Source organism: Accipiter gentilis, chromosome 21 (genome assembly GCF_929443795.1).
Source record: "Accipiter gentilis chromosome 21, bAccGen1.1, whole genome shotgun sequence".
NCBI lineage: Eukaryota > Metazoa > Chordata > Aves > Accipitriformes > Accipitridae > Astur > Astur gentilis.
Window position 1 is genome coordinate 7000847 of NC_064900.1, and position 144179 is coordinate 7145025.

A 144179-nucleotide genomic window follows, 5' to 3' on the forward strand; every position below is an offset into this window, starting at 1 on the left:
CCGTCTATGTCATACAATCTTTCTCTGTTTTCGTGGCGATAGGGATATCATCCACATACTGCAACAGCTTCCCCTCCTCAGATGGGGTTTCCCAGGATTCTAAGTCTTTTGCAAGCTGATTGCCGAAAATGGTAGGACTGTTCTTAAATCCTTGCGGCCACACCGTCTAAGTGAGCTGGATCTTTCGACCACTCTTGGGGTTTTCCCATTCAAATGCAAATAATTTTTGGCTGGCTTCATGGAGAGGGAGGCAAAAGAAAGCATCCTTCAAATCTAAAACAGTAAACCAAGTCAGTTCAGGTGTTAATACGGTCAACAGGGTACATGGGTTCGCCACTACCGGGTAAAGATCTCCAGTCATCTTATTCACCGCCCGTAAGTCTTGGACCACCCAATATGACCCATCGGGCTTCCGAACAGGTAATATAGGGGTATTGAATTCAGACTCACACTCTTTTAATAATCCCAGCTGCAAAAATTTTTCTATCACCCGCTGGATTCCTTCTCTGTCTTCCTTCTTTAGGGGACATTGTTTAATTCTTACCGGCTTTTGGCCTTCCTTGATCCTAACTTCAACAGGTGGAGCACTTTTTGCTCTTCCAGGTACATCAGTAGCCCATATCCCCGGGCACACTTATTTAAGATGTCCTTGTTAATGCTTCCTTCTAGGGGGAGACTGGTTAAGGTTAGGCTCAATATTTGAATATATTGTTGATCTTTTACCCCCAGAGTAATTTCTCTCTTTTCGAATACAATTTTTGCTCCCAATTGTTCCAACAAGTCCCTTCCCAAAAGTGCCTTTGGGGAGTTGGGCATATATAAAAATTTATGAATGCCCCACTGTTTTCCTAATTTATATGCTAAAGGTTTACAAAAATATGCCTTTTCACTTTGGCCAGTTGCTCCTTTCACCATGACATAATCATCTCCCAGGGCCATCAAAGCTTGATTCAGAACCGAGTATGTTGCTCCCGTATCTACCAAAAATTCTACCTCTTGTTGTGTTTTCCCTAGCTCAATTATAACCAGTGGATCCGCTAGGGTCAATTCCCCAGGTTCCCATCAATCTCTCTTCACATGGGCTACCATTCTTCCTGTTTGAGCCCTCTGATCCTCCTTCTTGTTCCTTGGGCATTCCTTTTTCCAATGACCGAATTTCTTACACAAAGCACATTGATCCTTGCCCAGTTGGGGCAAGTCTTGTCTAGGCCCTCTTCCTCTTTCTTCCTGGATAACAGCCATTAATTTCTTTTGCCCTTGCTTATATCCTTCTTCTCTGTTACTAAATACTCTCCATGCTTCATCCAACAATATTTCTAAATTCCTACCCTCTGTAGGGCGTAATTTCTGAAGTTTGCCCCTTATATCCCCTGTAGATTGACCCAAAAGCAGGGAGACTAATTGTTGTACTCCTATCTCTGACCCAGGATCCAGTGGTGTGCTGAGGCGCATCACATCCCTCAGTCGATCCAGGAATTCGGATGGAGACTCGGAAGGACTCTGTTTAACTGCATATAAAGCTGACCAATTTATAGTTTTGGGGATTGTTCTCTATTCCTTTTGTAATCCACTCCTGATACCCCTGCAATCTTTCCATATATGCAGATCTATTAACATCCCACTTTGGGTCTTGGAGAGGGAAATATTCCCTCCTGTAATCTTATAATCTTCAGCAAGGTTCCCTGCTGTTTTTGAAATCAGCTGTTTCTCTGTCTCAGTCATATATTCCAATAATAGCTGTATATCCTTCCAATCAGGGTTATGCTGTTTTACAATAAATTGGAAATGCTTAGTTACACTTATCAGATCACTCCTATAATCTTTTGCAACCTTTTTCCATTCCCTTAGGTCAACAGTAGAAAAGGGTACTTTGATTAACATTGTCCCACCATCCGGCCCCACCGCCTCTCGGAGAGGTGCTTGTCTGTTTGAGGGGGTCAGAGTTCTATCCGAGTCTGCATCCTGTTCCTGTGGTCGAGGGGGAGGCTTAAACAAATCAGTTAAATCTTGTTCTGGTGCCTAATGAATTTTATTTGCCTTAGTACATCTTTGTCCAATACTACATGCCGAACAACACCGCCTCAGTTTACCTCTAAGCTCCTTGTTTTCTCACTCAGCTGTGAGCACCATGGGGTCCTGTGGGGGTACCATTCCACAGTCCCTTTGCCACTCCGGATGGTTTCGGAGGGTGATAAACATGTCTGCATACGAAGCCTCATCTCATTTTCCTTCTGTCCTTAAAAACAGCATTAGTTGTAATAGAATATTATAATCTATTGACCCATTAAGTGGCCACTTAGCATCACCTTCTAACTTATACAATGGCCACCACTGATTGCAATATTTAATAAGCTTCTTTTTACTTTCCGTACCTCCAGTCCCAACTATATCTTTCCAGTGGGCAATTACACAGCCCAGAGGACTCTCCCTCAATACTCCTCCTTGATTGTTTCCCATTTTATAACTTCTCCTAATGATTCTTAAGTTTGATTTTGGCTTCTCCTTTTAGTAACCTTCCATGCAAATTGTTTCTTACACTTTATAGTCTTCCCCCAGTTTTCCTCCCACATGTCCCAAATTTCTGGAATTAAATTTTCCCTTACACCAATCTCACTATTTCAGATTCTCGGTGAGCTCTTTCCCAATCATAAAAGTGTGGAATTTGGGGAAAACACTCAAGGCAGTCTGGTTTCTGTCTGCTAGATGTACAGTACCACATTCTCCCACAAGATTTACACTTCAACAAAACCCAAGCCGGATGCCAATTATTATATAGTCCAGTTGCAAGCCCACATACAAAGCAGGGAATCACCCCTATTAATACGTAAAGACATTCACACATTAACAAACATACATACACCTATAAATTTCAACATATCGTTTCCACACACCCACAGAAAATTTTTAACATAAAATTTCCAAACATTCATATTGTACAATCATCACTCCAGTTGACAGCCTTTCAGCAGCTGCAAAAATGTACCAAGCGCAATTGCGAGGGGGTCCGCTTACCCCAAAAATGTACCAAACGCAATTGCGAGGGGGTGTACTTACCCTTCTCCTGCCTCTTATATACCAGTCATCGACAGGTCCGTCCTGGCTTCTGATACTGGGATGCAGCGGTCACCCCGGATTTGCTCGATCTACCCCCAAGATTGCTAGCAGCCGCTCTATCGGTCAGCAAATCTCCCCTTGTTACTATACAGGGTACCCTCCTCCCATACGGGGACTGCGCTGCACGCCAGACGTGTCTGCGCGATTTACCAGCTGCCCTGGCCCGTACGATTTACAGGCTCCCTCTGTGACGCATACCGTTTGGTCCGCGGCTTCAGGAGGTTGTTGTCTGCTCCCGCAGTGAGCGGCTGTCGGTCCCGCAGCCGAGCAGAGAGTCTCCTGCCTGGCTCACCAAAACTGATGTGCAGAAACAGACTCCACAATCAGTGAGATTGTAAAGTAGGTGTATGTTCATTCAGCGCTGGGCAGCATGGGGGGGGTAGTCCCACCAAAGTCATGCGCGCCCGACTTGGCAGTTCGCCACAAGTTTATACAGTCAGGTGTTACATATTCACAATACGCCTATACATACGCATGACCTATCCCCGCTTCATATTAAAATTAGCTCCGAGAGGTCATTTCCATAGTCTCCCCTCAACTGCGCTTGCGCAGTGCCTCCTTACGGTGGTCGTCTGGTGGTCGCAGAGATGAAGATAGACGACTCCTCTTCATCACCGCTAGTAACCTCTTTTCTTGCGCAGGCTCAGTGCTTTCTTGGTATTCACCCAAGCTGCAAGACCAGTCTTGGCTGGCTCTTGGGGCCAGCTCCTGCTTCTTATCAGGAACTGTCTCTGCCTCTTGGCTGGTTCTTGGGGCCAGCTCTTCTTATCAGGGACTGTCTCTGCCTCAGTAAGCACTAAACATCATCTTTCATCCCCCTTTATTATATCTACTGAGATTCTTTTGACTCCCCTTGTCTCACTTTGATGTCAGTAGGTTTTTAATAGAGTGCATTTTCCTCGGGCGAAAAAATCGTAAAGTCTAATTCTCCTTTGTAGGTGAAGACCTGGGGTTTTGTTTCAGTTCTCTGCCTACAGTAAGCAGTTTGCTGTGTAACCACCTCCTAGTGTAGACAAACCCTTGCTCTCGTTGCCTGAGAAATGGTTTGATGAATGGAAGGAAACACGGGGTTGGGCTGCTGCCTCTCACCCCAGCAAAAAAAAAGTTGTACTTCTTTCAGATTGAAGCTGTGGCACAAAGAAATTACTCCAAGATAGATTTGGTGACCCTTCCTAAATCTGTATACTACACTCATTATTAGGTTGTCAGGTCATTTGGTTTGAAAGGGAACTTGGGAGGTGTCTGATCCATTCTCCTACTTAAAAGAGGGTCAGCCATGAGGTCAGAAAGGTGGTCATTTCCCAAACAGCCAGTGCCTAGCCTGTGTGGTTGCCAGCAGCTCTTCCTTCCCTTAAGCAAGACTTGCACTTGCCCTTGTTGAATTTAGGTTGCTGTCAGTCCTTTCCCTTCAGCTCTCCCAGGTCATTCTGAGTGGCCGCCCTGCCCTTAAGCGTGTCAACTGTGCCCCCTAGTTTGGTGCCATATGCACGTTTGGCAGGCACGCACCTCTTCCAGATCACTTGTAAAGATGTTAAACTGGACACATCCCAGGACAGACCCTTACAGTGTTCAACTTGTAACTGCCATGTAGGTAGAGTGTGACCCACTAACTACTACCTTTTGAGTCCAATTATCCAACCAGTTTTTACTGATTTAGTTGTGCACCTATCCAGACTGTAATGTCCTAATTTGGATACAAGAATAATGCAGGAGACAGTGTGAAAAAACTTGCTAAATTTGGGATATATGACATCTGCTATTCTCCCCTCATACAAAAATCCAGTTATTTTATCATAGAAAGTAGTTGGGTTGGTCAGGCATGATTTACCCTTGGCAAATTAATGCTGTCTCCAGACTCTTTCTTCTCTTTCACATGCTCAGAAATAGGCTCCAGTATAACTCACTCCATGATTTTCCCAGGGACAGAGGTAAGGATGGCTGAGCCTGCAATTCCCTGGATTGTTGTTTTGGCATCTGTGAAGATGGGGTGCAACATTTGCTTTCTTCCAGTTGTCGGAGACCTCCACCTTGCAAGAGCATTGGCCAGCGCTCTCAGCACCCTCAGCTGTAGCCTGTCAGGTCTCATGGACTTGTAGGGGTCTGGCTTTTTTGAGTAATTCCTAGCTTCATCCTCATCCACTGCTGGCAGCTCTCCTCTTGGAACACTTTTACATATTTCAAAGGCCTGTGAGACCTTTTTGGTAAAGACAAGCAGAGGTATTAGGATGTATGACCCACTCCACTCAGCAATAGACCTGTGTTTGCTGTGTTCAGCTTTTTACTATCAGTGTAATTGCAGAAGTTGTGGTTGCCCTTGATGTCCTTGACAAGTCTCAGCTGTAGCCGAGTTCTGGCTTTCTTTACATTATCCCTACACACCTGGGGAAAGTTTCTAAATTCCTCCTTTGCAGCCTGTTCCTGTTTCCACCTCCTATATGCTGCCTTTTTATGTTGGGGCTCCATCATGGGTTCCCAGTTCAGCCAAAGTGATTTCCCAGTATGCCTGCTTGTCTTCCCAAGTATGAGGACGGCCCATTGTTGTGCTTGGAGGATGCCCTCATTAAAGACCTGCCAGCTTTCCTGAGCTCCTTTACCCATCAGAGCCACCTTCCATGGGATCACATGTAGTTGTTCCCTGAGTAAGCTGAAGTCCAGGATCTGCTACTCTTTAATTATTCCCCTCCTATTTCATTGCCACTACGGCCAAGTTGATTACCATGTCCCCAGTGAGCCTTCCTTTGTTAGTGAGCAGCAGATGCAGCTGTGTGTCACCCACAGCTGGCCCATCCAATACCCGTATCATGAAGCTGTTCCTGACACGCCACGGAAATCCTGACTGCTAGCGTCTCGTCGTGTTGCCCGTCCAGCAGATGTCAGGGAGGTTCAAGTCGCCCTTGAGAACCAGTCTTGATACAGAGACTTCCTGGAGTTGCTTAAAGAGGGGAGAGATGTTCATCCACTTTCTTACCTTGGCTAGGTGGTCTGTAACAGACTCCCACCATGCTGTCACCCTTACTGGCCTGGAGCTTGTAAAGAAGGTACATTTATCCTTGCAACAGGTAATTATGGAACAGCTAATGTGAGAGCAACTTTCTCTTTGCCTTTGGTTGGCAGTTGGTTTGTGACTTGAAGCTGAGTTCCTGTGCACTTGTAATATGTTGAGTATGAATTTGTGTATTCTGCATTGCTGACACTCATTTTAGGAAAAATAGCGCTAGGGTGTCATACAGAAGTCTGTGGGCTTCTCCTCCTCCCTCCCCCCCCGGTAATGAGAAATTGAAAGATTGCAGGTTGCTTTGTGACAGGGTTTTATGGAAAAGGTATCTCAAATGAACTCTGGAATTTCCCTTTCAGATCATCTGTGACTCAGGAAAGAACACATAAACTTTTGCTGATGCCCAGCTCTGGTCAGGAGAAGCTGAAGATGAAACTTAACAATATAAGGTAAGATAAGATCCTGGTACAGTTACAGCACAGAGTTCCTTGCTCTGTCAGAAAAAGGCTTTGTGGAAGTAAATGTCCTTGTAATCTGCATGGATTCTAAATACTTAGGACTTTACTAGCTCTTAGACCATTAAAAAAAAAAAAGTTAAAGTAAACTTGTTTTTTCTTCGTTTCCTGATGGCACTGGTACATGCTCTTACAACATGCTGAGGTTTTAAATATGGGTTAAGTATAGGTAGAAAGGGAGAAGAGGACAGGTTGTTTCATTGCTTGCATGCAGAACCAATTTGGCCTAGCTGAGGCAAAAGATTGGGCTTTACTCTTGTCTGCTTTTAGCACAATTTTGGGTAAGTTCTTCCTTCTTGCTTTATATGCATCCATGCTTGGTAGGTGGTTTGAATTTGAGCACTGTGAATTAAGAGTATTTGCTTTCTAACATGATGCCCTGGTTTCGGCTGGGATAGAGTTAATTTTTGTCCTAGTAGCTGGTACAGTGCTGTGTTTTGGATTTAGTGTGAGAATAATGTTGATAACACACTGATGTTTTAGTTGTTGCTAAGTAGCGCTTATCCTAAATGAAGGATTTTTCAGTTTCCCATGCTCTGCCAGCAAGCAGGTGTACAAGAAGCTGGGAGGGAGCGTGGCCAGGACAGGTGACCCGAACTAGCCATAGGGATATTCCATACCATGGAACATCATGCTCAGTATATAAACTGGGGAGAGTTGGCCAGGAGGGGTGGATCACTGCTCAGGCATCGGTCAGCAGGTGGTGAGCAATTGCATTGTGCATCACTTGTATTTTCTTGGGTTATATTTCTCTCTCTTTTTTGTTACATTGCCTTTCATTACAACTATTATTATAATATTTTATCATTATTGTTATTACTATATTTTACTTTAGTTATTAAACCTTTCTTATCTCAACCCATGAGTTTTACTACTTTTTTTTTTTTTTTTTTTTTTCTGATTCTCCTCCCCATCCTGCTGGGAGGAGGGAGCGAGCAGCTGTGTGGTGCTTAGCTGCTGGCTGGGGTTAAACCATGACACATGCTAAATTATTTTAGATCAATAAACTTGAGATTATGCTTTTAATAATAAATAACATACAGGAAGCGGAATGGACTTAGTCTTTTTTTTCAGTGAAGTAACTGATGGCTCTGAGAGCAGGAGGGCAAACAGCTGGTGAGTGAAACTATTTGCAGTTGTGAAGAGATGGAGTTAGATGCTGTTGCTGTTCTTGACAGTGAGGGTGGAAATCCAAAAAGAAAATATGTTCTTCATGAGCTCCAGAGTTAAGGAAACAGGAATGGATGTGTAGCCTTTTCAGTTAAGTTTCACCTTTTTCCTGCTCTCACAGATTGACGCACAATTGACTGACTATGGCCCAACAACTTGGAAACTGAAGGTAATCCCCACAAGCATGGCAGTTTCCCATGGCTGGCAACTTTGAAACTGAGTTTAATTCAGAGAGTGGAGTACACTCTTTCATCAAAAGCAGGACTTAAGTCAACGCGAGTGTGTTGTGGTAATTTCTGTGCATGCTGCCCGCTTCTGGCTGTAACTGAGTGTTCAGTCTGTGAGCCTGCATTGGTATCTAGGTCTCTCACTGTGGCAGTCCCTCACTGTCAGGGGGCCAAGCATGGCTCAGAATGACTTCCCCGAAGTACAACGTGACTCGTAGATCCTTTTTTCCATTCTATATAATAACACTTGACTTCTGTCAACATCTAAATAAACAATTATTTTCTTTCTTTCTTTCTTTTTTTTTTTTTTTTTTGTGAGATATGTTCCTTGCTGTTAGCCTAAACTAGGTCAAAAATGTCAGAGGAGGGGCACCCAGTCATAGAATTAGAGAATGGTTTGGGCTGGAAGGGACCTTAAAGATCATCTATTTCCAACCCCCCTGCCATGGGCAGGGACACCTTCCACTACGAAGCTACAGGCTGCTCAAAGCCCCATCCAGCCTGGCCTTGGAACATTTCCAGGGATGGGGCATGCCACAGCTTCTCTGGGCGACCTGTTCCAGTGCCTCACCACCCTCACAGTGAAGAACTTCTTCCTTGTATCTAATCTTAATCTACCCTTTCAGTTTAAAGCCATTACCCCTTGTCCTATTGGTACCTGCCCTTGTAAAAAGTCCCTCTCCAGCTTTCTTATAGGCCCCCTTTAGGTACTGGAAGGCTGCTATAAGGTGTCCGCAGAGGCTTCTCTTCTCCAGGCTGAACAACCCCAACTCTCTCAGCCTGTCTTCATAGGAGAGGTGCTCCAGCCCTCTGATCATCTTCGTGACCCTCCTCTGGACTCACTCCAACAGGTCCATGTCCTTCTTATGCTGGGGGCCCCACAGCTGAACACAGTTCTCCAGGTGGGGTCTCATGAGAGCAGAGTAGAGGGGGAGAATCACCTCCCTTGACCTGCCAGTCATGCTTCTTTTGGTGCAGCCCAGGATACGGTTCATTTTCTGCGCTGCAAACACATTGCTGGGTCATGTTGAACTTCTTGTCAGCCAACACCCCCAAGTCCTTCTCAGCAGGGCTGCTCTCAAACCATTCTCCACCCAGCCTGTATTTGTGCTTACGATTGCCCTGACCCGTGGAAATGGAACAGAGATCAGTTGCTTAAGTAAGTAATGTGTTTTTCAGCTAGGTTATAAAAGAAGGGCCTATGCCCCATGCTGTTTAACTTGTATTTTACTTAAGTTCCCACCTGCAGCTGCAAGGAGATCCATGTTTCTTTGTAACTTAACATCTAAGGCTTGGACAAGATTTATCCTCCTCAACTTGGAGACCTGTTAGTGTTTCTTAATGTCTTAAACAAACTTTAACCTTGAAATGCTTTATACTGTAAAAACATGTTTCATGTTATTTTTATTGCATTACTTTTAAGTTGCTTATTGTACTCTTAATATTTCTGGTGAATTTCTTAGAAGTACTCTTTAGAATACTAAGTTTATAACAAATGTCTCTTAAGTATGCCTTAGGAGTCATATTGGAGAGCCACTAAGGAGGGAATAAAAGAAATATTTTTCTGTTAGAATGGTCTTTAAAAATTGTCCAAAACTATTCCTTTATCTCAAATGTTGTAAATACTTTGGCTACCTGAACCCTGGCTGCTGTGGGCCAAAGCTGTCAGCAATTCCTTCTGACAGCATGCAAACCATAGTCATGCTCGGCTTGCTTGCAGATCTACCTGCCAACTCTTTCCTAACTTTTGTTGGTATTGTTCCTTATTTTATTTTTCCTATCATCAAGTTCTAGAATTTCTGAAATGTCTCTTGTAACTGGGGGCTGAGTACTAGATTTCCCACACCTTCTGGGTTTTTGGAAGAAAAAGAATCTAAATATCAGTGCAATGGTTTTTATTATCTTTGACCACAAAGGCAGCTGTGGTTCTGAAGTCCTACCCAATCTACATGGGCCTTGGTCTGAGTGCATTTGTTTTTCCCTCTTAAATAATACTTCTGAATTGTACAATAGCTTACATCCTTCATAAATCGTTGTGAGTGGTTTAGCTAGTTTTGCTGATGCTTGAGAAATACAAGTTTCTTGTGCCTTCGTCAGGTTTTGCCTTAAGAAAAAATTGTGTTATATTTTTCCTTATGAAGAAAAATCTGTTATGTCTCCAGTAGGAGGCTCACTCTTCTAGTGTAGTAAATGCCTTGCAAAGTGAAGTTTGAACGAAGGTTTTTCTCTAGGAAACTGAAGAGGAAGAAGGAAAAGGTGCAGCTGAGGTGCAGACACTGGAGAAACAAAAACACACTAGAGAGTAGAAGCCAGAGATGAAGCACGTAAGGATCCCAAGGAATGAATTCAGAAGAAGTGAGTACAGTGCCTTTCGGTGTCTGAGTCTAAACAGCCTTCCCTGGCGGAGCTCAGAGCTGGTGCCATCCCAAGACACCACATTCTGCGCTTGTACCAGGGGTGAGAGCAACAGCCCAGCAGTGCTGTATTCATCACGCAAGAACCAGTGGAGAGTAACTTATTGGGGAAGAGCATTAGCAAGAATAGTGCTAAGATTTATTACCCCCTGCCCCTTACTACTTATTGGCATAGTATGTTTTCCATTGTTCTCAATGTTTTTCAAAGAAAATGCTGGTTTAAGTAGCTATATCTGTGCAAGTGGTAGATATATCGTCTTGTATAAACTTTGTAAACATGCCGCACGGTGTGCAAATACCATTGTAGATTATTAGAATACAAAAATGTGAACTACCTTCCCTGGAAAAAATCTGCTGTATATTTACCTAAACAGTTGATAGCTGCTCAGTAATTACCTTATTGAGCAAAACACTTTTCGGTGCTTCTATAAGAGGTGCTTGTAAGTAGACTAGTTATAGCTGAAGTACTTAGAGATCAAGTATTTAACAAGTGCTTGGACAGTGTTAAATTAGGGTTAAAATTAATTTGTGCATACAGGCTTAATGCTGTGGCTAGTTCTTAGGAGCAGATTAAATTGCAGTTACCAAACCCAGTATTAAAATCACTTGTGTAGGTAAGGAAGGGCTGCTTACTTTACTTTTTATTGGTGTTGGTTTTAGATACGAACTGGCTGTGAATGCATCAGATGAGAAGAAAAGGAAGTTACAGGACTGGCTATAGCATATTGTGGAGAGGGCGGCTTCTTAATATAGAGGCCCATAGAGGTAAGTCAACCCCTCCGAATTAAGAGTACTTTGGTTCAGGCATCACTTACAAGTAGGGCTGAGTGAAGTCAGCCCTGCTGTACAAACCTTGAGAAACTGTGCTAGGCCGTATCTTCTCAGGAACTCAAGGAATTTAGGTTGTGTCTTACCAGGAGGTAACAGTCCCAGCCTGAGCTGGGACTGGCCAGTACAGCTGTTGGGCTTGCACAGTTACATGTAGACCAAAGGGGAGTTTGACGAGAAGACAATCACTTTACACTATAAATATCTGCAGCCACCACAGCCCGTTGAGCTCCCTTGCACAGCAGCAGGCTGCATGGTGGTGATCTCCCCTTGACACCTCTCAAGGTTAGTCCTTGAGGTCGAGATTTCCTTACCCGACATCCGATAGCTACAGCGAGGTAAATGACATTCTGTATTAGGTCTAAAGCATATTGTATACAAACTAGTTTAATTATTAGAAGTGTAGTAAGTAGTAGAGTGTTTGACCACTGTCTGATCATCGTTTAATCCTCATTTAATCAGTTTAATAAAACCTGCTGGTTGATCCCACAATAATGACTTCTCTTAATAATTCACCTGTGATGCCTCTCAATTTATTAACTTACCATCTTTATTTTGGGATGTAATGCAAGACCAGTTTGCCTTTTCTTAGTTCTATTCCTTTCCTCTCATCTTGTGTACTGTTTGTAGCACAGGACAAAACCACAACTTATTCCTCCCTCCTCTGCCTCTTCTGTAAATGGGTTCTGGTTTTACTCTGTTTCCAAAACACTTAAGCAGGAGGGTGATGTTAAGAAGCTGTATGTCTCCCTGGGTTTGTCCCTGTTTGCACAGAAACAGCTACAATTCCTCCATAAAATACAGTATCATGTTATAGCTGGGATGAGCAGGTATTAAAAGTAATCTCAAGCGTGAGTAGCATTAGCCAGGGATGCAGACTGGAAACATTAGCAGCTGCTAAAATTTCTGTTTCCTCTCTTGCCAGGAACATTGATAGCTGAGGTAGCAGTATCTTGCTTTTCATGGGCAGCCACCCCACTTAATGCAGAATGAACTGTCTGTATTCAACACTTGGCGTGTTCTCTTTGGCATCCAAAATTTGTTTTGTACCTACCAGTGCTCCTACTGCAGCATATCCTAGTTCTGAGCAGAGTCTGAAAACGATGCCGAGCCCAAGGAGCAAGACTAGACAAGAAAAAGAGTGAAAGAAGGCAACACCAAAACAACCTTCAAAGTGACAGTCAACCAGAGCTCTTTCTGCCTTAGTGCACATTGCCTCTCTGTGTAAATGCCTCAGAGAGCTAAAATCCAAAATGTCTGTGAGCTCCCCTCCCTGCTTTTTAAAATAACCCAAGAAACCTGTTTAGGTTACTTCATTAATATTAATAGATTTATTGATGTAGCATCTAGTCAGGGTCCCTACTAAAATTCTATTATTCTACATTACAGTGACTCCAGGGGACTGTTGCAAGAATATAGTCAAAATGCTGGCTGTGTAGTGCCAGGGTTATGGTGACAGACTAGACCAGATGCTGTAGAGGAAGAAAAAGGAGAAAGTACTGCTGGAAGACCAGAGAGATGCACAAGGTAAATTCCTTTTCCATAGAAGCCTGTACTCAATATCGCTTCTGTACATGACAGGTGCAGAAGAGGCAAAGCTTTACAAGGTAATGCTGGCTGCTTGCAGTGTGGTGTATACCCTGCAAACAATTTAAGACATCAAAAGCATTTAAAACTGAAATGGTCTCTACTGCTTCAGTATGCTGCCAGTCCCTCCTTTGATCAATGAGTGGGGGAAAAAAAAAAAAGGGAGCTTTTGTGTCCCTGGCCTGGGGAAGTGCAGTTCCTCACTCCACAACATAGCATGTTCCTGAAGAACTTGGCAAGAAAGTCTGCTCCTGTGTCAGATGCCCGTTTAACCAAAGCATGTTCCCATGAAGGCACTGAAATGTAAGGTTTAAAGTTTAAGTGAAGGAGAGGACTTGATTTTACTTACTACCTTACCTGTCACGGAGCACTGGTTCTTGCATGTAACAAAACTGTGGTGTTCCCTCCTGCAGATGGCTGAGGAAAATCCAAGAGTAATTCCAGTGTTGGAAGCATTTGTGAATGAAGATCTTTTGACCAATAAAGCAGAAAACCCAGATGTGTCCAGAGGTAAAACTGGTTCTTCAGGGTAAGACTGTACCTGCTGTTTCTAGTACAGCTGTAAAAAACTTAAGATCTAGCGCCAGGTGGCTTCCACTAAGGACACCTCGTGGCAACTGTACACACCCCCAAGGATCATGGGGTCCAATTCACAGTCTGCTGCTATTTCAAAGCACTTTTTACATAAATGGATTTACCAGACATATTTAATGTATTTAAGTGGTTAATAAAAGACTTCCCAGCACTGTTAAGGTGTTTTGTTCTGAAGAGGGACTAAAAACAGAACTGCACTTTCCTTTACATACACAGACTTATTTTCAGAGGCTCTTCAGTCAAGGCTGAGGCCTTGAAAATGACAGACTTGGCAAGATTGATGATTTTGGAAGATCCTGGGTTTAAGATACCAAGAAAAGATTCCTGAAGTGTTCACTTGCACCTGTTCCATCTGTCTAGATACTACTGCACTTCCCCCTAGGATCAAGCATCCTATGGGCTGGTTCGCTCAGGGGCACTTAGGGATTAGGGGTAAAATATTAGAGAATTACAGGTTTGATCTCTGCTAAACTGTGGAAACTAGAGATCTTCATCTTTCTACTGCATTCCGCACCCCCCCCACCCCCCCCACCCCCCTTACATATATACTGAAAACAGACCTCGCCTCATGTTTAATCTTAAGAGTTACAAAAAATTCCATAATGAAACAAAACACTCAAAATACCTCAGAGTGGTTCACAAAAGACCTGCCTTTTCTTGAGGTTTAAACACTTAATTTAAACAACTTTTGACAACTGCATACACACATTTGACAATGTTAAGACATGACAAGACTGAGTGCCAGAGTTTGACATAGGCATTTAACAACTTTGGGTCAAATTCTCTTTTAACAACTACTGCTATTGATGGCAGTCTTTCCCCCCTCCCTCCCCCTCTAATTCTATGCCTTGTAATGAGCCAACTTCAGGTGCTCTTTAGCTGCTGAAGGACACAGTTCTGCCAGCTGTTACAGTGCCCCTGAAGAGTACGGGACATCAGTATTGTACTTCAGCTGCCAGGGTAGAACAGGATGCAGATAACAGACAGTGTGTCTCATCTCTATCTCTGGCAGTTCATCTGAGTGCAGCTGCAGAACTTCATGCTGGCTCTAAAACAGAAGGTAGCTGGAGCACTGACTGACAATAAAGAGCAGAAGGAGAGAGTTCCCCTACTTGCCAGTCTTTTGTTCCACACCAACAGTAATCAAAAAGCAGATCCCATTAAAGATGTGTCCTTTCCTTCATCCACCTGGAACAGGGACAACTCGAGGTATGCAAGCAAGGCATGCTATCACGCTGCACCTATTGGACACACAATGCAGAAGAGCTACAAAAGGAAACTACACAAGAAGTCCCAAACACCTGCACAGACAACACGTTGGCTATGTCCACTCCAGATCACCTTAGAGCAGGCACAGGTGCTAGTTTTTGGTCCCTGCTACATAAGCTGAGAGAAGTAAACCTCTGTGTATCATTCAATTCAACTGGGCAGGTACAGCTTGCTTAACATTAGGGCTGTAGTTTTTCTTTTCTAAACTAAATGCCTTTTTATTAATGAAATTACTAGACTATTTCTAGTATCCTAAATATAGCAGAGCTTAAGCACGCAGTGGTAGCTTTTTGAACGTTTCTCTGGCAGGAGAGGAAATGCTGCATTAAGACTTAGCTTCCCTTCGGAGGTTGTCTTTGCTTTTTTCTCCTTAGCACAATCATGTAAGTTTTATAAAACAGTTTTATAATAACCTGGATTCATTCATAGGGCAAACTTCCTGAATTAAATAAATTCTAGTACCTTGGGTTATTTACAACAAAAATCCAGTCCTCTGGTTTTGGTACCTTTTGTTCTGGATGAGCTGAGCAGATCAGGAGTCGGTCTTCTCAGCTGGCGTCTACAGTAGGCAGGTTTCCAGTAACATGGGCTACAAAACACCTTAGCAAGTGAACCCCTGAAAACTCCAGAGAACTGCGGAAACAAACGTGTGGATGTTCAGTGCCAGATACTGCTGTGTCTTGGAGTAATAAAAGCAAATTCAGCCACTGGCTGTGTTAAGTAACATCTCCCGCAGTGTACTACAACCGTCGTACGTTAAGCGCTTCAGCTACGTAATCAAACAATTGCAGCTTACAGTTAACTCCAAACAGAAAGGGAAAGTCCACTAGCATAGGGACTGCTGCCCCCTCAGAGAAAGGCCAAAGTTGAAAATTGAACTCCACTCACTTGCAGAGGAAGGGGAAGAAGGAAAGGGGCATTTCCCCATCAGCAGCCCACCCGCCATCCTTGGGGCACAGAGAAGTGCCACCTCTAGAGCTGATAGACCGTTTCAGGTAATTTGCCCTATTGAAATCATCACTTGAAAGGAAATGGCAGCAACAGAGAAGAGCTTTACCTGACCAGGAATAGCTGAGGAAAGCATCCTTGAGTCTTCTCCTTTACAAACTCCTGGATCTCCAGTACGTTCTTTAACAACACTCCCCTGGAAGCTCGGTCAATTTTTGTTAACACCATCTGCATGGATCCAGAAAGGGAGGATTAAAAAAGGAAAAGATTATTTTGCTGCTAGCCCGGAACATCTCTAAGAGTCCTGAACCACCTTGCAAGGCAGGCTGAAAGCTCTGGGTCATATCTAGAGGGAAAAATTGTATAACACAGTTCACCAAAACACTTGTATAGCATGCGTACGGAGTGGAGCTTTTCAAGCTCCTCAAGCTGAGCACTGGGAGAAAAGGGTCCATTTAATAAATCAAGCAAAAAATCCCTTAAATCCCCTTTGCCCCCCTCAACGCATTTTAGGCCTATTTTATTAACAGTAAAGGGGGTGTTTACAACTTAGGTAGGACAACTTGTGTAAGCTCAGGTAGAGGGTACACACTTTTATAGATTATCTGTAGCTTATAACCTACACAAGAATGAAGCATTACCTACCACGTAAGGAATCCCAAACTCTTCCAGCATATCTACTGCAATATGATCTGTTTTCTGGAGTCCTACTACACCATCAACTAACAGAAAAGTCCTCTTCAAGCTGTCAGAAATACAAGCAACAGTAATCACCATCGTTATTTCATGCCTGCTCTGCTATTTCCAAATTCATAAGCAAGAACAAGTAACATGGTATTTGGGGATAGGAAGAGCCAAGAAAAGCCACGCATGGAGCTGAGGGTCAGCCTGGAGCAGCACCTCAACCTGTTCTGCTGTTTTGATCTGACCGAGTGTGGCGACACCACAGTTTCCCAGGAAAACAACTTCAGAACTCATCAATACTACCACTGGAAGTAGCTACCTCTCCTACCTTTTTTCACCTGATTACATGACACCGTATATAGGTGGCTGGCTTTCATTGCTCTGTGGAGGTAGAGTTGAGTCCCTTACTTGTGCCGTTCCTGCAGATAGGCCTCCACCATCTCCACAAAGTCTTGTGGGGCACGGTAGCCGTATCCTGGCATATCCACCAGAATAAACTTCTTCCCTACTTTGAAGAAATTCATCTTCTTGGTGTGGCCCTGGGGAGAGCATTTTTTTTAAAAAAAAAGCAGGGGGCGGGGGGAGAGATGGAGGAAAGGGGGGTTAAAAAGTTGCTTTAAGCAGTGGAACTAGGAGATGCCCCACAAACTATCTCTGTATCATACCCTGCCTCCCCACCCCCCACCCCCAGAAGGCTGCAAAAATGCTACTGTTGTTTTAAGCTGTCTAGTCTCCCTCCCTTGTAGCAATCCTATGTGCCTCTGTCCTTAAAATGGACCAAAAATACCTTCACGGGTCTCTGTGCTTGGTTCTTCTCAAAGGGCTTTGCATCACGTCCGCTCGGCTTGTACCGCTCTTCTGCCTGGCACACGCGCCAGTCCTGGCCGAAGAGCTAAGGTGGGCTCCTTCCACCTCTTCCTTTGCCAGAGCAAGGCCTGCGCCAGCCGTGAGCCGGCGGCCACGGTGGCCGGCACGCTCTCCTACCGCTTCAAGTTCCCCAAGAGCTGGTTTCCTCCCGCCCTCCTCGGCCCTGTCCTCTGGGCTGGCACCAGCTTCGGACCAAGAGGGAGGGAAGTGAAAAACATCGCTTACCGGAGTTTTTGACACTCTGACCTCCACTTCTGGAGCCAGCGAAAACAAGGCCCGGATTAAGGACGATTTCCCCACGTTGCTTCGGCCGATGAAGCACACCTGCGGCAGGAGAGGCAGAGAGCGCCTGTCTACAGCCGTCCTGGGCAGGGGGCTCCCCTCCCGCTGCCCTCAGCCTTTGGGGCCAGCGCCCGGGACAGCCGCGTCCTGCTGCCGCCCCCGGAGCTCCGCGGGTGCCGCCAAGGCCCGTTGATCTCCCGCGGCCCGGGCCGGCCCCGGCGCCGGGAAGCCGCTCTCCCAGCGCGGCCGCGGGGCTGAAGGGCACGGCGGGGAGGCGGAGGGGGGGGGGGCCGCCGGTCTTCGTCCTGACCTCGGGCAGGGCCGGCGGCGGGGCATGGTCCATGCGGACGGCGGAGCTCACGTAGTCGATGGCGTGGTCGCGGCCGGACCTGAAGAGCGTCTCGGCGCGCTGCAGGGCGGCCAGGCCGGGCTGGAAGAGGCGGAACCGCGCCGTGTCGGCGCCGGGAGCCAGGGAACGCGCCAGCTTCTCCAGCGGGAACACGACGCCGATGCGGCGGCTCCGCTCCAGCCGCAGCACCTGGGACAGGGCGGCCAGCGCCGGCGGCGACCGCCCCGCCGCCCCGCCGCCCCAGCCCCGCGGCAGCACCATCCCCGCCCGGCCTAGGCCCGAGCGGGGCCCGGCCCGGCCCCGGAAGGCAGGCGGCGGGCGCAGGGCGGAGCGCGGCCCGGCCCCGGCTGCCCCCGCGCGGCCGCGGCTTGCCAAAGGCCGGGAGTGGCGGTGGGCGGCCTGGAAGGCCTCCGTCGGTCTTCACGGGACCCCCGGAGAGCGGCGGGTTTTCCCCAGCCTCGGCTCTTTGCGTTCCGTTCGTGCTCACCTCGGGTCCTTTATAGACTCGAGCCAGACCCAGGAACGTCGCCGAGCTGCGCCGGGCTCTGCTTGGGGCAAAGCGGCAGCAGCGGCCTTTGGCCCCCTCAGTCCCCCCACCGCGACGGACGGTTCTCCAGGGGCTGTTCTGATGTTGGTTAGACCTTACGCCCAGGCAGGCCCGAGGGTCCTGGGGAACGCTGCTTCCTCTCTGAGCCGAGAGACCCGTTTTTCTTCTGCAGTCACAGCCCTCTCTTTAAAGCTCTGTCAGGCTGGTCGGTTCAATCATTACAATGAATAGACTTAAGGCCAGGAAGGACCGTTAGAAGATAACACAGGCTATATCCTACTTGCCCTGTCTTGAGCTCAGTTACAAAGCTATGGGGAGGGAACTTCTATCCCCTGAGAAAAGGCCAGCCAGCAACCTACACGCTTCTCGGAGATACCTTCAAATCTTTTGTAACAAGACAAGCTCCTACGGAAATCCATAAGCTTTTTCTCGAATCTATGATCAGTGAAAGTGGTTACTGGTGAGAGTTAGGCTAACGGTGTAAACCTAGGGGAAAAACCCCCTGCATTCTAACTTAGTCCTGCAAATTAAGTCCTCTGAAAATCTGCTTTGGCTCACAGCAAGACAGAGCTCAAATGCACATAGCTCAAGACAGACCACAATCACTGGCTGCTAGGTGCATACTTAGAAGAGTGCTCCCAAATAAATCTACAAATGGCCTTTATTTGGTTCCAAACCAGTTTGAAACGTACAGAGCAGGCCCCTCTCCTGTCACCCCCAGAGGTGAAAATAACCACAGGTACATGCAGAGAAATAAAGCAGAACAATAAACCGTTCAAGAACTACCTCAGGAACACTGCTAATTTTTTTATTTTTTTTTTTTTTTTTGGTGTGTGTGTGGTAATGCAGCAACCTAATTTCACTGAACTCTGTGGTGAATCTAGCGACGGAAAAACCACACTGGCTAGAGGTTATGCTCATAACCACTCCAGTTGGCCAATTTCCTCATTTTTATGCCAAACCGTGACACGCAAAACAGAGCAAACGCTCTTAGGTATTTTCACCTCAGCATCCCTTGCAGCTCACTGCTGCTGGCAGCAGACTTGCCTGCTCGCAATTACATTAGTTACCCTTACCAAGCACACGTTCTCCAGCACATCGCTCCCAGAACAGCCGGCCAGAGACAGGAGGGAAGGTGGCAGAGAAACCAACTGGCCCATTTAACGGTATATCTGCAGGCGTGATGATGTGAACAGAGGTGCCCAGCTCACAGGCTAGTGCCCTAACCATTAAGTCTCCTTTTTTAATATGCCTACACAGGCAACAGGAACAAATTAAAATGGCATAGAACCTTCTGAATACTTCTAATTTTAGCAAAGGGATGGATCAACAGGAGCATCCAGTAGACCCACATCTAAAACCTGAAGATCAGACCTGTGATTTCAGTGGAAGGTGGTTTGGTTTGGGTTTGGTGTTTTTTTTCCTGGACTAAACTGCAGTCTAGGTTCTCTGTGGACAGACCATATGGAGCCTGGACGAGGCAGGTTACTGTGGACAGAGCTGGTGAAATACCAGCATTTAAGCCTGCTTTGTATCTCCCCTGAAAGATTCTACTTTCTATTCCACATTTTATTGTCAAACTTTAGGCATTTGGACTAAAATTGCCTATGGCTCATGTCTGTGGCAGCAGATGTCTCTTTTCGGTTGCAGGTTATGTAGCTCAGATATTAGGGAATGACTACAAAAGTAATTTGGTCCACATTAAAAACTCTGACAATCATTCCTTTGGAGTATGAAAGAGGGATCTACAACCATTGACACTGGCCTAAACCCCAAAGAATGGTGTGGAGCTAGTAGGAAGCAGTGACATCAGTTGCCTTGTCTGGTCAGATCTTGTCTTTCACAGCATCGTGCAACAGGCCAAACCATCATTCATTTCAGATACCTCTCAAAGAAGAGTAGCTGCGAGACCAGCTGGAGGTGGAATTCTGGGAGAGCAGTGAGACCTCCTTGTGCATTTGGGGCAGTGGGTTTGGGTCCCATGAGCCAAAGCCAACTGGGCTTTTCAGCTTCATTTCCAGGAAGAGGAACTGAGATCAAATATTGTCACCAGGAAGCATGCCAGAAAGGACAGAGCACAAGCACCAACCTTTCTGCTTTTTTGTGACACAGCACTACCGACTGTGTCCAAATCTGTGCTCTTGCCTAAAATACAGCCTATGTTCTTTCCACTTGGAAGGTGGTTTAGGAACTAAAGTTAGTAGGATAGACAGTTTTAAAGGCTGAATTACTTGTATAAAGGACAAAGAAGCTCTGCATTTTCCTCTATGCAAACTATTCTATTTAGCAGGGGACGGCGAGAAGTGTCTCTTGCCTCCAGAAGGAATTCAAAGCCATAAACCTCTTAAGGACTGGACGTTCGAAGAAAAAAAATAATTTAAAAGTAAAAAAAAAATAATAATACTAATTAGTGGGAAAGTTTTTGAAAAGTTCTTGAGTAAAGTAATGGAAGAGAGAGGCATCATTGTTCATGCGACAGCAAACACTTCTAGTCCTAGCTGAAGAGTAGTTTCCACTGGCTTCACAGAACTGAAATTCTCGTTTTGAGATATTCATCTCAAATTTGGTGAATCTCTTCCATTCGTACCTGGTCTGACCTCTGCTGCAGAGTTTGGTTTTGACTTTGGCCTTTGAGGAGAGGCAAAGAGCAGAAGACACCCCATCCATTTTCTCAGAGTTGGCCTTGGTCATTAGCACAAGAATCAGTGCTGTGAATATGCAGAAAAGGAGGAAATTCTGTGTCTTAAGGGCGTCGAATCTGTTAAAAAACCCTTGAATCTGGGCTGAAAAAATAGTAGCGCCAATAACGCTGACTGGTGAACATGTTGACAAATGGAAAGGCTCCCCGTCATCGGTCCAGGTGGGATGGAGAACCATATAATCAAGAACTGATTTGAGATAAACTTTTGTTTCCTTAATGCCGGTTCCTATGGCCACGACCAGGACCATGGTAGCAGCAGGTAAATCTTGAAATAAAGGAATTGGTAAAGAAGGAGGACAATGTCATGTGTTTCCTCCCAGTTGTGCTGTGCCTCACATCATACAGTGATTTTATTGCAAGGACATTCAGAATGTCAGACAAAGCTATGTGAGGACACTTGTGTACTCCACATCCTTAACCAGGTTTATCAGCAGAGCTCCTGCCTTCATACAATTCATATCTGTGCTAAAACAGTTCAGTGGCTTGAAAAAAAAGGCTCAAACAATATCAATTGTGCTACAAATTTCCAAGCAAAGTACCAGCTTTTGCAAGAACCTAGTGTTGCATGGCTGAGATCCCACAAATTATCTTTGTTTTGTTTATAATAATCATCAAGAAATGTAATCTAATTACCTCACCAGTTTGAGATTGCCCCCTTTTAGCATAGCTTAGTTTTTGTGGGCATAGCATCCAAAGGCCGTCGTGTGACATAATTCAGGGGTACTGCTGGCTCACGTAGCCCACAGTTCTGAGTTTTATGTTGTAAGAGCTGGTGGGGATGGTCTCATTCTGTCCTTGCAGATCTACAACGTTTGCTCAGATTACAATATTCTCTAATGATCTGGCCCAAAAGTATTTCTGATGCAGGCAAAGTATTTGTGTGATCATTTATAAATCCAGCAATAGCTTCAGCAAATGCCTTTCTCTCCGCTCCCAAAAGGAAATGCCCTAGTTCAAGAATTAAAACCGCTCCATTTAGAAGCTAACCCAAACTTACCACATCAATACTAGAAAGCAACAAAGAACATCCCTAAAAATAAAATGAAGTGCTTTCTTTTGAACGGGATACAGGTGATCATTGGGAAAAGAAAAAAAAAAAAAAAAAAAAAGGGGGGGTGGGGGGGGTGGGTGAGCGTTGTTGCTTGCTTTGACCACGAGGTGGAGAGGAAAGCGCAGCTGGAGCCTGGACCTTGACCAAAGCCCTCACAGAGGGGCTGCCCAGCAGCAGCAGCATGAAGCCAACGTTTGCAAAGCCCTGCTCTCCCGGGGGCTGAGCCATAAATAACCATTGAGCAACTACTTAGCAGCATGCTCTGAAACACCCACGAGGGTAGCTAAAACCAGCGTCTGGTACATCGGTAACTGGGGGGGAGAAGGGGGAGGATAAGGCCCTCTGCTAGAGGTATGATGTACATACAGAGCCTCTTACAAGAGCTCTTGCAGAATGGCTAAAAAAAGGCAGGTAGCAAGTGAGAAATGACACAAAGGAAACAGGATATCATGCAGTCGTTCATGGCACTCTACCGCTTCAAGTAAAACAGGGTCTCAAAACACAGAAGCCGCCTGAGCTGAGGAGGAAACAATCGAACACTGAAGGACACTCAAAACCAGCTCCAGAGCTGTGCTGGAGGTTGGTGGGGAACATCCAGGTCCAACAGCTCAGCTGTTTGGATCAGCTGCCTGGGGCACACAGCGGCGCTCTTGCTACAATATCACCATGCTGTCTGGATCCAGCTCTAGTGTCAGACTGAGAGTTTGAGCTTCCAAAAATAAAAACACCCATCAACCGTCCCCCTGTCAAATTGCTCACATACAAACTTTCCACTCTTGATAGTCCTGCAGTAAGTTGCTGTGCTGTGGCCAGACCATAATCCAAAGACTCAAAACCCAAAAGGCTAAGTAAAGAAATACAAACATGATTTTCAGACATCATTTCACTATCAGAGAGCAAGAGGAATCTTTAGCAAAAAACCCCCCCAAACCCCAAAACATCAGGCCTTACCCCAAAGATAACTGGACTAGGTTGCATCACATGCTGTAGGGAATTATCCCTTTCCATTTATCAGGAGTTTTCCTGTCTTAGTTTCTAAAATGACCCTAGATTCTTCCAGGTGCCTGGCTGCATTGCTCCCAATTAAACCCCAAGTAATTAGGACCCTGAAAGCTTCTGATTTTCGTTACTTGGACCATTATTTCTTGCTGCGTCTGCCATTTAGTGCTGAGCTACGTCACCCACAGATTCTGTGGCTGAAACTATGGTATGTCTCGCGCTGCAGGGATCTAAATGTGATCTTTGCATCTTGGACCTGCCTCTAAACATGAGAAATGGTTGTTGCACTGAACTGCCAAGCCACACAGCACTGAAGCAGAAGCTGCATTGACCAAGGTGCAGCTAGCTGTCTGAAATTGTTTGAGAAAGTGACTTTCAGAAAGTGTAATTGCAGCAACAACAGCCAGCAGAGATGAAGATTCATTATATTGCTGCTGTTGGCTTTTCTGAATATACGAACTGTGAACACAGGTTGCCTGACTTTCTTTTTGAACTTACCCAGCTTTTCCTTCGAGTCACTAATGGGTGCTATGCCTCTTCTCAGTTAAATGGCACCCACTATTTGGCAGGAGCGGGAAGAGACACGGTTGCCTGCGGACCAGTGATTCCCTCCATTTGTGGATGCCTTGCATCTATTTGACCACAGAACTGAAGCCCTTCCAGGCACATTTCAGCACAGCCATGGAAACACATAAATCTGCTGTGACAGTAGTTGTGGGGGGAGAGTTCTGTTCTTAGAACAGGCAAATAGTCACCAATTCATTTCAGCTGGGTGGCTTCAAAATTTGGGGAGGCTAACATTTTCCTGATAAAATTAAATTCAGTGCATTAATTTCCAGGGAGGTTCATCTTATATCTAGAGAAGCTGTCTTTTCTGGTATAAGACAGCAGTCTTAATCACATGAGAAGACGGGCAGTAGTAGCTTGGGGAAAGGTCTTTAAGGACCTTGTAAAAATTAAGGGACTCTTCTGGTTCTAAACAAAATCCTGCAGCTCACCACTGGAACAACCTTCAGTCTTCACTTGTGTATGTATGGGGGACATATAGTACCAGAAGAGTTTGAAAACCAAACAAAACAGTGGTGCAAAAAAAAAAGCCACCTTGGCCTAACTGTCTGTAGATGTACTATTATCAGAGAAACAGAGCTGTAACATAAATGTACAATGTACCTATCTACCTTCCCTCCCTGCAGGGGAGAAGTGATTGCCAGTGTCTTTTAGAGAAAAGGTCTTAGGCTGTTAGGTATGTGGGGAAGGGTAGAGTGGGGAGGAAAAGGAATTTTAAGAGATTTTTTTGAATATGTTGAGCATCCTGTAAGTGGTAAGCTAAGAATATCATTCCCAATGATAAAATTCTTATTGCAAGATCAGAAGCAGACATGAAAAATCACACTGCTTAGACTTCGTGCAAGTTCTTCCACAGAGTTTGTCTTCCCACGGTAACACTATGCAGAAGGCCAGTGGTCAGAAGGCAAATACCAAAACCATTTCCTCTCCGTTCACCAGTTCTCAGCACAGGAAGCTTTGTGCTAGGAGAACAGGTGCTAGAAGAACAAGGACCTCTTTGTAGCTGCACTGCAGGGCTCCCAGGAGCACAGAAAGAGCAGTGACTCTGGCTGCTGAGGATCACTGGCAGGGGATGACAGGGAGCCCACAGCAAGCTGGATGGTGCAAGAAACCCGCATCACCCACAGACGCAAGAGCTACTTTGAAAGTTGTCAGGAAGACCACGTACACCATCGTTCTGCTCACCATCACTGCAGTCGCAGGAGCTACAGGTACTTCTGAGTACCAACTCTTTGTTAAGGGCAGAGAAGGAAAGACAATGTATCAGAGTGATGTTTACTCAGTTCTTCTCTGGGACTGAAAAAAATCTAGGGGAAGGGATCTTTACAAATTGCTGAAAGGCCTTTTTGATGGAAAACTAGTAACCTGCAAATCAGAACATTACTAGCTGCAACTGTATCTTTTCCATTGTCAACCAATAAGATGTTGAACTTGGGCTCTTCAATGACTTGATGACAACTGGTAATGATTTTCTTGGAGTATGATACTTTTTGTGATAATTAACAGATTTATTAAATATGTTTGATGGGAGGTTTTCTGATCAGTCTGAGCACCCCATCAAGCCTTACTCTTAGGTATCAGTGACTTGTCCTGACAAATGAAGTATACTGGGATTTTATGACACTCGATTCAGTTGGAAGTTTTAATAAGACTTAATGGGAAGGTTCCTTCCCCTTTCCAAACTCAGTTAAACACTTAGAAAAGCTAATTCCAAAAATGCAGGATCTGAAAATGCAGCTATAATCCTTCTCTTCCCTACTTTACATTAATTATGCAAATTCTTGTTTGTTTTTCTTGTTTGTTTTTGTTAGGACAGGTGAGGCAGGTCACAAGGTAGTGATCTTGAATCTATCAGGGATCTCTGCATCTAACAGCAAACAGGAATGTGTTTTCTTTCCAGATAAATGTCATACTCTACTATTTCATCTGCCACCACTATAATCAGGGAAATTGGTTCATCTAAGCTTTGGAGTGGCAGGGCAGAAATTGCCACCTGTACTTACCCTGATTAGGAGGGCTGCTTATATGCAGCACAAAAGTGGGGCGAATGTCTTCAAACATTCATTTTTCTGCTGTATTGGGCAGTGATACTGAGGGAAAAGCAACCTGAGAGATGTCCCCATACAGATGGGCTCTGCAGCTCATTCAGACTCTGCTTCCCGGTCATGCTATTTATCCAGTGTCCTAGGGAGAGGACCTCACAGAGGGAGGGAGTGAGAAGAAGGACCAATGTATGCGAACACATCCACGAATCTGGAGATCTGTTCCCACCTAAGAAGAGAGACACAGCTCTTGGGCTGCCACAGACAGGGCCTCACGCTGGCGTGTAACAGTGCAGACGTTTCTCTGTGAAGCACAGACCAGAACTCCAGGGCTATGAGTGACATCCCTGGGCACCTTCTGACACATCCTTCTTCTTTCTCTCCTTCAGGGAACAACAGAGTGTCAGCGACAGTAGGAAACAGATGTGTGCTCACCTGCCCTTCCAAATCAAATATAACTACGGTAACATGGAAAATAAGCCGCAAGGTTGGAGGCCCCTGCACCTTGGGCTACAGGGCTGATCAGAACAAGACAGACAGAACAAACTGCAGTGACAGTATGAACTGGAAATTCAGACCAGATCGGGATCCTGCCCTTGAGATACGGCAAGTAGGAATAGACCATGAGGGAAACTACACCTGCGAAGTAGTAGGAACAGAAGGGAATTTCCACAAGACGTACCACCTGACCGTGCTAGGTAAGGGACTCCTTCCTCATTTTACAGTTCTCCAAAGGACCACATCTGGGCTTGGACATACTAAGCTCCTCGCCCCATGCACCGGAGGAAGTATGCAGAAAGAAGAGGAGCTTTCTTGCTGGGATAAACTGTCATGCATTTCATTGATAGTAGCTCCATTTCTCCCTTCTCTCTTCTCCTTATTTCCCCAAACTCTTCTCCCTGCTGCTGCCCCCTTTTCCACTGTCTAGTTAGAAACAACAGGTGTGAAGCAAATTCCAATATACCAACAGAGGATTCTGCATGTGCTTCTGGTTATCCTGTAGAATTAATCATTAATACCCTAATTTAAGAGAACTAAAGCATGTGAGAGTAACACTTCCAAGCGTTGAGATACTCTATCAAACATGGGATGTTCTTATCCAGACAGTAGGAATGGACCCATTTCCTCTTACGCTGGCATTCCAATACATTTTAAACCACGTGTGTGATGGCTGCTTAGGACAAAAGCCTAATTCAGCCCTGTATTTGGGATCATTCCCTACTGCCATCTCCAGGGAAATCTCCTCTAATGGTACACGGCTGTGGTAACTCACCTGAATGGGGGAGAGTTGTCCAAAAGGAAAAAAAGAGGCATGATCTTTGTCTCTTGTGTCTCTCGCCCATGCCGCTGTAACGGGACGGCACCCCCAACCTTATTCTCTTCTTTTCACTGTGTTCATTCTGGGTAGAGAACAAAAACATCCTATCCCAACGGTGGCCGACTAACTCCATGCATGTCCCCTTCCCGACGCTTTGCAGTGCCCCCGAGGCTGACCATGTACTGTGATGACCACGGGAACCCTGTGTGCAAGGCAGTGGCGGGGAAGCCGGCTGCCCAGATCTTGTGGGTCCTAGAGAGCAACTCCACGCCCAAGGAAGAAGGCCATGACAACGGGACAGTGACTGTTCTCAGCACGTTCACTGCATACAGCACCAACGTGACTAATACAACCTGCATTGTGTCCCACCCAGCTGGGAACCAGAGCATGACCATAGCCTGTCATCCCCCAGGTAAGCTTCCCTTTGTGTGTTCGGTGTTCAAAACCCCATTCAGCCCTCTGTTCATGCACTAAGACAAACATCAGTAGCATTGGCAGGATTGCAGCAGGAACTGTGCAGCTGAGCTGAAGTTTTGAGTGGGAAATTTGTCAGGAGAGGGAAGGATAAACAAAAGTGCTGTCAGAACTGTAAAGTCCTTTGTGAAATTCTAGGAAAGGTGATGGATGTAGTCGTCTTCCCTTCCACCAGCGGGGGGGAATGGAAAGGCAGGTTTATTCAGAAGTTCATGAGACACAAAGATGTCAATGGTATGATCACCCAGATCTATGTATTGTAATCCAGCGGTACCATTATGTCTTGGTAGTTGTTGGATTACAGATATATTGTGACAGGAAGACTGAAAGCCAATTTATAGCTTCCAAAGGGTGGCTGGTAGGTGAAGGCTTTAGGTGGTGAAGTTGAAGACATAGCTGGGAAGTTGTGTGCAACCGTATGTACTTCACCAAAGTACTCAGTTGGAAGAGAATCAGAGCTGAAATTTGATGGGATGCATGTGCAAGGCCTGCAGCTGGACTATGGTAAGTGGTGAGGAGGAGGATCTAATTAGTGCCCATACAGCAAAAGACAAGGTTCCTCCATCAAGGGCACAGGGGGATGTTGTTTAGTCCTAGTTCTGTGCCCGGCACTGTATTCCAGCTAACTTAGCTCATCCTCCAAAGTACAGCACAAAGAGAGCATTGTCTAGAAGATGCCATCCTGACAGAGGCACAAGGTAAACAGTCTGCGAGATACCTAGAAGAGCAACTGTTTCTCTAGGTAATAGTACATGGCTTCTCCACTGTGTCATCAGACTTGCTAGTCTCCTCGGCCTCCTGTTCCTGCTTGCTGTACTTCATCACTACACCTTCTGTGATAGCAGGTATGTATGGGACATGATACACACAAACCCCTTTGGCCAGTCCTGGGGAAGTTTAGAAGGGCTTCTGATACTAATTCATGTCATGTGTGGTCACCTCAGTCTGTCATGAACACACCAGTTCAGCACATGTTCATGGAGGTTTGTCCGAGGTCTATAACACCACAGCTGGGGCAGAGGGGGAGGGAGTCCATACATGAGTGTTAGAGACCTTTCTGCTGCCATACTTCTTTTAGAAGCAAAATTACAAAGGGAATGGTTAGTTTTTTCCACCCAGTTGAGAGATCCGAACAAAGATTGCCAGGCTATGAAGATTAAAGAGGCAGCAAAATAACTTTCTGAGCTTGGAGCCAGACTTTTGGTACATTTTTTCCTACTGAAAGGAAGCCAGGGAAGGCAGGGCCAATGTAGAAATGCAGGAAGTATTGCATGAGAGCAGAACAGGTCTGCTGTTGTAACTGCTCAGGAGTTCTGGTGGCAGTCTGGCAGCTTGGCCAGTTACTCTATCTGAGCTAGCCTCTCTGTCACAAGGTGCAATTGCTGCCCAGAATTACAGTACAAACACCACAGAGGCAGAACTAACGACTGTGTTCAAGTCACTTGAGCTCCACGCTTTGCCGGGGCTCTTGGCAGCTCTCTGTTTGGTGCTGGCTGGAGCACGGCCAGCTCTGGTCATGCTCATGTGAGATCACAGATATAAAGCCTTACATTCTTTTGTTTCTCTACCAAATAAAGGGGAGGAATTCTGTTCTTACATTCCTAGAGCCCAAAATTGCATTCCCAAACAGCCTTGTCCTCACACTTACAATATTGGTGTCTTGTTTCCTAGAACAATGAGAAGTCAGTATAAGCCAAGGAATCTTCCATCTGCAGAGCTGTCTGGGCCTAATTCTAACTCAGCACCTGAGCAGAGATGAAAGAAACTCCCAGTATGCCTCAGTCAGCAATGTGACATGCAGCAGGGACCTACCAGTACCAAAGCGTTCAGGAGAAAGAAGCAAATATCTGCAATGCAGCTGGTGTAACTGTGCAGAAACATGGCATGCAGGGCAGATCCTACCTGAGCCTTGTTAGCTCTGCCTTCCATCATCTCTCTAGTGCAACTATAGATGCTCTTAATTAGTCATGCAAGTATCTTTTCTTTTTTTTTTTATAAAACCAAATCTAGCATATATGCAATAGGAAATTCATGTTGTATAAAATGAGGTCACTCCATTTCAGATACATTGTATTCTAGTATTTAAGTATCATGTCTTATAGGATAAAATAAATCAGAAGAAATTTTCTTGCATACTAATGAGCAGCAACCTTCTTGGGATAATCACACAGGACTGAAGCTAAATTTAAGCAACTCTCATTCTCACTATAAGAATTTTGAAGTGTTTCACCAACAGCTAGAAAAAAGGGAGAGAGAGAGAGAATGCTTGAGCTTGAGTAGTTATTGCTACATGAAGCACAGAAATTCTTACAATCTTGAGATCTAAGCCTCACACTCATTTACCTTTTTGCATAACCCAGAGAGCTGCAGCCCACAGAACACACAGCTCTCTAGTATTAATTTCTTTAAATTACATCTTTAAAAACATCTTACTGGTCCTATCACAAGGAGTCCCTGAGTTTAATCCTTCATTTGATGACATACTGCCACTACTAAGCCTCTAAACATAGCTGTGCCTCTTCACTATTTCTTAACTTCCATTCTGAATAGACATGACTAGAGCTGAATATTACTATGCAGCCAAAATTTCAAAGGAAATGCAGGTATTTCATACCCACCTCACTCCTCCATGCTCAGCAGAAATCCATGTCTCGTTGTTACTGTACAGAAGACTATATTTCAAACAGTAATATATCTGGAGACCTTTTCCACTCGCTACAGCTATTCAATTTCCTAAATCTCTGCAATGAGATGTTAATGATATTCCTGTGAGATGTCAGCTTACTTAAGGGCAGAAGTGGGAAGGTACTGCAGCAGCATCTTTGCGAGGCATGCTACCCTGTGTTTGTGCATCTCACATGCCTGGGTTACAGAGCTCTTAGGCCTTTCTATGCTCTTCACAACCCTTCCAATCCCAGACTAAGTCGTTTTTTTTTTTTCCTTCTTTTTTTTGCCATAGCTATTCAAGCATTTAATCTGGGGGGGTATCAGTTACAGATCTCTAGCTTTCAGGCAGCAAGCTGGGCTTAGAATTGGGGCATTAATATGTTAAAGAGAAGGTAAAACACCGAAGGCAAGGTACTAAACTCCTCTAGGCTTTGGGGACTCTTTGAGAAGGGCAAGTCTGCACAAGTGTCCACAAACCTCAGCTGTTCTGAAGGCATCAGTGAATCTCACCCAGATTTATTAGCTTTGTTGTAGTGCCTTGCACACACAGACCAGGTTTAAGACTGATAAGATAGGGCAATTGCCCAGATCCCCAGGCCAAAAGAATACCTGTCTAAGGCTCAGTTAGATAGCATTACAAGTGCAGGGAAGAGGAGAGGGTGGGGAACAGGGAACTCCACAGCTTCCACAAAGCCGGAACACGATCCTGATCTTTGTTCGTTCATTGCTTCTACTCATGACCGACCACATCTCAAGCTTTATGAGCCTTATTGCACATCTGAACCAGCTACTGAAGGAACCAGGGCCAAACCTCACCTAAACTTCAGTAATAAAAAAATTAAGCTTTTCAGTCTCAGCACACTAACACATAGAATAGTTACCTAGCTTTATACAGAAAAGGAAATGCCGTGTCACTGCACTCTCTCGTGCAGCTTTTCTACCACTACTTTGCTGCCCCTCACCCTTTCCTGGTGCAACAGATAAACTGGTGTAAATCACTGCCTGGGGCCATTTCTGCAGAATGGCACCTGCAGGATGCAGACAATGATTCTGCTGGCACAGCACCATGAAACTGTTCCTTTCACGTTTACAAACACAGCCCCATTCCATCTATCTGTTGTCACATATAGCTGTTCGGTCGCAACAGAATCTGAACTTTGCAGAGCTGACACACAAAGCGAATGAACTCTGAGACAAGAGCTAGAGGAATAAACAATTCAGAGGCTCACAAAATTACTGCTAATTCTTTGTGGTAACCTAACTGCTTTATCAAAAGGCCAGCAAGCAGAAAACCACACTGACTTTAGTTGATATTTGTAGCTATCCTAGTAACTGAGTTTCCACAGCGCACATCACCTGACCGCACACAGGTTATACTCAGCTAAATCTCATCTCTGCAGCAGCTAAGCAAGCATTGAGCACCTACACATACAAACCTACATGCAAACACACAGCTTCTCTGCCAGCCAGCAGTCTCATTTTTATGTTAAGACCATCTGCAAAGCTGCGAATCTTCTTGGCTCTTACTAAGTATATTACAGACAAAGGGAGTACACAGAGAAGACTCAACTTCTTTTCCTCTCTTCACAAACTGCAGGGCAAGTCAAAATTTCAGAGATGCCAACAAGGTCATGCCCTAGGTTAGCAACAGCCCACCAGTGTCGGTGGTATTCAGGATGTGTGCTTGTTGAGCTCTACTTGCTACATGTCTTTTCTCTAGATTGGTCAGGTCTCCAAGAGAAAGGAAAATATCTCACATCCTTTGTTGCAGTTTCCATTCAAATGGCTCAGAGTCTCTCTACCCTCTATCAGGGATAAAAGAAATCAAACTCACACACCAGAGTCCACAAGGTCCTGTAGACAGCCTTGCCCCTACTCCTTGGTCTATTTACTCACAAATCCTTCTGCAGGAGGGAGGATAAAGCAACCTAAGCTTTCTACAGTCAGAGTTTCAGTCCAATCTCCTAGGCAACTACCGGAGCAACTAAGAACATTTCTTCCTTTCTCTCACTGGACACTCTTCTTATTGGCATGTTCACCACATCATAACAACAGATTTGATTTCAATGTGCTAGACTGAGCTTACAGCTGTTTAGGTATTAATTGGCAGGCTTCTGTGTTTGCCATGGGGCTTGCTTGCCTTACTGTATATTAGAGTCCAGTGCTCATTAGTGGTTGCTTTTGTTGCTTGCTGTACTGCTTACCATCTTGCACTGCTGTGCCTGGGAATATTTTGATAACGGCAACGGCCGTGTGCCTAGGCTGGCAGATGGCCAGGGCATCGCTGCTGTTTCTGTGCTGCTGTATGGACAGGCTAGAACCCTGGTGTGAACTTGAGTTGAAGGGACTGTGACCTGTGGATGAGTCCACGTGGGAGCAGCACACCCTAAAGTGTCCATGGCTGTGCATAAGTCCATGCCAGAGCAGGTATACCTCAAAGCATCTGTGGCTGTGGTTATGTCCATGCCAGAGCAGGTATACCTCTGAAGGGACTGTGGCCCAAGGACGAGTCCACGCTGGAGGAGGTACACCTAGAAGCATCTGTGGCTGTCGATAAGTCCATGCTGCAGCAGGTACATCTTGAAGTATGAGTGGCTGTGCATGAGGCCATGCTGGAACACCTGGATGTGTCTGTGGTTGTGGATAAGTCCACACCACAGCAGGTATAACCCTGAAGAGGCTGTGGCTCATAGATGAGCCTCCACTTGGAGCAGGTACAAGGGACTGCAGTCTGTGGATAAGTCCAAGCCAGAACAGGGTAATGGGACAGAGTTCATCGCAGTGTTAAACCCTATGGTCTGGTCCAAAGAGAACAGGGGTGGAGACTGTAATGGATTTACCTTTAAATTGTTCTAATCCATGTTTGGAGTTGCATGTTAAAGGAAGTACTATAGCAGGAACCACCCAAACCAATGGAAGACAAGCCTTACAAGAAGCAGAGGAAGTGCAGCTGTGACCCAACCTGAGCCGGCTTTGGTGCCCAATAACTCCAGGCAACACACCACCTCTCCTGTCCTGACTGACCACTATAACAGATGGAGCCCAAAGTCATGGACTAAATGAACTCAATGGACGTTTTATGGACGTTTATGGACATTTTACAGAGGGGTGGTCAACAAGCTAAGGGAATGACATCTGTGTGTGTATATATCAAAGGATGGGAAGAGGGGTGGTGGTTAATGAGGATGTATTGGATAGTGTGTAACCTGAGCATGACATAAATGGTAGAGAATAAGGGGTGGAGAATGTGCTGGTTTAGGCTGGGGTAGAATTAATTTTCTTCGTAGTAGCTGGTATGGGGCTATGTTTTTGATTTGTGCTGAAAACACTGTTGATAACACAGCAATGTTTTAGTTATTGTTGAGCAGTGCTTACACAGCACCAAGGCCTTTTTTGTTTCTCGCCCTGCCCCACCAATGAGTAGGCTGGAGTGCATCAGAAGTTGAGAGGAGACACAGCTGGGACAGCTGATCCCAACTGACCAAAGGGATATCCCATACCATATGATGTCATGCTCAGCAATAAAAGCTGGGGAAGAAGAAAGGGAGGGATGTTCAGAGTTATGGCATTTAACTTCCTAGCTAACCATTATGCGTGATGGAACCCTGCTTTCCTGGAGGTGGCTGAACCATGGCTTGCCATGGGAATTAACAAATTAATTTCTTATTTTGCTTTGCTTATACATGCATCTTTTGCTTTACCTATTAAACCATCTTTATCTCAACCCATGAATTTTCTCACTTTTACCCTTCTGATTCTCTCCCCATCCCACCGGGGGGCGGGGGGGGGAAGCAAGCAAGCAAGCAGCTGGGGGGGCTTAGTAGCTGGCCAGGGTTAAAAAATGACAGCAGGAAAAGATTGCTTGCCTTTTTACAGGATTTTTGGTTTTAAATATACCAGTTTTAAACTACTGTTCTCCTCCTCAAAGAAAAAAAAAATTACCAACCCCTAGTAGGGTGAAAAGGTTTTAATGAATTCAGAGACTGTACTAGCTTTTCTTCCCACCTCTCCACCCCTAAATAAGAACTTTGTTGTCTGATTTACCATAAGACTGCTATAAGGCAGGGGGTGCCACAGAGGTGGAAAGCAACGGCCAGTGGAGGACATCTGCTTAAAGATGCCTCCTTAGTCCTCTCTTAAGTGCTGATGGTGGTCCAGTGCGAGAGTAGCATTGTGTTTCAGTTAGAGGCAATATCTGTGGTGGGAGACAAACTGTGGAGCAGACTGCAAGGAAAGAAAGAGATATTCAATTTTAAGGGCTCCTCTTGTATCTGAAGACGAATAAACAACAGACATTTCTACTTAACCCTGCTGTTCACAGTTTCCCCCATGCTGGCACAGCAACTTTCTGCAAAAGCAGGTTTAGAGCCCCTGTTGTTACTTTTCTGTCCCAGGACGTGTTCAGGCATTGCCCTTTAAAGAAAATATCTCAGGTTATTAGGGGGTTTTGGGGGGAAAGCTAGGGCCATGCCTGGACAGTGCTAACACCCTGTCAGTACTAGAGGTAGAACATGTTTCCTCCAGTTCCCTAACATCTAATGTAAAATTTATCTTCACCCAGCCGTGTAAGAAGTAAAAAACCAGAAGGCGTATTCAGGATACCTCTTTCCAAATGCTCTCCCAGACTGACAGCACAGGAAGCTTGCTTGGTGCTATGGAGAGGAATCTCCAGCTCCCAGAAGCTAATCATTCAGGAGCAGGCAGGTCAGGGTGAACTAGCAGAGCAAATAGCAATGCTGACTACTGAGAGAACAGCGACAAGGTCCTCCTACTCAGCTGAGCAAGATAGCCACTTTAGCAGTAAAACCAGTTGCTGTTGGTGAGAGTGTTGTTGGAAGGATTGCATGAGCCTTCGTGCTGCTTGCTATTGGAGCAACAGCCAAGGCAGACTACTGTTTAAGGAGCAAGTAGCTGTTGAAGCTCGAGGTCAGGGCAACACACACCAATTGCTTCTTAGCTTTGCTGTACCCCTGGCTAGGTAGCATGCTCGCATCAGGAACAGGGTGCTAATGGATGGAAAAATGAAGGTAGAGAATTCACTGCAGGAGCTACAATGTAATTGCATTAGCCTGTGTTCCCCAAGTATTGGAAGTCTTCCAGAAAAACAGGACCAGGCAGGTGGTTGCTCCCCAGATTTCCTTATCGTGAGGTCACACAGCAAACGCAGCAGAGGAAGCATCAGAATGACCTTTCCTGCTCCACTGCTGGATGGCAAAAGAGGGAAAAAGAAGTGAATGTTGTGCAGGTTTGGTTTTTGGGGGGAGGTGTGTGGGAGGGAGGTGGCAGGGAGCAGCTTAGGAAAATGTTCAGCTTTTGTTAGGAAAATGACAAGTCACAAACTAGGGGTTTCCAGCTACACATCAACACTTGTCAGTTGCTTTTGTGGGGCTTTTTGGTGTTTGATGTAAACCAGTATTTTCCCTATGTTCAGGCACTCATCAAAAGATTTTCCAAAAGGAAACAAAAAGAGAAGATTTTAAACCAAAAGATTTTAGGGAAAAATCTGTTTATGAAAAGCTCACAACTGAACCTACTCAGAGGAATGTGCATCAAACTGCTTCTTACTGACATGTAAGACTGAGGACAGGAGGTTGTTTTGGAACAGACTGCAGATCCAAGTGGTTCCTTGGGGTCTCTGCCCATTGAGACATAGGCCAAGGCACAGCCATCAAGGCACATGCTTTCAACAAGGCATACCAGAGCTGGACATCATCCAGAAGAACAAAAGCATTTTCTGGGGAAGACAAGGAACACATTTTAAGTGAGGACAGTTGTGCGCTCTGGAAGTTTAACTGAGTTTATTTCCATGAGTGGTTTTCGGTGTTTCATTCTGTCACTGCAGCACATCCGCTAGTGATAACGCAGGCTTCAGCAGCAATTGTGCAACAAAGGTCATCACTAGACCTGCTCTGTGCAGTGGGGAGAGCAGTGGATGTTGTGTACCACGACTTCAATACTTCTGGCATGGTCTCCTACAACATTCTTATAGACAACCTGAAAAAGTATGGGCTAGGTAAGCGCACAGTGACATTGATTTAATACTGTCTGAAGAGCCGCTCCCAGGGGGAGCAATCAGTGGCACAAAGGCCAGTTAGAGGCAAGTCTCTAGCTGTGTGCCCTGGTGGTTGTTACCTCTTCATTAATGGCCTTGACACTGGGACAGAGTGCACCCTCAGCAAATTCACAGGCAATGCAAAACTGGGAGGAGTGGGTGATGTAGCAGAGGACTGTGCTGCCATTCAGGGGGACTTGGATAGGCTGGAGAATTAGGATGACGGGAATCTCATGAAGTTCAACATGGGAAAATGCAAAGTCCTGCATCTGGGTAGGAATAACCCCAGGCACCAGTACAGGCTGGGAGCTCACCAGCTGGAAAGCAGCTGTACAGACAAGCTTGGGATCCTGGTGGATGCCAAGCTGGCCATGAGCCAGCAATGCACCCACAGGACAAAGAAAGTCAACAGTATCCTGGGCTGCATTAGAAGAACATTGCCAAAAGGTCAAGGGAGGTAATCCTTCCTCTTTACTCTGCCTTGGTGAGGCCATGTCTGCAGTGCTGTGTCCAGTGCAAGGAAGTACAAGGAAGATATGGACTTACTGGAGGGAGTCTAGGAGAGGGCCACAAAGACTATATAGGGACTGGAGCATCTTTCATATGATGAGGGTCTGAGAGAGCTGGGACTGTTCATCAGCCTGGAGAAGAAAAGACTCAGTGGGGACAAGGTTAGTGAGCCCATCCAGCCCTGAGTTATAAAAAGGAGGCAGAAAAGCCAGCAACAGCAGATCAAGAAGATAGACAGTTTTCCTTGTCTTCTCAAGTTTGACACAGCATAAGAGCTCTGGATACTACTGATGTGAGCACCTTACATCGTGCACCCAGAGAAGCCTGAATCTAAGGATTATGCTTAACTGGCAAGGGACGAGAAGAAATTCTACCAGATAGTTTTGATAGCACTACTAATAGGATGCACAGTAGCATTCCATGTTTTCAGAATAAGAACAGCTCCCGAAAAGCACTGAAGAGACTATTTAGGAAAAGGAACACATCTAAGAAATGCCTTTGTGGCTCATCTCCATAGCACTTCTCTGGTTCACTGCAAACGACTGCCTTTTACCTTTGATCAGCTGAGGACACCAGTCACCACTGCCTCTCACAGCAACTAAATATATGCCTTCTGCCATAATTCCCCTTCACCCTTTGAAGCAGCTAACCACAAAGATCCAGAAAAGTATCTCATTACCTTCCTTGAAGCACTTAAAACACTACTTGTTGCCACGATTTCCAAACAACAACAAAGCAAAAGAATCCACCATGAAACCCCACATATTTAGGAGCTGGATTGTTCCTATGTTTTAAGGAAACTGGCTAAAAAGAAGCTGTGTGCACTGTGGTTTCCACAGCGATACTTATATGTATGTCTGTTGCAATGCTCCATCCTTGCACAAAAACTCAGGGCACCAGATAAAGCAGATATTCACCCACTTCAAACATGTCCAGGGTTACTGAAAACACAGCGCAGAGGAGACGAGACAAGAATCCTGTACCACAGGCAGAGCTGGGAATATATTTTTGACGGATGTTGAATTTCTGAATGCCTCAGTTTGCTTCAGCTAAAAAAGCCTTAGAATTAAACATTCAGATTCAACATCTAGAAACCTCTAAGTCTTCCCTGAAGTCGTAACAACAATAAAAAATGCACAGAAAATCCCCACAATTAATCAAGTGCTGTTTTGGCTCAGTTAAAACTCTTGTTCCACCCTAAAAGGTAAGTGTTATTACTTGCTTGACGCATAAGATGAAGATTAAAGAGCAGATAGTATATTTTAGAACTGTTACCTTGGTTTTACACACAACAAAAACGTCAGAAAGAACATTAGCATGTCTATGTTGTCTCATGCACCAAGATATGAATAACCAGATAAAAAATATCTAGAGGCATATCAATAAACATATTGCCATGGGAATATATGAGAAATAGCATTTTCAGTCCACACTTGAAGCAGAGCAAAGGCTGGAAGCAAAGAGTGGTTCTCCCCCCACATTAACCTAGATGCTTAATTATTCTGCGCATCTGCTCATGACGTAACAGCAAAATATTGTTTTAATATAGCATTTGGCATTATGCTGGTGAATCCAGTCCTGGGTGAATTACTGCTCTATATTTACAGTCGTTCCCAATACTGCTCTGAAGAACAGTACAGCCTAAGATTTGAGGCAACTGAAATTGCCATGTAATTCTAGAATCTGGGAGTTTATTTTAATCCAATTTTTGCTTTTGTTTCTTCTTCAAATATGAACCCAGGTTCTACCTCACCCATATTTGCAGAAATAAAAGAAACAGTGGCTCATATTCTAGAAAGCAAGTAGATTTCCACTAGTTCAATGTATTTAACTACAATTCTTTTTTAGCATGTCTTTTAGAAAGATTTTCCTGAAAGACAAGTATGGATTTTGCCACAGATCCTCCTGGAGTAGGGATAGTAGGTATTTTCTTTCATGACAGAAGAGACCAAACCTGTCCTTTTCAGTGATTCGGTGGGAACAGTCCTCACCATCAGAGCACGACTGTTAGAAAACACTAATACTAGAACTAGCTTTAGCTTTACTGTAGAATTAAAGAGAAAAACAAATGTGTGCCTGCTTTCCTGTTCAAATTTGTTTGGCCATGCCTTCCAGACATTAATGGGCAGTATACCTTTCACGGAGAAGACAGGATCTTTCACGTCTGGTGTTTCTTCTTGGGTGGCTTTGGTAGGTTATTTGTCAGAAGAACTAGTTTTCAAACAAGAGTTTTTCCAACAGATCTAAGGAAATGAACTAGTGCACAGCCACAATGAAGCAGGGAGACAAACTTCTGTTCCCTAGAAGACTGGAGAAGACACAAACCTTTTTATTCATAAACAGACCTTCAAGGTTTCTGGACCAACGTTTTTCTAACAAGTGACCATTCCATTGGGGTGAACACATTCTCTCATTCACACCAGCAGAAAATTTGTCTACAAGTGGCTCAGTTTCTGAGATGGGTTGAGCTGAAAGCAGTCATCAGGGAAAGAAAAGTTCTATGGCCCATAAATCTATTTGTGTCCACAAAAGCTTGCACCAGAAAATATCTTGTTAAACTCATACAACTTATGACTGACTACAGGCATGGATTTCTGTGCAATGATATTTGCGCACAGTTAGTTGGAGTCACCTTGTCATTTCAATCCTACAGAGCAGGGATGATACGCAAATAAATCATAGGCATGAGAAAGCACTTAATTTCAAATTCCTCTTTTATGGTTGCTGTTATTGCTTTGTACGTTGGTGGGTTGACCCTGGCTGGATGCCAGGTGCCCACCAAAGCTGCTCTATCACTCCCTCTCCTCAACTGGACGGGGGAGAGAAAAAATAATGAAAGACTCATGGGTCAAGAAAAGGACAGGGAGATCACTCACCAATTACGATCACAGGCAAAACAAATTTAATTTATCACCAAATTGGTGTAGGATAATGAGAAATAAAAACTAATTCTTAAAACACCTTCCCCCCACCCCTCCCTTCTTCCCAGACTTAACTTTAGTCCTGATTTCTATACCTCCTCCCCACCCCTGAGTGGCACAGCGGGGCGGGGAATGGGGATTGCAGTCAGTTCATCACACATTGTTTCTGCTGCTCCTTCCTCCTCAGGGGGAGAGCTCCTCATACTCTTCCACTGCTCCAGCATGGGGTTCCCCCAACAGGAGACAGTGCTCAATGAACTTCTCCAAGGCAAGTGCTTTCCATGGGCTGCAGTTCTTCACAAACTTCTCCAGTGTGGGTCCCTTTCACTGGGTGCAGTCCCTCAGGAAAAGACTGCTCCAGTGTAGGTCCCCCACAAGGTCACAAGTCCTGCCAGCAAACCTGCTCCAGCCTGGGCTCCTCTCTCCACAGAGCCACAGGTCCTGCCAGGAGCCTGTTCCGGTGCAGGTTTCCCACGGGGTCACAGCCTCCTTCGGGCACCCACCTCTGGCGTGGGGTCCTCCACGGGCTGCAGGTGGAGATCTGCTCCCCCGTGGACCTCCCTGGGCTGCAGGGGGACAGCCTGCCTCACCATGGTCTTCACCACGGGCTGCAGGGCAATCTCTGCTCCGGCACCTGGAGCATCTCCTCCCCTCCTTCACTGACCTGGGAGTCTGCAGAGGTTTTTTTCTCACATATTCTCACTCCTCTCTCCAGCTGCAATTGCACAGGTTCTCCCCCCTACTTCTTAAATCTGTTATCCCAGAGGCACTGCCACTATCACTGATGGGCTCAGCCTTGGCCAGTGGCAGGTCAGTCTTGGAGCCAGCTGGCATTGGCTGTCAGACATAGGGAAAGTTTCCAGCAGCTTCTCACAGAAGCCACCCCTGTAGTCCCCCTGCTACCAAACCCTGACCACAAAAAAACAATACAATAAGCAATCTGTATTATCGAAAGCCACAAGTCTAGGCACAGAAAACCAAACTGACCCAGCTCACGTTCATACACTGGTGAGTGAGTTTCTACAGTAAACCAAACCTATCACAATGGAAGGCACTCAACTGATTTGAATCAGTAGAGCTTTGCACACACTTATCAGGACACAGCTCACCAACAAGCATACTTACATTTCATTCAACTTTGAGTCCAAGAAACATGCTACAGCCAGGTGCCACCGCTAGGCTGGATCAAAATTTCACAAGTGCCACAGAAAAGTTGCACTGGTTATTCCCCACTAGTGCCTGTCAGGCATAGATTGAAGCAGTAACCTTATTGCACAGTTGGGGGTATCCAGCCAGAGCATGAGAGAAAAGAAAGAATGAGTATCTTTAACAATGCCTTTCTACATATCCAGCCACAGGTTTCACTTCTCTCAGTGACAACAAGGCTCAGCATCATACTCTGGACACCGCAGGATCACAGGCAAACTGGAGCTTCTCCACAATTTGCAGATAATCCATTCTTGAGCTCCCTTGAAGGAGGAAAGAGAGGAGAACCAGCAGAAGACACTACTCTGAGTTCCACCACGGTATCTGTGTCAAGCAAGTGAAAAACAACCCTAGTAAGCTATCATCCATACTTCTGACAAAGCTGTTTCCCCTGCAGTTTCATTTCTCCTACAGATCCAGTTTGCCTCAGCTGCAGGCCATTCCAGCAAATGCCCAGCCACAGCTGGGCAAAATAACAAAGCCCCTCATTAATTCTTTCTGGACAGTCTTTCCCTGTGGTCTGTGTACACTGTCACATTGTCACTAATTAGGCTGTAAAATAATGCACACATGCTATGCAGTGTTTGGGCCTTTCCTTTCTTCTTCTGACTACTTCACTTTCAAGCCTTTAATAATGTGCATTTAACATATTATTTTCTTTGTCCTTTTTTTTTTTGCCCTATCATCTTCTTGATGTAATACATTTACACTAGTAGTGCAAAGTGAGCAAGAAGTAGGTGGAACTTCTTGTGAGAAAGCCAGCCATTAGTTCTAACTTTCCATTACCAAAACAAACCAAGATCAGCAAGTTTCAAGTCTTCCCCTACCACACATGCTTACTTGCAAGACAGCAAATCTGTGACCACAGGTTCTTTATTTTTTACTCAGTGTACCTGTCCATCAGAGGATTATGAAAAATCCACCCACATCTTCTCAGCATGTGAGCTCCCCCATGACCTCTGTTCTACCTATCTCAAGCTAGCAATACGTTGCTAGGTAAGCACCTCTTAATCTCCAGTTCATTTAGTCACACAGTAGCACTTTTAATATGCATGTGATTATAGTTAGAAAACTACACGCAATTACCTGCTCAACAGCAAACAGGAAGTCTGAAATCTGGAACAAGGTTGATCTGAAGTTATGCTACAGACTGCGTGGCACCTTGATCCATCGACCTTTTCTTTCATGCAGTATGACTAATGGAAGTCATAGGAGTGACTTCAGGACCTTCTGCTAAGTGGAATTTGTCACTTTGGAAAGGGATTAGATAAAAAGAGAGGCAAGAAAGCTTTAATCTAGAAAGGAACCCCCTGAAACATGAGTAGGAAGAAAAGCCTTTTATTCTGACCAAACTGTACTCTGTTTTTTCACAGGTAGGCTTTATGCAAGTACTGTGCAGAAGCATGGGTGGGTGCTTGTAGGTGGGACTGATACAGTCAGCTCTTCAGAGTGTGCAACAGTTTCCATTATAAGAGTCTGTTCTCTACAGTTTATAATATTGCCAAATGAGTTTGGGCTGGAATTATCTGTGGTAGATGTCTGCCTCAGCCTGATATTTGATTTTTTTTTCCTTTACATATTAGCTTAGGTCAATAATTCGATAATATTTTACTCATATCAGAAAGTGTGGACAATCTTTCATTTGAAAACCTGTAGTAGTGACATATCTTAGATCAGGTGGTTAATGTTTGGCAGTGTTCGCCTTTCTGTTAGTGATATGCTGTGCTGAGTCCCATAAAGACCTGGCCAAAATTAATCAAGGGACAAGACTTTGTAAATGTACAATTCATATATGCACTGCACTATTCACTGAATCTTTCTTCCCAAAGGAACGTGCATGAGTTCCAGTGAATTAAAGCACAGGTATAACCCAGTGTTGCTATAAGACTTTATATGCAGAAATGTAAGTGTAGACCCAGACCCTAAGAGTCTTTGCAAGAGCAATTATATCATTTTGAAACAAGGCTTTCTAAAGACAGGAAGGTATCTGTATAAATTCAAGTTCAAACCAATTCTAAGCCTGTAAGTAGGAATAAAATAAAAACAAATGGCCTGCCATTTCAGAGAAGGGAAATGGAATGAGAGTGACACAGCCCTTTGTATAGCTGGACAGAAAAGAACACTTGTTTCATTTCCTAAGGCAGAGGGATTTAGGATTGATAGATTTGCCATGACAGAAAAACACAATGTGCCTCTAGGGTTCAGAGGAAAAGCCCAGCAGAAGAGAAGTGATCTAAAGAAGAAACCCATAACCATGACCATCAATCCAAATACTGCTGAAGAGCAGCAAGGAAACTGAGGAAGAGTGACAAAAGGTATTCCCATTTTAGTCTTCATGCCCCATGCTGTGTAGTAGAAAGAGCTTGCTCTAGCAGCTTGCCTGAAAAGACTGTTTCTTTGTATGTCACATTACCCTGAAAGATAAGACTGTGTACCAGAAAGATCACAAGGATGAAGCACTGGGAAAACAAAGTCTAACTTTTGGTTGCCCTGTGTGGGTCAGTAGCTGTCCTGGGGGTCTGTGGCACCAAGATCCTTGGGTTTCATTTACAGAAGTAATCCATGTAGAGACACTTTTCTCAGAAAATGGGCCAAAACCAGCAGAGCCTATAACTGAAGCACAAAGTCATGCACCAGCCTTCCTGCTTTTTGGCTTTAGCTGTGTCAACACCATTACCAGTGGCAACTACTTCTAGCTAGCCCCGTATCCTAGCCTGTCAGCACAGAGCTAGCCATTGATGAAGAGTGCTGCCAGGTTCAGTACTGGAATTACCTGTGTCCAAAGTAGAAAAGACTCCATTTTATTAAGTATTTAGTATCTCCCTTAGTCACTGACAGGTTTGAGCCATCCCAGACACTGAGCCCCTCCAGAAGGGATTCTTTCTTCTGCAACATAAATAAATCAAACTATTCTTTGGGAAGAAGCAGATACTATGTATAGATTTCATTCCATTTTTATTCTGTCCTGTATCACTAAGACACATGAAGTTGCAACCAGTGTTGGGAATTTCCACAGAAGCTATAGTACGGCTGTGCTGTTCAAAAACCTCTTTGTTTTGTTCTTTTTGCCCAGCATGGTCACATGTCCTGACATACCAAGCTCTTCTGAGCAGGAGAATGACCACATGGACGACTAGATACAGCAAGAGGCGGAGACAAACCTGTTACAGTCTGATTTTGAAGGTCTTGATATTCCCTGTCCCCCAACATTCTCATATTCTTTCCCTCACAGCCACTCTCTTGTCAGTGGTATAGCTGGAGAACATAGGCATGAGCCAGATTCCCACCCGATACAGTCAGTATTTTGACTGTTAGTTAAAAGAGGTTTCTGCACAGCCACATCCATGTTTTATGAAATATTTTGAAGAAAAGTTAAACCTACTAAGAGATACCACCTAGCCATACAGGTTTATGTGTGTGCTTGTGTAGGCAGTACATTTTCTAAGCAGTCGAAACCATACAAAGTCTGGTGTGTATATCAGCCATCAGAGCAAAGGGAACTTTTTCCTTTTGTACTGAGAAGCAGTACAATAAGTACTTCACAGGACTAAATTGGGGTTGCTGTTAGTTCTTTGTGGTAACGTAACTGCATGACTGAAAGCCACAGAGAATCCAGTAGCAGAAAGCTACACTGGCCTGAATATGTATTTTAAGTTAAAATGAAGTTCAAGTTCACACAGTGAAAGTGGTCCTGCTGCAGCTGAAAGGTGCTTGGTTATTATAAATCCTTTTTTGCAGCAGCAGAACAACCTGTGAGTTCACATGCAGTCACACAGAGGATGCATACCTTGAGTACTGTGTTCAGTTTTGGGCCCATCACTACAGGAAAGATATTGAGTTGCTGCAGCATCCAGAGAAGGGCAACCAAGTTGGTGAGGGGCCTGGAGCATAAGTGTTATGAGGAGCAGCTGACAGAGCTGGGGCTGTTTAGTCTGGAGAAGAGGAGGCTGAGGGGAGACCTTATCGCTCTTTACAACTACCTGTCAGGTGGCTGGAGATAGGACGAGAGGAAATGGCCTCAAGTTGTTGCAAGGGAGATTTAGGTTGGATATTAGGAAAAATTTCTTTACTGAGAGGGTTGTCAGACATTGGAATAGGCTGCCCAGGGAAGTGGTTGAGTCACCATCCCTGAAGGTATTAAAAAAGTGCATAGACAAGGTACTCCAAACATGGTTTAGTGGGCATGGATGATGGTTGGACTCGATGATCTTGAAGGTCTTTTCCAACCTCAATGATTCTATACCTGGCACTGGCCACACACAAGAGGAACCATTCCCTGGTCACAAGAGAAGTTTATACTTTAAGAACTACTTAGGCCTCTCCAAGAGGTTACTGGCCAAGAATACTCTGGGCAAAGGGTATACTGTAGATTTTGTGGATATCATTCTTCAGCGTCCTGACTCATGAAACCGTGGGCCTTATCGTGGTTTCTGACACTATCAGAGAAATACTTTGCCAACAACATCCTCTGAGTACCTGCTGTATTTTATTTCAGTATCAAATACAAAAAAGTAGCCTTGTTTTATCTTTTATATTTGTTCTGTTCACTATTTACAGTTTTCTCCAAATTGGTTAGATGCTGTCTAGACAAACTGTAAGGGAAAAATAGCAGACTTTTCCCTAGAGTTCCAGAAATTGCCTTCGGTTTTCCCCTACCAAAAGTGTACCAGTCAACATGCTTCAAGACTGAAGTGAACACAGTTTTAGTCTGACTGCAAACTCCAATGCATTATTACTACTCTAATTCATTATTACTTGCCAGTCTGTCCTAGAGGACAGAAGCCCACCCACATCATATGAATGTGCACAATGCCCTCAGAGATGCAAACTTTCTGCTGATCAGGGCCTTTATAAGTCAGAAATTATGTTTAATGTGGTATCTGAGCAACTTACCCTCTACCACTGAGTCAAGCAGGTGATTTCATTAGTATTTCAGAGATGGGGAGCAAAGGACAAAAAGCATAAGATATCCTGTGAAGCCTGGGAATAATTGCCAGGTCACAGAAGGGACAGTAGCAACCTAAAAAGTGCATGGTTCTTCCCAGCACAACTTCTCATGTAGGCAAGGATCCAATAGACAAATAGGTCTGATGCATGCTCAAAGCTCCCCTAGGCTATGTGGTTTTGCTTCTGGTGATGCTAAATTTTCCACAGATAGACAGTACGCACTAGAACAGGCATATGGAACAGGATTGGTAGCAGTTCCCAAGCCTGAGAAGAATGTACCAGGTGTCCATCATCTCTGCCTCATTTCTCATGTTCTCTCCAAGTACCTGGAAGGCCTCTTTGGACATGGGCTCAGAACTCTACTCCTGCTAACACTGGAAAAAGCATCAACACCACAAATGTAAAAAGACAGATTTGTTATCACTTTGCAGAAAGGTTGGGGAGGGATTGTGTAATTTTAACATTTTCAGTGCTAAAGAAAGATTATGTTTCTTCCACTATCTCAAAATAAGAAAACTCTCTCTGATATGAAACACAGACAAGAAGAGACTCCTACCCATTTGAGCTGTGCTGTGGGGTTTATCAGCCACAAATCAGCCCTGAGAGGCGAGGCAAAGAAGGTACAGGAAGCCCAGCTCTGCAAAAAGGCAGGCGCTGGAAGCTCTCCAGCTTCAAGGACCCAATCCACCAGAATAATGGGGAGTCACAGCACAACAGTGAAGAGAGCAATGGCTCTGATTGCTGAAGATGTACTGGCACAACAGGAATCTGGCACAAACCAGACTGTATGGAAGACCCATCTGAGACAGAGACAAGAGCAGGCTTGAATATTGAGTGCAAAAACTGCTTGTGCCTTTTGTGAGGAGGAGACAAGCGCAATAGGCAAGTCAGACTGTTCTTTGGCACACAGCACTGTTACACACCAGGGCCAAAGGTCTGTTCCCAGGGTGTTTCTTTCTAACTTTGTCACGGTCTTAGCCAGACACTGAGATCACATCAGAGACCAGGTCAGAAGCCTAGGTGTTCAAATGACGTATGGGAAGCTGAAGTTGTGGAGGCCAATTGAGGAAGGGTTACACCGCTCCCTGAAATGCCATGTAGGCCAAATGTCTATCCCAACTGAGCAGGGAGTAAGTGCTGCATTGACCCAATGCATCAGTAGCAGTCACAATGCAGAACCATTCTTCCAAAGATAAACGTTCTCCAGGATAATTAGATGATACAACAGAAAGAGCTGGCCAGAGACCCAGGTCCTCTGGAATTTAACCATCCTCACGCTGGCACTAGGACAACAGACTTTAGGGACAAGAAAAAACCTTATGAGACCTAAGTATCAAACTTACAAAACTTACAACCTATCTTATGAACTAAATATTAAACTTATGAAAACTAAATGGCAAATAAATATCATTGAGGACCCAGTTTTTCAGTAAGTGCTTAATAAGTAGTTCTAGCAACTGCATCACTTTGTAATGTCTCTTCTGCTCAGTGTTGAAAATATTACAAGTTTTTCTGAACATGGTATTTAAAGGCAAATAATGTCACCACTCATTGATGGTTTCTGCTCACAGCACTGTTGTATGGCAGCTTTAACATCTCATTCAGACATGTAATTCTAAGTACTGATGGAAACTTTTCTCCTATTATCAGTGATTTAGATACTTCTTTTTTAGATTTAAAAAGATATGCTATAGAAATCATGACATAAGAATGCAGTTGAGATCACTCTTATCCCATCATCAGTGATTATTTTAGCACCATTAAAAGAGATTTTTATAGCGCCCAGCTTAGCAAGATAGACATAAGACTATGAGATATCTATGAGGGTTTGCAGACACGCCTTCATCCAGATTTCTCTCAGTAGTGAGATTGAAAACCTAATAACATTACTGGTGGCAGAGTTCATTTCTACTTAAAACAGTAAAAGGGCAGAGTTTCTACTACATGAATATGTGCAACAACAAGGAGTTAATAACAAATTAAGTATTCTTGCCAGCATAATCCAGGATGACATTTACATAGCTAATAACATTCCAATTAAAAAAAAAAAAAAATAAATCATCCTCCCCCACCTATGCCAGTCTAAGACTTAAGTTGAACTAAAGCAATGGCTCTGCCCTATTGATCTTTCATCTAGTACAAGTTAGAAACTCCACGCTGGCCATAGAATGGCAGTAGTCTGGGGCTGAGGAATACCCATGTGTCAGGTGCAATGACTATCAGGGGTATGACTAAAGTTACTCTCTCACCACTCTTCCATCAGAGAAAAGCAGGTTAGAAGGCTTCCTTTCCCTGCAGGGCACTCCAGAGGACAGTAGCCCAGTCCAGATCATTAGGTGAGTTCACAGTGGTAAGGCTGGTCCAAGATCATGCTGGGAAGTCAATCCACAAGTCAAGGTCAGGTCTAGCAGAGGTAACCAGGGCCAGACACAGGCCAGCAATCATCAAGCATCTTCACAGACACAAGACATGCCAGGGCTTAAGCTGTGAAATCAGTCCAAAGCAAGGCATAGGCCTTGGCCAACTCAGAGATCAACACTCCTACAAGGCAGCTCAAGCAGGAGGCAAGGACCCACACCTGGGCTTAAATGGCGCTCCTGGGCCTCTGGGCAGAGAGCTTGGGTGGAGGCCCAGGTGAGGCCAGTCAGGGCCATTAAGGCTTGTTAGTGCACTCTGACAGTAGGAACCTAACCCCTATAAAGGGCAAACTAGATCCACAGGGATAAGCTTTATAAGCCTACTCAGAAGTGGGTTTTGGTTGCTGGTTACTAAGGCCTTTGCTGCTGTGTCTAGAGTTACACAGAGTGCAGTCACTCTTGAGGACTGTAATGTAGACACAGCTACAGGAACAGGGGAGAGGCTAGCTACTGTGAGTCCTGCATCGGTGTAGCAGCCACAAAATGGGTTGCTTCTTGTAGGATTGTAAAACAGGCTCTGTGTCACTCACAGCTACCACTATGAGCAGCAAAGCCTTGGTCCAGAGGGCTGTGCTCAAATTGAACACAATGCTAGGGCTTCATACAGGCTTTGACAGCATCCAGACTTTTATTCACAACCAAAATTGTTTCTTGCTTTGGTTTGTTCATTCCTTGGGTAATAATCAGCCTGGAGAGAGCCCTACTTGTCTCTGTGCAAAAGGAAATCAAAACCTGCAAGTGCTAGTCTGAGCAACAGTGCAAAAGGATCTCCTAGCTCGGATGATCTCAGTGATGGGGGACTGTCCAGCACCAAATCTTCAGGATAAGATTGCAAATGCTCCCAATGTAGCTAGTGTAACTATGCAAAAATAAGTAGTGTCTGCCTAATCTTCACTTATTGCTATCTGTCTTTCCATCAGTAGGTTGGTTGGCCCTTGTTTATTTTTACTGCATGTGGTATTTCCCCTCACGCATATGAACTTTTTCCTATTAAGTAATTTGCTTAACATGTATACATCAGGATGTTAATCTTACATTGCATCAAATAGAGTTTATTCATTTCATATGTTGCCTGATAGTGTCATCAAAACACAAGGTGTTATGAGACAGGATAAGCACAAACAACCTTCTAAACCAGTGAGTCTCAGCTTTTGCTGGCAGGTAGCCCATTCCACCAGGAAAAATATTTAATTGTGGAACTCCTTCCTATTTGTACTATGTCACAGTAAAAACTATGCCTGTATTCTGTAGAATTGGCCCATTCATGTACACTGCATTGAGAGGCAACTACAAACTCAATCTTATATTTGAAAACAATGAGTCAAATCCCAGCTATCAAGTACCTCAGAGGCAATGTTCCTCACAGCAAATTCAGTTCTGCTTATTTCAGGTTTTATGCCATGGAGTTCAAGCAGCAACACTTATGATGTTTATATTCTTAAATCTTTAGGTTTAATGAGAAAATCTCATTAAATTTTTTTTTTCTCATTTTTCTCATTCTCAAATGTACAGAAGAATGAATTTACCTTTCTGAGACAAAGATGAATCTTCCAAGGAGTCTAAATGCAGGTGAATGCCAGGATGGATAAAAAAATCTAATAAAACTTTTTGATTTAAGTATTTTTAAATGAACTTACATGTAATGGTGACCAATCATTATGCCATACCTATTCAAGCAAATAAATTAGGTAAAATTCATACGTGCTTTCTCCTAAAGTTTCACAGAAAGTAGACCTTCAAAAATACTTTAACAGTGTGTCCCATCCCCGTCCCCGCCCCCCAAATCCCACTCCTTCGAACAAATAAAATCTTTTGGTTTGGGTTGAATAAAGTATTTCATTCCATCCTAAAATGTATTTCTGAAAGAGGGTAGCAGTATCTGTTTTGACCACAAGGTGGAGATGAAAGGGCAACTAGTGGGGGTTTTTTAATCTGCTGAAGTCACCCACAAGTCAAATGCATATTATCCCAACTGCCTAGTCTTATGCACTGGACAATAAGAAAAATAATGACTATCAGACACCATGTCTTGAAACAGCTGGGAAAGAGATTAAAAAACATTTCAGTTCACTGTGAATTCTAGCAAAACCCATGGGACTGAATGGAGAAAAAGGGACAGCTTTCTCCTCTAGAAGAAATACAACACCCATCTCTTAGATCCTACTGCTAGAATAGCAGAAAAGTAGGGTGGAATGTAAGTAGATACAATGGGAGAACCACACAACATAGATGACACATTCCTTCTAAAGTAATTTCTGGTCTTTCAGTATTTCTGGTGAAACAGGACCTCGTGACATATTTATCAGCAGAGAAACCCAACCAGGGAGAAAAGGCAGCTGGTAACTTTGCAGAATATTTCTCAAGATGGTATGGGTGGCCAACTCTATCAGGTAGAAAGTCCATGCTGAATGTGGATAGCAAGGCAAGAAATCTTAGTTACTTCAGCTGTCTGAAGGACAGTTATTTTTAAGGTGGTCACATGATTGGAGTTCTCAGATCATTATTTTTATTCCTCAAGACCATATCTGTGAAAAGATTTGGGGTATCTATAGGGCGCAGAGCCTGGGCTGAACTCCACGTTGCAAAGTGTTCTCCATTGCCTTTTCTGTTTGTTCTCATCCTTCTGGTCTTAGATTTAGGTTTTTGATTCTCACAGAAATCAAACATTAATATGTGCCAAAAAGCCTCTGTGATTTCAAAGCATTAACTGTCTATGCCATTTCATATACAGTCATGCTATCTTCTAGATGGTATTACTGAACCAAGTCTTGGCAGAGAAAAGTTGGGAAACTTCAGCTGGTCTAGATAATGACATAAACAATATATGTAACCCAACCTACCTTGAAAGCAAGCAGAATATTTAATCACAAAAGATTTAATCTGAAGCTGTACTCAGTTTAGGCAGTTATTTGGATCGCAACAATCTATTGACAAAGTGATTTTGGGAGAAGAAAAGCTGCCGTACTCCTGCTGCGTACTCACTGACAACAGTGCCAAACTCCTTAGTAAGCTGCTGTTGGTATTCATAGCTTATCAGGGTAAACAGTTGCTCTTTACAGAGCTCTAGTTGTAAGTTGCCATCATAATCAAAGGGCACAAGGTTCAGAAAGCCATCCCAAAGTGGGAAGCTTAGAATGCTCTGCTCAATACCACCCTTTTGTCTCATCAAAATTCAAGTTGCAATATTTCCTGGATTTTAGTGCTGTTTCATTCTACTTTCAGCATTTTCATCCCAAAGAGCAGCTACAGCAGTTTCTAAAGAAAGAACAGAGCAGTGTGAGACAACACGTCATTGCTAGTTCCCAAATTACGATTTTTGAGCTTCTGATTCACTGCCTCTTTCTTATTACTGTTCAGACAAGCTTGCCAAGTACTGGAGAGATGCAAATTTCAAATGTCATCACTTGCATTCACCAATACCTAGTTTAGAAATTCTGACCTGATTAAAACATAAAAAGTCAAATATATTGTAACTACCAGAAATTTACCATTATGTTCTTTTTTTCACCTGAAGTGTTCTCAGTATTGACAAGTTCCCAAATTAAGTGATATTTAGAGTTCTTCTGCCCCAGCTGCAGTCATATGGTTCTGAGATCTCATATTTTAGCCATCATTGTTACAGAGTGAAACCACCCAAGCAAATGTGTTTGGTTTTTTGGGTTTTTTTTCAGTAATATTATTTGTGGCCAGCAACTTGAGAAATGATTTTTCAATCTTCAGGGCTAGTAAGGCTCTATTTTCCAGATCACATAGATGCCATACCACCCCTGTGCTGTTCTTAGTCGTACATCACTAACAGCTGTGGGCTGGCATTTCCCTGTGCCAGATAGGCCTTGTTTGTTCTGGTGTAGCAAGCAGGGTTGATTCCTAGTCATATATTAGTATCAGAAAAAATGAACTGTTTAGGTTAGCAAGTCTGCGTACATGGGAGAAACCCATTTGTTCTCAGTTTCCAATACATGCATCCCCATTGTAAAATAACCATTGTATGTATATAATATATGTAGCCTTGGAGTTGAGCTTCTCCGTGACAGAAGCAGTTTTTGCAATTCACTTATAAAAAGTGAAGGTGACAGAATGAGCCAGTAGCAAAACGGGAAGAGAGATATTTACCTCTGGCCTATCCTGAATCCCCCAGATCAAGTCTCCTGCCTTCCTCAGAAAGTGGCAACAACAGCACCATGAAATAAGGAAATTCCATCCTACACATTAACAACATTGTGAGACTATCAGGAAAAATCAAGGCTTCATGAATAAACTGACCTTTCTGGAGTTATACTAGAGATTCTTTTGGATTCTGCACATCTTAATTAAACCATTTATAACTGAACTATTTGATGCCTAACACAGCTGTTATGGACTAGACTTGGCTAGCAACCCAGCCGCTCACTTACTACCCACACCCTCAGCAGCAGAGAAGGAGAAAATAGGAAGACTAGGAATGAGCAAACTCATGGGTCAAGATGAAAACAAGGAGATTGCTTATCAGTTGCCCTCATGGGCCAAACAGACTTGACTTGGGGAAAATTAATTTATTGCCAATTAAAATAAGCATTTAATTAGTGATTTGGGTAGTGGGAAGCAAGAAGACAACATTAAAACAATTTCCTCTTCCCTTTTCTATGCTTAACTTCATTCCCAGCTCCCCGGAGGCACAGGTGGGTGGCAGGGTTACAGTCAGTACAAAGCAGTTTCTCTCTGATACTTCTTCCTCCTCACACCTTTTCTCTGCTCCACACAGGTTCTCCATGGGCTGTAATGAAATACCTGCTCTGGCACCATGCAACACCCCTCCTCTTCCTCTTCTGACTTTGGTGTTTCCTCTGCTGTCTCTCATTCTTTTTGTTCCCTCTGTGGTGTTCTCTGCTGTTTCTTAAACATATTTTCACAGAGGCAGCACCAGCTTTGCTGATGGGCTCAGCTGTGTCTACAGTGGGTTCACTATCCCACTACCAAACTTTGCCACATAAATCTAAGGAAAAATCCCATTGTGGGGGACTCCTCAAATGCTAAATATTTTTTAACTGGATCAGGATTTTCGTCTATTAAATATAAATTCTGTCTTTTTTTCTGAAAGTTAGTGGCACAGGAGTTGATCATATTGCAGCACAGAAGTTATCTCAATAATATGGAATATTTCCAAACCTCCGAAATTTATGGCTGACCTTTCTTTCACTGGAAAAATCAAGAGTAGTGCAGAGTAAAAGCCTAAAGCTGACAACCCATAACCTTCCTTAATCACCTACAGATGAGGTTCATCAATGCTGTACAGTTCACTAAGGTGTTTAAGATTGATCCTGGGAGAAGTGAATAGGTATGAATAAAGGGTGTTTCAAATTTCATATGTATCCTGTTCTTCATCTCAGTCGAGGTACTACTAGTATTCATTCTCTGTGGTGAGATAACCCAGGCTCCAGTAGAGCACTTTTTCTAAGGCGGCAGTTAGTCTTTACGTGAAGGGAACAAGGCATGGGAATCATCACTTCCTACAGTAGTTTGTTCCAATGCTTAGTCATGCTCACTGTTAAAAATACATGCCTGATTTACAGTTTGAATTTGACTGGCTGTATATTGGTGGGTGTTGCACCATTTTCACTGTGTGAAAAAGTCCTTTACCACCTGCATTTTTCCCCTGTGCAGATATTTGCATGTGGTGATCAGATCACATTTTTAATCTCCCATATTTCCATTTAGTTGTTTGTTTATATGCTATTCTAGCTATCTAACCAAAGGATTAGTGCTTCCCAAAAGGGATTTCTGATATGCTTGAGGAAATGAATGTGTGCAAATCAAGATGACCTGTCAGTTTATTTTGCAGAAGGTGCTTCAAACCTTGAGGCAAAATTCCATTGAAATTAATGAATTTGTCCCCATTTAGCTTGAAAAGTTTGGCCTTTTCAGGACAAGATACATCACTGAATGGTCTTGGTCAATTTGATGGTGGTGAACCTAAAAAGAAAAGCTTTCTTTCCATTTCTAATCCCACCACTCAATCAGATTAGACAAAACTGCACTCAATACTGTTGGGAAACAGGCACATAGTACAATCATGTCCTGGTTGCAGCTATTAGCCACTAACATTAATGCAGTATCATACAGTACATACAACACTGTCTCAGTGCCCTGCTCTGCACACTGTGCCTCACTTTGTGCTCCACTCAGCCTCTCTTGTCTCTCCTTTCATCTCAACAACCCATCTTGTGAAATGGGATGCCATCTCTCTTTCTCTCATGTCTTCTCTGCTCCATCAGTGCAAAGGAGGGTGAAGACTCCTATATCCCAGCTGGTGGCACTTTCTAAGCAATGTAGGGGAACGGAGCTGTCATGTCAGTGGGTCACAGGAGTAGAGGGTAGCAGGAATAGGGTTTTGCCAAGGAGAGGGAGTCAGAGAGAAGGAGGGAGTCACAGCAACTTCTACACTAGTTGCTTTGGCTGTGGAAATAAGTGCCCTAGGAAAATGTCCTGCAGCCCTCATACCCCACTTGTGAGAACAGATCACTTGGACAATGGGGGAGGATTAGTGAGGCTGGAAGAAAGATGTCTGCCTCCATATCCTGTCCTCTGAAGTTCCACTTACCTCAGTCCAAAAGTTTTAATACAATGTTGATTTAGCATGGATTCCTGATGGCTTTTTGTTTTATGAAAAAAGGACTAATTTCAACCCTCCATGACTGCTGTGTTCCTGATGGATGAATGTCATGGTGGATCTCAATGTAATTTATACAGTTTAAGAATGATCTTGAGCTGTGAGATTCCTGTGGATGTCTCTGTGGTAAGCTGAACTTCACAGAGAAGACAGGCTATGCTAATCAACCAGAAGAACTGAGAGAGGTTTCCTCTCTACTGTCCAAAAGTAAGAAAGATGCTGAAAATGAATAATTTTAAATGGCCAACTTGAGGTTTTGCTAATTCTCTGTGGAAGCATAGCTGTCTTTGGGAAGCCTTTTTGATGCAGGTGCAGAAAGTGACAATGAACCTAGCATATATTTTTAATCAATATTGTGATGTTCCTGCACATAAGCGGTCCATGATTGACTGAAATGATCTGTAGGCAGTAAAAAGAGCAAAACACACACCCACACATACAAGGTTCATTACTGCATCCCTTGACCACATTTTGGAAAGACTGTAGCTTTTTAAAGTTACAGGAAACATTCAGACCTGCCAACACTTTCAGTTCCATATCTTTCTCCAAGTGTAGTGGATAACGTATTTTGCACAGAAATCCCTTCTAAACTGCAGTCTTTCATTTCAGAGTGGCCTTAAAAATCTGGTCATATATTAGCAAATCCCATGACCATCATATATTTCAGACTTGAATCATATGCTTCTCTTTACTTCCTTCTGTTTTTTCTTCAGGTGATGTTAAATGCAGTCAGAATAAAAAGGGAGAGAAACCAGAGTTTTTAGAAGAAAGGAAGAAAGATTAGTATTCAAGCTTGGGTAGCTAATTATTATTATGACTACAAATTAGTTTCTGTTTCCCTTGATCCTCACAATGCAAGAACAGCAGGATGCTTCACCTCGCCTCATACCAACTTCAGGGCAAGAAAAGGAAGCAACTTTTCCTTCACTGCATAAATGGGCTGGGTACATCCTTATCACCAGTATTACTAAAATAAGAAAACAAGCAAGACTCCATAAAACATTAGATAATCATGAACTGTGGCAACATTAGAAATTAGAACAATGCAGGCGCAGTACTGAAACAGATTTTAAGCTTTATATACTGTCATTTAAACCAATACTTATCTCCTGAATACTAGAAAATGTCTTGCACCTTTCTGTGAATGATCTGGTGCTGGACTTCAATTTCTTCACTAGAAATGTCCATTCTATTAGAATAATCTTCTTTCAGCCTTACTGCTGTTTACTAAGCAAAATAAGACAAAAATTACTGTCCAAAGCCCAAATCAGGCAGAATAATCTGCTTCTGCTTACATGTGTGGCATCTGTTGCAGAAAATGAAATAAATGCCTCTACACCCTGCAAATGTCTCCATACACCAGCTTTGTGCCACTAACCTCCATTGATTTATGTCAGGGAAGAATTTCCCACAGATTTCTCATGTTTCCTTACTCCAGTTACTTAATAGAGTACATATCACATACAGCATTCTGTTCAGCCACACTGGGGATAATAGACACAGCACGACATGAAGGGTAGTGCAGAGGTTGGTCCCAACCTAGCTGAGCTAGCAGATTTCCAGGCCATATCATTAGAAGTGCTGCAAATGGTGTTCAAATGCAGAACTTCATCCTTCATATTCTTAGCTTACCCACCCTAGACTGGGAGATCGCTAGGGAGCATCTCCATTGGAAAAAAAATAGCCTCAGGCTTTGCTGTCAAGTGAAGTTATCCTGTTAATTCCTCAAGCCAAGGACTTCAGCATTTCAAGGAATCAGGAAAGTGAAACATCTTCTTCCTATTGTTCAAGCAGAGCCTTAACAATTACTTATTTCTGTGCGACCTCCTGACCAAAGAAAAGAGGGGCTGACCCCAATGCTTTGGACCTCCAGCACAGAAGGCAGCTAGGATTCATCTGGAGGTTCCTACTCCTTTCTTCTCACCAAACATCTGTCTCGGTTCATCCGGTCCTCTGAGTCACTTCCTCCCCTCTTTTCAGTCATCCGCCCTCAATGCACTTCTCCAAGTAAGCCCAGTCTTCTTTGCCCAATCTGGAGCAGGGTTCAAGGGAAGCCTTGCTGGGAGGTAGGCTAGAACATAACCACAACATAATCACAAGGTGAAGCTCCTAGGCATTGTGGCCTGTGCAGGAGTTTAGGGCGGATAAGCATCATGCATTTTAGTGATCTTAATGCTGATTTCAAGAGAGCCACAACATTTCATACTAGCAGGAACTGCGTGCCTCCTGCATATGTCAGTGACCCCAGAACTAGCTCCAAGTAAGCTGATATGTCATTGCATTGCACTGGGTGGAATCCTTCATCCCCAGCGGGTAGCAGTTAGTTGCACAAACAAGTTGGCTACGTGCAGTGCTGTGCTGACTTGACTGTACTGCTTCCATTTCTGAAGCTAGCTCAAAGCCAGCTCAGGGATCTTTGCACTGTCAGCAACTGCACAGCATGGACATGGCCCACAGAAGCTATTGAGACAGGAATCCAAGGAGTGATGGGAAGCAGAATGTCACACTAGGCTGCAGGGAAATGTTTAGTACATTTAGCCCCTACACCCAGCACCCCCAGAAGTACTTTGAAACATGAGTAATATTTTATTTACCTATGCATGTGTATAAAGGGTGCATAACAGCTCTGAATTCAATCCTCCGATTTCAGTCTTGCTATTAAATGCAAGCTTCCCTGGAGGGAGAGGGAGTCTGGGAATGTGGCTTCACCTCAGCCTTACTTACCCTCCAATAGGAGCTGTGTAAAAGAAACCATATTCTCATAAGGACTTTCAGGTGTGTGGGTGTTTCCAGGAATAAACAACACCCAACCACAGAACAACCAGGAAGAGGCTTTATAAGCATACTATGTCACTTTACTGCCACAAAGTTTATAAATTTTATCTCCATAGCCAGCCTACTGCATTGTGCCATTCTACTAGGGGACTTGCCATGTGGTGGGACCAATGGGCTAGGAAATGACCACTGCACACTCCCCTTCATGGCATGCCGAAAGCAAGAGCTGAAATTACAGAGTCTGCAATTGCAACCATTCAATCAAATTTTGGGCAGACCTGCCAATCATACTGCAGGTAGACTGGATGAACTCTGTTAGAGTTAAGAGCTGGAGTAGTTTGAGGAACAGCCAGTCAGAGTAAAGTGCATCAGCAAGGTAGATGTAGGAGAAGTTTTGCATCTGCCCACACAAGAAGTGATACTGTCCAATACTTTTGCTTTCTCTTTCACATACCCCCATATGCAAAATTAATATATTTTGTTACAGAGTATGCAAATAAAACTTATGAAATTCTTTTTCCTTCATTATAAACGTAACAAGTTCTAGGCTCTAAGACAGGTCATCAAAGGGCAGGAAATTCACTGACAAGTGCGAAACACACTGCTGTCTCTGAAAGAATTGAAGTGGGTTTAATGTCCTATACATTGGACTAGGCCATTGCATAATGTAATCCAGCCTTAATTTCACTTCCTTGCCAAATTGTCAGACAAACCCATTGTATTTCATTGCTGGGTGAACACTTACTCAGTGAGTAAAACATATCTGTCAGTACACAGAGAATCATGATAATTTTCCAGAACCATTCCCAGCTCCAGAGATAATTGGATTCACTCATTCATGTGCAGCCTGTTGAGTTATCTGTGTGGTCCCAAGGTTTGGGATTCTCAGCTGACATAGAAAGAGACAGCAAGGAGAATTCTCACATGCAGAAAGTCATGGTAGCTCCATGAGAAGTCAACAGAACTGGGCCAGCTTAAAAGTTCGTTCCAGCTGAGGTTCCAGCACTCTGATATTCATGTCATCATTGGAAATGAAGTTCATGGAAAGAATTTAATTTCTGTCTGCACCTTGATAAATAAAATCCAGCTTTACAGCTCCTGCACTTCTTGTTGAATGAGTTATTAGCATGGAATCTGCTGTCAGCAAGGACTTTAAGGCTGAGTAAAACCACTTCAAACAGAACAGATCACAGACTCTGCCTTTGTCAAATAATATCTGATGACATTATGATAATTAACGTAAAATGGGTCTGCAATAACCCACACTGAAAACCACAGGCAGAGCCCAGATCTGTTCTCAAAGAAGACAGGGAAAGTTCAGTCTCCAGGAAGGCTGTGATGGCTCTGCATAGCACCTTAAACAAACAATGCTTGAGTTTTCTCTGCTGCTGTGTGGAAATGTGCACTTACTGAAAGTGTATCTCTAATGGCACCTTGTTTGCAACATCTTCATCCTCAGTCACCTCTCAGGCTTCAGCTGTAGCTATCACAATCAGTTTATCCCTCTCCTTCTCCTCCTTTCCATGAAACGCATACTACATTTCTGACTGATGCAGCCAGCAAACCCTGACAAGTTTCCTTCCTTGTCTTGGTTTAACCCCAGCCTGCAACTAAGCACCACATGGCCACCTGCTCACTCCTCCCTGGTGGGATGCGGGAGAGAATCAGAAGAGTAAAAGTGAGAAAACTCGTGGGTTGAGATGAAGCTACCCCAACTGAAAAAGAGACATTAGCAGCATATGAGGGGTTCCAGCCACTTCAGAAATTGTTGGTAGAGAAGCCTATCTCCTCTTGGCACCGCAATTGCCCATGCTACACTGGATGTTCAAAGACATCCCCTCTACACATCACACAACAAGCGCTACATGAGGTAAGTAGGTAGTATTGATCATGCAGCAGGCTCAACTGGGGAAACCCAACCACCCAGGAATCCTGGAAGAGATCGTGGACTGGCCAGAAGGCAGAGATTTTGGAGCATTGCCTGAGAACGTGGCTCGTGCCCAAGAGGCACAACCATATAATGAGTTATCAGAAGATGAAAGGCATTATGCTGTTTACCGATGGATCCTGTTGTATTGTAGAAAACCATCGAAAGTGGAAAGCTGCTGTGTGGAGTCCCACACGACAAGTTATGGGAGCCACTGAAGAAGAAGGTGAGCCAAGTCAGTTTGCAGAAGTGAAAGCCATCCAACTGGCCCTAGAGATTGCTGAACAAGAAAAGTGGCCAGTACTCTATCTCTATACTGACTCATGGATGGTGGCTAACGCCTGCTAGAGGTGGCTACAGCAGTGGAAGACCAATTGGCAGCACAGAGGTAAACCCATCTGGGCTGCTGCATTGTGGCAAGACACTGCTGCCCGGGTAGAAAACATCTCTCTAAAGGTACATCATGTAGGTGCTCATATGCCCAAAAGCCGCACCACTGAAGAACATTGAAACAATGAACAGGTAGACAAGGCTGCCAAAATTGAAGTAGTTCAGGTGGATCTGGACTGGGAGCGTAAGGGTGAGCTATTTGTAGCTCAATGGGCCTATGAAACATTGGGGCATCTAGGGAGAGACGAAACATACAGATGGGCTTGTGATTGAGGGGTGGTCCTGACCATGGAGGCCATCGCACAGGTCACTCATGAATGTGAAATATGTACCACAAGCAAGCAAGCCACATGAGTAAAGTCTCCCTGAAACAGAGGGCAGTGGCTGGGTTTTCGATACTGCAAGGCCTGGCGAATTGACTATAACCACTGCCATGAACATACCAAGGCAATCGCTACATACTGTGGTGGAAGCAACTACTGGTTGGCTAGAAACATACCTATAACCCATGCCACTGCCTGAAAGACCATCTTGTTTTGCCCATGATGGTAACTGTTCAGTGATCTACCTGTCCTTATCTCGACCCACAAGCCTTCCATGGTATTTTTCTCCCCCTGTCCAGTTGAAGGGGGAGAGTGATAGAGCGGTTTGGTGGGCACCTGGCAGCCAGCCCAGGTCAACCTACCACACCTTCCCATACGAACCCCTCTCTTGTTCTTAGAAACCCAGGCTTCAACCAGAAAGTTGCTCCCAAAGCATCTTAATGACATCTTAAATAATATTTGCCTACCAAAAGAATCTAGCTGTCTAACTTCTGGTTCCAAATTAATTCCTACAGGAATGGCAGAGACTTTTCATTATGACAGCTTAAATTAGGACTTTTCTTATTTAGAAGACAGTTTGCTGTCTTCCAAAATCTCTATCCCATTGCATCTTTTCATTTTTTCAAGTTCACGCAGCAATCATCTATCCAATAAGCCCCATGTCTGCACATTTACACTGCCTTAGTTTCCTCTTGTCTTTGCATCAAATTTGAGCACTCTTTCTTTCACATTTGAAGCCTCATACTGCTTACATGTTGCCTACTTCTCTCTCCAGCATTGTATCTTAATCTCTGCTTACATACACCTCTTCTTCCTCTCCATGCCCTTGTCTAAACAAGCATTACTAATTCCTAGATCAACAGTAAATACTCAGAAAATAAACCAGAGTGTTACTGTGAACAGCATATTGAAAACCTCAGAACAGTGCGGAGGAGTGTAAAAATGTTAAACTGAATTTAAAAAATCAAGCGGGGAAAAATATACAGAATACCCTCCCACACAAAACTGTAGTCAATAAGATGATCCTGGGACGAAGATGAGCCAGCTGAATTTCTGTCTTACCCAATTTTCTTTATATGATCATTACCAGTCTTTTTTAAATTATTTAGATAGGACCTTAATTCACACTCCTCTGTTCCAGTGAACATCAATGCAGATCATTTTTGAACACCACTCTGATCAAACAAAATTACCAGAGCATCAGACTACAGTCATCAGTACAGCTTGTCGATGTTCAAACGTGGTGTGCAGTCCTAGCTCCTGAGCAGTTCAATTTCCTGCCAACTTTGATCTGTTTTCTGTCTTTACCTCTTATGTCTCTGTCCTCAGCGGTAATTATTCTGACTTGTAGCTTTCAACAGCTGAGGCCTTTTCTCTACTGCTGGCTCACAGAACTGTGCTGGGCAAGTGCTGTGGCTTAAGAAAGGAAAAGAAACCTTGGGGAAACAGGTACAGTATTATTTAAAAAAAACCCCACATAACAGTATTCTGAAAAAAACAAACAGTTTTTCAGTGAAAGATGTGGGCCAGCTTCAATTTCTGTATTATTTCTGTTGAAAAGTATGTAAAATAGGCTTTTTTTTCCCCTCAAAACTCAGTTTCTCCCCCCAGGGTCTGGAAAGCCTTGCTGTTCAAGATGAGAACTATGCTGCTGGTAGCTAAGTAGCTACTGAAGGCAGAAATCATTAAAAATGTCACTTACAGAGAAGACTTGAGACTTCTTTTTTTTTTTTGAGGGAGACATGAGGAGGAATTTTCTTGGAGGCAGTGACAAAGAAGTAGCAGCAGCAGCAGTAGTAGTAGTAGTAGCAGCAGTGACAAATATGAAGAATAAATTTCTCTCTAGCTTCCCAAGACTAAGATTTCCTTTTTGATATTAAACTCAGTCTTGAACAATCTCCTCTGCTTTTACCCCCTCTGAGCTCTGCTGCAAGGTTTATCTTCACTCATCAGCCTCCTGAGGAGAGCCAATGAACGGAAGGCAAAGTTGTTCAATCTGTTTCCTCAGCGTTCGCCTAGGCTCTCAGCACAGGAAGCCTAGTGCTCTGAAAAGTCAGAAGGAGGAACCTCTCCAGCTTTGAGGAGCCAGTTGATCAGGAGCACACACAGCTAGAGGAGAGGAGTGGGAAAGGGGGAGAGAAACACTGACATTGGCTGCTGAGGATGCACTGGCAGGCAAGAAATACTCCCCATGACCACAGCTAGGCTGGCGGCGGGATGGGTGAAGTGACGGAGCTGCCTGAACCATGAAAGCAGGAGCCGACATGAAGATTGCTGGGAAGACTGTGTGTGTTTTTGTGCTGCTCACCATCACCAAGGTCATGAGAACAGTAGGTGAGTCTAACTGGGACCAACAATCAGCCGTCGGGATGGAAGAAAGTGAAATGTGCACAGATATTTTCTTTCCATAAAAGCTATTCATCCTGCTTTGACTTTCTTTAATTGCTAAAAATTACGGACCACAACTAAAACATGCTTCCCCAATATCCACTCCTGCTCTTTTCTTAGTGGTCACAAGGCTGCCAGGCATTATGCCTGTGACTTCTATCTAGGCAATTATTTAGTGACCCTTAGCTGGGAATGTACCAGTTGTCACAGATAGCCTTTTTACCGAGTCCTCTAAATCCACATCACCTGAGAAACTGATCCATTTGACATATTAAAAATATGCCTGGGAAAGTGTTTGTGAACTTGAAGCTTTTGGCCATGTGGTTTCTGCTGAAGAGAGGCTGCAGATACTCTGAAATGGGGCAGGGATCTCTTATGTCTTTCTGAGGAGTGGTGGAAGATCACTGATGTGCTGACAGTAGGAAGCAGTTTCTGGAATTTCTTTCTGAGGCTAATGGGCATGGTCAGTATCAAGAGTGGGAAAGGCTTTTGTGCCAAAGACAGTGGCACTCCTAAGGCTTTCTCACACCAACTTTTAGTGTAGTTGACTTAGTTTTCATATAGTTTAGCTACAGCAGTTAATGTCTCCCACATACCGTTCATTTGCATTTCTAGAGCTTGTGCTCTTCCAGACACCATGCAGCAGTCAGGGGACTTGGTAATGGAACTAGGGATTTCAGCAGTAGTTCCAGACACCTAAACTGTCTATGTATAGAGGGACAAGGCAGATAGGTCTGTGAGATACAAATTAAACTAGGGACATCTCTGAATAATAGGTAATGTGCATGTGTCCATTCTTATTATGGGCAGGTAGAACTACACTGCATGGGCATGAGTTATTCCATTCCACTTGGCCAGAAAATAAAAGTGGCTCCTTGATGCCATTTAGCCAAGCAAAATGTATGCAGTCATTGTTGGCAGTGAGGGAACACCCGTCTGTGATGTGTTTGGCTGATCAAATGAGGGACCTAAAATGGTTACCTCAGTGCTACACACTGGAAAAAATTGAAATACTTCACAAACATTATTAAACCTTGCATTGGTAACCTCACAACAGGCACATTGGAGGTAAAAAGCCTGTCCCTATTCTGTAGGTTAAGAACTATCTCAGAAGAATACTGAGGAACTTGCTCAGAGTCATATAGACAGATTATGGTAGCATCAGAGATGGTCTACATTTTTGAATACAGCTGCTCTCAAAAAGTAAAAGAGTATGGACACATCACAAAATGTTGAAGAAAATGGGGGAGACAAAGGGGAATCCTACTGGCAAAAATTCTTTTTAAAAATGGACTTTGCTGGAAATAGTAAAAAAAATCCAATGCCAAAAAGTTCTTTTTGTTCACCCAAAAGGTAACTGGATTTCAACTTCTTGGTGTCTTGGTGAACCAATGATATTCCCCTTCAAATAACATAGAAAAAGATGTTCAGTTAAAATCTAATTTCGTGCTTGAACCTTGCTCTCCCACCCCAAATAAAAAGCAGCCCACGCTTGATGGGAAGTTTTCAGCTAACACTGTTCTTAAACTTGTTTCCTTCAATATTAGGGTGGCTGTTCTGAGCAAGATGTAGTGACAAGGTTTTTTTCTTCAGAGCTCACAGGCTAAATGTGTCAAGCTGATCCAATGTGTGTATTCTACCCAGAGAATTTGTGTTGTATGAAGGTCAGAAGGAACTATGTCTCCCCTTCTGAAGACTGGAGTAAGCTACTCTGAATGAAATAAGGTCATGCAAAAACTGTTGTGTGTAACCAGTCTTTATCTGCATTAGCATTTTCCTTCACATTTCCTTAGCATGTTGTTTTGTGTGGTTTGGTTAGTGTTTACAACAGCAGAAGGGGCAGCTCAGAAGAAAGGCTGAGGTCACTTCATGGTTGTCATATCCAGATCTGCCCCCAAGTACAGTTGGATAATATACCATTGAAGCTGCTGGTGCATGATCTGTACTAACAATCCCTCTGTGACAATCCTCATAGTAGCAGTGGAAAAGACTCAAAATTTAAATCTTTTCAGTAACACTTTGAAGACTTTTCTAGTTTAACTAAGCAGGCAGGACACCTCAGGTGGTTGTGTACATACTCCAAAGGAAAGGGGACAACGGAGGGAAAGATCTTCCAGGAGATGTTCATGCAGCAAATCTCTTTTTATTGGATTAATATTTGCAATGTTGGACTGTAAAAGTCCTGCATCTGCAGTTGTATCCTGTGACAATAAATATGACCAAGTGCTTCAGAGGAAGCTGCAAGAAATCCATTGTCAGTAATGAGATGTGATTCTCTATGGTTGTTCAGTTTTATCAATGGTAAAAAATTGAACTCAGTGGCATTGCATCAGTGCTGGTATTAGAGTGTATGAAGTGAATAAAAGTGAAGTAGATTTACAGAGCAACCTGGCTAGAGTTCAAGTTTACCTGCATACATAACTTTCTTGAATGCTACTGCTTTCATTTAGTTTCTTTCTGCAATACAACTTGTAAATTCTCTTTCACTAGTGTACTAGTGGTTTTTATTGCCTTAGTTTCTCTGTCCTAGTGTGTTTCACTGCTCCTGTCTCTATTGCCTCCTAGTCTAGTTTACCATGGACTCTTGCTCCAGATACAAAAAATCATAGCCTAAAAAACTATTCTGCTAAACTTAGATTTGTCTCCATTTCACTATTTTTTTGCTGCTCCTTTGGGTCTATGTGCTGGAATCATTCTCACGTCTTTCACCCTAAAAGCACCTGAATCCAAACAGCCTGTTTTTCTAACCTGAATGCTTAAAACAGAATTCTGTACTATTAAGGAAAAATTTTCTCAGAAGACATCTAAGTTTCCCTAGTACAATCTTCAAAGCATGTCCTTGTGATATTAATGTTTTACTTTGCTGTGGTCCAAACACAATGTCTGAATGTGTCTAATTGCAAAACCATGGAAACAAGGAAAGTTGACCACATACTCCGTGACTACAAAGCAGGTTTTCTTTAATCGGGAACGCGCTTGTAGAAGTACATGCTACTTAAAACTCACAGCTGATATATTTTGTATTTAGAGGTACAATCATTCATAAGAACGAAGTGTAGGGAATGTTCTTATGCTACCTTATCTTTGTATTGAGTAAGAAAATGCTAGGAAGAAAAGTACTATGCTAAAGCTAAGCACTAAAGTATGACTGAAATTTTAACCATCTAAAAGTGAGGTCATAAGCATGTTTTCACAGCAGTCCCTTATCTGCTCTCTGCAAAGTACGAAAAAGAGGGCACACAATCTACTGTTAGCAGTCAATGATCTATTTTGGTTTAGAATAGCAGGAAAATGCCACTTAAGCATAAATAAACAGTGCAACTTATTTAATTCTTCTTCTCATGAAGAGAGTAAAAGGCCAAGTTCAGCATGCAAAACAAAATATAAAATGTTCTGTATCTGTTTCTATACTGAGAAGTGGGGGACCTTTGCACTTTGTAACCCATGATATCACAGTGCTACTCTAAAAGAAATATTACCCAAGGCACTTTGGCATCCAGTGTAAATCCCTTTCCCCCTCAACCATTCCAGCTCACATTCTGCAAGGACAAAGATCTACTTACTTTGCACACAGAATTTGCTATACCAAGTGTAAAGTTTACAGCCAGACTGATATGATATGTGACAGCTTGTTAAGTTCAGTGATGATTTATTATCAGTTGAGGATTTGGCCAACAGTGTTTGTTCTGCAAGCTGGATGACTCTAACACATCATTTAAACACCAACTAATTCCTTCATTACAGAATTGTACCCATCCTGCTTTCTACAAAGTCATGTTTCTATCAAGACATAGCCCATTTACGTGAGGGTAGAAACAAAACCTCAGAAAGGACCCCTACATCACTGCAAAGAATCGCCCTTTTTTTGCAGGCGTTGTATCATGCAACGCTTCTCATAAACAATCTGAGCACCAAAAAAAGCACACACCTTATTGAAAGGCTGGTTTTAATCCTGATGGAGGCAATATTCTCTATTCTGATTTCCAGCCTAAATTTGTTGTACTACCTTTTTTTATTTTTACTACATTTTGAGCTGCTGAATTTCAGCACATATCTACCATTCTACTCATCAAGGTTACCCGGTTCTTTTTGTGTGACATTTCCATTCTTTATATTAATGCTATACTCTTCTGGCTTTCAACAAATTTCCTCACAAACTCCTAATACAAATGCCAATGCCATTACTAAAATCATTAAACAGAATTACCGTAAAAATCATCTGCTGAGAAACATTAGCAAGCTACCTTCAAGCTGACACCTCCTTTTAACACTGCCTTTTGCTTTCTCTCCTTAATTCAGTTCTTTATCCATCATGTTTCCCTCCAGTTGCCCTTCTATTCTTCAGCTTAATTTATGATTTTCAGGGGGACACTGTTTCAAACTGCATCTCTAACTAGCTGAGCTGTAACATCTTTACTTTGCCTTCAAAATCAGCTGTCTCGAATGACTGTGTGAAAGGATACTGGAGAAAGCTAAAGAGACTGAAAAGATCATAGTAAAACTAAAAACTAGGAACTGGGAACTGCAATGGTATATTCCACCTTGAGTGGGAATACTGAAACCTTGGGTTCATTATTAAGTTCTGTCAGTGTGCTCACCTCTCTGCAACAGATGAAGTCATATTCAACTTTGCAATCTAAAAAAAATCCAGCCATGCTGCAGGCACTTCATCCTGGAAAACCAGAGTTTACAATGACAAAGTGTATTTTTTCTGGCTGTGTTTTAAGGTTGCTATTTCAGCCTGTGTGAGACAGCAGGAAAGACATTTTTACTGCAAATGACATAGTCATGGTGGCAGAAAAGAAATGTGTTTAAAGGAGAACAAAAGAAGAACTTGAGTATGATGAAGAAAGGAATTTCTGAGGACAGGAAAAAAGCCTACATAGAATGAAATGGGAATAGGAGATATTTTCAAGAAATAATGACGAGTATGGATAAAAGAGTGTGAATGGGAAACTAACAATAAAGGTATGTCTCTTATTGTGTTCTTTTAAAGATATGTCCACGCTGATAAAGCTGTCATCCCAACTTCAAGAAACAGTCACATGAGCTCAGGCCAGCTAGTTCATGTATTTCTATAATGAAAATCAGAGTAGTCTAACTGCTTACTACTTACTCAACACACAGGGTTGGTTTTCAGCCTACACTCTATCCTGTGCTGTTGTGGCTACGTTTTCAGAGTCACAAAGCCACCATCTATAAAATTATGTCAGTACTTTAGCAATCCCTACCGTAGTACAAAGCACTTCTATTTGTTTATCTTTCACTTCATTGCAGACAAGCCTTGCTAAGTGTCACAGGCACTCTGTGGCAGTAGAAGGGGAGAACAGATGCAGAGCTCAGCCTGTTGTATGTGGCCTCTTCCAAGCGTCCGGTACGGCCTTTTTGATTACGACTTGGTATGACTCATATAATATATTCATTCCAAGATACAGTTAGTCATTTACTTGTGGTATGTTCATTGTTTCAGTTCATTACACCTCTAAGTTTAATACATCACAATCTGCAGTGTGTTGGCGGGGGAGGTGTGCCAAAACGCTGTGGTAGATTGTTACTGTAAGAAATAAAGACACGATAGGATTATATCTGAGAAAGTAAAGCAGTCCCTTTACAGTGTGAAAAACTCTATAACAACTAAATTTCTGAAGAGGCTGTCATGGAACCTGAGTCATTTGGGGGGCAAGAAAAACTACTACTGTGAGTTAAAACCTGCTATAAAGAATAACAGAGGCTGTAAATCTTTCCTATTTGAAAGCAATCACAAGCACTTTCAAGCTGTGTAGCTGTCTCTGATTTTGCAGTGATTCCCCTGAAAATTTTAGTGGCTTCACAATCAAATTTTCCTGTTTTTAAAATCTTTCTTTTTCCTTTTACTGTGAGAAAGACTCTGAGAAACAGGAGAAATGACTAAATAAGTGACGCTGTAAAGGAACTGGTGCAACTAGTTATCCATGAGAGCTGTCAGACACACTACATAAACCACTAAAAAAAAACAGAGCAAAGTCTTCCCCCCAGTCTTTTTCAATTACAGTAATCTTAGCATGACAACAGTAACCAGTGAACTCCTCAACTGAGTTTGTTTTTTCCTGAGAGAGGTTATGTCCATTTTCAAACATAAAAGTGGAATCTGTCAGTGCATTGGAATGTGCACTCAATGCACTCGTTTAGAGCTTGAGAACCTCCTCAGACATGGATTAAAATCTTCTTCAACAGTCAAGGAGAGACAGTGAGGGATGGCATAATATTATTGGTGTTATAATCAGATGAACTTCAGAGGCTGGAGTCAAATTGGAGGACCTCAGTGTAAAGGCCTCCTACCCTGCCCACCTGTTAAATGAGTCTCCAAGGTGAAACCTGCTCATGATGGATTTGCATCCACAACCCAAATAGGATGGTTCAGCCCAGATCTGTACAGAACTCCCAGAGCCTGACTCGCCGATTTTCTACATCAGTGTGACAGACCGCATGTAATCTTGGGCTCCTGAGCTCTGCTCCTTCTGGCTAACAGAAATTGCCATTTTCCAGGGTCCACTCATTTGTGAAGAATAAGACTGAAAATTTATTTACCATAAATGTGTAGATACACAATCCTTCATTTCATCTCTCTTGTGTGCAATGAAATAGTTAACACTACTGACATTTAATTATTGTCCGATGGTTATCACTTCACTGAGATGAGCTTGGTAGCTCACACCTTTTCAAATTTCTTGTTCTCTGCAGGCCCACAGAGACTGAGGCCTTTGCTGCACTGGTTATCCCCCTTTTCAGCTACAGCAAGCTGTCAGTTCAGCTCAGCTATAACACAGGATTTCACCTTGAGAGAAGTAGCAGTGCAACATACTGGCTTGTTACCGAGCCTTAGTTTGAATTGATAAATGCTGATGTGTATGGCATATAGACCCTAATGTACTGGTCATAAACCAATCAGCTATCACAGAGGAAACTTTAGCAACTGACTTTAGCCATTTTACAGTATGAAAGCACCATTCCAGAAAACAGTGGTGCAGTGACGGGTCTGAACTAAAACACTTGCAGCAGTGAACCTTTCCTCTTCAACAGAGTGGACTACTTTTGTCTGTTTAGCTCTCCTGCAGAGCAGACACACACCCTTTAGGTTTAGTGAAATTCCTGGAGGGAAGGGGAGATTGTGTCTTCCTTCAGAGCTGTGGAGTACATACCCAAGAGTGCAGGCTGGGGCAGGCAGCATAAGGAGGGCAAAGCAAGCAGATGGGGAGACCCTGGCAAAGGGCTTGGTTGGAGCAGACCCACAAGAAGTTATGGAAGTGATGGCAAAAGGAGCTCAGAAGAGATCATGTGGAATCTGTGCAGCCTGACAAGACACCGAAAGCTGGTGGAGTAGAAGAGAGGACTGGGGGAAAGAACCTGTTCTGTAGGGGCACAGAAAGCAGGGGAGATTTATTTTCAGGCTTTTTTTTTTTTTCATGAGTATAGCTAGTAATTCTGTGTTCCCTAAAGAGCTATCATTTTCTAGCATATTGGTTTATGTTCTAATAAAACCTACTTTTAAAGACTAGATGGCTTTTGGTATGCTTACTAGAAAGAGAAAGCAGGGCATGAGGTCCTATCAACATCTCCAAATTGAAGGAAATGCTATGGCTGACCAGGAAGGACAGGATAGGGATGAGGATATTTTCTATTTAAAGAACTGCCTTTGTGCTGGTGGATCCCATAGCTATTTACAGATTAATTCCTGATAATATACGTTTTGGACTGCTTTTAAATAAAGCTAAATCTGTGGTAAAAAACAGCAAGTATTGACATTTCTTTAGACTATATTTTAGATTGAAACAGAAAGAAAGGCAAATCCTCTTTTCATCAGAAACTGTTATGAAAATGGCTGACACTATTCTTTATGGTGTGGAAGCTTCTCATCAAGTATTACCCAGGCCCAGTCCTATTTCGCTTGCGAGTGACAAGATTTTAGCTCACACAGGTCAAAACCGTAAATTATCTGAATTTGGTACTATGCTATGTGGTAAAATGAAGCAGAGCTCTCTTTTTGCATATGCTTTCTTGGGAGAATTAGCAAGCATGCTGGAAGATTTCTGCACCATGTGATTGTGTTGAGTGAGCACCTATAGAAATGGAAGCACTATAACCATCCACATGGCTGACAAGCAGGGCTAATGAACAAAAGGCCAGCAGAAATATCAGCCTGGCTATGCTGGTTTTGGCACTCAGTGTAGAAGGTATCCACAGGACTCTGCCATCACAACATGCTTCCATGCCACACTGAACTGGAAGAGGATCAAAATAGGTGCAGGCTCTGCAGTTACGCCTTGGTCCCTTACCTTCTTTTTTCTTTCTCCGCCTTCAACACAAAGACAGTCAGACTTTTAGACAGTTCTTGGGAGAACGCTAACAGGCTAACACGGTATTATATAGGATAAAACCTCCTCGTAATATTATATGTCTGTTCTACAGAGACAAAAACATATTCCCTGTTCTACCTTAAGAGGAGGTCTTCAAAGTCATTTCAGAAATACAAATTAACCAAACCTTTCAGGATTTTTGGCATACGCATTCTTCTGTAAAAGAAGTCTAAAGATCATGTTTCTAGCAGCATGCATGAGAAAAGAAGCAAAGCAAGGAAGAAAGTATACAATTCATAGTTACGCTAATGCCACTTACCTGCACTCTAGCAAAGAAAGAGGACAGTAAAGTGAAAGTAGTTTAATTTTATTATGTTTATAAGGCCTCTTTACAATAGTAGCAAGGTGTATGTAAGGATACGACAAACAAGAAGATTTTTTACTAATTAATCTACCATCTGGGAAAAAAACTCCTGCCTTGCTAAAAGCCTTCTAAATTAACAAGAAGATACAGGGAAATTCAGAATCCTTCTACAAATTTATTGTAATTATACTTAAATACTAAAATTATACTTAAACGTGATTCAGCAGATTTTAAGCTGACTGATGTGGCTTATCATTTGAAGTGAATGGTACCTGATTCATTCAGGGGAGAATATGACAGAAAGGCATAGCAGAAAGCACCACTTTCACTCCCTCTTTCTGTACAGTCTTGAAGTACACAAGACATTATGTTGGGGAACTTGCACATTGCAATAGGCTGCTTAGGAGATGCAGAGTTGAAAGACAAGTAAAATGATACTGCTTTAATATGTAAATGAAAGTGTACACAGTTAAATATGCACATTGTCATTCCTGCTCAACATTTGCAAACATTATCCAAGGAAACCCCAGCCCCAACAGACAGGGTGGTTTGAATGCTTAGGTTTGCTTAGTCATTTCCAGATGAGGTCAGCCATACTGATGACATGAGCTCTGAGGCTCTAGGCAGTGTTAAACTGGGAGAGGAAACACTTTGTTCTCCAATTTTCAGAGACATTTATAGAACTTTCATCCAGAAACCATCATGAGACAAAAGGCTTTTTTCAGTTCCTCCCCTGGTAAAATCATCTGAGTTTAAACCCCCCACCACCACCACATTTTCTTGAAATGCCATTAAGCAGAAAGAATTTGTCATTTAAAAACATTTCCAGTGTAATAATGTATCACAGAACACTGCTGACAATTGAATTAAGGAAACAAGCATTTGTGGGGCTGGTGGGTAATTTGTGTATCAGAAAATGGTGTGAATAGATAGCGCCTTTCTTCTTCAGCTGTGCTTGGAAACATTAATTGATGAATCCTGGCAGTACTGAGCAGCAGGAAGTTAAGTATTATTTCCTTTATTTAATAAAAATGGGAAGTGGATGGCTTCAGTGAAATACTATCCCAACCTAATTTTCCTCTTCTACCAGAAGAAAAACCTTATTTGAATTACACTCTGATTTCCATGTTATACAGCTAGAGTAACTAATACATTACAGCACTGTATGGTGTAGTGTAGCGTGGGGCAATATTGCAGCTACACCTCCTATCAATCTGCAGGAGCTAGGCCTAGTTTTGGAAATGTCTTCACCCAAAGGATACTTAATCATCAAAATGAAAAGGCAAAAACCTTTACAGGAATCTTTAAGTAGTTAAAATGGAGTGAACTGTGTTTCTCTTGCAAGTTAGAAATCATTTCTCAAGAACACAGTTAAACAGCAGGAAAACTGGTTGAGCTGGAATGGTTTATTCACCTAGATTCCAGAAGATAATGAGATTTCAGGTGATATTAAGGTAAAACCAACTGTAGTTTTCTCAAAGAGGCTAATAGTAATGGTTTGCCTAATAATTTGATGTTGATGCTCATTAAGACCATTTCTTATAGTGTTGTGAATGGTCGGGAACTGGGCTTCACATTGTGCCAGCCAGCAGAGGTAAGAGAATTCCAGCTCTGTGGGGGAGATAGAGAAACACAACAAAGTCAAGTCTGGTACCTCTGAGGAAGACTTTGACAGAGGTTTGATTAATCACGCAAAACTTAGGTCTTCTAATTCTTTGCATATTCCAGCTGAACTTTCAATTGCCTCTCTAGTATATCTGCTTGAAAGGTTTGGGCAGGGTTTTAATGTATTTGGAATAATTTGGGAAAAACTCATTTGTCAGTACAAATCAGGTTTGTTAACTTTTGTTGTCCTTCCAGATTAATGCATGGTTTGAGAGTAGTACTCTGATTTTCTCCTCACACACAGCTCTCAGAATGCCACTAAAATCATTATTCAGCCCAAGGAAAGAGCAACTTGGGGTTCCACCAGAGACACAGAGCACTCAGAGATCAGTGGTTTACAGTCCAAAAGTGTAATGGTCACCTATTGAAAGAGGAAACGAGTGAGGTGGTAAATGGAGGCTGGCTTGGACTACAGCTATGGGTATTATTAACTCATTAATTGTGGCACCTAGGAGATTTTGAAAAAGACAGGTTATCCGTAACAGGTCGTCTTCAGGTGGATATTTATACATACACATACATTGTGGATTTGGGGGGTTGTTTGCTTTTAATTTCAGCAAGACCCAGAGGACACAAAAGTCCCATTCCCTCACCTACTCTTCACGCTGGTTTACAACCTGTGCCTCAGACTCTTGTTTTCTCTCAGTCTCAAAAGTGCCTCACAAAGGAGGGTGGGCTGCATATGTAAGTGTAGGCGACACTAATGCACATATAAGCAATTCATCTTGAAGAACAGTTACAGGTAACCTTTCTTTCATCTCTGAGTGCTTGCCCACATATACCTTTACTGTGAACAAAACCTGTCACAGAATACTTTATTAAGGAAAAGGTCCCAATTTGACTAGTTGAAACAAAGCAAAAGAACCAACTGTCGCAAAGGTGGCATCATGTTGAGAGACTTCAATGGTCAAAGCAATAGTGAAATGAATCTTGGGTTAGAAACTTCACCCCTTGCATGTGTCAGCTGAAGACACAGGCAGATGAGGGGTACCAAATCTGGTTAATATAAAGAGTGCAAACACGACTTACATTCAATATGTGCAAAAAAAATCGGCCCTGAAAGCTTGTGGAAAAAGAAAACCTGGGCAAATTAGTTTCTTGGCTAAGAAGAAATTCAGGGACACATAAAAACAAACAACCAAAAAAACCCCCAAAAAATGCAATCCTGAGGGTGTAACTTGTCTTGAACAAACACAGCACACAGAGGAGCCATAATAGTGGTCTGGCTCTCTGCCCTTCAATGGCCAATATGGTAACTTTCAAAAAGGACAAAAGGAATAGGTCCAAGTTTATCCATGCAGAAATCTAGCTTCAAGTACATAGTTCATGGATCATGAAAAGATAAAGAGAGGAGGTATTGTGCCTGACTCCAAGCAAGAGTCATCTTTTAAAACCCAAAAGAAAAGTCACTGTCATAGAAAGAAAGAAAGAAAGGAAAAAAAACCCAAACATGTTTCCAAGCAAATGCAAAACAGAATTCAAGAACAAGACATACTCACTATCAGAGAGTCAACACAGTTGATACATCAACTGAATAAAGTTTCTCTGCAATCTTAGCCTCGCAAGCAAGAGGCCCAGGGATTTGAGCATATTTTACACCTTCATAGCTGCATGCCTGGCATAAAGATGGGTAGGACTTACATTCATGTCCTGTAGGGACTACTGCAGTAAAAGAAGTACAATCACAGTGTGAATGCATATGTACACATTGTGTACACTCGTAGTGTGAACATATGTGTTCACAAAGATTCAGAAAATGAAAAGACACCCCTAAAACATAAGGCAAAAACCTGTCCTCCTCCACAAAGCTCCAGCATTGTTATTTGCATTGTGGTAATGTCTGAGAGGTGTAGACAAGGCCTTTGCCCATGGTGTTGGATTTTGTATGAATGCAGAAATAAAAGTTGTTAACTTTGTTGGTAGCAACAGTTCCAGAGAAAAGTCATTATCATGTGGCCAAACCCAACAGTCAAATTTCTATCATTTCAGCCGGTAAATGGTAACAGCCCTGTGAGCAACCCACTGGAGGATTTGCCAATAGAAGCACACTATTCAGATGATGCTTAAGACAATAGGCAGGAGTAGGGTCTTCCTCCAATATCTGTCTTATCCACTAAGATGAGCCCCAGTGGGAAATTTGTTGTGAGTATTGAGGGGGTAGGCTGTGACAGGCCACTGGCTCCATAATCCACAGCTGTAATACAAGAGGACAGGCAATTTGCAGATGAGCACAGACAGGGCCTCACGCTGGCGTGTAACAGTGCAGACGTTTCTCTGTGAAGCACAGACCAGAACTCCAGGGCTATGAGTGACATCCCTGGGCACCTTCTGACACATCCTTCTTCTTTCTCTCCTTCAGGGAACAACAGAGTGTCAGCGACAGTAGGAAACAGATGTGTGCTCACCTGCCCTTCCAAATCAAATATAACTATGGTAACATGGAAAATAAGCCCCAAGGTTGGAGGCCCCTGCACCTTGGGCTACAGGGCTGATCAGAACAAGACAGACAGAACAAACTGCAGTGACAGTATGAACTGGAAATTCAGACCAGATCGGGATCCTGCCCTTGAGATACGGCAAGTAGGAATAGACCATGAGGGAAACTACACCTGCGAAGTAGTAGGAACAGAAGGGAATTTCCACAAGACGTACCACCTGACCGTGCTAGGTAAGGGACTCCTTCCTCATTTTACAGTTCTCCAAAGGACCACATCTGGGCTTGGACATACAAAGCTCCTCGCCCCATGCACCGGAGGAAGTATGCAGAAAGAAGAGGAGCTTTCTTGCTGGGATAAACTGTCATGCATTTCATTGATAGTAGCTCCATTTCTCCCTTCTCTCTTCTCCTTATTTCCCCAAACTCTTCTCCCTGCTGCTGCCCCCTTTTCCACTGTCTAGTTAGAAACAACAGGTGTGAAGCAAATTCCAATATACCAACAGAGGATTCTGCATGTGCTTCTGGTTATCCTGTAGAATTAATCATTAATACCCTAATTTAAGAGAACTAAAGCATGTGAGAGTAACACTTCCAAGCGTTGAGATACTCTATCAAACATGGGATGTTCTTATCCAGACAGTAGGAATGGACCCATTTCCTCTTACGCTGGCATTCCAATACATTTTAAACCATGTGTGTGATGGCTGCTTAGGACAAAAGCCTAATTCAGCCCTGTATTTGGGATCATTCCCTACTGCCATCTCCAGGGAAATCTCCTCTAATGGTACACGGCTGTGGTAACTCACCTGAATGGGGGAGAGTTGTCCAAAAGGAAAAAAAGAGGCATGATCTTTGTCTCTTGTGTCTCTCGCCCATGCCGCTGTAACGGGACGGCACCCCCAACCTTATTCTCTTCTTTTCACTGTGTTCATTCTGGGTAGAGAACAAAAACATCCTATCCCAACGGTGGCCGACTAACTCCATGCATGTCCCCTTCCCGACGCTTTGCAGTGCCCCCGAGGCTGACCATGTACTGTGATGACCACGGGAACCCCGTGTGCAAGGCAGTGGCGGGGAAGCCGGCTGCCCAGATCTTGTGGGTCCTAGAGAGCAACTCCACGCCCAAGGAAGAAGGCCATGACAACGGGACAGTGACTGTTCTCAGCACGTTCACTGCATACAGCACCAACGTGACTAATACAACTTGCATTGTGTCCCACGAAGCTGGGAACCAGAGCATGACCATAGCCTGTCATCCCCCAGGTAAGCTTCCCTTTGTACATTCAGCATTCAAAATCCTGGTTAGCCTGCTGTGCACACTGGTGTTCCTTCTATGAAGGAAAATCTATAAAAGCTAGAGAAACCTTCAGTGAAGTCATATATAGACAAGAGTACCACCCCCAACTACCTTTGCCCAGAAACATCACCAGCTTGTTTGTGTTCTAGACACTATTTCCTAATGGTTTCTTCCCTAAGAGGGATAAACATAAGTGTGGTAGTATTCTTTTCATAGTGGAAACGTTGTTGGAAACAGAGACAAAGCAGCCATGATCTTAGCATTGAAATAATCACTTGGAAGCAGAACATCAGGAAAATTATTTTAGATGCAGATGTAAGTCTCTTGCTCAGAGCATGGTAAGAGAGAGAAAGAGAACTAACTCTTGTGTGGCCAGCAGAAAACAAATAAATCACTTAATTCTGAGTTGTGAATGTCTGACACTGTATGAAATTTGTTTTCTGGTTTTTGGTTTTTTTGTTGCCTTTGAGAACTACACATGAGTTGCAGTACTGAGATATGCTGAGTCCCTGAGGGGAGCTCAGGTATGGCTTAGTGAAAAAATATCATGAGTGTCCACTGTGGGATTTGTGGGATCTGCTTTTGTCTCTGACACAGACTCCGTTTGTGTTTCTCAGACAAGTTTCATTACTGACTTTCCCTTCTCCTGAAGGGGACTATATTTATTTTACTAGCATGCTGAAAATGTGTGTATGTGCTAAAGTAGCTTTAATCTTATACTGAAATAATAAAGAAACTGAGAAGTAAGAAGATATAACTAAGACTAACCCTTTGTCTTTAGACAACAATGGCTTTATCCTGCCTGTCTCCATCACTCTTTGTTTCCTGAGCATTATCATCTTCATGGCTGTCATTTACTATTTTAAGCTCCACAGTGAGAGGTATGTATGATAGCATGCTAAGGAAAGATTGTCTAGTGCTAGAAGAAATCTTTAAGTACTGTTTGTGTCTTGAAATCATATGATTCTGTCAGTCTGTGCTGCTATGAATAACTGAATTAACTACATCAAGTATTTCTATACTGCAGGCGCTGTGCATTGCACAGATCTTCACTGAATAATGCACCTGAGTAAAACACAAATGGGCAGAAGTTGGCAGAGGATCCTCATTGCATTGCCTGCTACACTAAAGGGGAGCTCTTCATTCTAATAGGAAACTGGCAGAGTTAAGCTGTTCTTCAGATACTGTGACAGTCTGACAGTGTCTCTCTTGTTTAGATCAGGGGGTTGGTTCTGCTGCCTAATAAGTTCTATCAAGTGCCAGAGGACCGACTGGTGCTATCCCGCTGTATCAACACAGGACACAGCAGACTGTATCTCTATTTATAAAAAAGCTCTGTGGGTGAAGCTGGACTCTAGCCCCTTTAGGATTTGCTGTGGCGAAAAAAAGCAATTCCAAGGAAAAACTACAGAAAAAATTTGTGCAGAGAAAGGCTGAATTAGCACCTGTACTGAAAATCTCAGCTATGTTCCCTTCTTCCCCTATTCCAAAACTGTTTTTCTCCCACAACTTCTCCCTCAGAGCTGACGAATTAGTTTAATACAATTTCACTAAACACAAATTGTACATCCTTCCAGAGGACTTTGATTTTAATCTTCTGCTTCCACTTTGTGCTTAAGCTCCAACAAACATGAGAAAAGACCTCCAAAAAAACTCAGGGTGCCATAATTTCAGGATCAAAAGTCAAGGAGAGAAAGACATGAGAAGGCTTTTTGTCTTTACTCTTGATGACATGAAAAAGAAATGTTTTATAAGCTTGTAAGCAGAGAAACCAGGCTGCGATCCAGCCAAACTTAGGATTATGGAAGGAATTTGCTTTAATACTTGTTTTCTTTTTCACAGACTGTGCCTCAAAACCAAACCTCCTGAAACTGCTCCTACACATTCCCCACAGGTAAGGAGAATTATGCAAATTAGACCATCACCAAATCAGGGATCGTCTGGTAGCCCTGAAAACAGAGTCAGTAAAGGGAAACCATTAGATTTTTACTCTCTGCTCTCAGCAGGTGCTACAGTGTCGTATATGTTTGCTCTTAGCTGTATCTCCGGACAAAACAAAGCCTATCATCACCATAATTTTGACTTGGAGCAAACATTAAAGGCATGTTCCAACAGCAAAGGCTCAGCAACTGCCATCCTTTATTTTAGCAAGGAGTGAGTCCCACCACGTCTCCCTGATGTACGCTGACCACAACTGGTGTACAAACACTACTCAGGAAGGGAGGCAATATCATCATTTGGGGAATATTAAGAAAGCTATTAGTAAGCAAGCATGTTACTTGCTCTTTCTAGAGAATTAGACCCTAATAAGCTTTTTTTCAGGCCAAAATAAGTGGGGTAGAAGGGGAAAAAAAGGAGGCAGGTGAACCAGTACCTCACCTTTACCCTCCAAATCTTTGACAGAAAAAGCAAGGCATGTTCTTTTGTAGGAAAAGCAATAGAGCGTTTTTTCTTGAGTTCAAGAGGAAGAAATATGGGAGCACTATTTCCCAGTTACATTCTTCAGTCCAGACAAAAGACTTGCAGAGTCTTGCCAAACTAAACTACTCCTTGTATTTACAGTTTTTGGTTTTGTTTTGCTAGGATGACACAATGGAAGTGGAACCTTATACTACTTATGTGCAGAAGGAAAACGTAATTTACAACTCAGTGTCTGATCTGACAGCAGAGCAGAATCTTCCACAAGGACTGTCACCAGCAACATGAATGGTTCAACAACACTGGGAAGGGAGAGAGACACTTTATAAAAGACTGGTTATAGAAAGAAATTTCTCAGAGGATTTCTTCAGATTCGGGGGCAACAAAGCTCACTAGGTCTGTTGAAACACCTGTGCTTGCTGATGAGTCTCTACAGTTCTTTTTTTCCCTGTTTTGCCTTCTTCATTGGGAAAGGAAACAGGTTTCCTGTTATTCCTTTGGAAAATGTGACTGACACCATGCCACAGTTTTTTCTGGAAAAGCTGTTGTGATCAGTCTTCCCTTTGCTGTTCTTGCCTTGGAGATCCTAGTTTTGTCAGTCAATTCTAGGCATTACTTTGATGCACTTGACACTATGTTGCACACATTTGGGAGATGGAAGGAGTGTTATGTGGGAACTAAATGGAACACTCTTCAATGAACAGCCACTTTTTTCTAATTCACAAATTACTAACATAGTGGCCTGAGTACTGATGATGACAGAATAGCTCAAATGGCGGAAGATATTGGTAGGGAAAACCATTAATTCCCTAGTTCTGAAAATGGAAATGAGTGATGAATTTAGAAGGTCATCCACTAAGAAAGAGACTTCACTAGCATGATTAGTTTACTTGTTGGGTTCATATTCAGTATTTCCACTAAATGTGTTCATTCTGTATTTCAGATTGTTGTTATGATTACTTTTCCATAAGATTCTCTGAAGATATGGTATTCCTCTCTTTCTTAAGAGTATTGGCATTAAGATACTGTAAAAGAATTATGTTACTCAAATGTGGTAGGCTACTTTTAACAGAAACAAACATCAAATATTTCACAAAATGAAACAAGTTCAAATCAAAATCTTTTTTTAACTGTGCAATAATATACAAAAAAAAGATAAAATGCTTGCTAATTCTAGTCATATTTATTTTAACTACCACAACTGAAAATTTTTTTCATTCATATGTCTACATGTTTTATTGATATTCTTTTAAATATACTTGTTAGTTCACTTTTTTGTATGTAAATTAGCTTATATATCTTAATGTGTCTCATGTTGAGGCAACTTCTTCTTACCTTCCCAAAACATCCGTTTCTCTATGTAATTTTAGAATGGAATGGATCAAAGCTGAATATCAATCAGCTACGCACAAGTTTTAAAGGAACCTCAGTTTCCAGGGACTTACCGAGGAAGACAGGCAGTCAACTCAGTAATAATCCTCTGAAATTCCCCACTTAAAATAGGTGTAATATTGTCCAATGATCTTTCTTCCCACCCAAAACCAGAGTGCCATCACTTCTTAGACTGGAAAGTCATTTCTGTTGTTCAGTGTCCATAAGGTGGGGTTCATCCTACGAGACAGCAGCCAGTTTATATGTAATATATTCTATTTACAGAAGTATAATACCTGCTAACCTGCTGCCTAGCTGTAGGGTTTTATGATCCTTTACAGGCCTATTACACTGGACTAAATAATGTATGGGATGTTGCTAAGTTGCTAACTGGTTGATTATTTCCTTTGTCCTCTATTTTGTTCCACATTTAGACCTGCTATAGGCAGAAAACAGGATTTTAATTTGTGACTGTGATAAATGAGTTGAGTCTTATGTATACACACATATACAAATATGCTCTTTGTCCCTAGCAGCACAGAAGGTCTAGACCAGAAACTCCCTTCCTGCACTCCTCTTTCTCCATCATGGTACTTGCTAACTTCTTTTTGCAACATGCTGCTATTGTGCTGCAGTCATCCTCCATGCAAAAGTGCTGTGTTGACTGTCTTCTCAGCAGTCAGGCAAGCCTGCCCTCTAAACTCCCCAGCATGTTGCAAAGTCACAGGAAGAAAGTCAGCAGCTTTTTGGCTCCTCCCATAAAGAAAAGTTTGGGCTTTAACCACATTTACCAATGCTATCTCTTGCTGCAACATTTGATTTTGCCAAATTTGTATTTCCCACTTTTACTGCTGTATTTTATCTTCACACACATTCCAGTCTCTTGACAGTTTACAGCTGCCACTCCCGCTCCAATCAGCTAATAATCATGGTTGTCTTATGACTACAGAGAGTCCTGAGCACTGAGCTCACATGCACAGCAAGTCAGCGGCTTCTGTGCTGTTGTGCATCTACAGAGCAGCTGCGCGCTGAAGTGCTGCAGGCCTCCTTCAGACTAAGGGCCTGTTCTTTAAGATGGCACTGGCAGCACTAAAAAATGGATGCACTACAAATCCTGAGACTGAACATAGCTTCTGTACATACATCAATTCCTGGGCCTCTCTAACCAGAAATTATTTTGTGGGAACAAAGTCAACCCCTTCATCACCCGTTACAGCAACACATAAGATTTCGTTAAATTGCAAATTCTAGCAGAAAGGTCATTATATCATCACTCACCTGCTTCAAACAGCTTTCCTAACAACAGAATCCATTAAAAGTGGTGTTTCTGCATCCCAACAGGTTTCGGACTTACAATTACATTGTTCTGCAAGCATCACCTACTTGTATTTGTGGTTTACTCCTTACCGTCTGGTTTGTAATCTTGCTGTCCATCATAGACCTTCTGGTTTAGTGTGTGACTGCTCTGTAGTTCTTCTGGCTTACTTCCAGTTATGAATTAAAATGACTTCGGTATCTTTTATTTTCATCCAACTGGCAAAAGAAATTTAAGTTTTCATATTAGAGCTAGATGACTTTCACATGAGCATCGACATAGTCAACTACTTCTAGATGTAGCAGGGACTTTCTCATACAAATCTAGAGAATGAGTGCATCAGCAAGGTAATGCTAAATAAATGTTTTTCAAAAAACATTTTTTAAAAGAAATAAAGTAAAAAATCTTTATAAGCAGAGTAAAATGATTCATATTTAACTGGTAGGGAAAGAAGTGTGCAACGTATTTAGTCATAACTAGAAAGAAAGCTCAAAAAATACATTTGCACAGAAAGAAGCTACACAGTCAGACCAAAACCTATTCACAGAAAATACTAAGCAAAGAATTTTCACTACTGAATATATTTCACTAGTGAATATGTAAGAAAGGCTTCCATAGCATAACCTGTTCTCCCTTGCATTCACTCCTGAGATATCATTTCTGACGGAGTAAAGATGCCAGCTACCTTTGACCACGTTTAGTTTAAAAATAGTTCACCTTGTGCTTTTTGTCATTTACCTCAGATGGGACGCTCTTTGGTTAGGAAACTGCATAAACATCCAGAAAGGTATGTCATTTTTCTTCAATGTCTTTGCTTAACTTCTGCAATGACACCTCTTCAATAAAAATGACATTTTTTAGGGTGTGGGCATACTGGAATTACTGCTAATTACACAGATTGTCTCATAATTCCCTTACAATCCCCATCACCTGCCTCTGTCATCATTGCCCCTCAATATATACTTAAAACTGTAGGCATTACGAGGCAGATACTATCTTGAGGTTCTGAGTTTGCAAGCACCTTGAAAAAGGGATCCTAATCCAAAACTGGGGCTTCAATACCTTGTGAAAATACAAATAATACACAGAATGTGCAAACTGAGCTAGCTAGGAAGTTTGTTTGCTAAGTATTATGACTTATATTAGCCAATTTGCTCCAGGAGATATTGCTTGCATAAAAGCTTCCTCACTGATCAGTAGCACATGAACCTTTCTGTGCAAAAAAATGAGAATCGCACCTGCTTCTGTCCGCATTATCACAGATACTAGATGCAGGTGCTAATGTTATACAGCAATATTCTAGCCTGAGTCATCAAACTCAAAACACTGCACTTTGCTCTGCCAGTTTTCCTCTTTGCAAGAGCATATTCTTATTACGCTGTGTACCAGTCCTGCTGTTTCTCACATTTATTTCCTCAACTCCAGTCATTATTGTCTACATGTTAGTATTAGCTTTTCCAATCAGTCAGCTGCAAAACACAAATACATTAACAAGCCCACAGTGAGGAGATGCACATAGTCAGCTCTCTTCTGACAGTATCAATATACTTGCTGCAGAGTAGCTTTTATATAGAGAGGTCTGTACTGGTGCCTGTTGTTTCTTGATACATCCCTGCAGTTTTACTACAACTTGCTGAAGTCAATGCACAACAGAAGACCTACACCTCTAGGCTGAAGGCTATTATCCCTTACAAACTGTGCTTGTCCAGCTGAAAACTCTGGCATTGCACTGATGCTGTACAAACCTTTACCTAGGATGAGTTAGGGTGAAGTGTTGCTACTATTTTTAAGGGGAAATTCGAAATTGAGGCTGACTTGTAAAATGATGGTAGGAGGCCCTGATTTAGCTTCAGTTATCTTGATCTTCAGCCTCCCACAGCTGTTCAGTAAGGCAGAAGGCAATATGTCACTGTGGTAAATTGTGGGAGAGAGAGGAAAACGGGAGTTCACAGCCCTGCTGCACAAAGTTATAAATTTGTTTATTCTTTATCAAAAATTCTAGGGTTTTTCCCTTCACCTCAAAGCCTCTCATATATATATATATATATATATACACATATTTTTTTAGCTTAGTATTTTCAGGTGATACATCCTGGGAATAAGAAACATTCCGGCTACATCCAAATGAAAATGGTAATTCAGGCACACCTATCATGACCACTAGATGACAGTTTCACCTCACCCTGTGAGAAAAACACTGCCATAGGAGAAGCATTAGTTCTCCACATACTCTCTTCTTAGATTTGGGATTCTAGTGACTCATTTTCTTACATGTGGAGCTTCATTTGTGACAGCACGTTCTCACAAAAAAAAAAAAAAGGCATTTTCCTGTGGATGACACCATCAAGCAATAAGGCAATTCTAAGGAAAATCAACAAAAATAACATACTATGCACCAAGAAGCTAATTCAGAAATCATTGGAGATATCTCCATGCTATTTGCAACACTCAAATGTGCAAATGTAAGTAGGTTCTGAGGGTATGGAGAATAGCGTAGGGGAAAGCCAGTGGGATCTCTAGGGTTGGGGTAGTAAAAGGCAAATTGGGAAGAAGGCGAGGGAGTGATTAATGAGAATTCAAAGGACTGCAGTTAGGGACAGGAGTTCCTGCCAGCACTCCACCTTCTCAGTGGGAAGGTTCATTCTTCTCCTCTTTATTATAGGAATCAAAACCTATCTACTACCCGGGGTCCACAGAGCAGCTAATTCCCTCCTGCAGCTCCCACTGTTCCCATACCTCCAGGGCTGCTGTTTCAAGACAGGAAGTAGGTGGGTGCAAGGTCCCAGCAGAGAGCCAGCAAAGGACAGGGATGTCTGGGCTAGTTAGTCCTGCTGCTGGTAGGACCAAACCCACAGATTTGCAGTAGAAACCTTAGCAGAGGTCCCACGCCTTCAGTAAAAGCCATCCCCTCACTTCCACAGACCCCTGACTTCAGTACAGATAGCAGCAGAGCAGAACACCATCTACTCCTGTGGTTGCTCTATTCAGAAAAATTGGTCCTTATATTCTAGACAAAATAAATATCTGAAGTCAGCTTCATCCAAACTTCCTACTCTTCTCCCTTGTACACCACTCACCTGTAACCCAGAAAATTTCACAGCTCTTGACAAGGTGGGATCCTTTTATGCGAGTTGAGATCAAGCTTAATCCCCATCTTTCAATTTGGGGAGAGGAACAGAAAATGGGTGAGAGATCATTGCATATCGGCCCAGTGGGTAAGAATGATCAAAACTTGATGGAAAACATAAGGGAGAAAGCATGCGGCGGCCACACTTTCTGCTTCCATGAAGGACTAAGCTGGGGACGGGCTTGTAAACTGAAGAGAGTTGATGCTGGCCTTGCCTTTTAAACGTAGGACCTATGTATTACCACTCTGCTATGCAGGACCTTTTTTTCTTGAGAAAACCCTATGAAACATGGCCAAGAATTTCTGATCCCAGGGAAACATAGGCATATACTCCTGTCAGGAACACTTATTTCACCAACCCTTTGCCCCTTCCCCTGTACCTTTATGGCGCTCTCACAGTGAGAACGAGGGACCAAATACTTCTTAAAAGTTTGCATCCCATCACAGTCACACACCTTAATCCCCTTCACATTTCTGGTGAGTTACCACTTCCCATCCTCAGTTCAACCCACCCACCTCTGCTTTTTTTCTCCCTCTCCACTTCTCTGCAAGCACTCAGACCACTCTATACTGAAATGCTGATGAAAATGTTGAACACTGCAAAAATAAGGCTCCTATATCAAGTCATATTACACACGCATTGCAAGGGTCTGAAGATGTGCACGCTAGGCTGTATGATGTGGAAAGCTGTTTATCCAAACACAAAACAAACAGATGTCTGGGCATGGACTTGTGTAATGTATCATGCTCCTTGACGTGCTGTTTCAGGAAAAGGAAGTAGGTGGGTGTGAGGTCCCAGCAAAGAACCGGGACATCTGGGCTAGCTAGTCCTCTTGCTGGTAGGACTAGCATAGATCTGCAGTAGGAACCTTAGGAGAGGTTATGTGATGGTGGCTTATAGATGAATGACTGTAGGAACATGCTTTTTAGGAGTATTTACCACTGGCTGCAATGCGGTGCAGCTGCCTCTTTCCAGCTCCAGGACCCCCATTGCAGGAAAGCAATTCAGCAGATTACAAATCTGCCATCAAGGTGAATCTCATGCAAGGAATATCCAAAGCAAGAGGATGCTGCAAATGTAGGAGCTGCCAGTGCTACAGCAGAGCAGCCTGGGAGGTGATAAAAAAGTGAGATATTTTTAAATAGTTCTCTTTGTTGATCCGATGAGGTTGATGTAAGCAGGCAGTTGTGGCTCTCTGGCTTAGTATCAGTATTTCAAGAGCAGTCCAGAATATTGTAGCAGAATAATAATATTGCTTTGCCTGTCAGTAAACACTTCCTAGCCAAAGACAGAATCATAGAATCATTTAGGTTGGAAAAGACCTTGAGGATCATCAAGTCCAACCATCATCCATGCCCACTAAACCATGTTCTGGAGTGCCTTGTCTACGCGCTTTTTGAATGCCTCCAGGGATGGTGACTCAACCACTTCCCTGGGCAGCCTATTCCAATGTCTGACAACCCTCTCAGTGAAGAAATTTTTCCTAATATCCAATCTAAATCTCCCTTACCACAACTTAAGGCCATTTCCTCTCGTCCTATGTCCAGCCACCTGACAGAAGAGACCAGCACCCGCCTCACTACAACCCCCTTTCAGGTAGTTGTAGAGAGCGATAAGGTCTCCCCTCAGCCTCCTCTTCTCTAAACTGAACGGCCCCTGCTCCCTCAGCAGCTCCTCATAAGACTGAAGATCTTACAGCGCTTCACCGTTACTTATAAATTTAACCTTATTAATCCCCTCTGAATTATCATCAATATTTTAAAATAAAAATCAAAATATCATCAATATTTTAAATACACAATAATATGAAGGGAAAGAAGGATTCAGTGATTTGCACGCAATCACCAAGAACCACGTTTTGCCTATTCAAAAATCAGGACAGATCAACTGCAAGAGTAAGGAAAAATCATTATACAAATTAGCACCCTCTAATCCTCCTTAAAAAAGCACTAGTGATACTTTAATAAACATAAGCAAATTTCTTCACCCCTAGGAGCTTCACTTTTCCCTTACGTAAAATAGGGTAATGATACTGACCTACTTTGTGAAGTGCATGGTCTTCTACTTATGATAGATACTGTGTAAAAACTAAGTATTACTTTTATAACCAAAGTGCCGCCACCTCTGAGCCTGAACACAGAAAGCTGTGAAAACTGCAAATTTATTTAAGAGTTACAGAATAGAAGGTGAAAATTGTAACATCAAACTGAAGCTGCCACACTAAGTTCAGATGGACAAGCTGTCCTTCATCCCTCATATTTGCACCATGTCATGAAATTGTGTATAACAACCTTACAGAGAATAATACTGAGTTTTTAAGGGACAAAATTCTAACGTCATTTGATACTAGCAGCAGGTAATGTTATTAGGTAACGCTTTCCACAGGACATTGGTCTTTGTTTGCTTCTTTGTTTTCCCATGGTCTCCTCACTTCACACTGACCAGTACCCAGCAGTGGTTTAGCTGTACAAGCTGATGAGCTCATGCCTTGAAGTGAAAAGATTACACAAGACTCAGCTGCTAACACTCCTAAGGCTGAAAATCTACAAACACTGCCACGTGTATGCGGGGGTGGGAGGGTGGATTTTAAAAAAACTAGGAAAAAAACTGCAAAAACAATGTATAGTATTGAGACTTCGGTTGTCCGTCATCTGCTTTCATTTACCATTCAAGCTCTATTGCACCAGCTGAAAGAAAACTTTTTTTTTTTTTTTAATAATTTATATCTGTAACCATACAACAGGACACATAAAATCACTCAGATGACCACATGACAGCTCTAAGGAACTAAAATACAGTAGGATAATTCAGAAGAATTCTTAGATATTATTCCAGGTAGATATATGCCCTCTTGCTTTACTCCTCACTTGTCATCAAAAGCCCAAAAAACAATCTAGAATGGAACAAGTTACTTTTGGGGGGTAAAGAGGAGAGAAAGTTTGTAAAAATTTCCGTGGTGACTTTTCAGCTTATAACCAGATTCCATCAACCTTATTCATCCCATAAAGGGGGCAAATCTCAAGTCACATACAGTCCAACATATGATCACTTGATTGCTTTTAATGTAGGAGGATTGTATTTCCCATGCCCTGGCTAAAGATTAGAAGAAAACTATTGGGGCTGGAGGTGGACACCAAAACTTTTTTTGATGCCAACTCTTTTTTTCCCCCTTTTTCAGACCTTCATCCAAAACACGCTTACTTTGGCAGCCTACACAGAGGGCTGTGAAATCATAAAGAGCCACTGTCAAATTCTTACCTCTGTGGGACAGTAGAGTAAATCTAATCCTTGCAAATTGCAGCTGTTTTGATGAAAACTCTTTTGCCAAACTAGAAACTATGTTTTTCTTCCCCTACTTTTCTGGTTTTGTGTTGTTGTCAGGACCTGAAGGGGCTCACGAGACAAATTTTTCCCAAGAGCTTTTGAGGTTGTTCTCTCACCTGCTTTTTTACTACAGAAAGGAAAAGGTGGTGGGGATTGCTGGGAGGGAGGAGGGGGGAAATAATTTGTGCTGTTCAAGAACTTGCCTTCAAAAGACTGAGTGAATGGCACAAAGGATAATGAGGCCTTGCCTTTATGCTGCTGGCTCAAATCTGAGGTGACTGAAGATTCCTAACTGCTTTGTTATTACCCTTGTTTATTATTGTAATGTCTAGGGAGCAATCAAGATGGACAAAGATTTAGTAATCGCTGTACAAACAGGGAGCTGTAGACAGTCCTTGACCTAAAGAACTTACAATTTAAACAGACACGCCAAACATGACAGAACAGGATGTTATCAGTGATGCTGGAAAGCACGTGCAATTGTGGCAGCACGTTCAATACTTTAATGCGCGGTTACAGCTTCCTGGATCAAAGTTAAGATTTTCAAAAAGGGTGTGAGATACATGAATGCATTGAGAAAGCTCACCTTGAATTACTAGCTCTGCGAGCTGATACACTCTTCACTGATAGTTTCCATTTCCATTGCAGCATCCTGTAGAAACAAATGCTAAATCTTATGCCATTGAAGTTAATAATACATTTTCCATTTAAAAGCTCAAAGCAAAAATAACAATCTAAGTTGTTATGAGGTCTTTTCTTGGGCAGGCATCAAGGCAGTTAAGTCAAAGGTATATAAACGTCACTATATTCCTACTGTGGAGTGAGGAAAGTAGGCAGCAGATGGAATTTAAGGCATTAAATATGGGATAGGAATTAACTACAGATACAAAATAACTCAGGATTAGATTGGTAGGACAGAATTCAGGGTCTGTCCCACCAGCTTGAGCAAGACTGATCAATAGACTGCATATTGTCAGAAATCTAACAATTGCAAGTACATTGAGACAGAACAGGAAGTTATATGTAACTTTGAGTAGAATAATTCCCGCACTAATAATCCCCCGATCTTTGGGTGCATGAAGCTCTCCCTTTGAAGTTGTGTTAAGGTACAGGCAGCGATTTAGGATAGGGAACACTAAACAGAAGTTACTTTTGTGAGGATAAGTAGTGGACTTCAGTTCCAGGGAGGTTTATGGCACTTTTTCTGGCATCATATTCAGATTTTAATACTCCGTAAATTCAAATTTTAGTCACTATAGTCTGTTAGGCATTAATAGATGATGCTGTAATCCTTGTACGAATCATATTCCTCCTTGATCTGCAATACAAAAACCCCCATGTCTCAGTAACATGAGAATTTGATCTCACAGGAGAATTGAAAGGCAGATTAGCCAAAACCTAAAACAAGTAAATTATGTTCTTTGGGGAATCATATCTGGCAGTTTACTAAGGAAATTTGAAAGTATAAATATTTACAATAGGAGGTACACAGGTTTCTCATAATATTATAGCTGATTCCAATTTGGAATACATGCTGTTTTGCTTAAGTTTATTCCATTCACTTTTGAAATCTGACCCATACTCCACATATAAACTTTATTATTTGCTCATCCTTTCTGTCTCTATCCCTGCTCCGTTATTTTTCTGGGGTTTGTCTTTTATCAGAAATTTCATGTGCTTTTAATTTGTACCAAAGGATTGCCTTGATAAAAAGCTCTGTAAAAAAGCAGCATCCTAAGCTGATATTTACAAAACAGATTGGTGCTATATATATACTCTATGTATTTATAAATGTGTGTATGTAACATTACTGTTATTTAACTACATTACTGGCAAATTGAGAGATCCTACTGAAAACCAGGGATAAAAGGCTCTTCCTTGTAGAGTTTACAATCTGAATAGTCAAAATAGACACAGTGTGGAAGAAAATAACTTAAGGTCTTCATGACAGATGTATACTTTCAATCCTTTTTACCTCATTCCTTTCATGCATCTCAAAAGGAACTTGCAAATTAAATAACACAGTCAGTTTTATACCCATCAATTAAAAAAAAGCCATCTTGTAATACGCAGGGCCCAAAGAATGAAGCCATTGTCAGCACAGCATGACACATCTGCATTAGAAGCTTGCAATAGCATTAGTGCATCAGGACCCCTGCACCCATGCAAGGAAGACCATAATTAAAACAAACTGTAAGTCTCTAACTAGAGCTGGGCGGACCTCAGACTACATAGGGATTCCCAACAGCTTTTAAGTGTACAGATGCTGCCTGGGCCTTCTCCGAATAAGCCTCATTCAGAAGTGTCTATTCAGTGTCTTCAGCTCTCATACAGTCCGGCTCCTATCACAGTTTACTGCTTGCCATTTCCAAAGCAGAAGACAACTTAAAATAAATTATTTGAAACACATTTCTATCAACTCAAAGGGAGTTAACCTTAAGTTTGGAGCACAGATATATTAGGATGCAGAAGAAAGTAAGTTCTGGTTTCATCCAAGACATATTGCCCACCCCCCGCCCCTTTACAAGGCAGCATTACATGTTACCAGTTCACACACTGAGAACCTGATTATTTCACTGAAGGATTCTCCTAAATCAAGTGGAGATATTAGTGCCTGGTCATAGGAGAGAAGTGGGACTGTCACAGAAGGTAGATGAAAATTCACAAAAATGGGAAGCTTGGAGCATTCTGTAGTCTGAAGGACACACCATGACATTCAGCCTTGGTTCGCTGGAAACTGATGGCACAGGATCAGGCCCCCAGACTACCATTACTATTGGTAACAACTGGAGTGATAATGTGGTGTATTAATCTTACACTGGAAGCAACAGATTAAACAGATACATGGTAGGCAGTATGCTCACAGTACAGTGTAGTCACTTCTAGAGCCTGCCCCTTTTCTAAAGACAGCACTGCAGAATGTTTCTCTCCTACTCTCTGCAATAAAATGATGAACCCCAGTGCCACTGAAACTGTTGAAAAAACACTTTTTACCAGCTTCCCAGAGAAATATCCAATGCCAGCCATAGGTGTAAGTACATTCCAGGGTCAAAGTTGTGTCAGCCTTATCCAGTCTAATGTACGTAAGCTTGATACAGCTACCCAAGAGATGTATGGACAACTATGCCTCGAAAGTTCAGCCCTCAGAGATTTGAATCAGGCCTAAATCTGAAGTCCAAACACATCATTAAAGTAGCAACAGTTAAACTAGGCATTAAGAAATCAGAAACGTATCCTTGTCCTGGCCTCATCTTATTTGGAAGTAATGTAACTGTGTTATTGGACAGATCCCTAGATTGTTGCCGAGGGATTTAAATAAGGTCTTGTTATCCACTGAAGCCTGAGGGATCCAGGCATATAAGCAAAATCTTGTGATTCTCTTTTAGATACGGGGCTACTTTGCTTTCAACTATCTATCCCCCTTCAGGCCAGGCAGCTTCTGCTCCTCAAGGACTATTTAAAATATGGCTTGCAGAGGAAAGCACAGCCAGGCAACAAAATCCCAAGGATTTACTCTTTTGGGGCTGCATTATGATCAGCAGTCAAGTAGCTCTAAGGTTTGAACTTTAGGTTCAGAGCAAAGATCTGACAGTCCGTCTACAGCTTTGCTGGGATGGGGAATGGTATAGATACATACTGCTTTGCGGTGTACTTGTATACGAGCAAAGCAGCTCCCACTATAGTAGGTCCTTCATCTGTGACTGCAGCCAGAAGGCACTATGGCAACAGTGATAGCAGCTAGTGCCACAGCCTTACTCAATAAATGACATTCTTAGCCACTGTCTCTAGTAAGCCATATTCAACTGGCTTCATAGCATCTGATTTGAGAGCATTCACAGGACTTCAGAGTGTGTGTGGGCACAGGACTTAGCACATTGCTCCCATCCTGTTTCCAGCATTTTGCTGTGTTCCTGCAAAAATAATTCGTGGGCTGTTTACTCCCTTTCTCACAGCAGCAAGGTTAGCAATGACCTCTCCTGTGACAAGAGAAAGCTACTGTATAGTCATAACACTGACCTGTAGATTAAAGTCTACAGAAACCTGCATATGACAGGAAAATGGAAACAAACGGAGGGTCAGAAACATGCAACACATGAACAATGGTTTTGAGAGGAAGAGAGGCATCTCTAGATCTTAGAACTCCTCTTGGGAGCCAAATCGGAACATGGGTCCAAATTTCCTAGCTGGCATGAATCTCTAGGCTGAGCCAAAGCCAATACAGACTTTCGTGTTCCAGGTCATGCCTTTTGTGTATTCGATACACAGAACATAAAAGGGGGAGCAAACTTGTTGTCTCTGTCCACCAGGAATTCCCAGCTATTGGAGATTTTTTCTTTGGACAGTTTTATCCCATGCCAATGGGTGGCCCAAGACTAGAGGAGCCCAAGAACAGGGGAGTTGTACGGGTGGTTTAAAACTAACTATAGCTGTGTGTACAAGACCCCTTTGGACCTCTGCCAGGTACAGCTCAGGCAATCTGGAGACCATGGGCCAAGCTGTACAATGCAGGCCTGTGGTGGTTTAAGACCTGAGGCACATGAATACTGTGAAGTTCAAAGGGATGCAGGGAGAAAAAAGCACACAAAGCACAAAGCAGTATCTTTCTGTAGCTGCAAGTTCTAGACCCAAGAGTTACTGCCTTGTCTCAGGGAATAACCTGGAGGCATAATCAGCTCTGATCTGTTTGTTTTCATCTCCTCCTGGGAGCCATTATACGATATTAACAAAATAAATCAGTTTTAAATAACTCAGTGTGTAAGCTTACAACAGAGCGGTTGTTTCTGGCATACCTCAGGGACATTGCACAGTCCTCCACCATTATGAATGAATGAATGGGCCTTAGCTGTACTGCAATAGAGTAATTTGTTTTAATAATGTCTGAATATACACTGAGGTAATATTTGTGCAATCCCTAATAGTGTTCCTAGGGCAGAAATTCACATATTAAAGAGAACAGCATTTATTTACATTTAAAAAGCAGTTATGGACAGAAAAGAGGCTCTAAAAATGACACCAGGAGGATCGTATTTGCTCTCTCCCTGTGGTTTCAGTTCAGACTTGCCTGGTGCACAAGTCAAAGGTGTTTTCTTTTCAATGACAGTTACAGAAACTTCACATGGGATTTGAAAGGCATCTGCTTTTTATCCCCCTATGTACAGCAGAGAGCCTGCAACTGTATTTAACTGAAGAGCAGGCAGCAAGGATAGACTCCAGATGCCCAGAATCTTCTCAGCCCTTTACAAAAGTCAGTTCTCCTCTTAGAAAAGGAACATTTTGGTCGGTGCTAAGTGAAATCCATATACGTACTAGAAGCACCACAGAAAAAGCACAGTTTTCAGGGTGGGAGTGGTTTTTTTGGTCTGTTTTCTAATGTTAACTCCTTCTCCCATTAAAAATGGCAGAATGCTTGAGAAGGGAAGATTATACTATGGTCTTTAGGAAAGCCTTCCTGGGGAAGATTGGATAGAGACATATTGATGCCTTTAAGTAAGCTTAAGAACTGAATATTGCATGTCTGTCATTTTTGATTCTCCACAAGTATCCTGGAATCAGTATCTCCTCTCAGTCCAATATTAAACTGTTCTGAAGGCATTCCCTATGCTGACCTGCTTCTGCAGAGATTCTACCTGTTTCTTTTTAATTTATGACAGCTCCTTGGAACGTTTAGTTCTGACTCCAAGAGCAACTGTTTTTAAAAGAACAGGTGAGATCTCATTAACAACAAAACACACAAAAATAAATTGCTGTAGGGCAAGATTTGAAGGCCCAAATTCTCTGTTAATAGCCAACTATTCACAGTCATTTGATAAAGGCTAACCTGTATTTAACTCTGGCAGAACATCTTGTTTGGCCACATGGTGTTTCAAATTAAAAAAAGATTAGTTGCTGAGTTTTATGCGGTATATGCATGTTTTTTGGAAGGAACACTGATGACTGCTTTCTGTTCTCCAGGCTATCTGCTTACTAGACTACATCACTCTTGATGTAGGGATTCAATGCATTTTTTGTTGGGGCAGTTCGTTGCATCATAAAGGTAGGTCTGCTGCTCCTGGATTGCTGCTTCAGCAGTGGTGGAGCTTGTGAGAGCGCTGCAAAAGCATGATGCTGAAGATAAGGTTGAGATGGAATTTCCAGGCTCAGCATTGCAATCAGTTATAGCTGTCTCTCTCTTTCCAAACAACAATATCCCTTCTGGGCAGCAGTTACTGATGTTTGGCTTTGACTCAGAAGCAAAAGTTTGCAAGCTTTGGAAAGTTTGAATGTAATCATTTGGCTGCCTTGCAGTTATCTCAAGTGAACAAAAATGTTTTTCATCTGTTAGGAACTTTGTTCAGCTCAAGGCAGCTGAAACATCATTCCAACACTTCACAAACCTTTATGCTTCTCCCTTTAGTATTTTCTTCGTCAGATTCAGGATGTGGGCTCTCTATAGAAACTGCTTAACAAAGTAAATAAAACCCAAATGCCTGATACTGCTGCAGAACTCAATTTCATTGGGGGTGACAGCCCCATATTTCATCCATACCTGACACATTCTGTTAAAGCCAGCAACTACCAATAAAAGTTCTTCTTGAGGAAGGAATATAAATAACATAAGTAAAACCCTTTGCTGGGTTTTAGAGGCACTTAGAGGCAGAGGTAAATTGTTCAATTTATACCTGTAACAGAAGCTCCGTGACAATTTACATGACAATCCCCATGATATAGCAGAGTTTCATGAATTCACATTGAGAGGAAGATAAAGATCAAAAGAGTGATTTAAAAAAAAAAAATTCACTACATTAAAAATACAGAAAAATATAAACAAAGTTTGCTCCTAACAAAAAGAACTTTGGCAATCATTGCTAAGTTATTATAATACCCTAAATTTACAGTAAACATTCTTTACCTCCTAAAAGTAACAAAGTCATAATAGGAAATCTATCACAAAACTGTGAGACTGATTTATACAAAGAACCTTCTGTTTACATCATAATTTAGGGTATTTTAATGTGCTTACATTTGATCATAAGCATCAGGTGCATTTCTGAATTGGAATTAGGTCTCTCTTAGTAAATATTTCCTCATGTTTTAGAAGAGACCACTGTAGAAGTTACGTTATAAAAGTGAAAATGAATGGCTTTTGAATATTTTTTCAATTGCTTTTCATTTCCTTACAATTGTGCATGGACAAAACCACAGCATTTTCTTTAAGTAGAATAGTATATAAAGTCCTCTTTTTAAGTTAGGATGGAAAAGAGCCGATTCCTACATCACTGCTGAAACCTGTCACTAAATTTGCTCCTGTAGAGGCAGTGAAACACAATCATTTTCATGAGAAGCAGCATCATCAAAATTCCTAAAGGGAGCCCCTGAAGACAAACACTGACATACCCCAGTTATTTTCTGCCAAAGAGCCAGCTCAATGCCCATGACAGCAATATGCACATTGTCACTCACTCATTATGTCTTAGACTAAATATTCTTCAAAATTGCTGCCTGCTCTGAGTTGCCCTCATTAAAGGTCCTCTAAACAATTATGGGTGGCTGTATCTTAAGGTGGCTGTCTGGTTATGTGCAGAGGAAGTAGCTGAAAACATATTTAGAAGTACAACTATAGGTCAGGTACATTTCTCCTAATGGAGAAGAGCATGGAAGCAGTGAGCAGTGCCAGCCCAAAGGGTACAGTGCTAATTGATGAAGCATTTCACTATGCTTTAGTCAAAAAGGTATGTACAAGGTCCTATTAAAATAGCAGGTCTGAGTTTGAGAACACTGTGAAAGCTAAAATATTTCTCCCTTTAATGCAGATGCTTTAACACAACATTATTGTTGTCAGGTTTTCTTTGACAGCAGTAAATTCGGCTAGGCTTGACTTAAAGATGTGTGTATCTTCTTTTAAGAGAAAAGTAAGTTAAGGAGCATAAATATACAACCTTCAGCTGTTTTTCACAAAACTCAAGTGATGTTTCTTAGTGTGACATTAGTAAATAAACATTCACAGTCTGAGCCAAAGATCACTAAATTAAATTGGAGACTTTTTGGCTGACTTCAAGGGGCAAATGAGCTATCATGTATCGAGGATTACAGGCATAAGATATAAAGAGCTGCCTATGATCTGCATACGCACTTTGAGGATGCTTTTCCAGGAAGAACAGTGAATTCTAGAAGAATATGAAGAGTAATTGGAAACCAGCAAAAGAGAAAGTTACAACCTTTAGCAGTTTTTATTTTCTGTGTGTGAAGAAAAAATGCTGTTACATCCACTGATAACAGGAAGTATACCTACATCAGAAATGCCATTTCATCCAATGATGCTAGGAAGTATAGCTACATCAGACTGCGCTCTGAACCAAACTGACTTGAGGGACAATCTGCCCATTCCCCCTCTTTTAAAACTACTTATAAATCTATCCTGCTTCACTGGAAGAACAGAGGAGTGACAGAATTCATGGTTCACTGCAACCACTTAGAATATGCCTTTTTTATTTTTTTAAAGTCAATCTAATGTATTTTGCACTTTCTGTGCTAAAGTACAAGCCTCAGAGTGGACCTCTTTTCTTTTTTTCTTTTTTTTTGGCTAAAACTGGATTCAGTGGTTTATTTGTTGTTGGCTTTCACAGTTTGCTCTGGTCTGGAGAGATTCAACATGGGGATTCTCCAGCTTAGTTTTCACAGACCATGCATTCTTGTAAATAATTCCCAGAACAAAAGATTTTAGTCCACTGCCATTTATTAAATAGCAGTGGGCTGACTTTTTCCTATCCTTTCTTCCTCCCTGTTTCCTTATGTTGAAGCACATTTCATTTGGCAGTAAGCAGGAAATGAGTCACTGTCAGCATTTGAACCACCAAGTACTAACCAAGTCCTAGTGATATCCAGTATTGAAAATGCTACAGGTCAGCCTGAGCTACAGAATTTACACACGGATTCAAAATTTCACCAGTATTTAGGTTCACAGGAACTGGAGATCTGCTTTAAGCTCAGCTTGATTTACACAAGGCAAAACCACGTTGCATTTCGTTACAGTATTCTTTGTAGCTGGTGCTTGTTTGTGTGTTAGACAATGAAATGTAAGGACTTCATTGGCTGCAAGGACCAGCAGTCGTGTGCACAAAAGCCAGTGCAAAGTCTCAGAGACAGATACTGTGCTTGGTATTATGCAGAGACTACTTTTGTTCCCTTCCATTTGGTCTTCTCCCTAAACAAGTTTAAAGACAATACTGACAAGATGTATCTACAGAAATGCAATGAGACTTAGGCAAATGAGGATGGCATTGTACAAAGACAAAACTCAGGGACAATGAGCCCCTACCAAGCAAATAAATAATGAAAAGTTCTGGATCATAATAAAAAAGAACAAAGTGTCTGCTTAAGGAAATACTGAAGATTTCTAGTTTGCTAGTAAATTAGAAATCTATTGAAACAGTTAGAAAACTAGATGTGTTATAGAAACAGTGCATTTGTGTATAAAACACCTGTTGCTGTAGGGCTCTTATTCTGTCTAGGGGCTCTGTATTTCTGACAGAAATAATAATAGCAATATTAATAATAATAATATTTCAAAGCACATGCTGTTAGCTAAACTAGAGGCATTCATGTATAATACTACAGTACAGTCAGGAAACCGCAGAACCAAAATATTAATGTTGGAATGCTGGAGATGAAAGGACAAAGAACACAGGATGAGCACAGAGTCTGTGTTAGGAAACACTACTCTGAATATACAAACTTTGGGAGAGGAAATAAAATCTCTCTCAAAACCTGGTTATTTGTAGAAAAGCAACAAAGTAAACTGCCCCTGGGAAGAGTCGGAGGTGTCACATTCAGCTCTCTCCTGCTCTTTTTGCAAGTATGGTTTTCACACCACGTGTGACTGGATTGTTGACTGCTCTGTTTCCTGGTAAGCAAGTTTACACATCTAGCCACCCTGCCATTATGAGGTGGGGTATAGTCTGCAACAGCCACTGCTAAAGTAACTATTGTCTCACTTTCAACAGAGATTTCTTAGTGGTAATGTATGGGAAGGGATAGAAAAAGTTCAGCTGATTTTCAGAGAGATCAGCATTTGCCTCATTAATTTGTGTATCTGGGTTTGGAAAAGAGTGAAATTAACGGAGCTCTTAAAATCTGGCTTAAAGCTCAACTGAGTCCTTTGGACAAAGCCACTGAACACAAAGTCATTAAAGAACAAATTATCAAAGTCTGATAACTGTAAAAATAGCATCTGATAGTAACCTCAAACCATGGGTACCTTAACTACCCAAAGCATGGGCAAATGAAAAGCAGTTCAGAAACCTCAATCACATCAGCAAAACAGCTTCATTAGGTACTCATTTATATTACAAGGGCATGCATGCTTTTATATGGATTACAGCAGAGGAAAGGAGCTATGCAAGTGACAGCAAAGAAAAAGAAGAAACAAAATTCAACATATCAGTAGATGCCCTGGTAACTCTGAGAAAAAGTCTAGAAAGGCAGCTTTCACCATGCTGTCACTGAAAAGTTAAGAACTGAAAACAAAGAAACAACTTGATTCCTACTGTATTTGGGGCAATAAGTCCCTGTATTTGCATACTTTGTAAATACACAAGATGACATCAAAGATATCTAATCCATTTTGTATCATTAGGCAGGATGATACTCTCTTCAGAGGCAGTGAAGTTTTATGACAGTCAAATCTTAAGCACTTATGCTCCATGCAGAAAGCCAGATGTTGTGATATCCCCCTTGCAGGGTTCCACTGAAGATTTTGCTCTTGCAGGTTTCAGAAAACTGGTGCATTAAAGCTCTTAGTCCTTGGTAGATATCGGGTACTCAAAGAGAGCTGCAGCTCTGCACAGTTCCACCCTACGAAACATGGAAATTCTGCAGGATCACAGCTGCAAAGTCAATGGGGTCCTTCAATGACACACTTGAAAAAGCAGGTCCAGCAGGCTCCAAAGTCTGCATTCAAGATTATTCAAAGATTTTGGAATTACTGGGCTTGTATAATATTAACCTAAAGCCACGTCCTCAGCTCTTAGGCAAAACTCATCTCATCATCACCATCTCTTTTCTTCATTTCTATGGAGCTTTGCCAATGCAAACACAGCTAAAGCTGAGCCCCAGGAGACATGGTGTCATGGCTGTTGCTGGGCTGGACCATCCTACTTAAAATTTCTGGGCCACTATCTGACATAGCATACAACCTAACATAGTAAAAATCTTCATTGCTGGACCCTCCACTTTGAGTGTCAAGTCAGATGTTGGAAATGATGGAGCAGTTCCAGGGACACACATCTCTAAATTTGTAGAAAGATCCTTGATGTCTGCACCTGGATTGTCACAGATTTTGCCAGCCACCTCTGACATACCATCACACCGGCACATCAAAACCTTTAAAGAGGAAAATCATCTTCTTTTTCATATTCGCTCTTTGCTCACATTCAATGAAAAGAGTGGATTTTTCATTTTTATTAACATAGTTACATAAAACAAACTGAAGATGTAAAATCATGCTCATTTCTCAGATAAACATTTCAGTTTATTTTTCAGATTATTTCACAGCTAACCACTTCTAAAGATGTTAAGATATACACGAACACAAAAGGACTAAGGAAGCTTGCTGGGATTCTAATGCATGTGTATATAGACATTGCCTTGCAAGGGAAAAATATTCATAATTTTCAGTGGTGTTTTACTGCTGCTACAGTCCTGCTCACATTGCATTACTGAGCAAATTGGCAGCAAAAATGATTCCACCATCTATCCAGCAACAGATTTAAGGAAATTGAGATGTTACACTGAGACATGGTTCTTCCATCTGTGGCTTAAAAAGGTGGAGGATTTATTCAAGCCCAGGGTAAACAAACACGTCAGGAAGTCAGATGAGAGATCCCAGAATCTTTGCTGGTGAAGAAATAACAAAAATAATCTCCTTGTGCTTAGAAGGGAAACCAGGGGCCCACACTTTACAACCAGCTCACTACAGACTTTTGGAGGGAATGGGCTTTCCAGTAAGGGAATGAACCAGTTTCCAGACAAGCTCGCCTTCCTCAGTGGCTGGGGATTGACAATACATCTATATTAACAGTGCTAGGAACTACAAGTGTGATGTGAAATGAAATATTTATGATGTTATTGCAAGCGCTACATACTTATAAACTGCAAATTCCTGTAACTTTCACTGGCAAGCCTGTTCTCCACTCTACACAGTACAGGCTCACAAAATCTACATGCTTCAAGGGCTACAGTTTAAGCTCCAGAAAAGCAGCTTTCTGGCCTGGAGATAGAGAAAAGCATTTGTAAGATAATGTCAATATTCTTTTCTTATGAACTTAATGCTTGAGAGTTCTAAAAGCTAAGTTCCTACCAGGAAAAATATAGTCTTTCTCTCCCATTATGTCCTCTCCATCAGGCCCTGCCTGATGCAGAGAAATTTTAGTAAGGGGATAAGATATTAGGAGACAGCAATTGTCTGAGTCCACAAACGTCTGCTGACAAACAGTAACTGGAGTTTATTACTGTGGTGATTTCTTCAGTATGACAACAACTGTTCTCTAGGTAGTTCATTGAGATCACAACCTGCCATCAACAGATCCCTGGTAACAATCCATGCACCACATTGGTAAGAATAAACAAAGATGAATGGGGTTTAAGGTCATGTAATAAGACTCCCTCTCCCAGGGATATCAGGACATGTAGAACAGAATTTGTTTTAGCAACATGGAAATAAATCACTGAAGAGAATGGTCAAATTCTCTGGTTATAATATCAGTGAAAAAGCAGCACGTCTCAAAAATGATAGGTCAGAGCAAGTGAAATCTTCCTTACTGTGCCACAGGGATCTCCATCCCACTCTGTCAAGGCCCTCTCCTACAGGTCTGATATTCACTTATATCCACTAAAGCTTTTATTCCTACAGTTGGGTCAGAGCCAAACAATTCAGATTGCCACTGAATTCCTACCTTTTCCTCTAACCTCTGGGATGTGAAGACATGGGTCACATGTTTCTAATGAGTAAAAATAAAGCCAGACCTTGGGGATCTTCAGTAAAGCACCCAGTATCCTGACAGAGAAGAGACTTCTACAGCGCAGCTACTAAAGGCAGTGAGGCCCAGCTGCCCCAGACTCATTCCCTCAGCCTGAGTGTGCGTGGCCCTAACCCGCCGCTGGTTCTTCTAGAGGTGGCACCTGGGTGCTGCATTTCAATAGAAGTGCCCTATTCACACCTATTAGGCTCAACTGCTTACGGAGAAAGTGCCAGGGGATAAACTTGCAAATTCACTTCCCAGTTCTGTACCTATTTCAGAGCCCTACAAATCTTGGCATTACTAGGTTGGGGAATCATTTGTTTCTCTCACAGTTCACAGTGCAACAGCCTCTTAAGCCAACCCAGAGACACAGTAAAAGAAAGGGCTGGAGGTATGTAGCAAGAGTTGAAGCTCCAGCAAAACCCTGAATTCGTGGCATGTGGAATGACTGCCTGGTACTTGCAATTCTGAAAGCTGGAATTCAGTGTGGGCATTTGGGAGCTGATCGATGAGCTCCTGGGGCAAGAATCTGCCTTATTTGTATTCTGTAAAGTACAGAGCATATTTATACATCTACACACATATTTTACTTACTATGACAATAAATCCTTCAGAATCTGCTGTTAAGTACTCTGTAATTTTCACAAAAGATGGATGAATCAAGTTATAGTGTCTGTAGAGTACCTGCACTAAACATCCATGGCAAAATTCATACAAACATTTCGCATCCATCAAAGAATATAAACTGAATTTCCTCAGCACCTCCCTTCATCTTCCACGTCACACTGTTCACAACTTCTGCTTCTCTAGTAAGATCATTTTGAGTGCCTAAATTTGCATTTCATAGGATCAGCTGCTTTCTTCCACCAGCAGCTAGAAAGGATTTACCTCATTAACAAGGGGCTGTTTGAATGACAAGTTTCTAATAGATTTATTTGACTTCCAGTGAAGCCAGGTTCTGACATGGCCCAAGCTGTAAGCAGAGCAGTGCATATATAGTACAAAAGAGGACAGGTAAGTCTGGTGGGCATGTCAGTTGTGCCGTCGTGGCTCACATGCTCACAAATAAACTGACTGGGAGACAGGGGAAAGAATTTTTCTCTCAATCAGGTTTGCATAGGCACTGGAGATGCTCTGTTTTCTTTCCCACAGACTCAGACATGCTTATTTGCCAGAGCTGAGTGCATTCACCAGCACCTGTCTGTTACAAGAGTGTTCAGCAGAGGGATTATTTAGTCCTGCTATTTACTGACTGCAACTAAAGACAGCTAAACTTTCCAAATACACCAATCCTTGCAGCGTAATTAGCCTGAATCTGGTTTTATACTGGCAATTCAACACAATGGGCTTCATTGTGACAGATAAAAGATGCATATTTTATGGACTCACCATTGTTGGGTAACAAGCAGCAACTTTGCTACAGAGACTAGCACTGGTCTCTGTAGATGAAAGAGGAAAGGTCACTTGTGCTCAGCCACACTAAGAGGCCTAAAAGGAGAGGAGCTACTGAAGAAACCTGAGCATCCACCCAAACATGCTGACTGTAAGGTCTAAGGCTGTTAAACCATCCTAAAATCTAACCTCCGCCAGTGAGGAAATTTATTTCCAACTATAACAATGGATTCATTATAGTAATTTGTTTCATCAAATGTCATGCAGCAGGTGGAAATAGGTCACGGCTCAGAGGAAAAGTTCTCAGTAAATAACCAAAGTATTTTTAAGTGAAAAAGCCCACAGTGAGTTGTTTTTCTCTCTCCTCTCCCCCAATCCTGTTTGTCATGACTTGGGCTCACGGGTCATCTCCCAAAAAAGACTTGAAAAAACCTTTTCACCATGATCTCTTCTCAAATCACAGTGAATTCCCTCAGCATAATGCCTGGTGGGGTTTTTTTCATTTCTTGCTAAATAAAAAAAATTTCAAAACTGGAGGGCAGCTTGCTTTATTTCTACATAACTGAGAAGTTGAGATTTATTTGATGTGATCTCCAAGTGAAGTGTAGAGGGAAAACAGGATACTGTATCTGGCAGCAAATATGTGGCAATCATGCAAAGTAAACTCTTGATATGTCTGTAATCTCTTTGTTGGCTTATCCCTGATTCATTTTAAGGCTCTGGAAAAAGCCACCAAACCTCTTCATGTGAAGTGTGAGATGGAACTTATTAGTCATGGCAATTTGCTTCTCATGGGATGCCAGCAGTCAGAGACCACGGTGTACTGAAAGAAACAAACCTAGAGGTGTAAGTCCTGAGTCCCTCAGTCCTTCTTAGAGTTACCACTGAGAAGAGAGTTCCAGGTAGTTTAACACACAGAAGTTAGGCATATGAAGGAAAATCTGAGGGAAAGTCTGACTCACAAACTTTTGGGTTTTGGCTTTTGACAAACTTTTTGGCTTTTGATAATCTTTTTGTCTTTTGTTTTCTTCAGCCCTTAGTATGCAATCAAATGCATTTGCCTCAAACCCATTAAATAAGAGGGATGGGAAAGGTGGTTGCAGATTGTTAAGAGGATGTAATTCTAAAAGGGTACAGCTAGAATACCAGAGTTACTTCCAATCTCTCCTCCAGGCATAATTTTGTCTTGCATTTTTTCTTATTCTTTTCTAGTTCTCAGGTGACAACACACTATTCGCTGAGAAAAATGGACTCATCCATGCCTATTTGTATTTTCAAGAATCACATTGTCCACTCTGTTCCTCCTACTTCATTCTAGACAGGTGAAAAAAAACCCTTTATTTCAGGTAGACAGGACATATACATGGGCAACAGGTGCTCCAGATACTTACACATCCCATTAGTCTTTGGTGGAGGTGACATGAGGATAGGATATTTCAGACACCCAAAACCACTACCAAGGCACATGGGGCTTGAAAGAAGCAGCAGAATGAACCAGGACTTCTGTCCTCACCCAAATGTCCTGAGCCTCACCTAAGTCCCACATGAAGCGCCCATACAGCCTGGCTGCAGGGCAGCTTGGCGGCCATGCTTTAGTTTGGACCTGCCATGACTATATAAGACAGGAAAAGCAAATGGGACCACGGCTGTGTAGCGGCCTTGCGGCCCACTCTGCTGGTTTGCTTGGGGGCGGAGGAGGGGAGTCAGTGGAGGAATTTGTGAGGAAAAGCAAGCTGGAGTGGAGAGGTGGAGTCAGAGAGGAGGAAGGACCCCACAGCAGAGAATATTGAAATGAGTGCAAGGGAGCTGCCGAGCAGCAGCTGAAACAAAAGCCCAGAGAGCACAAGCTCTCTCCCACCTTCAGGAGAGCTCGAAGGAGCTATGGCCACCGACTCTTCCCTCAGCAGGGGCTGCACGGAGTCCGGTCCCCCTGCCTGCTCCTCAGCAGCAGCCCCCTAAGCCCCTGTCCCTGCCTCCCCTCACCCGGCTGCTCCCCGTGCCCCGCCCAGGGGGCGCCCTCCCCTCCTCCCCTCCCCTTCCCTCTGTGGTGCCGGAATGTTCCGTGTCCCACCTCACCGGCCAACCCACCACAACCGCCAGCCCCTCACCTCCCCACCGCAGCACCTCCCCACCGCGGCTTTTCCAAACTTCTCATACTTCTTCCCCGGGGCAGGCCCTGGCCCCGGCCCCGGCAGGGCAAGCGGCAGCCTCCCAGCAGCAAACTTGACACTCTCCGGCACCTTCTGCGGCCCTCGGGGGAGGAACCCACACGTCCTAAGCTGCGGGCTGAAACCTCGTGCAGCAGCATCATGCCCTGGCGTTGGGCAGAACCGCCTCTTCTGTGGGGCAGGAGGGTCAAGGCAAGGTTTAGTGCAATGTGAAGAGGCGGTTTTGCAACAGAAACTCGAGAACGCTCGAAAACAACTGTGTTTTCTTCACTGCCCAGCTCAGTGCAGTGCACTGCCAGCTCTGGTGTCTGGTATACCACTAGCCAGACTGACAAAAATAACCAAGGACAGGGTCATGTTTTCTTTTTTTTTTTTAACTGCTTTTTGTCTCAAATGAAATCAGGGTGAAACACCTGGTATTTCAGGGTGTCCTTTGCATGGCAAAGCAAGGTAAAATTGCTAACCGTGAGGGTAAGTTATGCTGGCTTAGCAAGAGGCTTGCTCCACGCCCACCAGTGGGCCCTTCAACATGAGCCGGTTTCTCAGGGCGAGCTGTGGGGCTGTACTCAGGCTCTTGCTCGGTGCCTCCTCCTCTGGTGCATACAACTTGCCGCCTCAGGGGGTATCCATCTTACTGCACATCAACACGTTTTAGGATGAAAAAATATAGAGATTTGTTTTTTTCATGATTTCAAATTATTTAGTGAAAAAGCAAAAACTTGCAAGGTTTTGTTTGGGTTTGTTAACCACTTTTTTAGCTTTCTCCCTTTTCCCCTCCTTTTTCCTTTAAAGGACAGGCAAGTATTTTTTAAAACAACAGCTCACTTAGTTGGAAAATAAAAGAAGAGGCAGTGAGAAATTTTGAGTTAAATGGGAAAAATATTTTTGGCAAATTTTAAGGAAAACACTTCCAAATGTTGATCACACTTTAAAGTGAATGCCTTTAGCTAATTTCCTTAATTCTTTCCCTGAATTATGAGACATGCTGCAGAAACAGATGGACCAAGCATTATACTTGACTGTATCTAGCATCTCTCTGTAAATTCTTAACCCTCTGTTCCTGCTTCTCCTTCCTTTTCCTCAGCTGAAACTCTGCCGAAGGGGATGTCAGGTTAAATTCAGGACTCTGCTGAGAAAGTGACCACAGCCTACACAGGAACAAGTATGGTGCCTAACCAGCAGCTCTCTTATGCAGTTCTTAGCATAAGTAAGAGAGGCAGAGCATGACGAAGCCGACTATGGCTAGGAGAGAGATACAGTACAGATGCTAGTCCTCCCAAACTCCAGAATAGTCCATGAACAGATATGTAACCTTGCTACAATCTGGAGCAGCCCCTTGGGTATCCTTATACTGAGGGCCACATAAGCTTTGAGGTACTTAAGTTGACTATAGAGGAATCATAGTGGCACAAATCCGTTTTTTATTCTCCTCTATCGGGCTGTTCCTTTGCAGTTTTTCTAGGAGGCACAGCAGAGAGCCAGCCCCAGCATCCCTATCTTCCTAAGTGACTGTAGAGATATTCCACTACCTCAGTAAGCTCTATCCTCCTTAGCATCCCAAGAAACAACAAATAAATGCTATGATGGGCTCATGCAGGCTCACTCCAGACATCTTTGTTTAAGAAGGAAATAGGCTGGGTTCTCTTGTATAACTTCCCCTGACCCCCAGTTGTCTCACCACATTTTTGTTCTTCCTGACAGAAAAAAATCACTGACCCGTCTGTCAATGCCATCTCTGCTTCAGTGAGCTGCTTTACGCGTTTGTTCACGGAGGGCTGAATAATGGACCAGTGCCAAAGTCCTAATCAAGAGAAAAGCTACTAGTAGTTACAGCTCCTCAGCATTATACATGTTTCCGAGTGGGACTGATTGAGACTGTTGTTTGGAACAGGGGAACTGTGTCAGAGGTGCCACATCCCATAAATTAGTTTAAGCTGAGGTAATGTATGTGCCAACATACAGCAATATGTCTGCTAGCTCAACAAATCTGGTAAGCAAATGTGTGGGAGAAACAAGACCATCAACATTTTCAGGCATTTAATCCAACTAAATGTTGCACAACTGAGGGGACCCTTGCAGAAGTCCCAATTATACACAGTTTAGTAAAAGACTAAAAATTTTACATTTTATTTTTTAAGGGGAAAAAAAATATATCTGAGAAAAAAATTTGCTGTCCAGACTCAGTTTAGCTAGACAGGAAGAACGGTCTAGTTCTCAAAGTATGGCATTTGCCACTAGGGACTCTTGAGTTTTAATCCACCCCCTCTGCAACCTCTGTAGCACTCTGTAGAAAAGTCATTTAATTCTAGTCCAGACAGTGAACTTTGTATGCTGCTGAGCAGATTAGTCATACAAGTGTGTTCCTTTCTGTGGGACTACTCATGTGAGCAAGTTATCAGTGTGTGTGTGTGGAGCAAATCTGGCCCTTTGTATGGAGTCACACAGAGGGAGAAAAAGCTACCACAAATTTTAATTGGTCTGGCCTCCTTGGAGGAAAAATTATCTACAGTGATGCTAGAAGAAATACTAAGAAAATTAAGAGACCTTCCTGATGGGAAAATTTGTTAATTGGAACAGTAGTCTCTTAAGTAACAGAAGCTTTATTGGCTGTTTCAAATACAATTAAACTGGACTAAAGAATCGCAAATGCAGGGAATCAAAATAGACCCATATCATCAGGGACACTGAGTAAATGAGTCAGTAAGGGTCTTTTTGTAGCACCCATCACGTCTTACAGCAGGTGACTAAGACATATGAGAGAAGAGCACACTTGCTGGCAATGCAACCAGAGGAATGAACCCAATCAAAAGCCACTTAGAAATGTCATTTCTCTTTTGAACCAGAACTGGAGTGTTGTTTTGGAGCCTTTTGGAACCTCAACTGGAACAAGACCCTCTCAAAACTTACTTTAGTTAATTAGCAAGGGGAGGTAATATTTTCTGTGCCTGAAGGTCTGTTCCACTGAATCTTTTCCAGCGACTGTCGTGAGTCAGTTCCAAGTTAGCAACGTGGTTAACAAACCATTAGTGGCCTGAACTGAAACTGAGCAGGAACAATTTCAGTTCCAGATAAACCTGAACTGGAATGGAGGTAAAAGAACAACTTGCTTGACCCCCTGATGTGACACATCCTTGCTGATGCTGCAATTACCTAATCACATGGGTTTACCTGAGGGGAAATCTGATGTGAAGCAACCTTTCTTTATAAAACCATGTTTTATTCACCACAGTACCTTTCTGTTACTGTCAGTAGATTATCTGTGTCTTCACTACTTGCCTTTCTTCCACGGGATTGCAGAATACTAATTAAACTTCCCAAGTCCAGGGAAGAAGACTAAGCAGATTAAGAAGACTAGGATGCCATACAGAGAATCCAAACCAGGTTTGGAAGCAGGATGTGGGAATATCCAGGTGCCTATCCAGTTCCCTGCCCTACTCTACCTGTGCAGTTCAGTAAGGGCCTGGTGCTCTTGCAAAAGACCTGCTTTGCTGTATGAAGAGTGCAACAGGCAGGTTCTGAGTAATTCAGCCCTCAAGAGCACCATCTTCAAAAGCACATCTTCCTCAGCCAGGTAACAGCTGTATTTTGTGCCAATGACCATGTCCAAGTAAGGTTCAGTTCGATTCTTTCTTCTCCCCCCACCCCAAATTAGGACTATTAAGTAGATTTTCTGGATTGTGACTTACAGTAGTCTAGACCTGAGCTGGGCTGCAAAAATGTATTTAGACAGGAAAGTGTATGACTGAAACACTGCATGGTTCAGCACCCCAGTGGGAGTTATAGCTTGCAGGAGACTCTGATAATGTGTGGTATTACTAGGCCTTGATTATGACACTTGGATGACTCATAACCAGAATATTTTCTAATAATCTTCTTATCCTCATACAGAGATTGAGGAGAAGAACATGTGAAAGTGAACGCAGTGAAGGAATACGTTGCCTTGTGCTGCAGAGAATAAAGATTTTAGCTTGCATGGTATTTGCTAAAGTTACAGTATACTGGAGGACATGTATCATAGTTTATTCATTCTTTCCATACCAGAGAGGCCTCTCTCTGAGCAGAGCTTAGTCCATTTTCCATCTGGATATATTCCTGTTTCAGATGCCTATGACCTGGGAGGGTGGTGATTCTCATTTCAGGAGAAAGAAAAGAAAACCTCCATGAATTCCACAGACTTAGTGTCACTGATTGTGTTGTATTGCCTAGAAGTAAAGAGCTTAATCACCATTTACACTAAAGCCTTTAGCACTGCTTGGGCAGAAAATTATACGGTCTCCTGCTGTCATATTCCTGCACTCTTACATTGTCAAGAGCTTGAAAGTGCCTTAGAGTTAATAGAGATGAAGCTTGCAGTTTTTACAAGTGCATGTATGAAGGATAGCAGAGAAGTCCGCAGGCCCTGTTCAGGTCTTGCCTCTAGAAAGTTATGTTTGCACTGTTGAGATACCAAAACTAGTTCAGAAACAGTTTAGCATGGAAATCCACTTGGGCTAATTGACCTTGCTGAGAAGACGAGACTCCCTCATACACAGGATGGAGGCTACTTACACCTGGCTCACATCTCTCTCCAACATACTACACTTAAGGCATGCCTGTACATTATATGGCAGAAATTATATTGCATTATCCAGTCCAAACTCAGATGGGACATGAGGGAGCTAATATGCTATAAATACTAAGTCAAAGAAAGTTCACACAGTCATCCAGCAGATTCAGATACCCAACATGTAATTAACAAGTTACAGGAGACTGAGACCTGTAACTGGAAAGGCAGTTGCTGGACAGCCTGAAGAACAGGTCTGTGCTTGACACTCAGAAGTGTTAGGTCTGCTTGGTATTTGTAGAGGAAAACGAGTTAAAGAAGAGGGCAACAATTGTATGTTTTGTGCAGCGCTTGGCTGCACTGCCAGTGAAAGGAAAAACAGACTCAAGTTCATAAGCACTTCACTGATCCTTCGCTTTGTTTTCCCTTACCTCACGCTGACGTTTAGTACTTGCAGCAGTTTCAGGGAGGAGCGATAGCCACACAATGGCATCTGCAGCTGATTTACATTTATTTATCCAACAGTGTTTTCAAGTCTCTTGCCCAAAATCAAAACAGCCGCCCTCTTAGGGAATGCCATGTCAAAAGAATGCACACATGCAAGGCTGAAATTTTAATTGCAGAAAGGTCAGGAGGTTCAGACTGAAGGTTCCCAGAGCAGCTCTAACCTCTTTCCCCTGTGTGTATCATGTTGTTACAATAGGGTCTTTCATTACATAATCACGCAGAATGGGCAATTCAGCCTGCTGTTCAACATGTAAAATCATCTCATATGTTGCAAAGGACTTCCACTCCTACTCTGTGTCCTCAAAAGAACATCTCTATTACCTCTTTGTATCCTTAGGACTGCTAATCATGTTCTAAAAGACCCTACAGAACTAGTTACAACGGAGCCTGCATGTCTAAGTAAGGACATACATTCAACAAGGTGCTAAGTACATTCATATCTTGAAGAACACTGCTGGACTCACTGATTAATGCACTCACTTCAATTAGGTACATTTTTAAACAGTGCCTAAGTGAGTTACAGTACACAGAACATAGATGATGAGATTGATTCCAAGTTCTAATTGTTGCTGTGATATACAAAAGTCAATAAAGTAGGTTGTAGTGAATCACTTTTCGTGATGACAAAACCCCCTAAACAACTGTTTTAAGATGAATTTGATGCATTCATGAACAGTTTTAGAAAAACTAGGGGATAACAATGGCAAAAGACTAGATTGAGAGAGTCTGCCAATCTTACCCAGCCCTTTGGTCCTCTTTTTCTCTATACTAATTTGGTTTACGCATCAGTAACTCAGCTGTGTATCAGCAGTTCAGGTGTTTCTGCCATCTCCCAGAAATTCTGGATCAGCTGCCAGAGCTGATGCTCTGCAGGAGTTTTCAAAAGCTCTCAGAAAAGATGTGAATCATTTTATGTGGGCAACCAACCAAAGCAAGCCTCTGCAGACAGCTGCAGTGGGTCTGACTCCTTCACCTGGCATGCACGGAATGCACAGGATGCTTATATGAAGGCCTGGGTGTGAAAAAGATGCTTCTTTTTCCCATATGGTTTATGGGTGGGCTCATTTGAGAAAGAAGAAAATTAGGAGATTGTCCTCTGTACCAGCTTAAAATAGTCCTAATAGGCCAGAACATTAAAACCAAACAAAACCGCAACAAAAAAAAAGGATACTCTCCGTATCAGTAAGTCTTTTTAGATGGTGATAATGTACAAAAGTAAAGCGTGAAACGTCTTCTTTGTCTTCTTTTCTTATTAGTTATCAGTATCAGAGCCTGCAAGCTGCAACTAAGCTGTCTTACCCTGCTAAATTCTCTACACAGACAAAGAAAGGAGAGTCCTTGTTAGTTGTTCTAACATTACATTGATCAGATAAGTGTTAGAAGTTTTATAGATGGGAAAACAAGGTGTAAGGAGGGTTAAGTAATTTTTTTCAGGTCATACACAAAGCCTATGCTGAGCTGGAACTGACACACAGGTTTCCCAAGAGTGTGCCTTCACTGTCAAGTAACTACTTCCTTCCCAGTCAGTCTAGGAATACCTGTCCATCTGTGCTGCATATAGGTCCGATTACCCTTCATGTTCTTTCAGGAGTAAGCCAAATGGGTCTCTCCAAGAGGAAACCCAGGTACTATTAACAGGACAGTTCATTCCATGGTCCACTCAAGACATCTGGTATAGGCATAAACTGTAGGTACAAACCATACCAAACCCGAGTCCACCTTTACAGCACCATCTCGGCATGCTTTGCACTCTCAAGCATTCCGACAAACCCTCATGTTACATGCACTGCGTGTAATTTATACCACTGAATTCATCTGAAGAAAACATCATCCCTGTGAGCTGCAATACAGTCCTTGTGTTGTTGCAGGCATTTTGAATGGAAAGAAAACATATTTTAAAGTATTGACTATATCTAGGGCTAAATACACGAGGTATAGGGGAGGTGAAATGGTGTTCAGTGTGCACATTGCCAGCCTTTTCTAGAGCAGGTTAGACTTGAGGAGTATGGCTATAAGCCACGCAACACCACTTGGTCTGGGAAAGGTGCATTTGGCAAAGTAGGTGTATTGACATGATCAAGTGGAAGACTGAAAAAGCAGAAGAAAAATAAGTAATTTCACTAAATTGGTTGACTGTTATGTTAAAACTAATTGTGAGCCATTGTAGGGACATGAATTGAGAGATAAGGTACCTCATCCCAAGCTGGGTAAACCATCAGCTTTGATAAAAGCAAATCTCCACTGATGTTGAGTGGAACTGACACAGTTTGGATCCAGATTCAGATTTTGAGTCTTCTCTTCTACATACAAATGTAATAGTGCTTTGATCAAGCATGAAGTGTAAATGCAATACAGTAGATGTGAAAGTCAGATAGGATCTAATTACAAACACCCCCACTTCCTCTCTAAGCTGTGGAATATTCAGATACTAGCTTTACCTCCCCTTGTTCCCCATCTCTGAATGTTAGAATGTCTTGTCCTCAAAGATTTTCCTGCTCAAATAGAAATACGATACGCTGAGTCAGAAGTAGAGTTAGTCTCCTAGGGAATGATGTGCTAATTCTACAATATACCACAGCTCAAGCACTAAATCAGGATTAATTTATAATATCTGCAGATTAAAAAAGGGAAAAGGACCAGACCTTACATTGCACAAAACAAATGACTGGATACCAGCCAGGTGTTTGAGCAAGTGTCTACCTCTTCCATTAACATATGCTGCTTCTCTTTAGGAAACCTTCCCTTACAGCACTGCTGCAGCAAAACAAATGCTTCATTTATTCAGCCTTCCTGACCTAGTTGCTGACAGCATGCTCCCAAGAACTATTGGACACGTCCCTTATCTTTAGAATTCCTTGCAAGATTTTCAGCAGCTAAGCACTGCATTACGAAGAATTTGTAGGCAGATCTCAGGAAGATTCAAGATTTATGGCTTGCATGGAATGATGTGCTTCTGCCCAAAACAGCATGTGCATAATCCTAGCCCAGCAGCTTCATGAGATCTCATTACTAGAAATCAGTGTTGAGGCAAATTTAGGTAAACATAATATGCAAAAAATGAATATGAGGGATGTCAACCTTTTGAATAGTGACTGGATGTATAATAGGCTCTCCTTTGCTTGAAGACTTTGAGTCAAGAAGTTTTTCTTGAAGGTAAGTGCTAGCTGAGAGAGTTAAGGATTGGAAGAAATTCCTGTGAAATCTTAGGCCACATAGAATGGAAGACAAGTAATGATCATAGCTTTTTCTCTGCATAACATCTATTTACTTGTATAGCAACTCACTGGTTGTGCAGAATCCTAAGAGACTCTGTCCACAAAGGTCTACACAAATCCAGATATTCTCACAAAAATATTATATATAACAGTGAGACAGCTGTTCATGGAGCATTTGTGTGGAGGGCATTGGAGTAAAATTTGATCAAACATCATCCTTCTGACTACAGTGCTGTGATTAATTTTTACCTGTTTAATAATATTTTATTCCCTGACTCGCTTAGGCCAACAGGCCATTTGGACACTCCAAGAAAGCCATAATATGTGATTAGCACCTGCTATAGTAGAAATCAGTTTTCTTCCCAGGGGAAGAGGGAGAAAAAGAGAAATTCACTGAGCACTGGTAGAACTGCCTCTTGGTTGAATTACTAACATATGATGTAATGCACCTTGGCTGTCCCCTCCAGCTTGAGAGCAGTTCAGACTGCTGTTCCTGCCTGCAAATAGTCAGAGCAGGCACCATACAGACATACATGAGCTCATACCCAGGGAGAGATTGTGGCTGAGGTCAGATCAATGTTACAGACTCAACTGCAGTGTCTCCTTGTTAATTATGGTAAATCGGTGGTGTTGATCAGAGCTGTGGAACAGCAATCAGGTCCAGATTGTAATTCAGATGAGGTACAACTCCATCTATTTCTTCCTGACTTTCCCCTCCCAAGCAATTTAAAAATATTAGATAAATACCAAGTCAAAACTTTAGCTGAAAAACCTAACAGCCACTTTATAAGGCAGGAGTCCATATCACCTCAGCCAGGGGCCTTCTGCAACAGATCCCATGTTTATTCACATGAATCTTCCAGGGCTCTGTAGCTAAATACAGTATCTCCCTAAATCCAGGGAGAGTTTTTCCAGTGTTTACATGAGGACAAGAATTCACACCTGAACAACTAAGTGATCAGTAAGTGCATTCCTTTAAAGTTTTGTTTAGCACTAATTTGACAGCTTTCCATATGCTTCTTCATCATTATGAAAGCTGTACAGGAGGAGTGTAAATCTGCTACTTTTAAAACTAGCTTTAAGGTTCATTTGTCCATAGGTCACACAGTCTGCATTGCTGCAGAATATGCCACAGTTGGAGCTGTTAGTGCTTGTTATTATGTAACCGACTGCTAGAACAGGAGGGAGCACAAAACAACCAAAGAAACTAAGAACTAACCAAGTTTTATCACAGATTTGAACTACTGACTTACAGGTGAAAGGCTCCAGATGTTAGTACTAATCCCTCTCATCACTCCCCTTTGACAAAATGCTCCAGTAACCTATTTTTTCATGGTGTTTCTGAAATCAGCTGGATGGACCCCATGTGTATTGAATGCAGCATAGTTAAGGGATTTTGCTGCAGAAAACCTTCATCACCTTGGTCTTTGGCAAAGTGAACAGTGCTGAGAAGTCTACTCTGGAGTGAGTCTCTTCAGACAATAAAGGTAATATACTGTCAGAAACTAGAAGCTCTGAATGAAGAAATAAAAGAGAAACAAGCCACTGAGGCTGGATAACAGACACACTAAAAGCCCTGATGGGACCGAAGAACAGAATGGATGAACTGCAAATCAAAAAATGGGCTTCTCTTATGCATGACAATTTCTGTGATGTATGAACAGAAGACAGTAAGCGTTGCGTTATCTGCTCATTTCCTAAGACTTAAAAAAGAGTGCTTATTACATCAGGATGAGAAATAATGCAATGAGCATTATAGAAATATTACATGAATCAATGGCACACACTTGCCTCTAATACTCTATTCACCTCCAAAAGAGCCACAGAGGACATTCCAGAGTTAAGTAACAAATGTGACTATGGGCAGAAAGTTTCTGTACAGAGGGATACTGAAGCTATTGAGGTCAGAATGAAGATACTTAAGAAAAATCAGGAAATGATCCAAAAACATTGCACCATTACTGAATATTGGATGATCGCCACAGAGGTTGTGTAAATCTGTAGCATCGGCTTTGTGTACCATGGGCCTAATCCCATTGCTGTCACATAAATGCAATGATTTTGAGGAATGTTAAAGCATGGGGATATTTGGCCCAGATTAACATCAAACTGAAAAGGTAAGTAGTATTCTGAAGTGGTAAAGTCCAGTTCACATCTTGGGAGAGAAGAAAAAAAGAATCCACGCAGTCACTGAGGCAGTTACTGAGGCCAGGAATTCGGTGGCATACAGGAAGGCACTGGAAATCTCATAAGGAAAAAAAATCACACAGGGGCAGAGGATGTGATTGAGAGAAAATGCTATGAAGTATATTGTGCTGGGCATAACCAATTTCTCACCAATAGAGGGAAAGGTAGAAGGACATAATTTCAATCAGTAGCCGGTTATTTAGTATTGACTACTGAGACTGTAGCAGCTTTCCTGAAGCAATTAATCGTAGTAATACATGGATACAAAATACCAGAATAAGTTTAACTAATCCCATGCGGCAATTCTTACATTTTTGGAAATATAATATAGCTTACAGAAGACCAAATGAAGTATAAAAGTGATGAGAGAAATGCACTTGTCAAGTGGACTGCCTATGATTTCAGAGGTTATTTCACAAGAATTAAAATAAGCTAAAATTTAAGACATTATGATAATTGCTGATATCAGATAAGTCAAATTCTGTGATCAGTTACAGCAGTTATGATTTTATTGTTCTCTTCTTCTTGCTTTCTCCTGTAGTATAGGTATGACTGAATGGAAAATAAACCCATCCAGCGACACTTGCATCTTGTCACACTTCTCAGTAAATGTTTTACAAACTTTACCAGCAAAAGGAAAAGGAAGAGTCACTGCAGGATGCATTTTACGAGAGAAAATAAAGTCTCTTTTGGAACAGTTCACTGACAGCAGTGGAACCAATTCAGCTGTAGTTCAAATGGGAATCCTTATTATAAAATAAAACAGTGTTCTACCGCCCAAACGCAGCTGAAAGGAACTGTTATATAGCACATTTCGTCATTACCAGACAGCCCGTGTAACCCTATCTATAGCAACAGCCCTGAATATTGTGGTCCAAATTCTCTCATTTGTTATGTGTGTGCAATGATTTTTAGGGCTTTAAGTTGGGGAGATTTGGCCCAAAATAAGATAAAACCGATGACTTGATCATTTTGCCTCCTTCTGCACAAAACAAATTTGCTCACTGCAAAGCAGCTGCCTTTCACATGCCTACACAGCTTAGGAGACCATACAGTAGTCTAATTCCTCAACAGTGAAGTCAGGCTGTAACCGTGGCAGCTGTGAGTGTAAATCTCCGCTGTATGAAAAGGTCTAGGCTGATAAAGCAGATTATTGTACAAGTACATATGTGCCTGTGTATACATAAAGTAAGAAAGTGTATGGCTTTGGGCGGGAGTGAGGGAGAGCAGAATTGCCTACTGAAACATTTACCAGAGCAACTCAGGGTAAACTGCCAGCTGGATCCCAGCACTGCAGGCGCCCCTGAAGGACACTGCTGAGGATAGGCTGGGGGGGTCACAGGACGAGGATGCAGACAGGATGGGAAGGGATTATCCGCTAAAGGAACTTCACCCAGTGCAGGCTGGTTCTGGCATAATGCAGTGATGTTGTCCCTCGGGGGAAAAACACTAATTCCAGCCTGACCTCGCTCTAAACATTACATTTGTTGCACAGAGAAGTGTGCAGAAGACAGCTCTTTTGCTCCAGTGACTGGAGTGACTGGGGCCCAGGAGTTGGCAGCACACGTATCTATAGAGATGGGGAAAGGGACAGCCTCCCTTTAATCATTCTAAGCCTGGCATTAGGTCAAGCTTTTCTTCATCCTTTTCCAGAGAAACTGGAGCCTTCGTCCCTTCCTTTCATTAAAATAAATGAATGTATGATTGATGATCCTGGAGCTTTATAACTCCCACGTATTCAAAGATTAGCTATAGCAGTGGCCACTGCCAACACAGCACATGCTGATGTGTCACAACCTAATCTCCAGGCTCCTTTTTAAGGGCAAGAAGCCTATTTCCACAGCCTAGTCGGCCACTGGCCTCTTTACTGCTGCAAAGGCACAAGCACAGTGGTGATTTTGTAAAGAGGGGTCTTTACCTACTAGGAATCAAGCTGTGGCCTGCCTGCTTATCCCAGTGAAGCTGCTGAGTGACTAGGGAGCAGCAACACAGTGATTTACACAATGGCAGATGCAACCAAACACAGGCAAAATTGAGGTTAAAATCAACTGATTAATTAAAACCCTTCCTCTCACCTTCCAGGCACATTAGTACACTTTGAGAATGGGCACCTCCAGAGATTAAGTCAATTTTGGAGATGGTGCTGAACTGAATCCAAACAGAAAACCATTTTGAGCTGGTATTTTTTCACCTTAGACAACACAGGAATGGTTATTACAATGATTTTGCTGAAGCTGAGCCAGGATGAGCAAACATTGATTTTTCTGGTTCAGAATAAAAGATCAAGATTTGACGTCTTCACCAGGGACCTTCCTGCATGGGAACAGCTTGTTTCTAGCAGGGTCTGAACCTCACAACTTTAGCCATTCATCAGCTTTCCCATCTGTCCCAGGACATGCCACTTCCCCAAATGTGCACTGTGATGCTGCTTTGCTCTGCAGACCTTTGCAGCAGGCTGATCACCACACCAACTTTTTCACTTGCCTAAATTGACACTCCTCACCAGAGAAACGGGCCGATTTTTTTTATTCCTCTGTGTGAAATGTCCCTTGAGACTGCTGACGCTCCTCTGTGTCTGCTCCTTCCAACCCAAGTAACCGGAACACCCTTGAGTGCAGCTTAGATCCCAGATGCACATGTGTAGGTTCATGCACTGTAACTACCCACTGTTGTGCTGTAGCTTTACTCCAGTTTTTCTGCTCAACAAGGCAGATTTAGGGAGGTAGAGAGAAACAGCCATACAGTAGTGCCAGAAATGTAAGTAGTTCTGCAGCCCTAGCAGCGAAGCAGATCAACAAATTCTTCCCTATCTTGAGGCTCAACATGTAAAGCCATCCTCACTGCAACTGCTCACTGAAAGCTCCTGATAACGTCAGTGCCAGACATGTCTGTGAACATCATACTGTTTTGCCACATACTGCATCATCCCTACCCTGAGGCCCAGAGATACCCTACCGTGGCCATACACCTTCCTGGGCTTGCCTTTGTCCATCCATATAGACTTCTGATGATGAAGAGGACAGTCTGAAAACTAGAGGAGCACAGTAAACCACAGGATGGAATCCATCTAGTTGCCCCAAACCAGAATTATCCTTACATTCCTTATTTGCTCAGACCTGTGCCTTCTGAATTGCAGGAGATGCTGCAGTGACTAGTGGGCCACCACCGTGAGGTCACCAGAAACTCTAGAGTTTTACATTGACATGAACAATAGCTTATAGAAGTTGTAAGAGCTGAAAGTTCTGGAAATTAAGCGACATATTAAATCTGAATGGCTTAGTGCCAGACGTATCTCCCAGTTAACTACTTCTGGGATATTTCCTTCCTGTTCCCCTACACACAGGTTTTCTTTTAAGAAATCTCCTCTTCTTGGGGTCAACTTTATTTTACAATGGGAATGAAGAATGAAACAGGAGCACAAAGCTGGAGACTGTGTGTAACTGGAAAGATCAAACTATAAGATTTGTTTTAAAAGTTATTTGATATATAATGAATTGCAAATTCAGTAGAGTACCAGCTGGAAACAACTAAGCCCTTTACCAGCAAGAGATGGGAAAGAAGAATGACGAACTGAGTCAACAATGCAGATCTCCTGGAGAGGAGGCTTCTGGCACAGCAGGGCAATACAAGCAAGTGTGCTATATATAGAACTAGTCCTTGGGTGAATACACAGATCTTACAGATGACCCCAAACAGAACCCCAGTTCAGATACACAGAGAAATACATAGGATGGCTGTGTGGTTTTAAGCCTGGGCTGGGAGCCAGAAATTTCCAGTTTCTCTTTTTTCCCAGTTCAGTTTGTCGACTTATACCGATGGCCCCCAGCCTTTGTTGACACACAGGCAATGATACTGCGGAAGTTATGACCTGCAAGCAAATCGTGCATGGCTCTTTTTCTCAGCTGGCCGTGCCAGAGGCCCTGGGGATCCTTGTCTCAGACTGCACGCTCTTCACAGCAGAGGCTCTGTCTTGCTTTGGGCACATGCCGCCCAATGCAATTGGCCTTCCAAAGCATGCAGACACTAAACATTACTGCGCTCCCCAGTAGTGTGCTCTCCTGTCCCGTACCAAACATTAATGTACTCCCCAACAAGGATGAGTGCCAGAATTTAAAGCATTAACCTTTTAGACTGAAAAGGAGATGAGGCTTTTTTAGTATCTCAGCTATGGGCCTTTAGTAACAGACCTTTTTCTATGTTTATGGCCTAAAATCTCCCCCTACATTCCAATGTACCATTTTGCTGTAAATTTTTAGATGCTTATATCTACATTAGATCATGGAGGATTGAAAGAGGACATGTAGGAGGGATTTATTTATGCAGCAGGTGTTCTAACACTGACTCAAAATGTTTGTTTACTTTTTCGGTGGGGAAGAAGGACTGAATTCTGTGTTTTAGAAGCAATGAAGTTGCTAATGGAGAGGGATTTAGAATATGCCCCTTAGCAATATGGTTGTTCCATAGAATAGAATTGCTTTTGGATTCAGTTCTACACTTCATAAATTTATGATTCATTCTGGACAACAGTCCTTAAGAATTATGATATGGTGACAATCTATTAATATTGGGCCAAATACTTAGTTTCTTAAGCAATTTTTCCCACAGTGTTCCTCTAAGCTTCATCAAGAAAAAGTTAAGATGGCTCTCAGAATCTGTTATTTCTTAGTAAACAATACACAGGAGTAGCAGACTTCAAAAAGACAGATTTGCTACTATATAATGTACTTCAGCTTCAGGAATAATTGAATTTGAGAGAAGACATGCTCGCACTGGTTTATATGTTTTTGTTCTCTGGATCCTGGATGTCAAATTATTTGCCATGTCTCCTTGAGAGCTGAAAGAAGTTGGGTCCAGTTTACACTTTTAAAGATCCCTTCAAATGTTTTTCATCTGATTTATTCCTTGTTCTTTCCATACATCTAGAAAAGAGCCAAGTTAGTCTGTCAGTTCTGAGACAAAAGCACGTAACTCTTGAGAAAAGGACTAGGTAAATGCTATATTCTACCTTTTCTTGGAGGCAGAAGAAGGTGTTAGTATTTTTCCAAAATTATTTGATTCATTTTGCTCAAAAATTGCAAGAAAATGATTACTTGGTGTAATGACTTTGTAAGACTCCTTTCCCCTGCTTCCCCCACTTCAGTAAAGCTAATTTCCACTCCGTGAAAGGTCTTCCATGCACACCCCTGCATAAGAGAGAGCACTGCTGATGAAACAAATAGACCCTGCTTGCTTTCTGTCTCTCCTTCATAAAGGCATTACTTTGTACCTTTTTTCTCAGCTGCACAAAACTTGTAGAAAAATAATTGTCTTTGAGATTTCCATTGGGTTCAAAAGTTTACTAGGTGAAACTGAAAAACAGGCTTAGGAAAGATAGCCTACTAACTCAGCTGAAAAAAACCCCAGCCAACCTCCTTTTACTTCATATGAAGAAAACATCATACCAGAGAGAATTTGTCTGAGGAAATAAAAGTGAGCGAGGGTAGGTTAGAAGATTAACCACAGCACACAAGTAACTCAGCCATTTTTTAAGCACAGGGAACAAGATGATGAGGGCCTCCAGGTCCATGCTTCCTGCTGTATTTCTATAATTTCTGACATGGACAGATGTACTGCTCATATTAAGCTCAAAGTCAGCATTCTCCTTCACAGACTTTTCTCATTCAGCTAAAGATTTCTTAAAGAGGTTAGCAATTTAGCTCTAAATATTTCACCCAAGGCCAAAATTCACAGTGAAGGTCCCATCCTTCGTGCTGTAATTTCTTCATGATTTCAAAACAAATTTATTTCAGTTTATTTCAGTGCAAATAAGGGCAATGAAACCTAAGGATGTGGCGATGTCTTCTTGCATGACTCAAGACTAGCTTCACTTTTTTATTCCAAGTGAAATATTTCAAGCCACTGGAATGTATTGTAGTCTGGTTCTTTTGTGCATTTGGGATTAAAAATAGCCAAGATACTTCATTTTTTAAATAGTCTTCTATATTGTAGAGCTAATTTTTTCCTCATAATAAAAAGTTAATTAAAGTCTGCTGGATACAGTTGGATTTATTTCATAATGCAGAACAGCACGTGAAGCACAGTTCTACCACAAAAACCCTCAGTTCTCTCTGTTACTTTTTTTTCTTTTGGCTTGGTTTGCTTTAGCAAGGGAAATTTCATCATGCAAAATGTGCAACAGGATAAATTCTGCACTGAGTCCTCCCCACTGTTCCCCATCCAGCCACACTGATTTCAAAGAAGTGTCCCCATTCCACAAAGATGTTCCTTTCAAGCAAGCCAAACCTTCTGCTTTGGCACGATCACACTAGAAAACTGGGTGATGAAGCCTAGAGCTGCACTCTGATCTCATACAATTTGTTGCTTTGAGATATTCAAGACAGCTGTCCTACGCTCCCAAAAAACTGACTTGGCAGAGAAGGAGGAGACATTTCGTACCTCTGCCACCTCCCAGGCTGATTCTCTCTCACTGACCTGATTCACAGAAAGACTCCCCATGTAGGGAGGTGCAGCCCAAAGTCCATTCAGCTCATGGCTGCTGTCAAAGGATGTAATGAAATATGCTTGACACCATTTGCAACCTGCATGTTCTACCCAAGGGTAGATAGCAACACAGCAACTGAATGCACCAATCAAACTCTCCACTAGCATGTGCAAAAGAGCTTTCTTCAGTGTCAAATTCATCACCTAACAGAGAAAAAAATTGAGGGGACCCAGTGTTAAGCACAGAGAAATGTGTATACAAGAGAAAGAAAATGTATGCCTTATTTGATACCTATCAGCATTAGTGTCACAACTGAAGCACCTCTGTAGCCCAAATGACCAGTCTGTTGAGTACTTAGAGTGTGAAGTTCATTTTTTCACCTTCAGATCTCAAAGCAACTTACAAAGAGAAGGGAAAGTATTTTTAAAAGATCAAGATATTTTACAGAAGAGGAAACTGATGCATGCTGAGATAATGCAAACGAGGTGAGCAATTTAGGCAGCAACCTAGTGGGACAGTTCTGAGCAGCTGGCGAATCTCTGGAAGAGCAGTATTATGTTCTAATCGTTTTGAAACTAGAAGAAGGAAAATAGAAGAAAGTTCCTTTTTTCTTCCTCAGTAAACCCATCATAGGTCAATCTGTGCTTTCAGTAACAAAACAAAAAAAAAAAAAAGAAAAAGATCATCTGGTTCTTCATCAGCTGTGGAGTACATACTCTACCAGTTACTGTCATTTCCTAACTCTTCAAAGGATTTAGTACTCTCTTATTCACCCCATCCAAAACAGAACAATAAGGCCTGTAGAGACCAAAATTATTCAACTACATAGTAGTTTCCTCAATAAAAACCAGCTGGTACTGCACAAAACAACAGCAGAGCCACAGACTAGCATGCTATTTGCAGTCCTGTGCTCTCAGTAGTAAGAACCATATTGCTTTATTTAAGCAGAGTGCAACTCAGCATGAGCCATGAGATGAGAAAAACAGATAATTAAGACACAGCCTCCTGCAACCTTCTAGATCTCTTTTGCTGAGTTTTAATACCAGTGTGAACAGTTGCATAGATTTAATTGGAAAATGACAGAGCATTACTGCTAGAGAGAGGCAGCTGACATAAAGCGTTTCAAGGTGCCTTGGACAAGTCCCATCAAAAACTGTCTTGCATAAACACCATAAATGCAAGTTTCACCATTTTTACAGAGCCAGATTGAGCATTTTATTTAATTAAAACCTGTGATAGAGATACCACTTTGTTTGCCCCAGCCTTAAAAATAAGCTACTAACAAGATCTGATCAGAGTCCATTAATCTTATAAATATCTACTGGCAAGCTGACCAAATATGGACATAAGGGTTGCCCTCTCTCACCATGTTTTTCTAAGAATATCTCGTGACAGTTTCATTTCTGCAAGAACACGTGTGTTTTTAGTCATCTGTTCACATCCTCAAGTATGGTAGATGTATCAGTTGTCTAGGAAACCTAAACTAAATGACAGCTTGGGTGACCCAACCAACCTATACCTTATATACCTTCTTCACAGAGGCATTATCACATTTCAGCTTTAAAATAACTGTATATTTACTGAGGAAAAAAAAAAAAAAAAGTTCCAGGCAGCTGAAGGATTAGCAGAGAGAGAGCTGAAGCATGGTGGGCTAGGAAAAGTTATCTAAACCCTGAAGAGAAACATAATTTTTAAAGGAAGATTAATGCAAACTCATCTGGAACATGGAGATGAAAAACACAGGACAACCTGAGTAAATAGCGATGTCATGAAGTGGCTGGGTGAGATGTGCCAAGCGTCATTCTCAGGCCACAGGTGGTCATGAGGTGAATAAATCCAAATGAAGCCTGAAGGTCACTTATCCTTGTCTTTGCAGCAAAAGAATCATTGTAAGGAGAGAATATTACAAGAGTATTTTGTATGTGTAGCCACTCAGCCACTAATTATGGATGAGGCTATTGCTTCCAAAACCAGCTAGCGACAGTGCCCTGCTGTGGCTGGCAAAGGAGAGAGCTTGTTGTGCAGATGTAATGGTTGCAGCTTCGTATCATGATGTCAACACTAAGGTTTCCTCTGACCAGAAAGCCAGCCTTCTGGTCATGAGAGATACTTCAGTTCTCTTTTCAGAAACTACAAGAAATCGCCTCTACTGTTCGGACCAGACCCTGACCTGGGTGGCTGCATTCCACCTTCTGTGGGTAGCCGAGCCTCTGTTCCCTATTCATCCAAACCACCACAGTTTGGGACTCAGATGAAAGGTTTCAGTTTATTCTTATCTCTGCTATGAGAGGTAGGTTTAGTTTGGTGCCACAAAACCTCACCAGTCTTGGTTTTCTTCTGCTAGTTCAGACATGGGATGGCTCATACACTAAACCTCAGTGGTTGGATGAGTAAGATGGTAAAATTCCAATTTTAGATAATTTCTGTTTATAAAACACAGATGAAACTGGCAATGGCCTTTTACCTTAAAGGATGTTAATTTTTGCCACCGAAGTGGTAAAGCTTGTCGAAAAGAGCTTGAGGATCTCATATTTCTGATGTTCTGAAATGGGAGCTATATAGTCTCTGCTTTTTACATTAACCTTACCAGGCTTTTCAAACAGCAGAGAGTATAATGATTGGTTCCTTTTCTTTGTTTGTATGAAAAATACTTTAATGTTGCATTCTTTGCAACTTGCTGCCATGTAGAAAATCCTGTTGCAGTCTTATCTCTGAGTAAGATCACTCAGAAGAAACTCATCAAGATTCAATTATTCATTAAAAAGCAAAAGATTTTATAGTAGCAAAGGTAAGAGGCGAGGGTCAGAATCCTTCCAAGGTAAAAGTTCAGTGTAGTCAGCAGAATTATGCCACAATGCCGTCCCCTCTTTAGAAAAGTTGCTTTATTCAGTAAGATGCTTCCCAGCACATACAGTGGAAAAGTTGTTTTTGATGGCTTTTAACCAGTGGAGAGGTCATCTTTCTTGTGGCAGGCCCTCAGGACTTTGATCAGCCACAGTTTTGCAACCAAAACTATCCTATGTTTAGATGATATAAATACCAAGCGTTAAAAAAAGAAAAGCAGAGACAAGCTCTAGGAGCAGGGCTCGGCTTTTCTATAAATATTCCCCTAAGTACAGTGCAGTTATTTCTAATGCACAGAAGACAGATTTCAACAAATATGTCTAGGAACTAGCAAATCATTGGAACATATGTTGTAAAAAATTGTTCCCTGGCAAAATTTTGCTTTTTGTCGTTCCCTCTGGCTATTAAAAAAAAATATTTCCAGCTTCTCAGAGATAATTTCTCTACCTCCTGACAGGTTCTTTCACAACACTGTTGACTCAGTGTACCACAGAAATGCCTACAAATACTCAGATGTGTTTAGCATCTAAGGACAGGTTTTCATCTGTAGGGCTCAACATGCTCAGCAAAGGAAGGAAGGAACAAATTTTCATCATCCAGATGGAGAAGATTCTTATCACACAAAAGATTTTTATATTGAGACAACAGCTTTTCCTGCAGCTAGCTCATACCTTCTCTGCTGTGCAGTATGCTTATGACAGCAGGCTTGTTTTTGTAGCAAGGCACTGTTTACCACAGGCAAGGGCACTGCAGTTTAGCCAAGTGCAACTTGGCTAAGCTGACACAAGTCTGTAGCAAAGCCAAGTAGATGGATTCTTGAGATTGGCAGCAAAAATGCCTAGAGTCTAAGAAAGATTTTAAAATGAGAATTTGGTGAATATACAATTGGCTCTTGAACTAAGAGAGCAGTGAAATAAAAAGAACAGATTAGACTGTGATGTCCAGGTTGGGGAAATGAGATCTCCCTTTCCCATGGTAACAGAGCAATTGAGTAGACCACAGTGTATATGAAAGGCAACAGCTTAGAAACGACTAAAATGAAATTATTTCCTCACACCTTTACTGCTTTTGTCCCTCTGCAGAGCCAGGTTTGGTGAATCTTTGAACCTAGTTAGATTCCTGTTGAAAGAGTTAAGAACATAAAGGCATTTTTTAGTACAACTTCTTTACTTACAGAGGTCCTGTTTAACTGGGGAGAGGAATAGTGAAAATTACTATATGTTTCTTCCAATAGAAATATCTTCTTATTGCCTCACTTATTCACCACAAGTACATAGCTCTCTTTTGCTTTCCATCTCTGTTTAACATATCTGTTCATTACACCGTTTCCTCAGCTGCAGCAGCACCAGGTTTTTCCCAGCACTGGGAAACTGAATAGGATAAATTCCTTATCTTTAAGTCCACTTTTCTTCAGTGATTGACCTGCCTGAATTACAGCTAAACAGGTACCAGACAAAACCTTGGGTCGTGATACAGAATTGTTCAGCTGGCATATTTTGACAAGAAGCACGCAATCTCTATATATTCCATTGGTTCTAGTTCACAACCTTTTTCACTTTCTCTCCCACCAGTGACAGCAAGAATTACCACTTTATCTTCCCAGACTTGATAATCTTATCCACCCTCCAGGAAGACACTGTCATCCGAAGTTATCCAAAGAGTAAAAAGGGAACTGTGAGAAATATTTATTAACTTCTATAGAATGCAAAGCATAAAACTGCCTAACATTGCTTTAACTCACTGACATTATTTATCACCAACCGGGGCCAATATTTTTTCATGGAATATTTGGAAAGGAGTTGTCATTCATAAGATTAGTCATTGTAAGTTACAGAGGGACTCTGGACGATAAGCTGCAGTGATGGAATTATACTGTTTTATCCTGCTTTATCCCAACAGGCTGATAAAAGAAAGTTCATCAGATAGTCCAGTTCTCAGTCTGGTGTTTGCTTCCCAGTCAGCAGTCTTCATTTCCAGATTTTCACAAGAGGAACCTTCTTCAGATGAAGTGTAATGTCCCTAATGTTTGAGAGCCACTAGCTTGCTACAGTTAGAAGCTAGGACAGAGGGTGCCCCACTGTGAACTAATGTGTAAGCTGCCCAGGGTACTGCTTTAGCAACACAGAATGGAGGAGTAAGATCAGCTCAGGCTACAGAGCAGGCATGTGGCAGGTGAGCCTGCTAGAATTAAAATGTCAGTCTACTATACAGACATGGGTAGGACTCAAGGCAGACCAAATTAATGCTGAAGTGAGGGTGCCACGCTAGCAATTGCCCCTTTTCTTCATCTGTAAAATGGGTAAGACTAACATCAGTACTTTGCAGTAGGGTTACCAGAATTAATGCCTTAATGTTCCTAAGTGCGCAGCTGCTGCAGAGATTATGTCTTTTCTGTAGCTAAATAATAGCACACAGTTAAGTGCCCTGTAAACTGACTAGCTAGCGAGTGCCAGGTGCTGGAGGGGACAAGAGATTGGTGCAAGACAAGGAGGGCGTTTTTTCTTGCATAGTAATTTCTTTAGATCGATCATTTTCTTAGCCATGTCAGGCAAGTTTAGCCTAGTGATATATTTGGAGTTGAAAGGCTGTGGCTTTTGTCTCCATTGTCTCAGTTTTGGCACACAGGGATAATGAATTTCACTAACTGACAGTACATGTATTCATTGGCATTGTCTGCTGTTGACCATGGGAGTCAACCTGATTTCTTTATGCTCCTTTTTTGGAAACTTTCAAACAGGGAAGAGGAAAGGAAGTTGACTCTCAGTAAGCATTTTAAAGATCATTCCCTCCCCTGCCTGCCCCAAATAAACAGCAGAAAAATTATACTTTGCCTAAGTCCTCAAACAGCTTTGATTTTGCTCAGATGTTATGAAGGAACTTCATCATAACAGAAGGAGAATTAGTTTACATTATTTCCTTTTTCCCAAGGCATTGAAAATATTAACACTGGCTCTGCCTGAGTAGTGTTTAACGTCAGTATCTCATCATTTGAGCCAAGTGCAATGCTGACTTTAAAAGCAGGCTACAGTCTAAAAAGTGGGTTGGGGAAAGTGATATTGTGGTACTTTATGTTCACTCTTGTTTATCCCTCACATAAAAGGTAAGGATAGAGGCAATTTATTCTTAATTTTTTAGCCGCCAGTGTTCTGGTATTAAAAATCCTGCAAATTCTACCAGAAATAAACTAGCAGAGATCAGCTGACAGCCTGACAAAGGCAGCAAACAAGTGATAACTCATCTTCCTGTAGCAGGAGTGGCTGGATGTCGCTAAAAGAAGAAAAACTTCTCAGTACCTCAGTTTTCTCTTCACCATATCAAAATCTGCAAACACACAAATCAAAACCCTAAATTCTGTCAGTGCCACCTTCCCCAGTTAACTGACGTTTAAAAGGATACCTTTTAATCAGCTTTAGAATTGCTGCCTTTCACTTTTACTCATCATCTTTTTTTTGACAGAGGAAGTCAGGACAAGCAGCCTTCATTCTGTGTGTTTGTTACTTCATGTAAAGTACCTTCATACCCATGTTAGGGTTTTATTTGACTCCGTAGTTTTATGAAGAAAAAGAGAACATGTGAGGCTTCGGATGAAAGGATTGCACACTCAGCACTAAATAGAGAAGGAATGAAAAGATACAAGGCCTTTTTTCTTTTTACCACCACACACCCCTCTCCAGCAGAAAGCACATCAGGCACAAACAGCCTCAATATAAGAGGGTTCAGGTAGAGGCTTTTATTTCATTAGTTGTGAAGATGAGAACTACTTGCAAGTATTTGAAGATGGGCTGATCACCCTCAAAGATCATGGCCATTGCTTCCTTCTGCTGGGTAAAGTAGCAAAGAAAAAGGAAGTTAATCTGGAATGAAAATATTTGGTGGGGATGCTTCCTGAAATAACTTATTTACCTAAAAGAGCACTGCTAAATATTTTTAAGCTAGCACCAGCTAATTAAACAATTAAAGGTTGCAGAACTTGCCCTGAATATAGGGTCAGGTGTTGAAAGACTCTTTTGTAAATGAGGTAAACTGCTGTGGCTAGACAGAAAGCAAACTACACACATGATCACAAGCCCTCAAAAACCAGTCCCACGTAAAGGACTTTTAGAAAAGCAAAAAAAAACCCCCAACCCCAAAACAGGGAGCCATTCAGTTTTCAAATCAGCTGGGAACAAATTCTCTTGCTTTTGAACGCTTTTTTTCCTGCCAACAGCAACAAGATCAAAACGAACAGGCTCTTTAAAACAGTTATTTCAGATTTGCATAGTGCAGACCCACCATCCTAGGTGAGATCAAAAGCATGACTCCACATGATACTTCCTCCTCAAGGTGGCTGGAAAACAGAATGAGAAAACCCAAGACCTTGACAAAGACATCTGCGATCTTTTAAAATGATGGTCAGAAACAGCCCATTGTCACTCAGTTTGGATGCAAGAGAGAAGAGAAAAAGACGCCAACAACAACCTGAACTCCTAAATGAGCAAGTCCAATTATCCACGCCTTAGCTCTCTGCTTAAACTGAGGGCCTTGGAGGCAGATGACAGGAAATGTTCAACAAATACAAGCGTTGGGCTGGGATAACTGGGCACTCTGCTGGACAGAATGGAAAAGCAAAACAAAGCAGCTGTATTGAAAGGACTCACCTGTACACACTGGTGACAACTAGAGATGCCTTAGCACACCATGGTAGCAGGAATTAAGACTGTATAGTAAGTGATCTTCTTGTCTCATGAACAACTTCAAAGTATTTCCAATCTGAATAAACTGTCAAAGGACCAAACACTACTCATGCACCATAATTATTATTAAAACATTTTCTATCTGATTCACCCAAACATTTCATTTTGATACCCATTATGTACTTTAATGAGATGTTGAGAGTGCAGTTTTAAAAAAATGGTATCTTGCTTACCTTTCCAAAGACAAGTCATTTTGCATTTGAAAAAGAATATATTTTTAGCTTTGAAAATTGCACTTTGATGCAATTTTTCCTGTAATGTGAGTCAGGAACACGTGAAAGTGACCCTTTCCAAGTTCTTACAAGAACTTAGGGGTTTTCCAGCAAACCAAAACATTTAAACCAGGCCTGCTCTGGAGAGGATGCAGTTCCCTCTCATCACTGTCATCCATACCACCCCTTTTAACAAGACCATCCTCAGAGAAGAGGATATTCTCCTTTCTATTTATGCAAGATCCTACTGAAATAAAGGGTTCTAGTACCAGCTGTTTCTAAAGCAGTACAGCCCTGCCTACCTCTGATTTGCTTATCTAAGCACGTCCTATGCTTTCTAGGACCATAACTAAGCCCCAGTAGGGTAAGCACAGGCCTTCCTCCAGCGCAGCTCACTGAACAGAGTTCTTTCTGCAGGACCTTTTGTGCTAGACCTTGAAATCCTGTCCACTCTGCCCAAATGCTAATAATCCCATAGTGTTTTCCAGAGTTATTGGGGTTGTCCCTAAACAAAATCTTCATTTTCCCTTTTCAGGCAGAAAGCCCAGAGCTAATTGGATGCATTCTCTCTCTTCTTCAGTGACTAAATGTAATGCTGATGTGTGCATATAATGTGGGAATCCCGTTAATCATAGGCACACAGATTTCAAAGCCAAGAGTGCTGGTTGTGATGACCTAGTCTGATCTGCAGTGTAACACCAGGCATAGAATGTCTGCCAGTGATTCCTGCCTCAAGCCCATGATTTTGCACCTCAGTTCCCATCTGTATAAACTGAGTTGCAGCTTCCAGACACAGGGTTTGTTATGCCTCTCTCTGCTGCATAAAAGAGTTCTTTGTTCCCAGAAACCTTCTACCACACTAAAGTCTTGTGGGCTCTGACCAAGCCACCTCTTCCCCTTCTCTTTGCTAAAATGAATAGATTAAGCCTCTTATATCTCTACGCCCAAGATAAGGTTTCCAGGCTTTGAATTATTCTATAAAAAGACCACATAGACCTACGCTTTTGGTATCTTACAAAAATCTTGACGATATGAGACTCCTGCAGTACAGGCTTTTCAAAGGGAACACAGTTAATCATTCAGAAGTTAGTCATTTCAGCCCTCCAGATGGATCCACAGCCTTTGCTTTGTCTCTGAGCATGTGTTATGTTTTTAGTTCTGTCATCACCTGATATTTCTCAGCGTAACCAATAGAACATCCCTGTGCACAAAGTAAGTTTTAAATGGATCTTAGCAGCTGCACGTAAGCAGGGCTGTGACTCCATATTCAGAGCGAGGGCTCAGAAACTTCATACACACTCATAACAAACACAGGGCTTAAACCAAAAGCGGTAATCAGTAAGAAAGATTTAAGCAATTAGGTGGGGTATCACATGCAGTCTTGGCTGTTCTCATTTCAGCTTATACTTTTAGTTCGGTGTGTTATCGCTGACTTGGTCCTTTAAAGAGCAAACTTCACTGAAAAAAGCTGCTCCCCGTACTTCCCGTTACCCTGCTTGACCTGCCATACTTGCATGCACGTCAAATGCCAGCTCACCAAATGTGCTGTTCCTGTAATTACTAGCAAAAACACATGTAATCCATGTCAAACTAGCCCTAATTTTCATGGCAGGATTCCCAGGTTTTGCAGCGATCTGATGTGACAGAGATCTCAAATAGTTCACAAATATCAAAAAAGTACTAACATTGTCAATGGATTCATCAGGAAGTTAATAAATAATGAAGAATCCCGTTTGATCTAGTATCTTAGTATCTATCTTGGATAGATATATACAGATATATGCACACACAACTCCAGTTTTCAAAATCCTTGCACATAATTGCATTGTAAAAGTCACTGATTTTAAGAGAACAAGTGAGATTTGTAAAGTTTAACAGAGATGCTTAAGTGCCATGCAAGTCCTTTAAGACATCTAAGATATCAAGCAATCCATAAGAGATGCATGATATCACAGGGAAACCATCATCAAAACTGTTATCTAAATTGCTCTAATCAAGCTAATGTGAACTGAAAGCTCACTTTAGAGAATAAATTTCAAGTGTTTGCTTTTCAATGTTTTTTCAGGTTTTTTTGTTTGCCAATTTCAATCATGGTTTCCATTTTTTTTTTAATATATGAAAAGGTTATTTGTCCAAACCCCCTTTGCAATATGCAGCTGCTTTTACCTGTTTATATTTACCATTTTTGTATTTTTAACAGCTGGGAGCAGGAGGGGGAGGGAAGAGCTTAGCAAACAGAGCAAGCAAAACAGTATCAAAATTTTTCACTAAAAACTGTTTTTCAGACCTAACGTGTTCAACAAAATATATTTGTAAAAAATACTGCTCTTTCTTCATTTCATCATTGAAAATCCATCAGGTATAAATACAGCAAGTCATACATTTTTAAGCTGTTAGTTTGGGCTATCTGCAGACTCCAAAAATGTTTTAAGGTTATTTTCACAGACAGTAAGACTAGACATGTTGCTTTTTCTTTTCTATAAATGCTGGGACTCTCAATCCCCATTCAGCAGTAATAGATGATCTAAATTTTTGACATACATTTGGCACTACTAATATTTACTCTAAGCGTGACATTACTTTTCTTGCAAAAGTCTGAGACACACAATCCATTGCCTGACTCCATACTGAGTGTGAGGTAATGCCTCTATCCACTGGTCAAGAAGAAACCTAGGAACCAGAGAGCTGCTTTTTCAGCAGAGTTGAGTTGGTGTTTTCATTTTTAACATGCTTTGCACTAAACATCACTAAAGCCCTTTCACTAATTCTGATCTTGTGATTTCTGCCATTGACAAGTAGAAGCAGAACCCAGCAGAGCAAAGTGATGTAGCATTAGGGTATTGTTTCAAAAGCAACATCTAAATGTGACAGCTGCTCCATTGTCTGGCTCTTTAAACCCAGCCTAGGATTTTCCTTATGGGACAGTGCTCCAGCAAAATAAATAAATGGGCTGTAGTCTAAACTCCAAAGCCCTCTATAAGATGTTATTGTGTTCCAGGCTCAGTAATAATAGGAGAGACATCACATTACAGCAGATGTACACTTCTGCACTTTTGGAAAGATCAAAGCTTGCCTTGTCTGCAATAACTTTGGATAGGTGCAAGATGGCTTGAGCCAGCATGGTCTAAAACTCAGAATGGGAAAAATGTCATCAACATCCTATGGGCTAATTTAAATCCAAATTTCTTTTTATTGCCTCACCAACTGAAAAATGTGAAAACCAGCATAGTTGCATGGCAGCTGATAAGCAACGCAATGGTGGGGCAAACTGCAAGTGGAGGAGGAAGCACCATAGAAGGGCTTATACCTCTAGGGGACTCTGGAAAACAGAGAGAGCAAAGAAGCCATACATTCAGGCCAAAATGTTTTTAAAAGGGCTTCATTACCAGAAGGCGTGTTCCCCACATTTTCTACACATCAGCCTCAAACCCACACACGCCACCAAATCTTGACCATTGTTCTTACAAAATGGCACAACTCAGGCAGGGGCAGTTCAAGCCAAGTGGAGCAGCCATCACCGAGTGCCAGATACTCCCCCATAGAAATCTGTGTAGGTCACTGGTCCCACCTCTCCATTCCCTCCAAACAATGCCTGCATACATTGAGGCAGGGGGCCTGACGTTTCCCTCATCTTCTTTGCATCTTCTGCCACTAGCTCTGACAGAAGTTGAGTGAGATGAAGGCTTACGCTAACTTTATCCTATCCTGGGGATGAAGTCCAGATCATGCCTGGAGATCTTTCCCCCCCTGTCCCTTACAGCAGGGAGGGCTGTGTGGCAGCCAGCAGTCAGGAGCAGAGCTGAGCTGCTGCGTTTGTCCACAATCTCCAAGGCATGGCACAACATGGTTGTAACAGGCTGGACCCGCCACTGGAGCATGCACTCAGTGCCCTTTGAAATGTCATTAATTCAACGTTCAGAAACAACCCTTCTGAATAGCCTCCAGCTTTAGGATATTGGCTTTTGGACACAGAGGTGTTTCAAAAGCTCAGCACACACACCCCCCCAGCCAGACATCACTCCTCTGAAGGGATAGTCCCAGTGCTCCCACAAGAGCTGCAGCCCCAGGATGGTCAATGCCCAGGACACTGGGAGGGTGACAGACCCAGGCTAAGGAGTGGGAGGCTGCCAGGGGGGCTGTGGGCTGACTGCCTGGCTACAGGCAGGGAGCGAGGAGGTCCTGGAGGGGGCTCCTGAGGGCTGCCAGCTTCCCCACAGGAAACGTTGGCTGCATTTTCTGCTGTGCTGCATAATGATCTGTGGGCTGTGAATCTGGATGTTAATGCAGGAGCAGCGTGTGCTCTCATACAGACCGAAGAGGGACTCAGCCTTTTCTTCCTCATTAGGAACAGTAATGCCTCTGGAAAGTCAAGCACAGGATGACAGTGGCTTGCTCAAAGACACCAAGTAGTTAAGCAGGACACATGATATAACCCTCACTTCTGCTCCTTTTGCCTACAATCTGTTTCATTCAGGGTCAGGGGCTGATCTCACACAGTCTTACAGAGTGCCGGTCCTGCCTCATTCGGCAGCTAACATAGGTTAGCTGATGCATGAGGTCTGGTTGCATCATATGTCTTCAGTCGAATCCTTTCAAAACAGACTAGTTACACTAGTTCAAAGATGCAAAAATTAGTATGCAGCACAGTGTATTCTTCCAAGTATGAGACCCTACTGCTGACCTGCTGCTCTCTGGTGAATACTTATAAAACACCAAATGTGTTCCTCATGCAGCATTAATCAGCCATGGCCCCTTCAACTGAAACACACTGTACCTTCCATATTACAGTCATCCTGCCATAGATTAAGGGTAATATTTCATACAACTCAACACACCAAACATCCCAGTCTTGCTTTAACACTTAAATGCAGCCACAGACAGAACCGAGTTATTTGTGGAAGAGTGAGGGTAACTTATTATTATGTGTACTATTTCTCCTGTAGCACCCTTTGGGGCTCCAGTGACAGAAAAGAACCTTGCTACGCTATATGCCATACAAAACCAGAGCTGAGCTTTGCTCCTCTACAAAAAAACATGTTCAAATTTGATGTAGTTCAGTTACAGAAATGGGACCATTTGGGTCTACAACCACCCAGTGTTTTGATCTGGCAATATGAAATGGCTCAGGAAGACGATAGGGAAAAACCCCTAAATGTGTAGGGGCCTGGTGGGGCTGGAAATGGAAGAAGATGAAAAGACAGCTGATTGCAAGCAGCTGAAACTAGTCAAAACTAAACAGAATTTGTACTGATGGCAATACACAAAAGTGACTGTGGAAATGCAGTGAAATTTTGGGATCCCATTTCTCTGGTTTTCACCTATCCAGCCTTCTCATGAACTTCCTAAGAGCAATAATTCTACAAGTCCCTAGACAGCCATTGCTCAACTATCCTTACAGCTAGAAAGAGTTTGGGGTTTTTTTCTTCCTTTCTTAAAGATCTAACACAAGTCATCTTTGCTGAACTCAGGCCAATTTCTTCTTGCCTTACCCCATCTTGACCTGTAGAATTAATCATTGTCCTATCTATAACACCCTTAGAAATGTCTGAAGACTATCATATTTCCCACCTCTGCTCCTGCCATGTTCTCTTTTCTAGACTAAACAAAACTGATTCTCTCAATCTTTACTCATGGTTCATGTTTTCTAAGACTTTTGTCACTCTTTTTTCTCCAATAGTGACTCTTTCAGGTTCATCAACATCTTACTGACAGTGCAATACATCCAACAGAGAGGTCTGTTAAGGTGTGGAATAGACTTACAAAGAAGGGAGAGTAATTGTACATGAATAATTAAATATCAGCAGTAGAATAAGGGAAGTTATTCCATACTGTCAGAGACTGATAAGGTGGGACCAAATATGTTGTTTCTACCTTTGGTTTCTTCTGGAGTGGAAGCAGACAGAAGAGGCTGCAGCATTGACTGTTTCATCAACTCACGCTTTCACAAAAGTCATTAATAAGACAGCTCTTCCCCTGTCTCTGGAAAGCAGTCAGTGCCCTATCAGCGGAAAAGCTGAAGGAGCCTGTGGCTTATAAGCTTTAGCGGAACTAAAATGCTTTTGTCTGATGCTGATGAAGCAGCAGCATGATGATATCAAATCACGGGCACACCCCCCCCATGTGAAGCAAGGGTATAGCAAAAAAAGCACGTGCAACGGAACATGGTGGAGAAGCCCTTCAAGCTGGTGTCTGCTCTGCTAGCTCTGGAACAGGAGGCAGTACTGTTACATCACACAACTTTGTATCAAAACAAACAAACCAAAAAATCCCTGTCCTGTGTCATGACATCTTCTAGGTCCACAGAGGATGCTCCTTGAGCAGCTTTTCAGCCTCATCTAGTGTAAGCCTGGTTTGGTTTATGTTTATTTGCAGGTGATGGGTTTGGAGGGTAGGGTGAATCAGAAAGGCTTCTTGCAGAATGGAGCCCCTGTGGCATGTTTATCAGCCAATCCAAAGCCCATCGAACACCCTTATTGTTCTTCTGGGCTCTGAGCAGAGTTTTTTTTGTTTGGCAGTGTCTCACATAGTGGTAGACCCCAGCTGCAGAAGTAACCTACTCCTCTTCCTCATTTTCCCCTTCCAGAAAAATCACAGGCATACACCCAGCTCTGCCCCATTCTGCTGTGGGAGTTCACTGGGTCCCTTGCTGGGGCCATCTATCAGCAACAGCTTTCAGAAGCAAAGCCTGAAAACCTTTCACAGAACAAGCTGGAGAAGTGTGAGAAATTGGGGAGGGGTGGGGATGGGACAGGGAAGGAGAGAGTGTTTTTCTTCCAAGTCCTAAAGGGAAGTTCAAGCCCACAGTTTGTTTATCATTTGATTTTATTCAACCTTTACTATGGGAAATAGGAAAGGGGAAAGCTAGGATTGTCTGGAATAGGCTCAGATCCAAACTATGCTGCTGAGAAAAGGAAAAATAGCCAGAATAGCCACATGCACCAACAGACAGCTAATTCCACCAATTCTTTACTCAACCACATCACTCCCCACCCTGTACACCTCAATTACTGCCTCATACACTTAAAACTAGGGATTACGCTGCGCTGCTTCTCCAGTACTCCCATGGGGTCACAGCCTTATTCTCTGCTCCCCTGTTTCTTTAATCATTTACACCAATGCTAAGAGTGAGTAGAAAATCATCGGGTCAAGAGCCAGAGCTTCAGCTAATGGAAATTGGATAACCACCATCTGTGTTAGCAAGGGGCTCTCCCCTTCTGCACACCACTTCATGGGATGATATGCAGGGAAAAGAGCCCAGCAGTTCTTCTCTAAACCCACCTCAGTTTGTCTAGACATGTACCAGCACGTCCCTTCACCTTAACTCTCAACACCCTTTTTCTCACTGACTCCTCTCTGCAGCTCCTGCCATCTCCAGCAACATTTGTAAGAGGCCTTCTGCCCCCTCAAATCTTCACCCCACAGAAGAATCCTTCTCAATGTTTTCCCTTCTGTGCATGTTTTCCCTTCTGTGCACATCTTCAGGTTCTCCTCCTGCTTTGATCTCACTCCGGAAGAATTACAGACCTATCATTTGTACATTTGCAGGGGGAAAAAGAAATTATCTGTGCAGCAGAGGACTGCATGGTAAGCATCCTGTTGTGGTCCAGCTTCCATTGCTAACCTAGATCCCTTGTAAGAGATTAAAAAAAAAAAGTGGGGGTAATTAATTTAAATCAGAACTTAGGTAATATTATTATCACAAAATAGATATGTCTATTCTTCTGGAATCTTTGGTCTTAAGCATTTACAGATGGAAAACATGGCCATCCTTCTGCATGTTATTTTTCCCCAGTGCATTTTAATTGGCAGCTCAAAAACCTTATAGCAGGAAGATGGCTGTAGAATTTCAGGGATCAGTTCAAAGCCTTGTGCTGTAGCAGATCATCTGGTGCTTGACCTACACACAAACGGAAAGCCTTGGGAAGAACACCACCCCAGGATTTTAAGATCCTTTAAAATCAAGATCAGTGTGAGCACTGTGCACATACACATTACATCCAAAATGCACACAGGAGTCCAGGTCCTAAAAGGAATTGGGACCCCAGTTGATATAATCCACATGCAACAGCAGCGACAAGGTGAAGTTCCTACACGCACCCTGCACACTGACCAAATGCAAGTCTAAGTTACAGCTTGGGCTAATGCCTGCACATATGTCATGCCTTTCACTGAGGTTGGGAGCTACAATACAGTAACTAACAGGTTAGGCAGTCTGAAGCATACGCAGTTCTGGCAGCTCAGCTGGCCTGAGATAATCAGGTAAATGGCGATAACCTCACCACCTGTCTGAGCCAGAAGGCGCCTCAGTCTCTCTCCATAAGGATGGATTGTAAGATTATGAATTTAATTTGGTCTCCCTATTCCACCTAGTCCCTGTGCTCCTTGCCTAGCTGGCAAACAAGTGTTTCTAAGGGTATTGTTTATGATGTGCACATCGAGAACATCTACACCTGTGTTTGTAACTTCTGAGTTGACTTCAGGCACACACGGCCCATGCACGCACAGCCCGGTCTGCTCTCCAGGGGCCTGGGATCACACATGCGATTCAGTCAGCCAAAACACATTGTGTTTATCTGCCTACATGAGCCAGTGCTCCGCTCCTGCCAACAGCCATTCTTGTTTATTCTATATCTGTCTGCCTTTCCTGGCACCCTGTGTTGCAGCATCTAAGAGCCAGCAAGGCGCAAGCAGTTGGATGGATCAACTCATTTCGTTCAGGTGCCCAAATAGCCAGTGGGTGGGTAATGGCTTTTGGTCAAAAGCCATGCTAAGACAGTGTTGAAAAGGAAGACTCGATGACAAACTACAGAACTTAAAGTGCCCAGTCTCTAATTACAATGATTTTAAACAAACTAAAAATCTTAAAAAGCAATTTCCTTGGGCATCGGAGAAGTTCAGATCACGCTGGGAGTTCAGGATTCACACTGTGACTCATCCTAGGTGAAACACTATGCTTTTATTCACTTACTTTCCTCAGAAACAATCACTTGATGTTTTAGGATAAACATCTGTCAGGAAACAGATCATATCCTATAGGAACAGAAGGAGGAAACTAAGCTTTGTTCATGAAATGCTAAGAATGTATTTTTAATGACAGAGGCCTGAGGCAGTTTCCCATAATTAGCTTACAGGAGTATGTCAGAAAGGCTCTGGCTGGCTGCAGAGTGCTCATAAATCTGCACGATTGTAAAGTGTTCCAGGGTCCCTTCAAAGGGACTGGACCAGAGGCAAAAATAGCAGGATGCCCTTCATGTGGTAATCCCAGCCTCTGCATACCAGGAGGTATCAGAAATCTTAATGAGGAATCCACTCTCTGAAGACTTTTACCCCTAATCTATACCAAAGATAAGGAAGGGGAGAATAAATAGAAGTGCTCACATTCTTTGACAGATCCAAAACGGACTTGTGGAATCTTTAATGTTCCCTCATTGCTCACCAGCCATGACCCTGTAGACAAAAGGCGTTAATATATTATTCATTAGAAATAAGGCCAAGTGCCCAGGCAAATTTAAATGCATCTCCACTGGTGTCATCTGCACTTTCTCCAAGACAATCCCTCCAGTGCTATATCAGGTAACACAGAAGCCAGGATGTATTTTCTGCCAGGGTGCAGAAGAAAATCAGAGTTGGTATGTTCAAGATGCAAAAAGAAAGACCTGCTTCAGTAAGGTAGAGTCACCCTAGATTAGGCTCACAGCACTGGGAAGCTGTTTGTATAGGAGAGAGAGCAGCAGCTGCCTGTATGCCCAGGAGGGCTTCATCTCCTGTGAGGTACCTCCAGGAAATATTGCAGTTGTCAGTGGTTTTGGTTTGTAGAAATGGTTTCTTCCCATGAAGATGGAAACACCCACATAGCAAATTTAAAACAACAAGTTTCCATTAATTTCTCTTTTCTTTCAAACCCTGGAGGTGTTGTACAGAGGCCCTGATGAATATCACTGCTTCACTGGCAGGTACTACAGCAGTAACAGAGAAACCTCTTTTTGTTTGTTTGGGTTTTTTTTTGCCCCTAGGGAAGAAGGCAGACCCAGTCCTTGTCATTGCTGGCCACCCTTACAGCCCAACGCACCTCCTTTCCTTTCCTCCCATAAAGCCATGAAAACATTTCCTTATTCTCTGCTTGTGGTTTCCACAGATGGAAGATAAAATCTGAGCAAATCAAGAATGAGGAAACAATAATACTAAGAGAGAGAGAAGTACTTATTAGCTCCTTCAAACCTCATATCCAAGCATCTTAAGGCACTTTGCACAGTCCTGACGCCCTGGTGTTGTATGGTATTGTGCTATCGCCCTTTTCAAAGCAAGGGCCACTAAGCCAGAAAGTGACATACAGTCTCCTTGCACCCAGATCTGTATTTTAAACCAGAAATTTATTATTGGGGGAAAAGTTTCACCATACCCCAGCCTGCATGTTAACACTGAGATAATTAAGTGTTCCACAATAGAGATGCCTCTATAGGAAATCTCATTTCCAAACTATTTAACAATTATTCTCCTTAAATTAGCTCTCACCTATTTCTTAGTGTTAAAAGCATAGAGCGTTGGGGTTTTGTTTTTTTTAACTTCCAGGTAGGGTGATGTACTTTATTCTTAAATATGAGTTAAAACACTTATTCCATTCATCAGTTGTTATCATTCATCCATTTTTGATCATGAGACCAGATGGGTTTGCTTTCTGGTTCTTTGAGCTAGCAAAGTCGTGTGCCTTTTGGGAATATGGTATGACACAGGGCAATAACAGTAATTTAAATGTATTCAGTGAAATTCAAGAATGAAAAATCCTTAATTCAAACCTTCTCTTGAAATAAACAGAGCAAAGCTTGCCCTTCAGCAAGCCCTTTTAGAACATATAGAAGAACATATGACTGACTCTATTCTGAAGTGTTTATTCAGAAGCAACACAGCCTCAGCATGAAAGCACACTAAGGAGAGTCAAACCTCCTTTATCTTTTATTCCTCTAGAAGTTATTATAGTTCTGTCAGTGAAAGACCTTGGTACCATCCCATTCATTCAGCAGAGAAGCTTCATGTGAGGATCTACACCAGGTTAGACAATATGATGTCTCTTTCTCCCTCCATTTCTGACTTCCATAAAATGGAAATGCTTCTACTTTGTAAAGAGCTTTGAAAGTTACAGAAGAAAAAACAGACTGAAATACAGTGAACCATTATCCAGATCACTTACCAGTATATAGTCTCAAGGATGCCAAGATCCGATGCCCAAGGCAATTCTTGCTGAAGGCATTTATCTTTCAAACAAATGATTTCTCTTTCAAACTTAGTTGAAGAAATTAATTGTCCAATATTTTGCATTCACACCAGCTACAGACAACTAAAACCAACACTGGAACTTGAACAACCCCAATGAACCAGTGGCTTTAATTCTCATTATATTCGGAATGGTGGGGCCCAGCTGGGAAAGGCAATCAGCTAACTTCTCACCAGCTGGCAACAATCAAGAAGTAAGTGCATGGAGTGAGTGAGTGCTTCACTTCAGACACTTGAATGAAGTAATGTTTTACAGTGCTAATGTAAATACAGTTCAATGGAGAGGATGCTGGCAGGAAGCCACAGCAAGGACATAAATTCATGGTGCTGGAAGACCAGCTTGGCTTGGTCTGCTGAAGTAGTTCACAAAGCAATCCAGCATCTCATATAAATAAACTTTTTGCCCAGGTAGTAAACCAAGAGAAAGGCTGGATTTTCTATCAGATGTCATGATTTAACAGATGGTTCCACTTCCTCCACAACTCACCCTCGTCCTGGAAAAGAACAAGTAAAATGAAAGAGGTTCTCAGATACATCTTGAGTTATTTCAGCTAGCCAGCTCAATTGAACAGTGCACAAAGTAAATGAGCAGCTACTCTCTTCTTGCTCATTCTCACTTGCATCACTCAAGATGTTAATTGATACTGTCCCAAGCTAGGAGATTTGGGCTGTGAATAATACCTTCAGTGGCTCCTCCAAAGAGGAGAAGCTCTCAAAGTGTTCCTCCAAAGAGAAGCCACAGAATCTTCCTGTATTACTAGTTACTGGCATTCTGTAGCCTTCCCATTTGCCTCTTGCAATCTCTTTATAAACACTAAGTCTTATGAACGCTTGGGAATCCCTTTAGCACCTGGTTCCACTGACACAGGAAGAGCGCTGGAGATGGATGATGTCTGTAGGCATTTGCTCTCACTGGCATCTGCAAATAGTCTGATGAAGGCAGTCCAAATGCAGTGAAAACACCACAGAGGGGGTTCATTTTTTTGCTCCTGGTAAATCAAGTAGCTGTATCTTCTGTCATCAGTAATGGATTATGCCACAGATTCAGTGTTGACTCAATGAAGGTTCTCAGTTTACCTCACTGCTTGCAGGCTGCTATTGAACTCTACCAGTTTCAAAAGGTGTAGGGCTACCCCTTGCAGGCTTTCCATTTCCTTCTGCAATACCTGCTTCCTTCAGCTTGAACATGTGCAGTGGCTGATCACAAGTAGCTACTACATTTTTGCTCCCTCCCCTGAGCAGTTCTGCTCATGTTGATATTTTGGGGCATTTTTTTTTTTATGGTTAGCTTTGTTCTCTCATAGTCTTTCAAATAAGCTGGAATCACATGTTCCTCAAACCACCCTGCCTTTAATTAGAGAATCACTAGGTCTGAAAAGCTATCTGTGGCCACCAAGGCTGCATACGGTAACATAATGTACCTACAAACTCATTCTTCCTGTTTTTGTTTTGTGGACAAAACAAAATTCTCTCTTCTCAAGTCATCTGAGATCACAGAGCTCCATAGACATTGAGAGCACCAATCCCAGTATCTTACATATATCACAGCATTCCCTGGGGGCAAGTGTTCCCTGTCTGCGCAATGTTCAGAAACCAAGGGAAATATAACAAGCTGTTGCTGTACAGAGGACACCAGGAATGCAGCATGCTATGTCTGCTCTGTAGGATGACACCTGGGATGTTTGAGCTCAAGAGGAAGGCTGTGGGCACAGGGTCTCTGCTTACATCTGGAATTCACGTATTGCAGTCCTTGTCCTCACCCCTGACTCTAATCCTTCTCTTGACCTATCTAATCTCCATAAGCAACAATGCAGACTGCAAGGTGTGATTCAGTATGGGTGCTTTTACCCCTAATATGATCCTCTGTCCCCAGTATGATTTTTGAGAGTCTGCATTTGACTGAAGAAGCAGGACGGAGTTTTACGTAAGGAAGAATACCATTAATTACTAGCAACTTTGGAGCCCTGATTAGATATGCCATCACAAGGGGGCTGGCTTTCCAAAAAGTACTAGATTCTCAGTTTTACCAGTCAAACATCTTTGATAACATGTTTCCTGTACAGTAAATGAATGAAGCAAACATACCCAAGGCATTTCTGCAGTTTGCAGACCCGGTCCAAACAACTCTTTCTGAAGTCAGTTGCTTAGGCCAGCTCTCCAACATGCTCCTTCTCCTCTTCCTCATCAGAACTTCTAATTTGCTTACAGCTGGGACTCAAACTCTGGACTTGGACGGTCAGGCTTCTCACATCTGGGACTGTTACTGCCATCTCAGACACGTCACACTGACAGTGGGTGCTGCAGGCAGTGATTTAAGATGTGGCCATTTCAGAAGTGGAACTGAAATGGGCAAGAAACAGCAATGCAGTCATTCATAAGCAAGTTTAAACTCCAATCTCCCAGCCAGGGGAGAGGGAGGGAGAGAGGGAGAAGAGGGTCATATCCCATGGCAGAAAGGGAGAGCTGCCAACACGTTCAGAAACGGTCGCATGTGTGGAGAGTTAGAACAGTAGTGCATATAGAGCTACTTCTAAAACCAGAAGAAGAGGAAAACCTTCCCAGCCATGGCCAAGGTAGAAGGGAAGGTGCTGAGAAGGGAAGGTTTAGTGGTGAGCTGCAATTTGTATCCTCCATGCTGCCATCAACTGCCAGTCCATCAGCCAGTGTGTTTATGCTGTGGTAGGCAAGACCATGCTCTCCCAGTCCACTTTGCTTGTGTGAGCCTAGAAGTTGCTGCCTATGCTCTCCCTGCTGTTTTCCTAGTGTGATCTTGGATCTTCATTCTTTTTGGGTTGCCTTTTCTATGCACAGTTGTCTGCCAGGCTTGCTAAACTCTGAAAACCCTCCCTGACATCAGGGCTGCATAGTCATTGCTATCCATGCAACATGCTCAGTAAATGCCAGCAGGACACTTTTGGGGGTTTTCAACAGACAAACCCACAGCTAATGCTGTAGCATTCTATAGGGTGGAAAAACTGCATGAATGGGAATCCTATCTTTTGTGGCTAAGGACAGGAAAAGCAGAAAGACACAGATGAGGTGGTGAGAGGCCCACTAGTAGCAGCAACAGAAAAAATACATTTTTAAAAATGAATCATACATTCCAGGGTTCAAAATATGCAATGTCCTAAGACTGGCTGCTTTTAACAGGACATTATGGGCATTTATAGGCCATGCCTTTTAGAATTAAAATGACAGAACTTGTGTCGTATCCTTAGGAAGCTTTTCAAGGTAATACACAAGAATGCAGGATCATCCAAGTGTTTGCTCA

The 144179-nt window shown here is 42.4% G+C and overlaps 2 protein-coding genes and 1 long non-coding RNA gene across 6 annotated transcripts; 2 read left to right on the top strand and 1 right to left on the bottom strand.

Annotated features, from left to right (window-relative positions):
* Positions 1-11054: 11054 nt before the first annotated feature.
* Positions 11055-13602, top strand: LOC126048876 (uncharacterized). The gene is made up of 3 exons (XR_007509010.1): positions 11055-11200; positions 12653-12790; positions 13264-13602. It is a non-coding gene; the product is annotated as an uncharacterized LOC126048876 (long non-coding RNA).
* Positions 13603-14001: 399 nt separating this feature from the next.
* On the bottom strand, positions 14002-18109 carry GTPBP8 (GTP binding protein 8 (putative)). The gene is made up of 7 exons (XM_049824370.1): positions 17805-18109; positions 17438-17536; positions 16754-16884; positions 16307-16406; positions 15771-15889; positions 15220-15346; positions 14002-14685 (listed from the first exon to the last, which is right to left on the bottom strand). Exons 1-6 carry the CDS (start codon positions 18102-18104, stop codon positions 15262-15264), a joined length of 834 nt encoding a protein of 277 aa, XP_049680327.1. The 5' UTR covers positions 18105-18109; the 3' UTR covers positions 14002-14685; positions 15220-15261.
* Positions 18110-24535: 6426 nt separating this feature from the next.
* CD200R1 (CD200 receptor 1) lies at positions 24536-80167 on the top strand. 4 transcript variants are annotated; one of them, XM_049824553.1, is made up of 6 exons: positions 24536-24919; positions 26140-26448; positions 27229-27480; positions 77589-77688; positions 78650-78701; positions 79391-80167. In XM_049824553.1, the coding sequence occupies exons 1-6, from the start codon at positions 24781-24783 to the stop codon at positions 79511-79513; spliced, it is 975 nt and encodes a 324-aa protein (XP_049680510.1). In that variant the 5' UTR covers positions 24536-24780; the 3' UTR covers positions 79514-80167. The 4 variants fall into 4 exon arrangements, with proteins under 4 accessions (XP_049680510.1, XP_049680509.1, XP_049680512.1 ...); XM_049824552.1 differs by lacking the exons at positions 26140-26448; positions 27229-27480 and adding exons at positions 75433-75741; positions 76522-76773 and having other exon boundaries at positions 24552-24919; XM_049824554.1 differs by lacking the exons at positions 24536-24919; positions 26140-26448; positions 27229-27480 and adding exons at positions 62352-62657; positions 75433-75741; positions 76522-76773.
* Positions 80168-144179: the final 64012 nt, after the last annotated feature.

Coding starts and splice junctions, on each gene's coding strand:
- GTPBP8 (XM_049824370.1), bottom strand. CDS start 18,104: ATGGTGCTGCCGCGGGGCTGGGGCGGCGGGGCGGCGGGGCGGTCGCCG. Junction 17,537..17,804: donor CGCCGCCGGCCCTGCCCGAG/GTCAGGACGAAG, acceptor CTCCTGCCGCAG/GTGTGCTTCATCGGCCGAAG. Junction 15,890..16,306: donor AGTTTGGGATTCCTTACGTG/GTAGGTAATGCT, acceptor GGATCCATGCAG/ATGGTGTTAACAAAAATTGA.
- CD200R1 (XM_049824553.1), top strand. CDS start 24,781: ATGACAGGGAGCCCACAGCAAGCTGGATGGTGCAAGAAACCCGCATCA. Junction 26,449..27,228: donor GTACCACCTGACCGTGCTAG/GTAAGGGACTCC, acceptor GACGCTTTGCAG/TGCCCCCGAGGCTGACCATG. Junction 78,702..79,390: donor CTCCTACACATTCCCCACAG/GTAAGGAGAATT, acceptor TTGTTTTGCTAG/GATGACACAATGGAAGTGGA.